The 144,179-nt window shown below is 46.9% G+C and overlaps 2 protein-coding genes and 1 long non-coding RNA gene across 4 annotated transcripts in view; 1 reads left to right on the forward strand and 2 right to left on the reverse strand.

The window, feature by feature from the left end:
• Positions 1-9,799: 9,799 nt before the first annotated feature.
• Positions 9,800-73,519, reverse strand: wdr44 (WD repeat domain 44). The gene is made up of 21 exons (XM_055644183.1): positions 73,285-73,519; positions 61,389-61,419; positions 53,326-53,385; positions 47,426-48,104; positions 35,975-36,105; positions 35,001-35,099; positions 33,401-33,537; positions 31,491-31,574; positions 30,349-30,455; positions 29,369-29,715; positions 28,644-28,732; positions 28,542-28,606; positions 27,148-27,209; positions 25,070-25,186; positions 24,252-24,374; positions 22,758-22,949; positions 20,613-20,714; positions 20,138-20,253; positions 15,236-15,363; positions 13,123-13,248; positions 9,800-10,932 (listed from the first exon to the last, which is right to left on the reverse strand). Exons 1-21 carry the CDS (start codon positions 73,359-73,361, stop codon positions 10,838-10,840), a joined length of 2,967 nt encoding a protein of 988 aa, XP_055500158.1. The 5' UTR covers positions 73,362-73,519; the 3' UTR covers positions 9,800-10,837.
• Positions 73,520-104,255: 30,736 nt separating this feature from the next.
• On the reverse strand, positions 104,256-121,254 carry LOC129701985 (uncharacterized). The gene is made up of 3 exons (XR_008724305.1): positions 121,116-121,254; positions 109,942-110,235; positions 104,256-104,388 (listed from the first exon to the last, which is right to left on the reverse strand). It is a non-coding gene; the product is annotated as an uncharacterized LOC129701985 (long non-coding RNA).
• Positions 121,255-126,007: 4,753 nt separating this feature from the next.
• Positions 126,008-144,179, forward strand: part of klhl13 (kelch-like family member 13) — a 166,380-nt gene continuing 148,208 nt past the window's right edge. Inside the window, exon 1 of one of the 2 annotated variants that reach the window (XM_055643441.1) lies at positions 126,008-126,100. The gene's annotated coding sequence lies outside the window, so the exon portion shown is untranslated. The remainder of the gene's footprint in view (positions 126,101-144,179) is intronic. The other variant, XM_055643444.1, reaches the window with a different exon arrangement.

Raw genomic sequence — 144,179 nt, forward strand, 5'->3', positions numbered from 1 at the left:
AGAACGTGCAAACTCCACACAGACAGCTCAGATTCAGATTCAAACTTTATTGTCATTGTGCAGTGTACAGTACAGAGACAACGACATGCAGTTAGTTAGCATCTCCCTGGAAGAGCGACATAGAATATGAGCAATAAGTATATATATACGTGCATAGTCATAGTATAGTCATTTGTTCTGGTGGAAGGAGTGTCCGGGGGGGGGGGACTGGCAATTACCAAGGTGCAGAGTTGAGTAGAGTGACAGCCACAGGGAAGAAGCTGTTCCTGGACCTGCTGGTTCGGCAACGGAGAGACCTGTAGCGTCTCCCGGATGGTAGGAGGGTAAACAGTCCATGGTTGGGGTGAGAGCAGTCCTTGACGATGCTGAGCGCCCTCCGCAGACAGCGCTTGCTTTGGACAGACTCAATGGAGGGGAGTGAGGAACCGGTGATGCGTTGGGCAATTTTCACCACCCTCTGCAGTGCTGCCATGGTCAGGGTAGGTACACGGGTCTCTGGCGCAGTGAGGCAGCAACTCTACCACTGCACCACAGTGCCACCCCCTCCAACAGCTCGCTCCATACACCCTGTGTGTGAAACAGTTGCCCCTCAGGCTGTGATTAAATCTTTCCCCGCTCACCTTAAACCCATGTCCCCTGGGTCCTGAGTCCCCTCCCCTGGGTAAATATCGCCAATCTACCCTGCGGAAGGCCATTTAGGACTGAGATGAGGAAAAACCTTTTCACCCAGAGAGTTGTGAATCTGTGAAACAGAAAGAGAAAGCAGTGGAGGCCAATTCACTGGATGTTTTCGAGAGAGAGTTGGAAATAACTCTTGGGGCTAAGGGAATCAAGGGATATGGGGAGAAAGCAGGCACGGGATACTGATTTTAGATGATCAGCCATGATCATATTGAATGGCGGTGCTGGCTCGAAGAACACGGTGGCGCAGCGGTAGAGTTGCTGCCTCACAGCACCAGCGACCCGGGTTCAATCTCGACTACGGGTGCTGTCTGTACGGAGTTTGCACGTTCTCCCCGTGACCGCGTGGGTTTTCTCTGAGATCTTTGCTTTCCTCCCACACTCCAAAGACGTGCAGGTTTGTAGGTCAATTGACTTGGTGGATGTGTAAATTGTCCCTAGTGTGTGTAGGATAGTGTTAGTGTGCGGGGATCGCTGGTCGGCGCGGACTCGGTGGGATGAAGGGTCTGTTTCCGCGCTGTATCTCTAAACTAAACTAAAGTCTGCCACAGATTGATTAACAGGCTGGCCAACTCAGTGTAGTACAGTTCAGTTTATTGTCACATGTACCAAGGTAGTGAAAAGCTTTTGTTGCGGCTATCCAGTCAGTGGAAAGACAATACATGATTACAATTAATAGACAATAGACAATAGGTGCAGGAGTAGGCCATTCGGCCCTTCGAGCCAGCACCGCCATTCAATGTGATCATGGCTGATCATCCACAATCAGTACCCCGTTCCTGCCTTCTCCACATATCCCCTGACTCCGCTATTTTTATGAGCCCTATCTAGCTCTCTCTTGAAAGTATCCAGAGAACCTGCCTCCACCGCCCTCTGAGGCAGAGAATTCCACAGAGTCACCACTCTCTGTGAGAAAAAGCATTTACCTGGTAAGGGAATAACATTTAGTGCAAGGTAAAGCCAGTAAAGTCCGATCAAAGATCGTCCGGGGGTCACCAATGAGGTAGATAGTAGTTCAGGACTGCTCTCTGGTTGTGGTAGGATGGTACAGTTGCCTGATAACAGCTGGGAAGAAACTGTCCCTGAATGTGGAGGTGTGCGTTTTCACACTTCTGTACCTCTTGCCCGGTGGACGAGGGGTCTCTAGGGGGGGTCTCTGATGCTGTGAGGAATGGTAACTTAGAACTTGCCATCATCGTTTAGATGAAGTTCCGATTCTTCTGCCGACCTTGGCCTGAGAAACACACCACAGATAACACCCCAAATCTGGGCCAGCGAATGAGTGGTTTAATATCTCGAGGATTAACTGGCCCTTTATGTTCTGCAAGGAGTTAGTCTTTTACAACTTTAACAGGGCACCACAGCGTCGCAGCGGGTGGAGCTGCTGCCTCACAGTGCCAGACTCCCGTGTTCCATCCTGACCTCGGGTGCTGTCTGTGTGGAGTTTGCACGTTCTCCCTGTGACCGCGTGGGTTTCCTCCGGGTGCTCCGGTTTCCTCTCACGTCCCAAAGCCGTGCGGGCTTGTAGGTTTATCGGCCCCTCTGTGTAAATTGCCCCCTAGTGTGTAGGGAGTGGATGGGAAAGCAGGATAACATGGATCTAGTGTGTGAACGGGTGATCGATGGCCGGCATGGACTCGATGGGCCGAAGGGTCTGTTTCCGTGCTGCACCTCAAAACTACACTGAATTAAACCAAACTAAATCTTTGTAAAGTGTAACCAAATAAACAGCCAACGATACCAGGCAGTGGTGTGGAGGCAGCTGCCAATTAGATAACGTGAGCAGATGCGTTTTCTGAAGTCGGGCCCTTACACTGCAAACCTGCTGGACATCACATCAATGCCTGAGCCACAGCACCACACGATCGATATTTAGAGTCACAGACTGATACAGTGTGGAAACAGGCCCTTCGGCCCAACTTGCCCACACTGGCCAACATGTCCCAGCTACACTAGTCCCACTGGGATCGAACCTGGGTCTCAGTTGCTGTAAGCGCTGTAATGCCCGTCTCACTTAGGAAACCTGAACGGAAACCTCGGGAGACTTTTTTGAAATAATCGCCGGAACATAGAAGAAGTGGAAACCACTTTCGGCCATTAGGGAGACTGACAAAAACCTCCGGGAACCGCAACGCATACCTTGGGTGGGGCGCAAAGTCTCCAGAGGTTTCCGTTCAGGTTTCCTAAATGGGACAGGGGCATTAGGCAGCAACTCTACCACTGTGCCACCGTGCTGCCTGGTCTTGGCCCCAGGTTACAAGATTCTCAATCTCCTTCCTCTACTGAAGGTTATCTACATTGATTACACCTGCGCTTGTGTTTTTTAAACCATGGAAAAAGCAAAGGGTCGGAAAGTTTGGGAATAACATCACTCAAGGCATCAGGAGAATTTACAGCATGCAGTTTGAAAGATCCTGAACGAGGCCACATCGCAACACGGCGCCATCTCGTCACATAGAATTAGCCTGTGGATCGGGCAGCAGGTTCAAACAGGGTCGCCCATCGAAACCGATCTGTTTAACTTTACACCCCAACACCCAGCCATGTGCTCACATGCAGTTTGTGGCCTAATGTGACTCTTATCTTTAATTGAGAAATACAGTGTGCAGAGTTAGTCTGTACAGCAGTGCGTCTTAAACTGGTGCATGGTTCAGCCAAGGGCGAATGAAATTATTTGGGGGTGAATGAAACTAGAATGAAGGGTGAACGACTTAATTTATTCAGATATTTATATATTTTTTTCTATACTTAAAAAAGGCATTGCCATTAAAGTGGTTAGTAAGCTCTTGTTGGTTTTAATGGCAGTGGAGCTGGAAATTCCTGGGATGGCGGGACTATCATATGCTGAGAGAATGGAGCGGCTGGGCTTGTACACTCTGGAGTTTAGAAGGATGAGAGGGATATCTTATTGAAACATATATGATTATTAAGGGTTTGGACACGCTAGAGGCAGGAAACATGTTCCCGATGTTGGGGGAGTCCAGAACCAGGGGCCACACACAGTTTAAGAATAAGGGGTAAGCCATTTAGAATGGAGACGAGGAAACACTTTTTCTCACAGAGAGTGGTGAGTGTGGAATTCTCTGCCTCAGAGGGAGGTGGAGGCAGGTTCTCTGGATACTTTCAAGAGAGAGCTAGATAGGGCTCTTAAAGATAACGGAGTCAGGGGATATGGGGAGAAGGCAGGAACAGGGTACTGATTGTGGATGATCAGCCATGATCACATTGAATGGCAGTGCTGGCTCGAAGGGCCGAATGGCCTACTCCTGCACCTATTGTCTATAAATGTGATATGTTTCTAATTTCAAAGTTGCAGGATATTTCCCCACGTTACTGTAATATAACTTTTCAGGGAAGACCATGTTTTTTTTAAGCTAGTTTTCCTAGAAAAAAACTGCAGTAATCAAAGCCGGAAAGGGTAGGTTGGGGGTGAGGGCCAGTGTTTCGATGTTGGGATGGGTTTTTTTATCATTCTAATCGAATGATTATCCAAGTAATTCAACTTTTTTTTTAATTTTCACTCCTAGTTTTCTTCACATATTTTTAGGATGTTCAGAAAGTTGAATAAATTAAACACTTCAGAAATGACTTACTTAATTTTTTTGCTTGTGACAAAATAAATTAAATATAAAATTATTCACAAGGGAGAACAAGGCGAAAATTACCTAAAAACTGAAGGAAATGTAGTCACGTGAATGAAATCTTGTGATGAAGATTCGAGGGTGAATGACACTGAACTAGTTTAAGAAGCACTGGTGTGATTTGCCTCTTAGCTCTAATACTGTGTGCAGAGTTAGCCTGCACAGAATCCTAGCTCTGCTCCGTAATTAGCTACAGATTATTGCAGGACGGCCCACTGAGCTGTCACAAGTGCTAATCCTCAAATATAAATGTCAGGTCAGCGCCAGGATCTGCCAGCTAGTCCAGCTGCTCAATCCTTGGCAACAAGACAGAGCAGAAACACATTAATACAGCTCACCAAAGCATGCCGGTGCAGAAAGAGTCCACAAAGTGCAGGAGTATCTCAGCGGGTCAGGCAGCATCACCGGTGGAAGGCTTGGATAGAAGGCTGGTAGAGGTCATAAGGTCAGAAGGAATAGGAGTAGAATTAGGCCATTCGGCCCATCAAGTCTACTCCGCCATTCAATCATGGCTGATCTATCTCTCCCTCCCTACACCATTCTCCTGCCTTCTCCCCATAACCTCTGACACCCGGACTAATCAGGAGAGAAGGCAGGTACGGGATACTGAGTTGGATGATCAGCCATGATCATATTGAATGGCGGTGCAGGCTCGAAGGGCCGAATGGCCTACTCCTGCACCTAATTTCCATGTTTCTATGAATCTATCTCTCTGTCTTAAAAATATCCACTGACTTGTCCTCCACAGCCTCCTGTGGCACAGAATTCCACAGATTCACCACCATAAAGACGCAAAACAAATTCAAGACTTTTTATCACCGAATGGAAGATCAAATAAGAATCATCTCCTTCAGTTGGAAGCAACTCGCAGCAATGTGAGATGTGAACTTTCATTCAATGTTCATTATCTATCCACATCATCGTCTCTATCTCCCGTCTCCTTTATCCCTAGCCTGTCAGTCTGGACCCGAAACGTCGCCCATTCCTTCTCTCCAGAGACGCTGCCTGTCCCGCTGAGTTACTCCAGCATTTTGTGTCTGTCTTTGGTTTAAACCAGCACCTGCAGTTCCTTCCTGCACGTGAGATGTGAACTGCTCCCTCTGTTGGTCAGAGCCCTCCCTGCAGGCTGGAGCAGGTGTTATCCACACGGCTGATCCAATTACTAATGATAAAGGAGCAGTCGTCACTGTGCCCTGTGATAAATACTGGAGGGTAGCCAACCTGAGAGTCACACGTCAGTACAAGGCCGTGTAGGAGCCCCAGGCTCAGAGGGAGCAAAGGTTCCAGGAGACCAGCACCGCAGGCAGGGCTGTGGACCATCAACCTGCTTAGTAAGAGTTGTACCTTACCAAAACCAACTTGCCAATGCCCCATCTGCATTCGTCCCACCCGCCCACATTTGGTCCATACTCCCCCAAGCCTCTCCTTGCCATGTGGTGGCGCAGCGGTAGAGTTGCTGCCTCACTGCACCAGAGACCCAGGTTCCACCCTGACCACGGGTGATGTCCACAGTCCATTCAGAAAGTATTCAGACCCCTTCACCTTTCCCACATTTTGTTACGTTACAGCTTTATTCTAAAATGGATTAAATTCTTTTTATAAATCAGCAATCTAAACACAATAACCCCATAATAAAAAAGCAAAAACATGTTAATTTTTCCAAAGTAATTAAAAATAAATAACTGAATTAACACATTTACATAAGTATTCAGACCCTTTACTCAGTACTTTGTTGAGGCACCTTTGGCAGGGATTACAGCCTCAAGACTTCTTGGGTATGACACTACAAACTTGGCACACCTGGATTTGGGTAATTTCTCCCATTCTTCTCCGCAGATCCTCTCAAGCTCAGTCATCTCTACCGAAATGGAAAATATCTCGGAGATTGAGCGTCTGGATTGGGCGTGGCAATGAATCAAAGGAAGAAACGCGGCGGACGCCGTACGGCAGCAGGCGGACTGATTTGAGTTTTATATATATAAGATAGATAGATAGATAGATATAATAATATAATATATAATATAGAAGATAGATAGATAGATGTACCCGCTCTCCTCGATCCCTGTGCTCTACAACACACTGGGGCATTTAAGAGGCCTTTAGATGTGCACAAGGGAAGTGCAGGGCATAGATGGATATGGATCATGTACAGGTAGATGAGATCAGTTTAACTAGGCATTATTTTCAGCTCAATCATTGTGGAACTGCAGATGCTGGTTTAACCCGAAGAAACCCTTCTTCGGACTGGTATGAACATTGACTTCTCTAACTTCAAGTAGCCCTTGCTTTCCCTCTCTCTCCATCCCCTCCACCTTCCCAGTTCTCCCACCAGTCTTACTGTCTCCGCCTACATGCTATCTCTGTCCCGCCCACTCCCGACATCAGTCTGTAGATGTGTCTCGACCCGAAATGTCACCATTTCCTTCACTCCAGAGATGCTGCCTGTCCCACTGAGTTACTCCAGCATTTTGTGTCTACCTTCCTGTCACTGCTATTACATCTTTAATAATCGACTCAAGCATCTTCCCCACTACCGATGTAAGGCTAACTGGTCTATAATTCCCTGTTTTCTCTCTCCCTCCTTTCTTAAAAAGTGGGGTTACAATGGCTACCCTCCAGTCCACAGGAACTGATCCAGAGTCGAGAGAACATTGGAAAATGATCACCAATGTATCCACGATTTCTAGGGCCACTTCTGGGGTACTCTGGGATGCAGACCATCAGGTCCTGGGGATTTATCTGCCTTCAGTCCCAGCAGTTTACCTAACACCATTTCCTGACTAATGTGGATTCCCTTCAGTTCCTCCCTCCCACTAGATGACACAAAGCTGGGTGGCAGTGTGAATTGTGAGGAGGATGCTATTAGAATGCAAGGTGACTTGGACAGGTTGGGGGAGTGGGCAGATGCTTGGCAGATGCAGTTTAATGCAGATAAATGTGAGGTTATCCACTTTGGTAGCATAAACAGGAAGGCAGATTATTATCTAAATGGCGCCAAGTTGGGAAAAGGGAAAGTACAACGGGATCTGGGGGTCCTTGTACATCAGTCTATGAAAGTAAGCATGAACGTTGAATTCTCCCAGTTTTGCTAGCCCTTGCTGTCTCCTCCCCTTCCTTAACCCTCGAGCTGTCTCCTCCCATTCCCCTGCCCTCGGGTTCCTCCTCCTCCCTTTCTCCTTCCTTCTCCCCCCCCCCCCCACACCCGCCATCAGTCTGAAGAAGGGTTTCGGCCCGAAACGTTGCCCATTTCCTTCGCTCCATAGATGCTGCTGCACCCGCTGAGTTTCCCCAGCATTTTTGTGTACCTATGTTAGTAAGCATGCAGATGCAGCAGGCAGTGAAGAAAGTGAATGGCATGTTGGGCTTTATAACAAGAGGAATCGAATATAGGAGCAACGAGGGCCTTCTGCAGTTGTACACGGTCCTAGTGATACCACACCTGGAGTATCGTGGGCAGTTTTGGTCCCCTAATTTGAGGAAGGACATTCTTGCTATTGAGGGAGTGCAGTGTAGGTTTACAAGGTTTATTCCCAGGATGGTGGGACTGTCATATGCTGAGAGAATGGAGCAGCTGGGCTTGTACACTCTGGAGTTTAGAAGGATGAGAGGGTTTCTCATTGAAACATATAAGATTGTTAAGGGTTTGGACACACTAGAGGCAGGAAACATGTTCCCGATGTTAGGGGAGTCCAGAACCAGGGGCCACAGTTTAAGAATAAAGGGTAAGCCATTTAGAACGGAGACAAGCAAACACTTTTTCTCACAGAGTGGTGAGTCCGTGGAATTCTCTGCCTCAGAGGGCGGTGGAGGCCGGTTCTCTGGATGCTTCCAAGAGAGAGCTAGATAGGGCTCTTAAAAATAGCGGAGTCAGGGGATATGGGGAGAAGGCAGGAACAGGGTACTGATTGGGGATGATCAGCCATGATCACATTGAATGGCGGTGCTGGCTTGAAGGGCCGAATGGCCTACTCCTGCACCTATTGTTTATTGTTGGGGGATTGCTGGTTGGTGCAGATTGGTGGGCCAAAGGGCCTGTTTCCACGCTGTATCCCTAAAAAAGTCTACTCCGCCATTTAATCACGGCTGATCTATCTCTCCCTCCCAACCCCATTCTCCTGCCTTCTCCCCATAACCTCTGACACCCGCACTAATCAAACTGCATCAAGGGACAGCATTGCAGGCGACTACATTACATAGAACAGTACAGCACACAAACAGGCCCTTCGGCCCACAATGTCCATGCCCAACATGATGCCAAGGCGAACTCTTACCTGCCTGCACATCATCCAGATCCCACCACCACCACTGGGGTGGTGCAGCGGTAGAGTTGCTGCCTCACAGCGCCAGAGACCAAGGTTCAATCCTAACTATATGGGTGCTGTCGGTACAGAGTTTTTATGTTCTCCCTGTGACCCCGTGGGTTTTCTCCGGGTGCTCCAGTTTCCCCCTACACTCCAAAGCCCAAATTGGTTAATTGGCTTTGGTAAAAATTGTCCCTGATGTGTTGGATAGTGTTAGTGTGTGGGGATGGCAAGTCGGCGGGAAGTCGATGGGCAGAAGGGCCTGTTTCTGTGCTGTATCTCTAGTCTACAGGATGTGTCAGCAAGTTGTTTTTTTGTTTAGTTCCTGGGTGCCTGGAACGTGCTGCCAGGGGCAGTGGTGGAGGCAGCAAATGCCATAGTGACGTTAGATGGGCACATAGATATGTAGGGAATGGGGAGATATAATGGATCACAGAGGAGGTTGGTTCAGCTTGGCATCATGTTTGGCACAGACATCGGGAGCCATATTCCTGCTCTGTACTTTTCTAGATATTGTAGGGAATGTATTTAAGAGCCTGCATTCTACTTGTTGTATTGTGTTAATTTAAGAGCCTGTTAAACTGCAGCAAGAACTCTGTAGTTCCAGTCTTGTGGTTGCTATGTAAAGGCTCCTGTGTTTACCAGCCCACAGTCTCTCTCGCCACACACTGGGCGGGATAGGTAGTGCATCGGAAAAGACACTGCAGTCTAATCTGTTGAAGAAGGAACTGCAGATGCTGGAAAATCGTCGAGATCGCTGGCATTTTTGTCTTCCTGCATTCTAATCTTGTACTGAGGAAAATAGGGCTTTGATTAAATGGCAGGTGAGTTTTACACATCCCGTGCGATACCTGGGGGCCGCTCAGCGGTAAAGCTGCGGCCTCACAGCGCCAGAGACCCGGTGTCGATCTTGCACGTTCTCCCTGTGATCATGTGTGCGTTTGCATGTGCGTGTGCGTGTGTGTGTGTGCTCCGTGTACCCCGGTTTCCTCCCACATCCCAAAAACATGCGGCTTTGTAATTGGCGTCTGTAGCTTGCCCCGAGTGTGTAGCGTGAGGATGTGAATGGAACTAGTGCGTACAGGTGCTTGATTGGCGGGCTGGACTGGATGGGCCAAAGGGCCTGTTTCCATGCTGCATCTTTCCAATTGGCAGTACAATGAAAGGCAGTAGTAGTTTGCTGGAGCATCCTTTATTCACACGTTACTTCAAACCTGCTACACCATCAATAACATTTGCCAACTGCAGCAAGCCAGAAATGTTATTTCATTGGTATATACACTGGCCTTTCCCCTTCAAGAGCCACGTGGTGCAATGATACATTTTCTCCACCACAAAAAAAAAAAAAATTCAATTTCAAGACATTCTTTTGTACACACTGAACATAAATTCTCTCAATATAACACAACGCAGTAAAAGACTGGCCAAACATTCATTCTGCCCAGTTCCAATAAAATAAAATTGGCCGTCAACACAGGACCATGAGGCGGTGCGGTAGAGTGGCGTAGAAGAGGAACGGAACGTGAAGGAGGCTTTGTGTGACTGGGCTGTCTGTGGCTTTGCATTCTGCGAAGCAACCCGTCTCACAACAAGTTGTTCCCCCCTCTGTGGATGCAACCACGGAACTAAAGTTACACTTTCCACAGTGGTGGCATCAGTTTTAAAACAGAACACCTATTTCTAGTGAACAGCATACACTTAATAATTTCCGTTGAACGCGTTCAGCCACAAACTAAAATGAACTTCATTACACAGCATTCATTAGTAAAGTAATTTGTTCTCAATACACTTTGCACAAGTCCACCAGAGCTATGTTTAAACCAGCTTCCAAGCCGCACTATGACCTTGGGACTACATTTCTATTCTTTGAAGCTGAAGACTGAAGACCCAATTCCCAGAGCAGAACTTGCACAGACATACAAACCCTAAACACAAACATGACTGTATTGTGGACAACTCGGACTTCCGGCCAAGTCCCGTACGTAAAGGTATTTACAAGTCTTCCTGGAGATTCCTAATCAGTAACCAGCAACTTACCACCGGGACACATCTCCTCCACCAAGCCAACTCCACGCTAACTACCGAGGGCCAGAGCAGTGGGTGAGCTGCTCACTGTAATGCCTCGGTTTCTGCTCTCATCTAAATAACAAGCCAAGAGTTTGAAATTGAACATAATATTCCAGAGTTTACTTTCAATACAAAGCCAAAGAGAAGTTAGTTGATCTTCTTCTTCTTATTCATGAAGACTTTGATGGCACCAGTGAAGTCAGCTGATAATAATACTTCAGTGATGTCCGCTTTCAACGCACCTGCACATGGGAGAAGGAGGTGGTGAGAGAAGTCACAGTATTCAGCATGGAAACGGAGATGTGTGGAACAAGTAACAGCTGTTGGACCATCATCTAATCACTGCGCACACACGCACACAGGTGCTCTTTAACTTTAGAGATACAGTGCGGAAACAGGCCCTTCGGCCCACCGAGTCCGCACCGACCAGCGATCCCCACGTACACGAGCATTATCCTACACACGGGGTGGGAGATTGCAACATTCACGTGGTCCACCCTGGCATGTACAAATGGAAGATTAAACAGAACAAGCTGTCTTTACAGTTTTGGTCTCCAAATCTGAGGAAGGACATTATTGCCATAGAGGGAGTGCAGAGAAGGTTCACCAGACTGATTCCTGGGATGTCAGGACTGTCTTATGAAGAAAGACTGGATAGACTTGGTTTATACTCTCTAGAATTTAGGAGATTGAGAGGGGATCTTATAGAAACTTACAAAATTCTTAAGGGGTTGGACAGGCTAGATGCAGGAAGATTGCTCCCGATGTTGGGGAAGTCCAGGACAAGGGGTCACAGTTTAAGGATAAGGGGAAATCTTTTAGGACTGAGATGAGAAAAACATTTTTCACACAGAGAGTGGTGAATCTCTGGAATTCTCTGCCACAGAAGGTAGTCGAGGCCAGTTCATTGGCTATATTTAAGAGGGAGTTAGATGTGGCCCTTGTGGCTAAGGGGATCAGAGGGTATGGAGAGAAGGCAGGTACGGGATACTGAGTTGGATGATCAGCCGTGATCATATTGAATGGCGGTGCAGGCTCGAAGGGCCGAAGGGCCTACTCCTGCACCTAATTTCTATGTTTCTATGTCTTACAACTTTAGGCTGTGCACGTGGCCACCATACACAAGAAGATGATCCTACACACATAAGTGACAAATTACAAATTTACCAAAGCCAATTAACCGATAAACCTGCACGTCTTTGGAGTTTGTGAGGAAACCGGAGCACCCAGAGAAAACCCACGCGGTCACAGGGAGAACGCACAAACACCATAGTCAGGATGGAAGTGGGGTCTCTGCGCCGTGAGGCAGCAACTCTACCGCTGCACCACCACCGTGCCATCACTTTAAATACGGCCTGACCCGCTGAGTTACTTCAGCAGTTTTTTTTTGCTCTTTAAACATATGTGCAGCTTTCTTGCAGAAACAAGATTTGCAAAAAGGAACACAAAGTGCTGGATTAACTCAGTGGGTCCCTGGGGAACATGGACAGGTGACGTTTCGGGTCGGGACCCTTCCTCAGACTAGCTCAGCTGTGTGGATGCAATACAATTGAAGTTGCATTTCCCATTTTGTCAGTGAGGTTGAGCTGCAGATAGTCCTGCTGTACAGAGACCATGATTGCTGAAACCTTCAGCCCAGTCCTGTCGATCCCACTCCTATCCTGCCCGCACTGTACCTGCTGCCCACCTTCAACTTCAGCAGCCTGTTCACTCATCACTCTGTGCCAACTCTGCTCTTTACAATTCTAATCTCTCCATCGCTTCAATAGTACTTCTTGCATTAAAAGCCCCGTACAAAAAGTGTTTCAATCTGTAGTGGGACATCGACTCCTTCAGCGCACGCGGTGAACACAACACCCGGTAGAAAGCAGACGCACCGTCAATGGCTGAACGGAACAATGTCAATGGCTGAAGGGAACAAAGTCAATGGCTGAAGGGAACACCATTCAGGGCAGCAGGGTGGCGCAGCGGTAGAGTTGCTGCCTCACAGCGCCAGAGACTCGGGTTCCATCCTGACCAAAGGTGCCGTCTGTACAGAGTTTGGTAGTTCTCCCCGTGACGTGCGTGGGTTTCCTCCGGGTGCTCTGGTTTCCTCCCACAGGTTAGTGGGCTAATTGGCTTGGGTAAAATTATAAATTGTCCCTAGTGTGTGTATGATAGTGTAAGTGTGTGGGGACCACTGGTCAGCTCGGACTTAGTGGGCCAAAGGGCCTGTTTCCGCACTGTATATCGAAACGAAACAAAACCATTCAAACAATCTACACACCTGCAAACGTAAACATGCGTCAGGAGCACATGCACATGCGTTCACATTAAACATCCACAAAGTGGCATTGAGAATTAATAAACTAGTGCACAAAGAGACAGCACTATGTATGTTATCAGTCAAAGCAATTCCCACTGCATAATAACTTAAGAGAGAGATTACTTACCAGAAGGTATATTATCTGTATTAATACTTAAGCCATCGCCCTCTGCTTTCTCTGCCTGTGGGCTATCGGACAGCATCAGGCTGGGATTTGGTGCAAAGATTGCTGAAGTTACAACTGCATTATGGGCTGGACAAGAAAAACACACAGTGGAAGGTCAATGTTTACAGATACACCAGCACAGATTTGTCAAGATGTCAAGTCAGGTTAATTTGTCACATACACATATAAGATGTGCAGTGAAATGAAAGTGGCAATGCCTGTGGATTGTGTAAAAAACTACAGAACAGAATAGAACAGAATCAGTAATTACATATTGGTGAGAAAAACCCCAGCAATTTTAAAAAGACACAACACATCAGTAGTTGGTGCAGTAAACGAGTCCTTGGTGAAATAAGAGTTTACAGTCCTAATGGCCTGTGGGAAGAAACTCCGTCTCATCCTCTCTGTTTTCACAACATGACAGCGGAGGCGTTTGCCTGACCGTAGCAGCTGGAACAGTCCGTTGCTGGGGTGGAAGGGGGTCCCCCATAATGTTGCTGTCTAACTAATGTGTACGAGCCAGGCTAGGCTGATGTCTGAGCAATTGTTACCATCAGTGATATTATCACTAGGTGGTGTTACTGGACAAACTAGGATCTCAGAGGTAAAGGTGAGATGACAGCATAGGAACACAGTGAAGGCAAAACGGGAAATGCTGCAATGACTGGAACACAAACAAAACAGAAGAAGGAAGGAAACATTTAAATCGGGTTGATTAAATCAGAAGATATTGGTGTAACGGAACTACCCAAGCAGTAGAGTAAAGCTGTTATGCAGCAAAACAACTGAAGTTGTAAAGAGGGACAAGGATACCACACACACACACACACACACACACACACACACACACACACACACACACACACACACACACACACACACACACACACACACACACACACACACACACACACACACACACACACACACACACACACACACACACACACACACACACACACACACACACACACACAACACACTGACAGTTGTAAACACACACACACACACACACACACACACACACACACACACACACACACACACACACACACACACAGTGCTGGAATAATTCAGCGGGTCAGGCAGCATCTGTGGAGAACATGGATAGGTGGCGTTTCACAGAGTGCTGGAGTAACTCAGCGGGTCAGGCAGCATCTGTGGAGAACATGGATAGGTGACGTTTCACAGAGTGCTGGAGCAACTCAGCGGGTCAGGCAGCATCTGTGGAGAACATGGATAGGTGACGTTTCACAGAGTGCTGGAGCAACTCAGCGGGTCAGGCAGCATCTGTGGAGAACATGGATTGGTGACGTTTCACAGAGTGCTGGAGCAACTCAGCAGGTCAGGCACCATCTCTGGAGAACATGGATTGGTGACGTTTCAGGACAGGAGAAGATGGGTCTGAAGAAAGGTCACGCACCCGTCTCCAAAGACGCTGCCTGCTGGCCCGCTGAGTTACTCCAGCACTTAGTTTTTTTTGTTCAAGTTTCCGGCATCTGCAATTCTTTGACTGCTAACCAACACAGCAGTGGGGGAATGCGAGGAGTAATGAAAGAAAGTTTTTAAAAAAGGCAAGTAACAGGAGGTAAAAGTCCGACCACACAAAATGGGCAGAAAAGCCCCTCAGAAGAGTACTGAGTGATAGACTACAGCTCAAAGTGGTGGCAGCAGAATCACATAAAAGATGTTGTATTGCTTAAAATAATTTGAAATTGGTCAAATAATTGCAATTGAAAACTAAAACTAAGGGAAACGTGTAATTATTTGTAATCGTAAGGCTCAGAAAGTGAAACTGATTCAGCTGTTGGCTGCAAGAGGAATTTCTAAATTATTTTATGTAAATCCTCCATTTTATTGAGAAATTAATCCATTAATCCATTAATCCAGAAATTAATGCATTTCGTTGTCTCTGTACTGTACACTGACAATGACAATTAAAATTGAATCTGAATCTGAATCTGAATCTAATCCGTTGTAAATATTTGAGGAAAAGGAGCATGCACTTTAACATTTGATGGAGAGCTAAACTAGTTTGTTGCATGGAATTTTTACGCGATTTTAATGAAGATACCTTTAATTCCTTCCCAGAAGTCATTCCGATCTCTGCGAACCGATGTAAACTTGCTGACATCATGGTAAGTGCTCCAAATATAAAAGTAACTATCTTCTGATCCACTCATTATATACGTGTAATCATGACTGAAAAATAAAGATCACAAAGTATGTAAAGGCTCTCTAAATTCCAAGGAACGCGGCAAAATCATTAAGGTGACGTTGTGAAAGCATGTTGTGTGAATACCATCAGGACATCTTTCATATAATTGGTTTATACCATACACGACACTCATACCCAAACTGATAGATTAGGGTTAGGTTTATTATTGTCACATGCATCAAGGAACTGTGAAAAGCTTTGTTGTGCATGCTATCTAATCAAATAAGATCATTCTACACATAAATACAACCTTCAAACTCATGTACTATAGGTAGAGCAAAGGGGAAGGCACATTGCTGAATATAGTTCTCCGCATGTGTAAGAACGAACTGCAGAGTAACTCAGCGGGTCAGGCAGCATCTCTGGAGAGAAGGAAAGGGTGACGTTTCGGGTCGAGACCCTTCTTTAGACTGGAGTCTCGAAACGTCACCCATTCCTTCTCTCCAGGGATGCTGCCTGTCCCGCTGAGCTACGCCATCATTTTGTGTCTATCTATAGTTCTCAGCATTGTAGCGCATCAGTTCCAGAGACAAAGTCCAATGTCCACAATGGGGTAGAGGTGAATCGGACAGAATCCTAGCCTAAGGAAGGGCCATTCAGAAGCCTGATAACAGAGGGGAAGAAGCTGTTCCCGAGTCAATTTCAGGAACATCACTGATGTAGAACACATTTGCATGTCTGAAGCAGGGCCTACGCCGAAACATAATCTATTCCTTTTCACCAGAGACTCTGCCTGTCCTGCTGAGTTACTCCAGCACTTTGTGTCTGTCCCCCATGTTGTTTGCCACCGGACAAACTGCATCTTAAGACAAGCGTGCCGTAGGTGAGCTACAAGTACTCGAGACAGAGTTGCCAACACCATCTTGTCCACTCCAGATGGCAGCTCCCAACCAAGCAATACTCTCTAATACTATCAGAACTATCCCGGTCTGACAACGTTCTTATTCTAAGGCTGTGCATCAAAATAACAATGCATTCCATAAAGAACAAGCAGTCTGCTGTAGTATGGTAGCTGCATTCCTAAGAATCCTCATTTTGCATTGAAAATTGCATTGAAGAATTAATTGTGCCAGTGAAGAGGTGATGTTTGGGGACTGGAGAATTTCAGACCAGCAATAACATATCGTTGATTTCCCTGCAGGATTTTCAACACAAAAGTCTTTTTAATAGCTACAAGTTTATTTTTGTTACTGATAAAAATATATTAAAGAGGGCTTGTCACTTTGTTTTATGGAATTTTATAGAACATGCAACACCTCAGCACAAAAACAGGCCCTTCGGCCCACGATGTCTCTGCTAAACTTGATGCCATGACCATCTCTTATCATTGTACAAGTATCTATAGTGGCAATTGCTTGTCAATTTCAATGACCTCCTGTGGTGAAACTGACTGACCCGGCTCTTAGGAGGCAGATAATGGTATCCGATTACTGCGGGGTGGTTACTTATATATATATATATACCTTGACTGTTTTATTTGCAAGGCAGCTTTTTTTCCAGTAACATTTAACTGTTTCGCTAGTTCCCAATCACAAATGCTTGATAAAAAATGAAGCCCGAGTAACACAAATAGTGTTCCACAATTCATCAACGGCGTTATATCCAATTTGCATCCTGAAAACACACGTTATGGCAGAACTACCAGTAATAAACCGACTGCACCTAATGCCCTAAACATGGAAATAAACCTGCTAAAGTACTTTACATAGTAACAGAAAAAAAGAATATCACACTGATGAAAAGATTGAAAGTCTCTGCCAAGGAGTGTGCTGGCTCTGGAGGGGGTCCAGAGGAGGTTTACAAGAATGATCCCGGGGATAGGTGGGTTAACATATGATGAGCGTTTGATGGTACTGGGCCTGTACTCACTGGAATTTAGAAAGAAGAGGGGGGACCTCTTTGAAGCTTACTGAATAGTGAAAGACCTGGATAGAGTGGATAAGGAGAGGATATTTCCACTAGTGGGAGAGTCTAGGACTAGAGGTCATAGCCTCAGAATTAAAGGAGGTTCTTTTAGGAAGGAGCATGAGGAGGAATTTCTTTAGTCTGAGGGTGGTGAGTCAGAGGGGGGAATTCATTGCCACAGATGGCTAGATATATTTAAAGCAGAGATAGTCTGGGACACATCCTCAGTGATGTGACCTGGGGTCATCGGGTGTTTTGGGTCTCACAACATCAGCTACCCTCGCCCAGGCGACCCAGCCGGGGTTGATCAAGCCCCGACTTGCCCCCCAGCAGCAACCGCCCAAGGGTCAGCCCTCTTAATCCAGAGCCACCTAGTGGCACTCTCTGCGGCTTGGCTTGCGGATTGAATGGCCTTCTTCTTTGCCAGCCCCATAATGCTCAACTGGTTTGAGGACTTTGCAGAGTGAGCGTCCTGCAAAGCCTCTACAGCCCACCTGTATGGGCTCATAGTCTGTCTTCCAGCCTCTGTCCTGGCACATCTCCACCAGTTCCTGGTACTTTGCGCGTTTCCGCTCGTTAGCTTCTTCAGATTCTTAGATAGATTCTTGATTAGTACGGGTGTCAGAGGTTATGGGGAGAAGGCAGGAGAATGGAGTTAAGAGGGAGAGATAGATCAGCCATGATTGAATGGTGGATTAGACTTGATGGGACGAATGGCCTAATTCCGCTCCTATCACTTATGAACTAATGAGTGGTTATTATGATGGAGTCTTCCAGGAAACGGTGGCGAGATTAACCTGGAACAGCATGGCAGGAAGTGGAACACAGGCAATTGAAACATTCGGTTACGGTATGAAGTGAAACAGGAACACAACATACGTTGGTTATTTTGGGTGGGTGGGGTAGGTGGGAGGGGAGGAGGTGTGTGGGTGGTTAAGTGGCCATGATAAATCCATTTAGTTATGTGGCCATGATGAATTAGTGGGGGGAAGTGTTCAATGATTTGTGTGAGGTTAACTAGCTTATCATTTTGAATTCCACCGTTTATCCATTCACATCAGATAATACTATAAATAAATACAATTAAATCAAGCTCAGGTCCAATAGGTAGAGCAAAGGGGAAGATACAGAGTGCAGAATATACAATGGCTTGCAAAAGTTTTCATACCCCTTGAACTTTTCCACATTTTGTCACGTTACAACCACAAACGTAAATGTATTTTATTGTGATTTTATGTGATAGACCAACACAAAGTGGTGCATAATTGTGAAGTGGAAGGAAAATGATACATGGTTTTCAAATTTTTTTACAAATAAAAAACTGAAAAGTGTGGCGTGCAAAAGTATTCCAACATAGTTCTCAGCATTGTACCGCATTAGTTCCAGAGACAAAATCCAATGCCCACAACATTTTATACATAGAAACATAGGAAATAGGTGCAGGAGAGGGCCATTTGCCCCTTCGAGCCAGCACCGCCATTCATTGTGATCATGGCTGATCATCCACAATCAGCAACCCGTGTCTGCCTTCTCCCCATATCCCTTGATTCCTAGAGCTCCATCTAACACTGTATTAAATTCATCCAGTGAATTGGCCTCCACTACCTTCGGTGGCAGAGAATTCGACAAATTCAAAACTCTGAGTGAAAACGTTTTTTCTCATCTCAGTTTTAAATGGCCTCCATTTTATTCTTAAACTGTTGCCCCTAGTTCTGGACTCCCCCAACATTGGGAACATTTTTCCATATCTACATATTAATACTGAATTCAGAAAAAGTATTAAATATGCACAAGGGTTTTGAAGCAGCCGGAACTTCTTGAAAGTCCTGGCCATTCCGCACACAACCCGGCTCCAATGCCAACTATCCCGTTTCAAAACAAGCTGGTGGTTGTTTTATCATTGTGAACCACTGTGCTGGCGATGAGACAAAAATGTAAATGCTCATATATGTTGCGTGCATTTGTCCAGAGGCAGCAAACTTTTTCCCCCAACAGACCCCTCGTGTCTGAATTAAGTTTTCGAACTTAACAAGACTTGCGAACCTCAAATCATTAACTGTCCTCCAAAGGATAGTCCTGCACAAAATGCTGGAGTAACTCAGCAGGTCAGGCAGCGTCTCTAGAGCAAAGGAGTAGGTGGCGTTTCGGATTGGAACCCTTTTTCACACATAAACCAGCATCTGCATGTGCTTCCTACACAATTGTCTTAAGGTCATGTCCCACTTGGCTGTCATTTGCGCGCAATTTATGCGACCTCCAGAAATGTGGTCGTCGCATTGTGACGCTCGGGAAGCGTGGGACGGGCGCATGGAGAGGCGTGGAGGAGTGAGGAGTTGCGCGTGGTATCGCGCGGCGCTCCAGGATTTCGTGCTGCACGAAATCCACCCGCACCACCTACGTGACGTATCGCACGCTGACACATTTTGTAGGCACGCTGGCGTCCCGACGTCTCATGTGTATCGCATGGTGACACATGGTTAGGTCACCGTGCGTAACCACGCATCTCCGCGCGCTGCAGGGTATTCTAATGACGTCACGCGCACCAGACGGCACGATGACGCCTGATTTGCGGGCGACGTCGCGCCGACCTATTTTGCATATGACGCGTAAATGAGGCGCAAATGACGGCCAAGTGGGACAGGCCCCATAAGAGTGCTCATTGAAATTGGATCCCAAATTGCAGCGCTAACAAAACTTGGAATAAACAGACAGATTTATTTACCACTAAAAATCATCGTTAGATTCACCCTCGCTTTCCTAAGCTGGAGAGAGTTGTACGTGCTAGAATTGGAACCGTTTTGCCATCGTGGTATTTCTGTGGAGTGTAAACCATGGAGAAACCCACTTCCTTACCTGAAACTTGCTTTGATTTGGCTGCTGCTGTTCATGTACCCTTTATATTTCATTGAAATGGATAAATCGCGAAGATCGTACAGTCGAATTCTGGAATCATTGGAGGTCACAAGGATCTAAATGGAAGAGATCGAGTTAATAAGAGTGCACAAAAGAAACAAGAACTAACAACGTAGGTGGACAAAAATGCTGGAGAAACTCAGCGGGAGGGGCAGCATCTATGGGGCAAAGGAATAGGTGACGTTTCAGGTCGAGACCCGAAAGCATCTATGGAGCGAAGGAATAGGTGACGTTTCGGGTCAAGACCCTTCTGGGTCTCGACCCGAAACGTCACCTATTTCTTCGCTCCACAGATGCTGCCTCACCAGCTGAGTTTCTCCGGCGTTTTTGTCTACTTTCGATTTTTCCAGCATCTGCGTTTTTTTCTTAAACAGAACTAACATGGTGCTCGTCTCGCTAATAAAGTGGTACGCACCTTATTTTCACCAGGCAAGGGCTCGATGCCAGTGATTTTCCTGCCAACTCGGTTTCTGCCTCTCGTTGAGCGGACATGTATCTGTGTGTGGTATTTCAAGTGCTGAGGAAGGAAGGTTTCGAAAAGTCAGGATTACATTGCCTGTAGCATTTAAATCATTGAGCAGAGACAGAAATCACCTGCAAATAGAAAGAAGCATTTTCTCAAAACTGTGAGGCTGACAGTATAAAACCATGAGAGGAATAGATCGGGTAGATGCACAGAGTAGGGGAATTGAGGACCAGAGGACATAGGTTTAAGGTGAAGGAAAAAACATTTAATAGGAATCTGAGGGGCAACTTTTTCACACAGAGGGTGGTGGGTGTATGGAACAAGCTGCCAGAGGAGGTAGTTGAGGCTGGGACTATCCCAACATTTAAGAAACAGTTAGACTGGTACATGGATAGGACAGGTTTGGAGGGACAACCTGAAGGTAAGACGGGAAAAGTTTAAAGGAGATGTGCGGGGCAAGTGTGAGAGTGATGATGGTGGTGGGTGCATGGGAATCAAGAACTCGAGGACAGATTTAAGGTGATAACCATATAACATATAACCATATTACCATATAACAATTACAGCACGGAAACAGGCCATCTCGACCCTTCTAGTCCGTGCCGAACACGTATTCTCCCCTAGTCCCATATACCTGCGCTCAGACCATAACCTTCCATTCCCTTCCCGTCCATATAACTATCCAATTTATTTTTAAATGATAAAAACGAACCTGCCTCCACCACTGGAAACTCATTCCATACAGCCACCATTCTCTTAGTAAAGAAGTTCCCCCTCATGTTACCCCTAAACTTCTGTCCCTTAATTCTCAAGTCATGTCCCCTTGTTTGAATCTTCCCTACTCTCAGTGGGAAAAGCTTATCCACGTCAACTCTGTCTATCCCTCTCATCCTTTTAAAGACCTCTATCAAGTCCCCCCTTAACGTTCTGCGCTCCAAAGAATAAAGCCCTAACTTGTTCAACCTTTCTCTGTAACTTAGTTGCTGAAACCCAGGCAACATTCTAGTAAATCTCCTCTGTACTCTCTCTATTTTGTTGACATGCTTCCTATAATTAGGCGACCAAAATTGTACCCCATACTCCAGAATTGGCCTCACCAATGCCTTGTACAATTTTAACATTACATCCCAACTTCTATACTCAATGCTCTGATTTATAAAGGCCAGCACACCAAAAGCTTTCTTTACCACCCTATCTACATGAGATTCCACTTTCAGGGAACTGTACACAGTTATTCCCAGATCCCTCTGTTCACCTGCATTCTTCAATTCCCTACCATTTACCATGTGAAAGGGCAAGAATTTTACTGGAAGGGGCAGCTTTTTCACACAACTGGCAGGTATAGGGAACGAGCTGCCAGAGGAGGTAGTTGAGGCAGGTACTATAACATTTAAATGACATTTAGATAGGTACATGGATGGAATGGTTTGGAGGGATATGGGGCAAACAATGGCAGGTTGGACGAGCTTAGATGGAGCACCTTGGGCACAGTTTCTGTTTCCAGCGAAACAGAATGGAACCCAAGTGGCTGGTGTTTGAAGTATATCTGAAGGGTTCCGACCCGAAACGTCACCTATCCATGTACTCCACAGATGCTGCCTCCGACCCGAAACGTCACCTATCCATGTTCTCCACAGATGCTGCCCGACCCGCTGAGTTACTCCAGCATTGGGCATGTATTTTCTTACGGTATATCTGAACATGCTTAGACTCTGGGACCAAGAGTAGTGAAGGCAATGGGTTTCCTGCAGGGGAGCCACCCAGGCAGAGTGGGGAGTGGTGGGTGTGGGAAGGGATGGCTGTGGTGGCCAAGTCAATGGATATATTTAAGATGGAGATTGACGGATTCTTGATTCATAAGGGTGTCAAGGGCTATGGGGGAAAGGCAGGAGAATGGGGTTAAAAGGGATAGATTCGTCATGAGTGAATGATGGAATAGACTTGATGGGCCAAATGGCCTAATGCTGCCCCTACAAGTTATGAACTTCTGAGTGAACCAAGGGTTGCCCACCAGGCAGTGTCGTGTAGACGGCAATACTCGGGGAATAACCAGCACTGAAATGTAAAATGGACAATGAATGGACGGAGAATCACCTCGGTGTCGTAGAAGATGCATCGGCCGTCGTACGTGCCGATCACGGCGTATTTGCCGTTCTGGCAGAAGTTTGCTGCTGTGATCAGCTTTGTCTGTCCGTCGATCTCATTCCACAGAGCCACCTTCTTGTCAGGGATGTTCCACAGACGCAGTTTCCCATCCAGAGATCCACTGAGGAAGTACCTGTCATCCTGCAGGGAAGCACAGTGACAGCGGCATGTAGCATCGCACCCACACCACCAGCAACTTCACCTGTCGACAGCCTGACCACGGGCCATACAGCCCACTGTATCGGGCTAGACCCCCTGCCCAAAGGAAAACCTCCTCCCCCCCCGGTAGACCCCCTGCCCAAAGACACACCCCCTCACCCCGCCCCCCCCCGGGGTAGAAAGACAGGAAAACCTCCCTCACCCCCCCCCCCCTGGGATAGACCCCCGCCCAGAGAAAAAACCTCCCTCACCCCCCCTGTGGCAGACACCTCACCTCCCTTCCACCCGGGGTAGACCACCTCCCCTGAGGCAGACCACCCCCGTCCACTCTGGTGCAGCTCCCCCCTCCCACTGGGGAAACCTCCCTCCAACCACTCCCCTGGGGCAGCCTTCCATTAAGGCGGAGATTGACCTTCTTCATTAGTATGGGTGTTGGAGGTTATGGGGAGAAGGCAGGAGAGGGAAAGATAGATCAGCCGTGATTGAATGGTGGAATAGACGTGATGGGTCAAATGGCCTCCTTCCACTCCTATGAGTTATGAACGTGTGAGTACTTGATGGGCCGAATGGCCCTCTGATGGAGGTACAAAGGCCTGGAGAGAGCAGTGATAAAGGAGGATGGCCGCGCTCTGTGACGGGCAGGGCACTCATCTTCAGGTCAGTGGTGCTGCAGGGGCGTCCTGAATGTAGAACCTGTGGTGTGTTTTGTTAAACCAGCGATTGGTCTTGCGTTTGGAAGGAAAAGTCAAGCTCACACAGAAGATGTTCGCGTGACAACGAGCCCACAACCCAAGAGCTTAAATAAAGAGCAGTGATGATACTGAATGTTTAGAGGGGCAGGTGGGACTAGTGTAGACTGGGCATCTTGGCCAGCATGGGCAAGTTGGGCCAAAGGGCCTGTGTCCGTGCTGTTTGACCATTACAACACTCTCATTACAGCAGGCACTCCCATCAGACAGCCAGCTTTGTCAAAGATCGGGACAACAACACTAATGTTGAAGAAGGAACTGCAGATGTGGAAAATCGAAGGTAGACAAAAATGCCGGAGAAACTCAGCAGGTGAGGCAGCTTCTATGGAGCGAAGGAAATAGGCAAAGTTTCGGGCCAAATCCCTTCAAAAGTTTTGGTTTTTGGCCCAAAACATTGCCTATTTCCTTTGCTCCATAGATGCTGCCTCACCCGCTGAGTTTCTCCAGCATTTTTGTCAATATGTCAAGATGTACACAAGATGAAGTCATCAGGATTTTCGACCAGCCTTTCATTAACATTTATCTTGCTGCTTACCCGTGGGTGGAAGGCTATAGCGGTGACAAAGTCGATGTGCTGGAAACAACACAGACATTCCCTCCTGGAAATGTGCCACAAACGCACGGTTTTGTCCATGGAAGACGACAGCAGAAAGTAGTTCTGAGAGATTGAAACAAAATCTCAGTGTTAACATCTTCTCCAGACTTACAGCACAGTGCAAGGAGTCAACAGCTGGCTATAGCAAAGTTGGAACTGCTGGCAAATAGCAGTGACACACAGTGGAAACAGGCCCTTCGGCCCACCAAGTCCATGTCGACCAGCAATCCCCATACACTAGCACTATCCTAACCACACTAGGGACAATTTACAGGTATTACTAAGCCACTTAGCCTACAAAAACCTGTACGTCTGTTGATTGTGGGAGGAAATCGGAGCACCCGGAGAAAACCCACGCAGGTCACGGGGAGAAGGTACAAACTCCGTACAGACAGCACCCGTGGTCGGGATGGAACCCGGGTCTCTAGCGATGTGAGGCAGATCTCTACTGCTGCATCACTGTGCCGCCCTAAGCAGAAAAGGCTTGGTACCGAGGCAGGAGAAATACTGCAACTGAATACATTCGGCAAATATATTTAAATAAACTAAACTGCATCAACTCCCTCACATCCATCCAGGAACATCAGCAGCACCTTCAGACAAGAGGGGTCACATGCACCCCCTACTTACGCACCTCAGCTGCACTACCACAGCCAAAGACCCACATACTGTTTGCCTTCTTGCAGAGGATGCCAGCTCATCAAGTGACATCCTGCACAAAGTCCAGTGGCTCGTTCAGGTGTGTTCCAGTTTTATACCTTTGACCAGGACAGGTCCAGAAGATCAGCCGTATGTCCCTTGTATTTGCAGAACGGCCGCTGCCTGAACGGTGCATTTTTGTCTTCAGGATCAGAATCTTCAGTCCCGCTGTAGGCCTGAGGAACCAAAGACAAGAAGATTGGATTCTCACAAGTCAATTCTTCCAAATTCCACATATTCACACTTGGTTGGTCTGAAGGTTCACCAGGACTAGTAATATTCCTGAGGTGTAATCAGCACCTCATCACATTGAATGGTGCTGTGCTGGCTCAAAGGGCCGAATGGCCTACTCCTGCACCCATTTTCTATGTATATGTATGTATCTATGTTCAAAGAAGCAAGATATTTGATCAAAACCTGTGCCAAATTCCCACGATAAACAAATATTCTTGAGTGGCAAGTTGTAAAAGATGGATATTAAGCCTGGAGTCGAATGCTTGCAGACTAACTCCACAGGGACATGATGGGAACGGAGAGATAAGGATCACGTGCAGAAACAAGATTAGTTTAGCTTGGCATCATGTTCAGAGCGGACGGACATTGTGGGCCAAAGGTGCTGTTCTATAGAAGCAAACGGAACAGCAGATGCCGCTTTACGAAAAAATACACAAGGATGCTGGAATAACTCAGCGGGCCAGGCAGCATTTTTGGAGAACACAGATCGGTGATGTTTCGGGTTGGCTAGCCTTGTTGTCCAGAGATCCTGACTGACCTGTTGAGTTACTCCAGCACATATTTTGCCTGTACTATTCTATGTTGACTACACTTTGGTGGGGTCATGCAGCCTGGCTGCTTTTGGGAACTGCTCTGGTAAAATACAGAGGGTCACGCATCACTGGGTGGTTCACCTTTCATCAGCACCATTCTAACAGGGTATAAAACAAGTAGACAGTGTTCTAATAGTTGACTTCATTGGTTGGTTGCCATTTTACACATTTCATTCCAGCTGGTTGCCAAGTGCACTCTGCTTCAATGCAATGGTTCACTTCTGTTCTCTGTGCAAAACAGAACCAGTCATCAGAGGGAGAGATAGAGTTGGGCAGTGCGGGCAGGTTGGAGGTTGTGGGGGGAAGATGGCCAGATGTGATGAGATGGGAAACAGATGAAGGGCTGGTGTTTGTGCTGAGGTTGGATACAGTCATCATCACTAGAACTAATAACAAGAAGAACTAATCATCAACATGTCTTACAACATGTAGCAGAGACTCATGCAGAGAGCAGTTCATCATTGCTGGTTTTGTGCTGCTGCTGAGGAACTGATTTCATGCCTTGTTTGTGTCCGGGCCATGGCATGCATCGTGTGTACCAGTCTAGGCTGCGGGCATGCATCGTGTGTGTGTGTCTAGGCTGCGGCATGCATCGTGTGTGTGTGTGTCTAGGCTGCGGCATGCATTGTGTGTGTGTGTCTAGGCTGCGGTTTGCATCATGTGTGTGTGTCTAGGCTGCGGTTTGCATCATGTGTGTGTGTGTCTAGGCTGCGGCATGCATCGTGTGTGTGTGTGTCTAGGCTGCGGCATGCATCGGGGGTGTGTGTGTGTCTAGGCTGCATGTGTCTAGTGCATCGTGTGTGTCTCGGCTGCATGTGTCTAGTGCATCGTGTGTGTGTGTCTAGGCTGCATCGTGTGTGTCTCGGCTGCATGTGTCTAGTGCATTGTGTGTGTGTGTGTAGGTGTGTGTGTGTGCATGTGTGTGTGTGTGTGTGTGTGTGTGTGTGTGTGTGTGGGGGGGTGTGTGTGTGTGTGTGTGTGTGTGGCTGTGTGTGTGTGTGTGTGTGTGTGTGTGTGTGTGTGCGTGTGTGTGTGTGTGTGTGTGTGTGTGCAGTGTGTGTGTGTCTCGGCTGCATGTATCTAGTGCAGTGTGTGTGTGTGTGTGTGTGTGTGTCTAGGCTGCATGTGTCTAGTGCAGTGTGTGTGTGTGTGTGTGTGTAGTCTGCGTGTGTCTAGTGCAGTGTGTGTGTGTGTGTGTGTGTGTGTGTGTGTGTGTGTGTGTGTGTGTGTGTGTGTGTGTGTGTGTGTGTGTGTGTGTGTGTGTGTGTGTGTGTGTGTGTCTAGTGCATCGTGATACATCTCATACGTACCGTGTCGGTGTCGGACTTTGAAGAACTCAAGCTTTCTTGTGACGGTGATGGAGACACGCGACCTGGATGAAGTTTACAACATCGTTACCGGACAGCAGGTTGGAGAAAGAAATGTCAGATTGCCTCCTAACAGCTATAGTGAAGATTCATAAACCAAAAGCATTACTTCTCCCTCCCATAAATTTAGTTTAATTCAGAGATACAGCGCAGAAACAGGCCCTTCGGCCCACCGCGTATGCGCTGACCAGTGATCCCCGCATATTAGCACTACCCTACACACACTAAGGACAATTTACAATTATACCAAGCCAATCAACCCACAAACTTGTACTTCTTTAGAGTGTGGGAGGAAACGGAAGATCTCGGAGAAAACCCACATGGTCACAGGGAGAACGTACAAACTCCATACAGACAGCGCCTGTAATCAGAATCAAACCTGGGTCTCTGGCATTGTGAGGCAGCAAATCCTCCGCTGTGCCACCGCGCCACCCTTGGTGTAGCTAAAACTCATCATATATTTGGTACACCAGATGGTTCAATGTGTCCACTAACTCCCCCAGTGCCAAGACACAGTAAAGACAAAACAGGAACAACCTGCCCTGAGTAATCACCAAAGATGATGAAAATACCCAGTCATCTAAAGCTGGTGCTTAAAGAATGCTCCATCCATGCATTACCTGCCACGCAGGCTGAACTCGTGCCAAGCTTTCCTTTACCTGCTGCATTAGATTAGCGTCATTGAAATAAGCTCCTGGCTTTACAAAGGAGCGATATATAGGTCACGGACCAATTAATCTGACATCAATTGCCCGAAAAATAGCAGAAGCCACGGCCTACATAAATAACAAGGTAGTTAACATGCAAACTAATAAATGAATGCTTTATCAAAGGGAAGGAGCGTTTGATCATTCTAATATTCGTTAACAGTATGATTACTGACAGTGACACAGGGGAACATCGGTATTTCCTCTCAGCTTCTCATAAAGCAGCATGAAAAGGTGAAAGGTGTTTGACCAGTTCTCCAGCATGTGTGTAGTTTGTATCACCATGTGTGTGGGTGTGCGTGTGTGTGCTGTTGACTCTCCATGCCTGCAGCTGCTTGCTGCCCAGCATGGAGTGTGTAGTTTTCTTTAAAACCCATATGCGTATCACCATGTGTGGGTGACCTCGATGAAACGCATGCGCGTGTGTGTGATCCTGTCTGTCTTCACTCTCCATGCCTGCGATGCTGCTGCAAGCAGGATTTGCATTCGACCGTGCCTGTGCGACAGACAATAAGGGGTAAGCCATTTAGAATGGAGACGAGGGAACGCTTTTTCAACAGAGAGTTGTGAGTCTGTGGAATTCTCTGCCTCGGGGGGAGTGGGCACAAACTCAATGAGAGAGCTGATTACCTTCCGTGTTGTATTTTATTCTCATGTTCTTGAAGTAGTCCCACGCATTCTTTAAATTCCCATATCTGCTGGTTCCTCACTAAAACATTCACAACCTCCCACTGTTGGGGCAAGTGGTCTTCGAGGCCAGCCGCTTGCTTCAGCAGGTAGGCGAACAACCATGTCCACATGCTTCCTGAGGGCATCCAGACCTGGTTTTGTATTTCCAAAACTTCAGTTTGTCCACACAGCATCCCAAAATGTGGAGTAACAAAGCATCTCCAGGTCAAGGCCCTTCCTTCAGTACATAGCATCTTTTCCTGTCACATTATATGGACACTGAAATCGTAAAAAATTCTCCCCCTTTGTTTTAGGATTTTGAACCTCGATAGAAATGCGGTTTTTATGCTCTCTCTCCTGGCATAACGCCCCCCCCCCCCCATTATTTCATTACAGCATAGTTACAGTTTATAGGGGAGGGAGTGAGTTTGTTTACATAATGTTGTGGGGGTATACAGAGGCACAGCAGTGAGGCCATTAAACCCATCTAGTCAGATCCCATGCTGACTCTTTGACCATTAGAAGTTTAGAGACACCCATTCAGGCCCTTCCCACCGAGCCCACACTGACCATTGATCACCCATTATGTTAGTTCGATGTTATCCCGTTTTCTCATGCACTCCCTACACACCATGGGCAATTTACAGCAGCCAATTAACCTACAAACCCACACGCTTTGGGGATGTGGGAGGGTGGTGGGTTTATGGAATGAGCTGCCACAAGAGGTAGTTGATAAAAGACATTTAGACATGTACATGGATAGAAAAGGTTTAGAGGGATGTGGGACAAACACAGGCAGGTGGGACTAGTGTAGATGGAGCATGTTGGTCGACGTGGGCAGGTTGGGCTGATGTGCCTGTTTCCACGCTGTATGGCTCGGGAAAAGAGACTCCGGCAGTGATGTGGACACGCAGTGATGTGGGCACGCATGTGGACACGCAGTGATGTGGGCACGCATGACGCACCCTTATATCACAACTTACCATGTGTTCCCCGCTTAGATCCTGGACCATTTTAATCTGATCAAAGTCAAACGGCCCTTTGAAGCTGTGCGCTGCTTTAAACTTGCAAGGTCTGGTGTACGGCATTCCCTCATCGTCACTGGAAGAGGCATCATCTTGATCCATGTGGAACACTGAAAACAGTCATGGACAATTTGACAGCAATTGTACAAAGCCAAGCGAGGCAGCACTGCTCCAGGAAGGTGATGTTGGAATTTGAGAAACTTTGGGAAGTTGAGTGTGCTTAAAGTGCATCATTTTTAAACTTCCCTGCTCCTCCCACATCCCTGACCAAGCAAGAGAAGCAAGTCACTGTGTACTGGGGCCCAGTTTGCAAGGGCACACAACAACTGTAAAATCCATCACACCTCCACAGCCTTTAGACACCCACTAAAGCGTTGTGTTTAGGCTATTAGAGATACAGCACAGAAACAGGCCCTTCAGCCCACACCGACCAGTGATCACCCCGTACACTAGCACAATCTCTAGGGACAATTTACAATTTTACCAAAGCCAATGAACCTACAAACCTGTACATGTTATGAGCGTGGGAGGAAACCGTAGCACTTGGAGAAAACCCACGCGGTCACAGGGAGAACGTGCGAACTCCGTGCCAACATAACCCGTAGTCAGGATCGAACCCAGGTGTCCGACTCAGTGAGGCAGCAACTCTGCCGCTGCGACCGTGTATCACACACAAGAAACTATTCTGATCAATGTTTTCTGTTCAAAAGAAACACAAGAAGCTATTTATCCCTCAAACGTACCTTCATCACGAACACTCTTGACTTTATTGACAGCTTTCTCACCGTATTCTTCTGCAAGATGCTTGGCTCTCTTCACCGATTTCCCCAAAAATTTCTTTAATTGATTGCTGGAAAATAATTACATTTATGAGATCAAACATTCATTTTACATCTCTTAAAAATGATCAGATCATATCCAGCATGTAAGCAGCCGTTAAAGGAGAAGGTTAATGACTGATATCAAACCAGAGCAATGAATAAAGACTGGAGGTAACCATTGAAATTAACAAGCAATCGCTTTGAGTTTATTATTTATAGTCATGTGTACCGAGGTACAGTGTAAAGCTGTTATTGTCGTGTTCGATCCAGTCAGTGAAAAGATTACACAGTATTACAATATAACCATCTACAGTGGACAGATACAGGATAAAGGAAGTAATGTTTAGTGCGGGATAAAGTCCGATCGGCACTTGTAATTGTACTTGTAATTCATTTATCAGCCAATTATGTAAAAACATACAAAGAATTTGATTTTCCATTGTCATATCAAAAAAACAAGGCACACAACTATATAAAAATCCACATAAACATCGACCACAGCGCACTGTGATGGAAGGCAATAACGTATTATCTTCTTCTCACCTTGTGCAATCATACTCTATTAAACCATAGAGCCTTTGGTTTCTTTACCTGGAAAAAAACTATTTCTAAAAATTGTGCAGGAAAAATCATTGCGAGTCTGAAAGTCTCTGACTCCTAACCCTCTTTTCCCCATTGAAGAAGGGTCTCGACCAGAAACGTCACCCATTCCTTTTCTCCAGAGATGCTGCCTGTCCCGCTGAGTTACTCCAGCTGTTTTGTGTCTATCCCCATCGACACAATTTGATAATGTTGTGAGTTTCTACAACACAAGGTCTGAAGAAAGGTCTCGACCAGAAACGTCACCCATGCCTTCTCTCCATAGATGCTGTCTCACCCGCTGAGATTCCCCAGCATTTTTGTCTACCTGTGATTTTTCCAGCATCTGCAGTTCTTTCTTAAACAAGGTTTCTTATGATCACAACTATTCCAAATAGCTGAACTAACTGAACAAACAGTACAACTTATTTTCAAAATATTGGCAGACATTTCCTATTAGAATGAAGATTATTGAGGAGACTTACGTTTTCTGTTTGATTTTGTGGCCGTCGGGTTCAGTCTGTGTGGGATGAATCTTTTCTTCATCGTCTGACTGTGCAGCATCATTACTGCAATTACAAAACCAGCCTGATTACAATCTGCTTGTTAATACACAGGCATTCTATCAGTTTGGCTAAGTTCTCAGCCATCTTAAAATCAAATAATTTCACACTAATGCTGGGCTTCTTTCAGCATTTGTCACAAGCTTCAGGCATCACAGTTCACTGCAGTAGAAGAGAGACCAGTAGGTAATTATGTCCATGCAGTTATTACCTTGCGCCCGAGTATCTTTAGGAGTAACTTTCACTTGTTTTACATCGTATGATGTGGTGAAACCTACACCTGTTCCAACTGCATCTTCATTTACCCTCAGTTAATGGAAAAACCTGCGTTCCTTATTAGTTCAGTCTATTATTGTCATGTGTACAGTGAAAAGCTTCTTCGTAATGTGCTATCCAGTCAGAGGAAAGATTATACATGATCACTATTGAGCCATCCACATTGTACAGATATAGGAAAAGAGGAATAAAGTTTAGTGCAAGTAAAGTCAGGTTGAAGATAGTCCGAGGGTCTCCAATGAGGTAGATGGGAGACCAAGACTGCTCTCTAGTTGGTGATAGGACAGTTCAGTTGCCTGATAGCAGCTGGGAAGAAACTGTCCCTGAATCTGGAGGTGTGCGTTTTCACACTTATGTACCTCTTGCCTGATGGGAGAGGGGAGAAGAGTGAGTGGCCGGGGTGAGACTCAATATTTTATTAAGAGGTAGAATCACTTTATAACTAATAAGTTAGTTTTGTTGCAAGAATGAAGAATGTTATATATTGTAATCTCCCATGACCGCCAGCGATTGTTTTGTTCATTTTTAGTTACGTTTTGACAGTTAGACAAGCGGCACAGATTACAAGCCTACATGATAACTCTCAACTCCTGACAGGATTGCTTATAAATTTGGAGAGGAGTTAGTGTAAATTTCCTGAGTGAACAAGTCGCAGGGTCAAAATAAGACACAAAGTGCTGGAGTACCGTCGGTAGCCAAGTGGGGCGAGGATCGAGAAGGAATGATGGTAACAGTGGTGAGATTGGGAATGGAATGAAACTATCAATGGTGGCTGACGAGATTGGGGAGAGTGACGCTATCAGTGGCAGTGGTGAGATTAGGAGGGGAGTGACACTATCAGTGGCGGTGGTGAGATTAGGAGGGGAGTGACGCTATCAGTGGCAGTGGTGAGACTGGGGAGAGTGACTCTATCAGTGGCGGTGGTGAGACTGGGGAGAGTGACACTATCAGTGGCGGTGGTGAGATTAGGAGGGGAGTGACGCTATCAGTGGCAGTGGTGAGATTGGGGAGAGGAGTGACTCTATCAGTGGCGGTGGTGAGGTTGGGGAGGGGAGTGACTCTATCAGTGGCAGTGGTGAGATTGGGGGGAGTGACTCTATCAGTGGCGGTGGTGAGGTTGGGGAGGGGAGTGCTATCAGTGGCGGTGGTGATGTTGGGGAGAGGAGTGACTCTATCAGTGGCGGTGGTGAGGTTGGGGAGAGGAGTGACTCTATCAGTGGCGGTGGTGAGGTTGGGGAGGGGAGTGACGCTATCAGTGGCGGTGGTGAGGTTGGGGAGGGGAGTGACGCTTTCAGTGGCGGTGGTGAGGTTGGGGGGAGTGACGGTGACCTCACACATCGTGAAGTCCCTGGAGAGGCTGGTGCTCACTCACCCGTGACCCCTGGTTAAACCTTACCTGGACCCCCTGCAGTTCGCTGACGAAACAAAGGTGCGGGTGGAGGGCGCCATCATTCACCTGCTCCATTGGGGATGGAGTGACAGTGTCACTGGTGATTGTGGAGATTGGGGAGGGAGTGATGGGGGAGGGAGTGACGCTGCGAGTGGTGGCCACGCACCTCACATACTCCTTGGTCCGTCGCATTATATGTAACGTCAGTGGATTGAGGCCTTTGGGGAGTTTCTCCTCGGCCATATTGAGCGGGATCTCTTCCCCAGTATCCAGGTTCTTCACCATCACACTCGCCAGAATTTCCTTTTGCAGAATAAATTATGGGTTTGAAGTCTTTTCAAGCAAACCAGAGACGATTAAAATTACAATACAACATGTTTTTAATGGGAAGTACACAAAAAAGCTGGAGAAACTCAGCGGGTGCAGCAGCATCTATGGAGCGAAGGAAATAGGCAACGTTTCGTCCCAGGACGAAACGTTGCCTATTTCCTTCGCTCCATAGATGCTGCTGCACCCGCTGAGTTTCTCCAGCTTTTTTGTGTACCTTCGATTTTCCAGCATCTGCAGTTCCTTCTTAAACACATGTTTTTAATGTGAATTGGCTGAAGCAGTGGGTAGCATTTGATTCAAATAAAATCCAACAACATTTCAATGCTTAAGAACAAGTTTTATTGACAGTAATACCAATAAGATTAAAAAGGGGCTGGTAATTTTATAAAGAACAATGGGGAACAAAGATAATTTAATTTGCACAACTCCCTCTCACAAACTATCTGCATCTTTCTCAATCCACAATCTGCATTTTCCAAAATAATGGGGTGGCACAGTGGTAGAGATGCTGCCTCACAGCTCCAGAAACCTGGATTAAAATGCTGGGTTCTTCCTGTGGCTGCGTGGGTTTTCTCCGGGTGCTCCAGTTTCCTCCCACACTCCAAAGACATACAGGTTGATGGGCTTCGGTAAAAGTATAAATAGTCCCTAGTGTGCAGGAGAGTAGTGGTGTACTCTCGCTGATCGCTGGTTGGCGCGGACCCGGTGGGCCGAAGGGCCTGTTTCCGCACCGTGTTCTAAACTAAACTCAACTATAAAAAGACTGCAACATCTGTGGCCTTTGTTGTTTGTTACAGCTGTGACAATGGACCCGTGAAGGAGACTTCCTGCAGCTTCAACTGAGAGTTTTGTTTGTTCAGCTTCAGTTACTTCTCCTTGTATCCGCTCATCGCAGCTTTCAGTCAGGCTCTACCCAGCTCTTAATCTTTCACTTCTCGCCTTATATTTATAGATTAGCACGTCAAAATGAGATGAGCACAAACTCTTAGAGCTCTGTGGCAGACGCCAATGCAAGGAAAACATTGTTCCACACAGATCTGAAACACATTTCCCACTTGTAGACACAAATGGTTGTGTTTCATCATTTTATTAACTCCATCGGGCAGGCTTACAAAGACTGAGGTTCAATCTCAGCCACAGTAACTCACTCCAACTCCATGACAGGGAGCCCTGAGAGCCACAAGCACAGACTTTGGTGGCTGTTTCAACTGGCATCAAACTAGAACATGGAACACAGAGCTGCACAAGGACAGGCCCTTCAGCCCACACTGCAAAACTGTACAGTTAATCAAAAACATCTTCCACTTAAACAAGACTTCCTTCAATTCTAAACAGGATGGAACTGCAGTTGCTGGTTTACACAAAAAGTCAAAGTGCTGGAGTGCGGCAGCAGGTCAGGCAGCCGACACCCCGAGCGAGTTACGCCAGATACCCACCTCGTCAGTCAGCTCCCGCCCTGAGTTTGACCGGGGTCTTTGTGGTCCAATCTCCTCAGCTTCTGGATTATCCGATGCCGATTCTCCCTTCCCATTCTCCTGTAAAGTTAATTTTCAAAACCTCATATCAAATAAAAAAGATAAACTGTAGTTCAACACTCGTTGTTTTGGGCATTGTATTTAGTTCTCAACCAACAAAGAATTCCGTAGAGTTTACAGAACACAAACAGGTCTTTCAGTACAACTTGTCCATGGCCTGATTAAAGGGCCTCATCTAAACGACTGCCATTTGCCTACATTTGGCCCATAACCCTCACATCCTTTCCTGTTCATGTATCTGTCAAAGTTTCTTTTAAATGTTGTTGCTGTACCTGCCTCAACTACCTCCTCTGTCAGCTAGTTTGCATACACCCACCACCCTCTGAATAAAAAAAAATCCTCACACTTCAATTATATCTTTCGCCTCTCACCTTAAACCGATGTCCTCGGGTTCTTCATTCCTCTATTGTGGGCAAAGGACTCTGTGCATTCACCCTATCAATCCCATTCATTATTTTATACGCCTCTGTAAGATCATCCATTATATCCTACTGCGCTTCAAGGAATAAAGTCCTCGCTAATCTCTCACTGTAGTGGTAGAGTTGCTGCCTTATAGCACCAAAGACCAGGCTCAATTCTAACTACGGTTGCTAACTCTACCGAGTTCTCCGTGATCTAGTGGGTTTCCTCCCACAGTCAAAGACATGCATGTTTGTAGGTTAATTAGCGTCTGTAAATTGTCCCTCGTGTGTGTGTGTAGGATAGTGCTAGCGTATGGGGTGATCGCTGGTCGGCGCGGACTCAATGGATCAAAGGGCCTGTTTTCGCGCTGCATCTCTAAACTCGATAGCATTAAAGCCCAAACTAAATATGGATACTTTAAACATCTCTGATTTCCCAAACACTTTGCACAAACTCCAGCATTTTCTCCTTACCTGTGCAGTAACAACCTTGTCTCCACTGGTCGCGCTAGCAAGATCCAGAGAATGTTGTAGTTCTTTGGTCAAATTCTCGATGGCCGATGTGGGACTCACCAGACCAATGGATGCCTCAGGATCTAGAGGACCTGCAGTGAACACAAACAACATCATTTACCAACTAGCATTTCTCATTCTGACTTCTTATATCAAAACAGTGTTGGGCTAAATTTGCAGAAATCACTCTCATGGCTTTAATGTCAATGGAATAAGGACCTTGGGTCTGAAGAAGGATCCTGGCTCAAACATCGCCTATCCATTCCCTCCACAGATGCTGGCTGACCCAACGAGTTCCTACGGCACTTTGTGTTTTGCTCAAGATTCCAGCTCCAGATGCCGCCATGTTACTGCTCCACTGGGTTGTTTTTCAGATTGGAACTTTGTACCAAGTTGTGTACCACGGGGATTGGTGTTGAGTCCACTGTTTGTTACATATTTAATGACTTGGATGTGAATGTAAATGGCAGTTTGTAAGTCTGTGGGTGACACAGAAATTGGGAGTCTAGTGGATAGTGAAGAAGGTTATATACTATTACAGTGGGATCTTCATCAAATAGACCAAGGAATAGCAGATAAAAGTGAAGTGTTTAAGAAGGAACTGCAGATGCTGGAAAATCGAAGATAGACAAAAATGCTGGAGAAACTCAGCGGGAGAGGCAGCATCTATGAAGCTCCATAGATAAATGTGAAGTGTTGCATTTTGGCAAGTCAGGCCAGGCCAGGGCTTGTACGGTAAATGGTAGGGCCATGGAGAATGTTGCAGAACAGAGAGAACAAGAGGTGCAGGCTCATGGTTTCATGAAAGTGGTGTCACAGGTTGGCAGGATGGTGAAGCAGCAGTCGAAACCCTTGCCTTCATCGGTCAGGGCATTGAGTACAGGAGTTAGGACGGCATGTTACAGCTGTACAAGGCATTGGTAGGGCCACATTTGGAGTGCTGTGACCTGCCAAATGGACAATGTTATTAGACTGGAAAGGGTGTAGAAAAGATTTATGGGGATATTACTGGATGTGCAGGGTGTGAGTAATGTTATATTCCGGTCAGCAGAATGAATAACAACTTACACGCAGGTTGCCTGGATCACTAGAGAGATTTATTACCCAACATTCCCTGCTTATATTGAACACCAACTCATTAACATATACACGAATATGTATGAATACATTACACTGCTCTCCTTTTTTTAAGTATTAAATCTAAGTACTCTGCTACAATTTTGTTGTTGAGATGCATGATTTAAACCAGTATTTATGAAATTCTAAATGATAACAATATATTTATTTTACATATCTACACATTTTTGTTTTACTGGTGCAGTGATTTATTTAACTTACAAACCTAATCTGACTACTGGTTTACGGATCCTGCCTGATCATCTAACAGTAACAGGTGTAACAGGTTAGGGTGTTGACTCAACTGTTGGCTTGTTTGGCTCTGTTTTCGTACCCTGACTTTGACCAGAGGAATCTGTTGCTTTGCCTGTACTAACTGAACTCTGTGTTTCAATCACAGTGGTCTCGCCCATTGATTCAGATAAAAACTCAGGGGTTAGGACTTCATGTTCAGTTTTTGGTTTATCTTTGACTGGAACCATTTGATCAACGTGAACACTTTTGATCCTATCTCCAACTTCAACTAAATATCTTTTTGTTCCACACACTTCCACTATTTTCCAAACATCCCATTTGTCTCGACTGGACTTGTTGGGAGGACTGAGAACACGAACCTGCTCATCTGCCTTGAAGTACCTCTCCTTTTTGTGGGAGTCAAAATGGTGTTTTTGACTTAACGGATTTTGCTCAACTCTCAAGGCCAATTGGGTTGAACTAGACTTAGGCGTATTCTTAGCCTTCGCTTCATCAACAGTTCTGCAGGTGAGTAATCCGTTGTTGTGTGTTGTGTGGTTCTGTACTTCAGCAAGAAACTAGCCAAACGATGTTTCATGCTGAGCTTTGAACTACCCTGCAAAACCTGTTTCTTGAGAGCATCTTTGACAACTCTAACAGACCTTTCCGCCGCCCCGTTGGAGGCTGGATGGTATGTAGGAACAAGTGTGTGTTTTACACCATTCCGCTGCTTTCTGAACCGTTCTGAATGAAACTGAGGCCCGTTATCAGAAACAAGTTCTTCCGGTAAACCATGGCATGTAAAAATTGATCTCAACTGATCTATGGTACACTCAGTAGTAGTGCTTGACCCCATATGTTCAACCTCAATCCATTTGGAATGACTATCTACTAGTACCAGAAAGTGATCATTAACCTTTTCACAAAAATCTACATGAACTCTCTGAAAAGGTCTACTTGGCCATGACCAGGGTTGCAGTGGTGTTTTTGGTGGTTTACTCCGGCAATTTTGGCAGACGCTACATTTGCTCACCAGTGACTCGATGTCACTGTCAATACCAGGCCAATACACAAAACCTCTGGCAATTGACTTCATGCTTACCATGCCAGGATATTCGGCATGAAGTTTATTCATAATTTAGTTTCTCAAAGACTCTGGTACAACCACTCTATACCCCACCTAATGCATCCCTGCTCACATGATAATTCATAGCGTCGATTGCGGAAAGGCTTCAGCTCTGAGTTCAGAACTGAGTTCAATTCACTATCGATTTCGACCAACCGTTCAATGTTTGTTCATAGACCCACTTCAGCACATTGTCTTTCTCTGTTTCTGCTGCAATTTCTGTTGCAGTCACTGGAAAGTCTTCATCTACAACTTGCAGTGTGTAGATTGAGTTCTCACTTCCCACATCAGAGTTCTCATGGGGCAACCAGGACAACGCATCTGCAACCGCGTTGCACTTGGAACTTGTAGTCGTACTGGGACAGCAAAATTGCCCAGCGCTGCATCCTTGATTCCGCCATGGAAGGTATAGCTGACTTGGGACCAAGTATCACTAGTAGTGGCTTTGGATCAGAGAAGATACTAATGGAATTTCTTGATTCAGAACACGATGCTGAATGCTTCCTTTTCTATCTGTGCATATTTGCATTCACTTGGTGATAGGGTGCGGGATGCAAAAGCAATCGGCTTTTCCTGTCCGTCATTCATAACGTGGGCAATCACTACACCTACACCATAACTTGAGGCATCGCAAGCAAGTTTCATCTCGTGTGTTGTATCGTAGTGAACAAGGAGTTTGTCACGTGTCCAGTTTTTCTTGCAGATGCCATATGCACGTTGCAGTTCCTTTCCTCACATCCATTTCACATCTTTTTGTAACAGATGATGTAGTGGCTTTAGCACAGTTGCTAAATCTGGAATGAATCATGCATAGAACTGCACCATCCTAAGGAATGATCGTAGATCTCACATTGTTGGGTTTGGGAGCATTTACTATTGCTTCCACTTGCACCTTCACAGGGCGAAGTCTGTTGGCATCTACTTTGAGTCCAAGGTAGACCACCTCCGACTGCGTAAATGCACATTTACTTTGTCGCAGTTTGACATTGTGGCAGTGCAGAATGCCTTGTAATATTTGGTCCACGACAGACAGGAACATTTTCGGGGAGGATTTCACACCATAGGGCAGCTTTGTATATGAATACAAGCCCTTATGTGTGTTGATAGTCAAGTACTGCTGACTTTCCTTATCGACATTGAGTTGGGCGTAAGCATGAGACAAGTCCAGTTTAGTGAAGACTCTAAGCTCTGCGTACAGATCTTGTGAGGTTGGTAACGGATATTGTTCATCATCAACGGCTTGGTTGATTGTGACTTTGTAGTCACCACATAGTCGAACAGTTCTGTGGGCCTTGGGTACGGCCACAATTGGCGTTGCCCAGTTACTCTGGTTTGTCTTCACGAGTACTCCATTACATTCTAACCTGTCTAGTTTTTCCTCCATTTGTTGCTTTAGTGCATATGGTACAGGTCTTGGTCGACAATACACAGGCCTCACATCTTGCTTAAGTCGAATGTGCGCAGAGTACCCTGTTATTCCCGTGTAACTGTCAGCAAAAATGTTTGCACGTTTGCTTATAACGTTTTCAAGAAGTGATTTGGACAAATCGATGCAGAAAATGTTCTTTCAGTCTAACTCTATTCTACTCAGCCAATCCTTTGCAAGGAGGGTTGGTTTATTCCTGTAGCTGGCTACTATGATGGGCAGTGTTACTGATTGACCATTATGCTGAACTTTACAGTTCATTTGTCCACATCTCCAAAACTTCGCCCGAGTAGGTTCTCAGTTTGACCTTACTCGCAAACAATGGTATCTGTGGGAACTTTGTTTCGAACAGGTTTCTGCTCATGACCGAACAATCTGCTGCCGTGTCAATACAAGTATAGATTAGCTGTTCATTAATCAATAGCTTAGTTTGAAAGTCCTTGCCTTGGCTGGTTGTAGGCTTATCGATGTTGGTTGCATAAATGGTGTACAACCCAAGTTCATTTCCATCTGGGTTCACCTCCAAGTTGTGAACACCTCTTCGGTGTTGTTGCTTGATTCCCGCAGATTGTTGGTTTCCTGTTTTATGCTTGGCCCGACATGCTGAGGCGATATGGCCTTTCTTCTGGCAGTTATAGCACTTGGCCATTTTGAACTGACAAAATTGGGATGAGTGATTACCGTTAACAACAGGCTGAACTCTACTCCGCCATACTTTGGTTTTGGTTTAGCGCCTCTTGGTTTGGCCATAGGCACTGCCTTGTGACTGTAAACGGCCACTACAGTCTGTGGTGGACGAAACTCATGAGCAATCATTGATGTCATCTCCATTGTGGTAGCAACCTTGCATGCTTTCTCGAATGTACGATCTGGAGTGTTCATGAGTTTGGACTGAATTAGTTCATCCACTAGACCACAAACAAACCTGTCGCACAGTGCGCGTCCGAGAAAGGTTCCAAAGTTACAGTGCACAGTTACGTTTTTCAAGGCAACAATGTACTCATTGATTGTCTCATTCTGCTTCTGATTACTAGTGCCAAATTTATAGCTTTCTGCAATTTCCAGAGGCTTTGGGTTGAAGTGCTCCTCCAACTTCTTCATAATGTCATTGAATGGCACGTCTTTTGCCTTTATGGGCGCAAGGAGATTCACGAGTGTGCCGTACACTTCAGGACCCATCTCCGTGAGCAGAATCGCTTTCATGTGTTTCGCCAACGGCCTTATTTATTTCAGTCACTATCTCACCTTCATCACTAATCTCCATTATGTTGGTTGCCGTGAAAAACGTTTGCTCTCTCCATATAGGAGCTGAACGGCTCCCTACTCTTGTCAAGTGTCAAGGTTTCCGATGTAGCCTGTGGACTCTGCCATTGTGTCGCTCTCTTTTAAAAAAAGGTTTGTTCAAAAACCCCGATTTCCTGTCTGTTCACCTGTACAAAGGCTATTCAGCTCGAAGAACTCGACAAAAAAAAATGTTATACAATCCGAAGGACGGCATCTTGCCACGTAGACACACCATAGAGATAGCCTGACGATTTGTCCAGCTGCTGTTTTGAACTACAGTCCCCTGTATAGAAGGATCTGCAGCCTATCGTGCCCAGCTCGCAAACAACTGCAACGCAACTCCGTATTTACTGTTTAAAATGTTAAATACTGCATGTTGCAAAACAATCCTGCACTGTATTTAAAGAATGAGTTCACAAACTCTATCCCATCCTCGTCGCCAATTTTGTTATATTCCGGACGGCAGGATGAATAACAACTTACACGCAGGTTGCCTGGATCACGAGAGAGATTTATTACCCAACATTCCCTGCTTATATTGAACACCAACTCATTAACATATACTTGAATATGTATGAATACATTACAAGTAATAAATAAGCTGGAGTTTTTCCCTGGAGCGTGGGACACTGAGGATGGTCCTTAGAGGTGTATAAAATCACAAGGAACATACTGTGGATAACTACAGTCTTTTCCCCAGAGTCACAAAATAGAAGGCAAAGGTCTGATGTGAGAGGGGGAGATTTGAAAGGGACCAGAGGGGCAACTTTATCTCTCAGAGGTGTCGCATAAAAGGAACAAGATGCCAAAGGAAATGGCGGGCACTGATATAATGGTAACATTTAAAAGCTACATGGATAAGAAAGGTTTTGAGGGAAAGGAGACGGGTGCAGGCCATTGAGACTATTTTGGTTAGTCAATTTGGTCAGCACGGCTGAGTTAGGCCAAGGGGCCTGCTATCATGGTGTTTAGTTCTCTGGCCTTATGACTGATACAAACAGGAACCGTGGGAAACACAAGTATTTGGGAGGAATAAGGCTGGTGTGGTCACATACACTGGTGTACCACATATACTTCTGCTAATTGAAGACTGCAGCAAAAATGTGACATGTTCTTAATTGCAAGGCAGAAGTACTAAAGCTTCTCTTTCAAAAGATCACTGTGGACATGAAAAGAGTCCTGTGTTATAATAACCCACGACAACACAAAAGATGCACGGCTCAAACAGTAGCACCTTCACCTGACAAGGTTGTTGGTCCCAGTCTGACTGCAGGTATCCAAACACAAAGGCCTGGCCAAAAGTCTGAGTGCTGCACCATGGCACCTCGTCAATCAGTTGAATCTTTTCAGTCCTTCCTCTCTGCCATTCTGAGGCTGTGGCCTCTGGTCCTAGTGGACTCTCCCACTAGTGGAAACACCCTCTCCACATCCACTCCACACAGGCCTTTCACTATTTGGTAAGTTTCAATGAGGTCCCATCTCATCTTTCTAAACTCCAGTGATTACAGGCCCAGTGCCGTCAAATGCACATCATATGTCCATCCCTAGATAGGTAATGTAGTGGGTTGGGAATCTTCCTCAGATTGAAGCAAGTCTCCCAACCTGAAACATTGTCCTCCAGAGATGCTGCCTGAATCGCTGAGTTACTCCAGTACTTGTGTTGTAGTGGAGAGTAGACCAATTAGGTTAACACTCATCAGCAGGTTGACAGCACTGCCTTCTATCACAAGCCGGTTACTGTCAGGGGAGGTAACAATGCTGGCTGTGCATCTGGCATTTGCAGGTGATGGAGATAAAAACAATATCATTGCAAATATGTGTTACAGACTAAGCCAGTGTCACAGAGCAGCCTGGCCCAGTGTCGGCAACAAACACTGTGACATGCTTAAGCTGTAAACGCTGTCTAAACGTACAAGGCAATAGTGGCAGGCTTTCCACTGCAAGACCCAGGCCATGGTCTCATCAATATCAAACCACTGTTTGCCACAGGGTGCTATCTCTGCCAACCCAGCAGTACTTAGTTCATCACCAATCCACCTCCCCCACCTCTATTTTCGGCCTGAAGAGTTCTGACCCGGAAATTTAGCTCCTCCTGATCTACTGAGTTACTGCTTAAGAAGGAACTGCAGATGCTGGAAAAATCGAAGGTAGACAAAAATGGTGGAGTAACTCAGAGGGTGAGGCAGCATCTATGGAGCGAAGGAATAGGTGACGTGACGGGTCGAGACCCTTCTTCAGACCCGAAACGTCACCTATTCCTTCGCTCCATAGATGCTGCCTCACCCGCTGAGTTTCGCTAGCATTTTGTCTACCTGAGTTACTGCAGCACTTTGTGTCTATCCTGTTCATTATCAGGTTGTTTCGTTAATGGTGTCCAAAGGTGAGGCAATGCAAGTCACCCACTCTCACCTCAGCTTCACCAGTTATCGTGGAATCACAACTGAAGAGATCTAGAACATCACATACGTCCGGGACTAGGGTAGGCAGACAGAAACATCAATCAATCAGTTTTATTCGTCACATTGCACATAAAGTGCAAGTGAAATGAATTTGGGGTGGCAATGTCAAAGACTACAGGGTATGGCTTTAAGGTTGGAGGGGCTAAGTTTAAAGGATATGTGTTGAACAACTTTTTGTTTATGCACAGAGAGTGGTGGCTACCTGGAACATGCTGCCAGAGGTGACGGTCACGGTGGAGGTAGATTTGACAGTGACATTTAATTTAGTTTATTGTCATGTGTACTGAGGTACACTTTTTGTTTTGTGCTGTCCAGTCAGCGGAAGGACAATTCATGATTACCATCAAGCCGTCCACAGTGGAAAGATACATGTTAAAGAGAATAACGTTTAGTGCAAGGTGAGGTCCAATAAAGTCTGGGTAAAGATAGTGTGAGGGTCTCCAATGAGGTGGACAGTAGCCCAGGACTGCTGTCTCGTTGCTGCCAGGATGGTTGAGTTGTCTGATTACATCAAGAGGTTTAAGAGGCTTTTAGATAGGTAGATGGATGTGCAGGGAATGGAGGGAGATTATGGATTGAAGGGCCAGTTGCTGCACTGCACTGCTTTATACTCTTTGGAAACAAACAAGCGCAGGATCAATCTGAGGGAGAACAGCAGCTACATTCAATATTTATTAACACACGGCAGGCCTTGTGTTTTGCTGCTGCTTCGGATATTTTCACAACACAGATCTTCTGCATTGCAGCTTCCTACCCTGACACACCATACATTTCCTTATCCCTGTATCTCCCTCTCCCCTGATTCAGTCTGAAGGGTCTCGAGCCAAAACAACACCCATTCCTTCTGTCCAGAGATGCTGCCGGTCCCGCTGAGTTACTCCAGCATTTTGTGTCTATCTTTGGAGTAAATGAAATTGGCCAAGGACCAGACCGGCTCACTAATGATGGGTGATTGGGGTGGCACGGTGGCGTAGTGGTAGAGTTGCTGCCTCACAGCACCAGAGACACGGTTTGATCCTGACTACGGGTGCTAATGGTACGGAGTTTGGAGTTTGCACGTTCTCCCGCGTTTTCTCCCGGAACTCCAGTTTCCTCCCATGCTTCTAAAGATCTATAGGTCTGTAGGTTAATTGGCTTTAATAAAAATGTTAAATTGTCCCTCGTGTGTTGGTTAGTGCTTGTGTATGTGGTGATCGGCGGTTGGCACGGACAAGGTGGGCCGAAGGGCCAGTTTCCGCACTGTATCTCTAAACTCAACTAAATTAAATCTAGGCAGAAGTGAGTCATAGGCAGCTGATACACTAACTGCAATGACCAAGAATTTACTCAGCAGAGTTACGTCAGTTTGTCACTAAAAAAACCCATCTAATCTAAATGTTAAGATATGATTAGAAATCAGATGGTTTTGAATTCACAGGCCCCAGAGAGGCATCAGGTTGCAGTGCCAGAAGCTACATCCATTGTGTAAAATTCTAAAGCACATCAAGACCATTCACCTTGAAAATAATTCTTCCTAGGCAACAGCAAATAAAAAGTATAATAAAATAAAAATCTTGAAACATACACACGCATGCACACGTGAATGTGACAATAAACTAAAGATATATATTTATATATTTAATATTCCTGGAACGTATAATTACTTCACCCTTGCAATGTGGAGAACGATGATCTCAACATCATTACAATCATTGAGCCACAGGAACTCCATGTTTTGTACACAATCAATAGCTTCAATCAGGGTGTCGGGAAGAAGGGGAATTACCAGACCATAGTGGTGGAACCGACACTGCAGATATGAAGAATACATTTCCAACTAATGTTTAACCCCTTCAACTGGACAAGTTGAATGTTCGTCGGCTGTACAGGGCCTGTACATCGGGCAATCCGTAGCGGCGACTACGGAGGCTTTATGACCCCGACCACGGGTGAACAAAGGAGGAGGACTGGCTGAACTTTGTTGCCTTCCACCACAGTGAAGAATGCTGTGGTGGATGTTTGTGGTCAATTCTACTGTGTATTGTGAGTTCTTTTTAAGTGTATTGCTGCTGGAAAATTCATTTCACTGCACCTTTGGGTGCATAGAGACATAGAAAATAGGTGCAGGAGGAGGCCATTCGGCCCTTTGAGCCAGCACCGCTATTCATTGTGATCATGGCTGATCGTCCCCAATCAATATCCCGTGCCTGCCTTCTCCCCATATCCCTTGACTCCACTAGCCCCTAGAGTTCTATCAAACTCTCTCTTAAATCCATCCAATGACTTGGCCTCCACTGCCCTCTGTGGCAGGGAATTCCTGTGGCATGACAAATAAAATGGACTTTGACCAAACGTAGCCCCACGTCTGATGTGTGTTGTGAGCACATTAATTAAGTTAAACCCAAATTAATATAGAATTTATACTAGATTTATTTTGTGCATAAATGGTTAAAAGTTGAACACTTACAAATTTATAGTAACTTTGTGCCGTTAAAACTGGAAGTGAAAGCAAATGGGAACCATTTACACTTCTGGCACAGTGTCCATCTCGTCACAAATGGAACTGTGGTAACGCTGACATTAAGTACATCTCCCATTAATGAGCAGGATGAAGCCATTAACACAAGCTCCTTCTTTTAATGAAAAATCAAAGTTATAGCTGAACTTTCTCTGCAAAATATTTCAAAATTCTCTCCGGATAAGTAATGGGGCTGTCCCACTGTACGAGCTAATTCAAGAGCTCTCCCGAGTTTAAAAAAAAATCAAACTCATGGTAAGCACATAGAATGTACGTTGCGGGTACATCGGGGCTCGGAACGTTCTCTTAGCGGCTCGTAACGCTAACGGCAGGTACTCGGGAAACGCGGTAAGCCCGTGAAGACTCATGAAAAATTTTCAACATGTTGAAAAATGTCCATGAGAGCCCCGAGTACATACGAGCAGCCATTACCATAATTCTTCGAGTTCCAATCAGGGGAAACTCAGGAGAACTCTTGAATTAGCTCGTACATTGGGACAGCCCCATAAAGCACCTGCGATTATTAAGACTGACTGTAAAACAATTTAGAACAGAGCCTTAATAATAAGCACAACAGGATTAACGGTGCATTGCAAAATAAATGTAAGATTAAAAGATTGACTAAGAAGGAACTGCAGATGCTGGAAAAATCAGAGGTAGACAAAAATGCTGGTGAAACTCAGCGGGTGAGGCAGCATCTTTGGAGCGAAGGAACAGGTGACGTTTCGGGTCGAGACCCGAAACGTCACCTATTCCTTCGCTCCATAGATGCCGCCTCACTCGCTGCGTTTCTCCAGCATTTTGTCTACCCGAGTTACTGCAGCACTTTGTGTCTATCCTGTTCATTATCAGGTTGTTTTCTTAATGGTGTCCAAAGGTGAGGCAATGCAAGTCACCCACTCTCACCTCAGCTTCACCAGCTAGCATGGAATCACAACTGAAGAGATCCAGAACATCACATACGCCCGGGACTAGGGTAGGCAGACAGAAACATTTACCCTAGGGTGGCAATGTCAAAGACTACAGGGTATGGCTTTAAGGTTGGAGGGGCTAAGTTTCTATTCCTTCGCTCCATAGATGCTGCCTCACCCGCTGAGTTTCTCCAGCATTTTTGTCTACCTAAGATTAAAAGATGAGTTATTTCATGAAACATTGCGAGCTTGATGGTGAATCACTCTTTGACACCAGTCTCCTCACCTTTCGGTGGAGAGCTACAATATTTGTTTCCTGTGGGCCTCTATCTGCTCTAAGTGGGCAGAGCTGCTCTTACCTTCTATGCCCAAAGGGTTGTGCACATCTAAGGCTGTTTCACTCTTCTTCTTGCGAGGAGGAGGTGCGGGTCGTACAGGTGGTGGGGGTCGTGGAGGAGGAATGCTTGACCCTGGTGGCGGAGGTCGGATGGGAATGGGTTTCTTGGTGCTGGCCACAATGTCCGGTTCCGCGCTCATTTGCCGTGGTAGTTTGGGGCGCTGCAACTGTTCAGCTGCAAACTCATCATCCAGGGCAAAACGATCTTCTGAATTATGCTCCAAAATGTCCCCTTTGTCCTCCTCTCTTTTATCTGACGGCTGTTGAGAAGATGAATTGCAGTCCGTCGAGGAGTTCTCTGGACATGGTGTACTAACTTTTGTTGATGTTGTATCTCCATTATTAAACGTCACTGCTGAGATAGTTTGTGAAGATGGCAGAGTTGTCTGCGTCTCTGACAGAACCTCTGGCTTCTCAGGCTTTACATCCGAGCTGCTTTGCTCTGTCAAACTCTTTGGCTTTGCACACAATTGCTGATCAACGTTCAAGAGCCCCGAAATATTGCTGAGCAGATCAGCTTCAGCTAAAACAGTCAATGTAACTCCAACCGACTTTACGCTGCTGTCCTCTCCACTAGTTTCTGAGGATGCACTTTTCAACTTGCCTTTCTGCTGCTCCTCTTCCTCCGCTTGGTCAGCAACCTGCCAAGTAAAACAGACGTGATCAACGTTCAGAACCATAGCGCAGCGGGTAGAACTGCTGCCTTGCAGCGCCAGAGACCCAGGTTTGATCCTAAGCTCAGGTACTGTCTGTGTGGGGTTTGCACGTTCTCCTTGTGACCTCAGCGTGCTCCAGTGTCTAAATGAGGGCAGGTCTGTAGTTTAATTGCCCCCCTGTAAATCACCCCTATTGTGTAGGGAGTAGATGCAAAAATGGGCTTACATGAACTAGTGTGAAGAGGAGATGGATGGCTGGCGTGGACTTGGTGTGCTGGTGCAGTATCTCATTGACAGAATCCTGACACGCTGGCTTCCAAATACCCTGATGAACCTGCCCGCATTCAATGCCACTGATAACAGATCCATTCTCTGAAGTAATCTCTGAAGGATATCTCTGAAGTAATCTTTGAAACCAACCATTCATTTGCATTTGTGGTCAGATTGAGTCCACGGTCTCAGCCTCCTTTGTCGACAGAAGTGCCAGCATCGGCTCCAATAAACACTGGCTACTGCAAGACATATTTTGTGCTGAAACCAATGTTGATGCATACCATACCATGCATACACATGAAATCTATTTTAACTTGTTCCTTGCCCTTACACTTCAGATGTAGCCGTGTTTGAATGGGGATGCGAAGGGAGAACGATTCCAATGGGGCGGAAAATAGAAGGTGGGTGGGAGGTTTGGTTAATTACCTAAAATTGGCGTATTTACTTATACGATTTGCAACTCTTCAAAAATCCTTTTGTCTCACAGCTTCTGTACTTTCATCTCTGGCATTTATTCAACCATCTGCTGATCAAAACCCTCATCACCTGTATCTGAAGGGGTCTCGACCCCAAACGTCAGCTATTCCTTTTCTCCACAGATGCTGCCTGACCCGCTAAATTAATCCAGCTTTTTGTGTCTATCTTCGGATTAAACCAGCATCTGCAGTTCCTTCCTACACATTACATATACTACTTGCCAGGCTTTGTCCTGCCTCTCATCCCTTCCAGCTTTCTTCTCTCAAATCCCCAACACAATCAGCCTGAAAAAGAATCGCAACCCAAAACATGAACTATCCATGTCCTCCAGAGATGCTGACCTGCAGAGTTACTACTGCAAGTTGTCTCTCTCTGTAAACCAGCATCTACAGTTTCTTGTGTCTCACATGCTAGATTATGTAAGGGTTGTAAGGGTAAGTTATCATCCGGATGGGAAAAGTCTGCATTGAACAGAGAGCTATAGAATGATACAGTGTGGAAACAGGCCCTTCAACCCAACTTGCCCACACCGGCCAAAAATGTCCCAGCTACACTAGTCCCACTTGCCTGCACTTGGTCCATATCCTTCCAAACCCGTCCTATCCATGTACCTTTCTACTGTTTCTTAAATGATGGGATATTCCCAGCCCCAACTACCTCCTCTGGCAGCTTGTTCCATACTCCCACCACCCTTTTGTGTGAAAAAGTTACCCCTCGGATTCCTATTAATTTTTTCCCTTTACCTTGAACCTATGTCCTCTGGTCCTCGATTCCCTTGCTCTGGGCAAGAGACTCTGTGCATCTACCCGATCTATTCCTCTCAAAAATGCCCACAATTGCATCTATCTCTGCTTTCCAACACGGAACTATGAGCAACAATCAATAGCAGCAACTCAGTGACCTTTGTAACCAAAGGCTGTTGAGGACAATTGTATCATTCCCACAGCCATTAGACCAGAGAAACCGTGTACAGGCAAGGATGAACCCTTCACATCAGCACCAAATAACTCAGATCAACACTGCAGTGTACATGCCAGCTCCTCAATTTAGACTACCTATTAATTTTGTTCTTTACATTCTTGATTTGCAAATACGTGTACAACCTTAGTGAAAGGACAAAGTCATCGGCATAATTCCATGACAAATCATGAAGCAGCTTTGCTCGTGAGTTGTTTCTATGATACATCCTGCCACAGCGATGCAATGTGGTTTAAAAACTGATTGGTTCATGCATTTAATTCTAAAACCCCCTCTGAAAACACTTTGAATAGATACGGGGATAAAAGAAGGCCTTTGTCAAACTGTTTTCTCATGCAGCCAGTCTCCCCCCTGAATCCTCCCTTTGCACTGGGATCTTCAGTCTGGAATCTGGGCATCAAACTGATCACTGCTGTGTTGATTCAGTAGCTCAAAGGACAAAGCTATTGTGGACAATATTGCTTCATAGAGAAATGGCGGACACTGCCTGGTGCATCATCTTCTTCTTGCGTTTGAGGCAGCAGAAGTCGCGTAAACGCCCCCCAGGTACTGTAGCCAGTTCATTGTGCATGTCGAGGGCTGTGAGGTCTACCCCTCCAACAGGGGGAGGGGCTGGAGAACAGCGCAGTCGAAAATGACGTGCTGCGCTGTTTGCTGGTCTGCTCCACACACGGCCCATCACCGGTACTGACCTCCCCACCATCGAAAGGATCTACAGGCGGTGTAGGAAGGAACTGCAGACTCTTCAGATGGGCTCCCCAATCTGAAGAAGGGTTCCGTCCCGAAACCTCACCCATACTTTCTCTCCAGAGATGCTGCCTGACTCGCTGAGTTACTGCAGCACTTTGGATCTACAGTGGGCACAGCGTCAAAAAGGCAGCCAGCATCATCAAGGACCCACACCACCCTGGCCACACTCTCATTCACCCCTGCCATCGGGAAGGCGGTACACGAGTCTGAAAACTGTAACGTCCAGGTTCAGGAACAGCTCTTTTCCAACAACCATCAGGGTATTGATCACGACAAACAAATGTCATTGTTCTGATTCGGTACATACAACAATTAAACAAAAAGCACACTGGATAGCCACCAAGTGGTCACAGGAGTGGAAGGCAACCTCATCTCCATTACACAGCTACATCTCTTCACCAGATAAAATGCTGTCCAGGGTCTGACCTCCCCAGAGGAGCATGGGTGAAGCTCAACAGACTTGGTGCTGGAGTTGGGCGTTTCAATGCCAGCGTGTGGAGATGGGGACTCCCTCTGCCAGAGCCCAGCCTGTGAATGTGGAGCAGAACAACACACAGCCAACCATGTCATCTCTGGGTGCCCGCTCTACCACCCACCAAATGGAGCTGTGTCAGGGCCTGGCGGACATTGACGCCAACAGAGACAACAACCCGGCTGCTCAACACACGGCTGGAGATCTAACTATTCCTTTGTTTTATTGATGTTTCATTCGCAAGAAGAAGAAGAACAATTAAACACTCTTGACTTGACTCGTGACCAGAAACACTAACACGTCACATGTTGGATATTGCAAATGAGAAAACGTGAGAAAAATGAGATGGTATGGGCTGAAAAGATGAAGTAGGAGGGGGAGCTGGCCAGGAATGTAAAGAAGGACAGTAAAAGCTTCTTTAGGTAAGTTAAGGGAAAAAGAATAGCAAAGTCAAATGTGGGTCCCTTGAAGGCAGACACGGGTGAAATTATTATGGGGAACAAGGAAATGGCAGAAGAGTTGAACAGGTACTTCGGATCTGTCTTCACTAAGGAAGACACAAACAATCTCCCAGAAGTACTGGAGGACAGAGGATCTAAGGGGGTAGAGGAACTGAACGAAAATGTCATTAGGCGAGAAATAGTATTGGGAAGGCTAATGGGACTGAAGGATGATAAATCCCCTGGGCCTGATGGTCTGCATCCCAGGGTCCTCAGGGAGGTGGCTCTAGAAATAGTGGACGCATTGGTGATCATTTTCCAATGTTCAATAGATTCAGGATCAGTTCCTGTGGATTGAAGGATAGCTAATGTTATCCCACTTTTCAAGAAAGGAGCGAGAGAGAAAACGGGGAATTACAGAGCAGTTAGCCTGACTTTGGTGGTGGGAAAGATGCTGGAGTCAATTATTAAAGAGGTAATAATGGGGCATTTGGATAGCAGTAAAAGGATTAGTCCAAGTCAACATGGATTTATGAAAGGAAAATCATGCTTGACTAATCTTCTGAAATTGTTTGAGGGTGTGACAAGTAAAATGGATGAAGGGGAGCCAGTGGATGAAGTGTATCTAGACTTTCAGAAGCCTTTGATAAGGTCCCGCATGGGAGACTGGTGACTAAATTAGAGCACATGGTATTGGGCGTAGGGTGTTGACATGGATAGAAAATTGGTTGGCAGACAGGAAGCAAAGAGTAGGAGTGAACGGGTCCTTTTCAGAATGGCAGGCAGTGGTGAGTGGAGTACCGCAAGGCTCCGTGTTGGGGCCACAACTGTTTTCCATATATATTAATGATTTGGAAGAGGGAATTAGGAGCAACACTAGCAAGTTTGTGGATGACACAAAGCTGGGTGGCAGTGTGAACTGCGAAAAGGATGTTAGGAGGTTGCAGGGTGACCTGGACAGGTTGAGTGAGTGGGCAGATGCGTGGCAGATGCAGTATAATAGATAAATGTGAGGTTATTCACTTTGGTGGCAAAAACAAGGGGGCAGATTATTATCTTAATGGGGTTAGGTTAGGTAAGGGGGAGGTACAGCGAGACCTGGGTGTCCTTGTACACCGGTCACTGAAAGTTGGCTTACAGGTACAGCAGGCAGTGAAGAGAGCTAATGGAATGTTGGCCTTCATAACAAGAGGATTTCAGTATAGGTTCTTCTGCAGTTGTATAGGGCTCTGGTAAGACCACATCTGGACTTTTGGTCTCCTAATTTGAGGAAGGACATCCTTGTGATTGAGGCAGTGCAGCGTAGGTTCACGAGTTTGATCCCTGGGATGGTGGGACTGTCATATGAGGAAAGATTGAAAAGACTAGGCTTGTATTCACTGGAGTTTAGAAGGATGAGGGGGTATCTTATAGAAATATATAAAATTGTAAAAGGATTGGACAAGCTACATGCAGGAAAAATGTTCCCATTGTTGGGCGAGTCCAGAACCAGGGGCCACAGTCTTAGAATAAAGGGGAGATCATTTAAGACTGAGGTGAGAAAATACTTTTTCACCCAGCGAGTTGTGAATTTGTGGAATTCCCTGCCATGGAGGGCAGTGGAGGCCAAATCACTGGATGGATTTAACAGAGAGTTAGAGCTCTAGGGGCTAGTGGAATCAAGGGATATGGGGAGAAGGCAGGCACGGGTTATTGATTGGGGACGATCGGCCATGATCAAAATGAATGGCGGTGCTGGCTCGAAGGGCCGAATAGCCTCCTCCTGCACCTATTTTCTGTTTCTATGTCTATATTTTTATGCAGGCTGTATACAAACCTCATCTTTATGATCCTGTCCAAATGAAAAGTCCCGATGTGCTTCATTGTCTATTTGCTCCTGCAAAGGAAGAACAGTGTGTAAGATGCTAGCATTCTACCATAACCTTGCAGAGAATTATTCAAGAAATGATTAACCAATAACTTTGATACAACAGCATCTAATCCTAATGCTTTGAAATATCAAAGCCTCAGTTGGAAAATTAAATTACAAAGAGCTTACGTTTCTATTTGAATAAGGGACTTTTATCTCAAATTAACGAGGATGGCAGTTACTGCACTACCAGAACACACAAGTAATATATTTTTTATATAGCTTAGTTAATAAAATGCAATCATTATAATAATGTAGCTTTCATGTTTCAAATTGTGGAGAGGGAGGCGCTGGCAGGAGCAGGACCATTTTGAATAATTAGTGATATAAAGGATATCATAGATCAAAGACAATCAGTTAACCAGTTTAAGGGCCCGTCCCACTTACGCGATTTTTTCGGCAACTTGCCGGCACCCGTCATAGTCGCAGCAGGTAGTCGAAAGTTTTCAACAGGTTGAAAATCCAGCGGTGACCAGAAAAAGGTATGACTGTTTGGGTGACTATTCACGACCGTACAGGCATCACCCCACCCAAAGAGTTGCACCTTTTTCAGGTCGCCGCTGGATTTTCAACATGTTGAACATTTTCGGAGACCTGCTGCGACTTTGATAGGTGCCGGCAAGTCGCTAAAAAAAACCGCATAAGTGGGACAGGCCCTTTAGAGTTCAAAGATACAGCATGGAAACAGGTCTTTTGGCCCATCACGTCTATGCCAACCATCGATCTCCCATTCACAGTAGTTCTATGTCATCCCACTTTTGCACCTACTGCCTGCACACTAGTGGGCAATTAACAGAGGGCCAATTGATCAAGCAACCCGCACGCCTTTGGGGGTGTGGGGGAAAACTGGAGCTTCTGGAGGATGCAGTCACAGGGAGAACGTGCAAACTCCACCCAAAAAGCACCCTAGGTCAGGATCGAACCCGGGTCTCCACCCGCTGCACAGTTCATGCTGATCTGAATGAAAAGGAAACTATAATCAAGATGTAAATTAATATATTGAAATCTGAATGGCAATTCCTGCCGTGGAAATGAATGCATGACAGGGACAAATCATCCAACACATTCATATTAGACCCTGTTTAATCCAACTCCACACTGTCTACGATACCCATGATGAATACTATGTCCACAATTCAATTGATAAACAACTTACACCTAACACAGCATGGGATCAAAAATCATTTCACAGGACAGCTGCCAAACCAAACTTTGCCGCCAGTCCATTCAACAGATATTAGGCAAGGTAAGTTTTAAGGGAGGAAAGAACCGATCCTTCAGCCCAATATGTCCATGACGACCATCGATCACCTGTTCACACTAGTTATCCCTCTTTCTCATCCACTCACTACACACTAGGGGCAATTTACACAGGGCCAATTAATCTACAAACCCGCACATCTTTGGCGTATAAGAGGAAACAGGATCATCTGAAGGAAACCCACGCAGTCACAGGGAGAATGTGCAAACTCTACACAGACAGCACCCGAGGTTAGGATCAAACCCAGGTTCGAACTTTGGGTTGGGAGTGGATTCCAGAATCAGTTCCTGCACAAATCATCAACAGGGAAGTGATTGAAATCACAGATATGCGGACATCATGAAAATAAAGGGCTGGAAGAACTCAGTGGGTCAGGCAGCATCTGTGGAAGGAATGGGAGGGTGACATTTCAGGTCGTAACCCTTCTGCAGCCTGTTCCCTCCACAGATGCAGCCTGACCCACCAAGTTCTTCCAGCATTAAGTTTTTTGTTGAAGTTCCCAGCATCTGCAAATGTTAGCGTCTCCAGTGACTTCATCATAATTGAAGTGCAGAGTCACCAAAGAGGAAGGTTTGCTTGCAAGGCAGCAATAATTATTTCAGAATTATAGAGATAGTGCAGGGTGTGAAAAGAATGGCAAAGTTTAAAAAAACCTCCCCACTACATAGCGAGAATCCAACTGTACTACAGCAGGCACTGGGTTGGACATTGACGAGGATTTGGGTAAGAGTTAGGGAGGTTGATATTTGGTTAGCTTGGGATTATGGAGGATCAAGATGAAAGGCCAGTGTATTGCAATAATCACCCTAGCGTTAACAAAGGCAGGAGTGGGATGGGAGCACTTGATGGAGCTACAGTTTTTAATGATGTAGATCTGCTGTCACATAGGGTCAGCAAGAACACTGCAAAAAATGCCACAAGCAGTCGGCAGGGAAAGGAACAAGTAGCTAATAAACTGAGTTGAGGACAGGGACATAATACAATGACTTGCATCTTTCCAATATTTAAAGGAAGCTTTTGGTCATACGAGACCAAGTCAGATGAGATGAGATGCAGAGAGTTAGACAGAGCCAAAACAAGAATCAGGCAAATGTTAAGGGTCCCGACCCAAAACGTCATCTTTCCATGTTCTCCAGTGATGCTGCCTGACCCGCTGAGTTACTCCAGCACTTTGTGTGTTTTTTTAAATGTAAATTCAGTCATTTCAGACCGAGTTGAACCGGTACTTTGGTTCTGTCTTCACTAAGGAAGACACACAGAACATAGAACAAACAATCGCCCAGATGTACTAGAGGACAGAAGATCTAGGGAGACAGAGGAACTGAAAGAAATTTGCAGTAGGCGAGAAATAGTATTGGGTAGACTGATTGAAGGCTGATAAATCCCCAGGGCCTGTCTGCATCCCAGGGTACTCAAGGAGGTGGCTCTAGAAATCATGGATGCATTGGTGATCATTTTCCAATGTTCTATAGATTCAAGATCAGATCCTGTGGATTGGAGGGCAGCTAATGTCATTCCACCTTTCAAGAAAGGAGTGAGAGAGAAAACGGGGAATTATAGACCAGTTAGCCTGATATCGGTGGTGGGGAAGATGCTGGAGTCAATTGTTAAAGAAGTAATAACGGCGCATTTGGATAGCAGTAAAAGGATTGATCCAAGTCAGCATGGATTTATGAAAGGGAAATCCTGCTTGACTAATCTTCTGGAATTTTTTGAGGATGAGTCAAGTAAAATGGATGAAGGAGAGCCAGTGGATGTAGTGTATCTGGACTTTCAGAAAGCCTTTGATAAGGTCCCACACAAGATATTAGTGGGCAAAATTAGAGCACATGGTATTGGGACTAGGGTATTGACATGGATAGAGAATTGGTTTGCAGACAGGAAACAAAGTGCATGAATAAACGGGTCACTGTCAGAATGGCAGGCAGTGGCGAGTGGAGTGCCGCAAGGCTCAGTGCTGGGGCCGCAACTATTTACAATATATATTAATGATTTAGATGATGGGATTAAAAGTTACACTAACAAATTTGCAGATGAAACAAAGCTGGGTGGCAGTGTGAACAGCGAAGAGGATGCTGGGAGGTTGCAGGGTGACCTGGACAGGTTGAGTGAGTGGGCAGATGCATGGCAGATGCAGTATAATCCAGATAAATGTGAGGTTATCCACTTTGGCTGCAAGAACAAGGAGGCAGATTTTTATCTCAATGGTGTCAGATTAGGAAAAAGGGAAGTGCAACGAGACCTGAGTGTCTTTGTACACCAGTCACTGAAAGTAAACACACGCAGGTACAGCAGTCAGTGAAGAAAGCTAATGGCATGTTGGCCTTCATAACAAGAGCATTTGAGTATCAGAGTAAAGAGGTCCTTCTGCAGCTGTACAGGGCTCTGGCGAGACCACATCTGGAGTATTGTGTGCAGTTTTTAATCTCCTAATTTAGAGGAAGGACATCCTTGTGATTGAGGCAGTGCAGCATTGGTTCACGAGGTTAATCCCTGGGATGGCGGGACTGTCATATGAGGAAAGATTGGAAAGACTGGGCTTGTATTCACTGGAATTTAGGATGAGAGGGGATCTTTCAAAACATATAAAATTATAAAAGGACTGGACAAGCTTGATGCAGGAAAAATGTTCCTAATGTTGGAGGAGTCCAGAACCAGGGACCACAGTCTAAGAATAAAGTGGAGGCCATTTAAAACTGAGATGAGAAAAAACTTTTACACCCCAAGGGTTGTGAATTAGTGGAATTCCTTGCCACAGAGGGCAGTGGAGGCCAATTCACTGGATGAATTTAAAAGAGTTAGATAGAGCTCTAGGGGCTAGCAGAATCAAGGGGTATGGGGAGAAGGCAGGCGCGGGTTACTGATTGTGGATGATCAGCCATGATCAATGGACAATAGACAATAGACGAGTAGGCCATTCGGCCCTTCGAGCCAGTACTGCCATTCAATGTGATCATGGCTGATCATCCTCAATCAGCACCCCGTTCCTGCCTTCTCCCCATATTCCCTGACTCCGCTATTTTTAAGAGCCCTATCTAGCTCTCTCTTGAATATATCCAGAGAACCGGCCTCCACCACCCTCTGAGGCAGAGAATTCCACAGACTCAAAACTCTCTGTGAGAAAAGGTGTTTCCTCGTCTCCGTTCTAAATGGCTTACCCCTTATCTTAAACTGTGCCCCCTGGTTACAAGATACAAGATACATTTAATTGTCATTTGGACCCCTTGAGGTCCTAACGAAATGCCGTTTCTGCAGCCATACATTACAAACAAATAGACCCAAGACACAACAACACAACATAATTTACATAAACATCCATCACATCATTGTGATGGAAGGCCAAAAACACTTATCTCTCCACTGCACTCTCCCCCCCCACGATGTCAGAGTCAAAGTCAAAGCCCCCGGCTGGCGATGGCAATTGTCCCGCGGCCATTAAAGCCACGCCGGGTGGTGCAAGGTCTGTACTCCCCCAACATCTAGAAACATGTTTCCTGCCTCTAGCGTGTCCAAACCCTTAACAATCCTATATGTTTCAATAAGATCACAATGAATGGCAGTGCTGGCTCGAAGGGCCAAATGGCCTCCTCCTCCACCTATTTTCTATGTTTCTAAGTAAAGATGAACAATAGACTGAAATGAAAGGAAAGAGGAAGGAACAGAAAATTTAAAACAATGTAATACCTATTAAGGAATTGAGTTTACAGATGGCTGAACTGCAATAATTAACCGACTATATTTAGACTGCTTCATTTAAAGTGACACAACTCAGTGTGAAGATTACTTCATTGCACACAAACACAGAATCTCAATGGTAGTCAGCTTTTGCATAACAAATTGAGCAACGGCACAATGAAAAAAATAAACATTGAATCTTGCATTGAACTACATATATAACCCAGTCCAAAGTTACTGCACTACTAATACACGATGACAGGCAACAACCTACATCATCTAAATGGATTAGCATGTCAGCCAAGAGGAAATGGGAATTTGGTGGAGAGGGGGAAGGAGGTTGATATAACTTCAGCAAGGGAAAAAAAACAAAGACAACTCCATTGTGTGTCCAAGGACCAGTAACTGTGGTGTACTTTTCTATGCTCATAACTGAAGCAATAAAGAGGTGTCCAGCTGTGAACAGCTGCTGATAATTCCAATGGCACATTTCAAGGGACTTCACATTTCTTGGATGAACACAATTGTAGGAAGCGTGCTGACTTGTTGAAACTCGAGACTGGTGGGAGCTGGAACTTGAGTGGTGGCTGGAGTCACTTCTCAGTATCAGGCAATGAGAAGTCCCTGGATCAGCAGCATGCGAAGAGGAAGACGCATAGAAAATGGGTGCAAGAGTAGGCCATTCGGTCCTTCAAGCCAGCACCGCCATTCAATATGATCATGGCGCATCACCCAAAATCAGTACATCGTTCCCGCTTTTCCCCCTATATCCCTTGATTCCGTTAATCAAGGGAGATGGGCAATGCAGCAAAGCTCCAGGGATGTCAAGCTCTAACATCCCTTTCCAGTACAGAATACTGAACAAGGACATAACACGTTTGGGCAGCATAGACCAGGAGGATGCTGAGGGCACAGTGTGCAGGGAAGCAGAGCAGAGCACAAGAATGCTCACAAGTCAATCGTCAATCAGGAAAGATGTTTCTGCAACTGTCAATACCACTATGCACTGCCCACTGTACCATGGACTGATGTACCCTAATGTACCGCACAGAGATGGCTTGGGACATTTGAAGTGTGTTTGACATTGAAAATGGAAATAGATTGGAATAATTGTTCTCATGGAAACCAGCGACAGGAATATCCAAAATTCACTTCCTGAGGGCACAATTACAGTCACAAATAAAGTTTAAAAAACAGGATGTCAAACACAGCAATCTTGATTGTGAACAACACAGAGTGCTGGAGTAACTCAGCGGGTCAGGCAGCATCTGTGGAGAACATGGATAGGTGACGTTTCACAGAGTGCTGGAGTAACTCAGCGGGTCAGGCAGCATCTGTGGAGAACATGGATAGGTAATGTTTCACAGAGTGCTGGAGTAACTCAGCGGGTCAGGCAGCATCTGTGGAGAACATGGATAGGTAACGTTTCACAGAGTGCTGGAGTAACTCAGCGGGTCAGGCAGCATCTGTGGAGAACATGGATAGGTCACAGAATGTTTCACAGAGTGCTGGAGTAACTCAGAGTGCTGGTCAGGCAGCATCTGTGGAGAACATGGATAGGTGACGTTTCGGGTCGGGATTCTTCGGGCTGATTGTAGTGGGGGAGAGAAAGCTGAAAAAGTCATGCATTTACCAATCTCTAGATGACAGTGCGTTTAAAAAAGTCCAATGCCTGACTTCAGAAATGGTGCAGGAAGTGATTCGATTTCTGAGGCATTGGGAAAAAGTAGATAGATATTCTTCAGCAGTTGGGAGTTAATTTCCCCAGGATAAGGCTCAGAGACTGTAGTTGAATGAAGAGCAGCCAAGCTTGTTACCAGAGTGAAATCTCTAGCGGGGAAGACAAGAAAACAGGTGGCAATGACAGAAACCATGCAATCTGGCCAGTCCATCATACCAGCCACTGCCCGACCCTGACATGGCCAGCAGTCACAGGGCGTGTAGGGTGTGAAGGCAGAGGGCACCCGCAGAGTGGTGGACTAGCGAACTGGAGTGTTTGTCCAAACATCAAGCAAAATAACAATTTTTAAATCGGTTTGATGAAATTGGAGAGGAATCAGTCCTGAAGTAGAATTAATTATTTTTTGCAAGCAGGATTAATGGTAGCAAACATGAAAGGTATTGAAGAATACCACTAATAACACAATAGACATCAAAATAACCTGTCCAAGTGAAAAATGTAAAATGCTGATGGGTCATGTAAAAGTGCCTGTAATCTGCCCAGCAATGAGAAGGTTCATCTAAAGCAAGGCTATACCTACATGAGGCAGCCCACAGTGAAAGTAAACCATCAACTACAGGTCAACCTCCACCTGTATTACCACATCTGGGCCTCGAGTTACTAAGACAGATACAAAGTGCTGGAGTAACTCAGCGGGTTCGAGCTTCTCCACAGATGCTGCCTGACGTGCTGAGCTACTCCAGCACTTTGTGTCTATCTTTGGTGTAAACCACCATCTGCAGTTCCTTGTTTCTACCCACAGCAAGGTACCCGCGATTTGGGCGGCATGGTGGCGCAGCGGTAGAGTTGCTGCCTTACAGCGCTTGCAGCGCCAGAGACTCAGGATCGATCCTAACTACGGGTGCAGTCTGTACAGAGTTGCACGTTCTCCCCGTGACCGCGTGAATTTTCTCTGAGATCTTTAGTTTCCTCCCACACTCCAAAGACGTACAGGTTTGCAGGTTAATTGGCTTGGGTTTGAATACTTAGTATAATTGTAAATTGTCCCTAGTGTGTGTATGTTTGTGCTAATGTGCGGGGATTGCTGGTCAGTGCGGACTCGGTGGGCCGGAGGGCCTGTTTCCACGCTATATCTTTAAAGTAAACTAGCCCTAAGTTACAAGTTGGCGCACACATCACGTAAAGCTACTTACTAAGTGAACCTTTCCATTTCATGTTTTGATCTTACACTCCGACCAACACCTGCCATTCCTCCCTCACATTAGAATGGGGAAGAGTACAAGAACTGTAATCTTTACAACCTACCGTGACGTTTGCTCAATTCTGATAAGTTTGTATACCTGCATTACATACCTTGGTCGAGATAATGATCTTTGCTGGGGACCTAGGGGATAGGAAAAAAAAACAAAGACATTATTCTGATAGTTTAACCAATGAGGCATCTTAATTTTGCGGCCAATAGTAACCACAGACAAGTTTTCCAGAAATATTTCTGCTTTCGTGCCATAAGCATAGAGAGAACACATAGACATCAGTAATATTTTTTGCTGATCATGCTTTGCCTCCATAAATGGTACTCAACCTGCTGAGCTCCTCCAGCAGTTATATTTAATCCACATTCCAACATCTGCAGTCTCGGGTCTCAAGAAATGAAAAGAAATCAGTTGTTACACTGATCTTCCTTACTGAAATTGGAGTTCTCCATAATTGACAGGAAGGCGTTTGAAGGAACACACTCATTTCAAACATTGCAAAACAAATTATTGAAAGTGGTTGCCAATCTTGCTAAATACAGATCCACCTCAACAAATTGATTCTGATTTGCATAGGTTAAGTCAGCTACAATGAAGCATGGAGTTGTAAAATAAAATTGACAGGATCGTTAATGAGTACATACAATAGACTAATCAATCCTTTGTTAGCACTGCACACTGAGAAAACAATATCGCTGAGTAAGATCACAAGAGGCTAGACTATTTAGCCTTTGCTTCCACTAAAACCTTTCATTTTTTTCTTTCTCAGAATTTAAATGATTGGTATATTTGATTAAAAAACCACTGCGGAATACTTTCTGAGTACTGAACCATTGAACGGCATACCCTCAAAGCACACAGGAAACCTCTTATTAGTTTTAAACTCACAATATTTTTAACCACAGTTAAAAATAAAACGATGTTTTGGATAAACCACCCCTTATCTCCTATTGTATCTCTAAACCTCGAAATCCAGTCTGTTTCACCTTCTGAACATTAAAGAATCTGAATGTTCCTGACTTTGATTCTCAACACAGTCCCCCAATTCCAGAATTAGCCTGTGGCCGCCTATACCAGTTCTGGATGTAGATCTGCGCCTTCTACCTGGAGCAGCACAGAATGAATGCAATGTTCAAATGTATGGCTGGATGACAGCAAAGATTCTTCATGGGCAAGGCTACACCTAAATAAGCAAGACTTCAGTGATCGGTAGTAAAGAAAGCAAATTCAATACTAGCATTTATTTCAAGAAGGCTTGTATACAAAAACAGGGATGTAATGCTGAGGCTCTATAAGGCGCTGGTCAGGCCGCATTTGGAATATTGTGAACAATTTTGGGCAACATATCTGAGGAAGGATGTGCTGGCTCTGGAGAGGGCCCAGGGAGGTTTACAAGAATTATCCCAGGAATGAGTGGGTTAACATATGATGAGTGTTTGTCAGCACTGGGCCTGTACTGACTGGAGTTTCGAAGCATGAGGGGGCACCTCATTGAAACATACAGAATAGTGAAAGGCTTGGATAGAGTGGATGTGGAGAGGATGTTTCCACTGGTGGGGGAGTAGGATTAGAGATCATAGTCTCAGAATTAAAGGACGTTCTTTTAGAAAAGAGATGAGGAGAAATTTCTTTAGTCAGAGGGTGGTGAATCTGCGGAATTCTTTGCCACAGAAGACGGTGGAGGCCGTCAGTGAATATTTTTAAGGCAGAGATAGATAGATTCTTGATTAGTACAGGTGTCGGAGGTTATGGGGAGAAGGCAGGAGAATGGGTTTAGGATGGAGAGATAGATCAGCCATGACTGAATGGCGGATTTGACGATGGGCTGAATGGCCTAATTCTACTCCTATCCCTTATGACCATATACCAGACCTTTACCTCCATGCCAGCCCCCAGCGGCATCATTATGGCTGTGCCCCCAAGTGTTGTACAACTTTGCTATTACACAGCTTTTCCCAGTTTGACAACGGAGCACAGACTTTGTTCTGTTGTTCACTTGCACCTTCAGCAGCTGGACCGGCAAGTTGTGAAGCTGTGAACCCATTCCCAAATATTTAGACCTTCATTCAATTCATTCCACGTCTCTCCACCCCACCCCCTCCAAATTTACACTGATTATTATAACCATATAATGGTTATATGGTTATAATATAACCATATAACCATATAACAATTACAGCACGGAAACAGGCCATCTCGACCTTTCTAGTCCGTGCCGAACACATATTCTCCCCTAGTCCCATATACCTGTGCTCAGACCATAACCTTCCATTCCCTTCCCGTCCATATAACTATCCAATTTATTTTTAAATGATAAAAACGAACCTGCCTCCACCACCTTCACTGGAAGCTCATTCCACACAGCCACCACTCTCTGAGTAAAGAAGTTCCCCCTCAAGTTACCCCTAAACTTCAGTCCCTTAATTCTCAAGTCATGTCCCCTTGTTTGAATCTTCCCTACTCTCAGTGGGAAAAGCTTTTCCACGTCAACTCTGTGTATCCCTCTCATCATTTTAAAAACCTCTATCAAGTCCCCCCTTAACCTTCTGCGCTCCAAAGAATAAATCCCTAACATGTTCAACCTTTCTCTGTAACTTAGTTGCTGAAACCCAGGCAACATTCTAGTAAATCTCCTCTGTACTCTCTCTATTTTGTTGACATCCTTCCTATAATTAGGCGACCAAAATTGTACACCATACTCCAGAATTGGCCTCACCAATGCCTTGTACAATTTTAACATTACATCCAACTTCTATACTCAATGCTCTGATTTATAAAGGCCAGCACACCAAAAGCTTTCTTTACCACCCTATCTACATGAGATTCCACTTTCAGGGAACTGTGCACAGTTATTCCCAGATCCCGCTGTTCACCTACATTCTTCAATTCCCTACCATTTACCATGTACGTCCTATTTTGATTTGTCCTGCCAAGATGTAGCACCTCACACTTATCAGCAGTATTATTCTCACAGATCCACAATGCTCAATCATACACAGCAAGAAGCAGACATTGAGAAGTGAAAATCCAAATATGTGCAATTTAGAGTCTCCTGGAATTACCTGGGCATTATCTAAAATTGAGTTTATGGTGTTATTTATTCTTTGGCCCTTACATCAAAGCAGAAGCATATATGGATAGATTAACATTTGAATAAATTATTATTGGACTGTTGGGGGGAGGGGAAAGAGTTTAGGGTGGAATAAACTAATGTTCGAAGATAAATTATTCCAAAACACAACATAGTATTCAACTTGGTTGAACTATTTCTAATACATTTCAGGGCATTTTAAGCTGTCATAACATGGGCTTAATGGCACACAGCAAGTTTACATACCCAGCAAGATCAACATGAAAACACGTTTAATTTGAAAGTTTGAGTTTTCCTCTTTCATGCCCAACAGAGCATGATATCATTCCATCCCTGATACCCCAAGCCCGTCATGTAAATCACTAGAGATTAATGGAAATCATTTGCATTCAAGAAAAATAATTTGTATTCCAGAAATACAAATCAGACATCCTTTCAGCCTAGTGAGGTTTCACCAAGTACAAACTATCCATGCTAAACTTTCTTTACCCTCTCACATTTCATTGTTTTACACTACACAATATTAAAAACAATTTGAAGATAGATACAAAATGCTGGAGTAACTCGGCAGGACACTCAGATGAATGAAGAAGGGTCTCAACCTGCAACGTCACCCACTCCTTCTCTCCAGAGATGCTGCCTGACCCGATGAGGTACTCCAGCATTTTGGGTCTATCTTCGGTGTAAACCGGCATCTCCAGTTCCTTCCTACACATTAAAATCAATTCAGTGTGTTAGGCAGCATCGCTGGAGAACATGAACAGGTGATATTTCAGGCCATCGTTACCTCTCCATGCTCTGCAGAGATGCTGCCTGAACCATTGAGTTACTCCATCACTTTGTGTCTTTCTTTTGTAAATCAGCATCTGCAGTTCCTTTCATCTTCATTAAAATCGATTCCTACTCCTAATGCCTTCCATTTGTATTGGCAGTGGATTAAAGCATCTCGTTTCCTTGCATCACCAGTTATGAAATCGATGACAAATAAAATAAAGCAAATCTAAAACCACCGAGTTGCTCCAGCACATTGTGTCTGTTTTCAATACAATACTTATTTTGGCAGTATTCAAATGATATGGTGCAGTAAAGCAACAAGACACAGAAGTGGAGACACACACAGGTACGACAAGATTGGGTTAACTGGCTGCTACCACAAGTTGGCCATGGGCCTGCCCTTGCAAATCCTGTAGCGCCCAAGGTCAAGGCACCATTGTGGCAAAGCTTGACTCCGTGTACATAACAATGAGAAAGGCAGCACTATCAAATTACTAGGCACCAGACTACTTCAACCACTGACCTTGCAACCTGTTTGTTTAACCATTACACTTCAACAATAACCCAATTACATTCTTAACAATGATTCTGAAGGTTCTGACACATTTTGCCAAAAAACAGACGATAAATTCCTGCAATGCATCAAAATATACGACCTGTTAAAAACGAAACCATGCAAGTCTTTGGGTTCTGTCAGAGTTCATCAGCATCCAAGCCCATTTCTTGCAACAATGACTGTCACCCACTCTGGATGCTTTCAAGAGAGAGCTAGATAGGCCTCTTAAAGATAGCGGAGTAAGGGGATATGGAGAGAAGGCAGGAACGGGGTAGTGATAGTGGATGATCAGCCGTGATCACAGTGAATGGCGGTGCTGACTCGATGGGCCGAATGGCCTCCTCCTGGCTGCTGGCCATGGCCTACTCCTGCACCTATTGTCTATGTCTCTACCACCTTAGAGAAGGAATTGGAGCTGGGGCCAGGTCGAGATCCTTCTCCCCTGGTGAGGGTCCCGGCCAATACTCGCCAGAGATGTCTGTCCCAACTCCAAATTTTGTGTCTATCTTCAATAACCTGCATCTGTGCAAATTGATTTTATGCCCCTGCCCAACAATGGACATGGGCTTGTAATAAGGGGAGGCATCATGAAGCTACAAGTTTGAATAGATAGAGCACTGGTAGAGCTGCTGCCTTACAGCGCCAGAGACCCAGGTTCGATCCTGACTACGGGTGCTGTCTGTACGGAGTTTTACATTCCTTTCTCCGTGACCTGCGTGGGTTTCCTCTCACACTCCAAAGATGTGCATGTTTGTAGGTTACAAAATTGGCTTGGAAGAAATTAGTCCAGAACAAACAGTTTTGTTCCTAGTGTGCAGAGATTGGTGAATCTGTGGATAGTGTTGAGGCCGCTTCATTGGCTATAGTGTTAGATGTGGAGCCAGGTACAGGATACTGAGTTGGGGGATGCACGGATGGCTGGAGGCCGGGCAGCATGCTTGTGTGTTTCCACATTTGATGTGTTTACTCCCATGCAGAATCATCCTCCTAAACCTAATTGCTTCTGCAGTCTCTCCCAGCTTCAAAGTCAACCTTGGGAGTACACATGCTAACCCATGATCTTAGCAACCTTTCCCATCCTGCACTCACCTCCACCCAGAATCACCTGCCTCCCGGCACACCTTTGATTGCTTGCTTATGTTAAAAACTACATCGGTAACTACTGTTGCAGGGAAAACTGGTAGCAACCAAAACAAATATAAGCTGACCATATCATTGTGGGCCGAAAGGCCTGTTCCTGTGCTGTACTGTTCTGTGTTTAATAGACCCGCCCCGCTGTAAACTCTATCATAACTCTGGGTGCCCACAAGCCGTGTACAAAATCATGAGGGGAATAAATCAGGTTAATGCACAGAGTAGAGGCATCAAGAACCAGAGGACATCGGTTTAAAGTAAAGGGGGGGGGAATTAATTGGAACCTGAAAGGCAACTTTTTTTTAAAAACAGAAAATGTGGTGGGTTCATGGAATGAACTGTTCAAGGAGGTAGTTAAGGCAGTTTGTATCGCAACGTTTAAGAAACATTTAGATAGGATCGGTTTAGAGGGATATGGGCCAAACGCAGGAAGGTGGGACTAGTGTAGAAGGGACAAGGGTCGATGTGGGCAATTTGGTCCAAAGAGCCTGTTTCCATGCTGTATGACTGCGACTCAGCCAAAGAAGCAGGGCAGTCACTTTGCCCAAGGCAAGTTAGCACCAACAGTAACGAGAAACATCACCAGTTAATTTGATGAGTATATATGGACTTGTAGAACCCTGTTAAGAATCTAAGATGTTTATTATCCATCATTATTTTAATGGAAGTGGTTTTAAGTATGGTAACATGCTAAAAATAGATCCAAAATTAACATTGCAGTCAAGACTGAGCTCAGCGCCTGATTCACTGCCCAAGTAATCCCTCTGCCTTTGTTTGCTCCTACTGGGGAGGGCCAACACAACCCAGCCTCCACTGGTGCGTGGGAAGGAAATGCAGATAGACACAAAATGCTGGAGTAACTCAGCAGAACAGGCAGCATCACTGGATAGAAGGAATGGGTGACATTTCAGGTCGAGACCCTTCTTCACACTGATCTACTGGTATAGTCCTGTTCAGACTCCACTGGTTTGGTCCAAGCTACAACAGGACATCGGGTAGTGCAATGAGAAACTATATACTCCTCCCAGCTTTATCAAGTGGGAACCTCTCTCCAAGAAACATTTCCAGCTGTAAAACCTGTACTGGATACTTAATACTGACAGAGACCGTTAAAATATTAGAACTGAAAAAAAATGAAATCGACTAAAACCGTGGCATAAAATATCAATTACAGGTACATTGCTCCTAACATGCATCCTAGCACACAGTCCTACATCCCCACTGAAATGCAAGGGCATTTTACCCTGCACTGGAGCAGAACATTGCTGGTTATGGGAACAATTCTCCATGCATCACTAGGCCACTCCTGACATTGAAGCACTCTGACTGAATCAAGTTTCCAGATCCATTAGCAGGTCTGCCACTTGTGTGTGTGACTGTGCATTGCACAAACGTCCCGCACATGGCTGAACACCACCAAATCTCTCAGGAACCATCAGCATTAACTGGTAACATTGGATGTGATTTGTAGAAACAAGCCCAAATTCAACTAAAAGAAAACCAAAGCTACCTCACGTACCTTATCCCAGCTGGTGTTGCATCCAAACTTATTTATGTCATGGCATCCTGCTATAGATCCAAACTACAGACAGAGTTTTCCTGAAACTTTATGGAATTTCACTCAAAACAGCCAATGCTTTCAAATAATGTTTACAGGGCAGGCTGCAAGCTCAAGGACCAATCGCGACAACCATTTTATAAGTCCTGCCAGCACAAGCACAGCATGTCTACCAAATTACATCTCCAAACTCCTGGACCTGGGACTCTACAACCTTCCCCCTTGGCAACAGAATCCATGGCTACCTGACCCATTGACCACAGTCAGTGAGCACAAACCACAAACCTCTCAGGATAATTCTCAACATATTTTGCCGCTAGGCTATGTTCTCATCCGCTTACTATATTCCCTATAAACTCACAACTGATCAGCCAAATTCTGCTCTAACTCCATTTACAGATTTGCAGAAGACAAACAGAATCAGGCTAAGGCTAAGTGCAATTTACAAGGAGATTCATAAAATTGCACCATCAAATCTTCCGTCATCCCAGAGCACCAACTGCCATGAAACAAGACAAAATAACGGTCCCTACATCATCAACTGGCTAAATCTCAATAAAAATTGTTACCAATATTCCCTTTACCCAAGGACGATAAGGGAATTAAATATGTTACCACCCAACACACGCGCTGCTCCCGATGTCAAGTCATTTAAAAAGGGGATTGAGCAACTAGATCTCCCCAACTCTATAACCAGTGTGTCATGTATCAACCACATTGACACCATGGCCAAGAAAGCACACCAACGCCTCTAGTTGCTCAGGAGGGAGCTTGGCATATCTCCAATAATTCTTATCAATGCCTAATGATGCATCATGGAATGCATCCTATCTGGATGCATCACACCTACTCTGCACAAGACGACAAAATATAGCAGAGAGGGTTGTGAACACAGTCCAGCCCATCACACAGACCCAATCGACTCCACCTATACTTCATGCTATTGCAGAAAAACAGTAAGCAAGTACAACTCACACCGTCATTCTCTCTTCCATTGGGCAGTCACCCCTGAGCTTATGCCTAGGCCGCGGGATGTTCAATAACCCCGAGTTGACAGAAGTCTGAAAGCATGTACCACGAGATTGAAGAGCAGCTTCTTCCCTCCTGTTTAGACTCTTGTACGGACCTCTTGTATGCCAAGGAGGTTGTCCAATCTTACAATCTACCTCCTTGTAGCCCTTGACTTTTTGTTATCTGCACTTTCTCTGAAACCCGTAACATTATGTTCTGCCCGTTTATTTTCTCTTTTGCATGACCTTATGAACACATGTACAGTATGATTTTACTGGATAGCATGCATTAGGAAGGAGAGATAGATCAGCCATTATTGAATAGCGGAGTAGACTTGATGGGTCGAATGGCCTGATTCTGCTCCTATTCCTTATGACCTCATTACCTTAATCATCCTTTTCACTATATCCCAACAATAGAGTTCGATAACATTTATTGCCAATATTTTTTGGAATGTTCTGCATTTCTTCCAAATGTAAAAAAAAGTGATTTCATAGCAAATGGTAGGGCCCTGGAGACTGTTGTAGCACTGAGGAAATAGAAGGACAGGTGCACAGTGGTAAAGGCTTTTGGTACATTGGCCTTCCTCAGTCAGGGCATTGAGTATAAAAGTTGGGATGTTATGTTACAGTTGTACATGACATTGGTGGGCTGGGAGATTGCAACCTTCACGTGGTCCACCCTGTTTCCACAAATGCAATCAACCCGACGTGCACAAACAAATAGTTTTTCATGCCACTTGATCTACAACTTTAGGCTGTGCACGCCATACGCAAGAAGAAGATGACATTGGTGAGGCTGCATTTGGAGTTTTGTGTTCAGTTTTGGTCACCCTGCTATAGGAAGGACAGACACAAAAAGTTGGAGTAACTCGGCGTGACAGGCAGCATTTCTGGAGAGAAGGAATGGGTGACGTTTCAGGACCCTTCTTCTGGGGGTGAGGTTGGAGTAGGTAAGGGGAGTGGAAAAGTTAGGAAGGATGTTGTCAAGCTGGAAGGAGTGTGGAGATGATTTACAAGGATGTTGTCAAAACTCGAGGCCCTGAGCTATAGGGAGAGGATGGGCAGGTTGGGCTTTATTCCCGAGAGCGGTGGAGGCTGAGGGGTGATCGTACAGAGGTGTATCAAATCATGAGAGAAATTGATAGGGCAAATGCACAGTCCTAGGGGTCCAGGATAGGGGAATCAAGAACAAGAGGACATAGGTTTAAGATGAGAGGGGAAAGATTTAATAGGAGCCTGAAGGGGAACTTTTTCCACTTAGAAGATGTTTGGCAAATGGAATGAGCTGCCAGAGGTAGTTGAGGTTAAGTACAATAACAACATTTGAAGGATACTTGGACAGGTAAATGGATTGTAAAGGTTTGGAGGGAAATGGACTAAATGCAAGCAAATGGAACTAGCTCAGATGAGGCACCTTGGTTGGCATGGGCAAGTTAGGCCAAAGTGCCAGTTTCCCTGCTGTATGACTCCAACTGCGTAATGTCATGTGCAAGAGAGGAGTACATTGCTGGGACAGTAGAGTTTTGTTTCCGATGACTTTGCCAGAGGATGGTCCATGAACAGTGCCATTGAACGCTCTCCCCAACTTTTGAGGAGCCATTTCCCTGATGGACCTTAACGCCAGGTAGCCTCTCTCTCTCTCTTTGGCAGGTGGCTGCTGCAGGTTGAATCATGTGCGTAACAGCTACTGATAATTTTTGAAGGAGGCATTGTTTTCAAGTCTGGCTCTGCAAACTCCTGATATCTCAGAAGAGCACTTAATGGAAACTACTAGATAACGGAAACCCTGGCCAATTTTGTTAACTGCAACACGTCTACTGTTACCAAGGCTTGGAGCATCCCATGAATTTCACCAGCACTGGCATGCCGCAATGTACATTTTCTTTTCACTTTTCCAAATGAAATGTCAAAATTACCCGCATAGAAACAAGAATCTCAACTGACAGATTAGCAAAAGTTTTCAAGTGAAATTGAATGTACACATATAAAGGAACAGAAAGCAGAATTACAGATTTATAGAGGCAAGGGGAACAATTGTCTGAATACAACCTTTCACCATACAGTCGTCACATTAGATATCTTTAATCCTAATTTAGTCACTTCATGCGAGGCAGTGATCATTCAAAAGGTTTTTTTTTCTATTTATGAATAACAACTAAAGTGCAAAGATGCTAAGATTAAATACTGAACAAAGAGTGGATGAGGCAGGTTTTAGGACCAAGAGGATGGGCAGTGGCTGGGTCACTTGAGTGATGAGGGGGGGGTGGACACAATGATTAGGGGGGGGGGGGGGTGGGTGAGTGAGTGATGGGGGGGGGGGTGAGTGATGAGGGAGGGGTGAGTGATGAGGGGGGGGGTGAGTGATGAGGGAGGGGTGAGGATGGGGGGTGAGTGATGAGGGGGGGTGAGTGATGAGGGGGGGTGAGTGATGAGGGGGGGTGAGTGAGTGATGAGGGAGGGGTGATGTGATGAGTGGGAGGGGTGAGTGATGAGGGAGGGGTGAGTGATGGGGGGGGGGTGAGTGATGAGGGGGGTGGTGTTGAGTGATGAGGGGGGTGTTGAGTGATGAGGGGGGTGTTGAGTGAGTGATGAGGAGGTGGGGGTGAGTGATGGAGGGGTTGGTGTTGAGTGATGGGGGGGGTGAGTGATGAGCAGGGTGATGTTGAGTGATGGGGGGGGGGTTGAGTGATGAGGGGGGGTATGAGTGATGAGTGATGAGGGGGGGTTGGTGTTGAGTGATGGGGGGGGGTGACTGATGGGGGGGTGAGTGATGATGGGGGTGATGTTGAGTGATGAGGGGGGGTGACTGATGAGGGGGGGGGTGAGTGATGAGGGGGGGGGGGTTGAGTGAGTGATGAGGGGAGGGTGAGTGATTAGGGAGGGGTGAGTGATGGGGGGGGGGTGAGTGATGAGGGGGGGTGACTGATGAGGGGGGGTTGAGTGATGGGGGGGTGAGTGGGGGGGGGGGTGACTGATGAGGGGGGGTGAGTGATGAGGGGGTGGTGTTTGAGTGATGGGGGGTGGTGTTGAGTGATGAGGGGGGTTGGTGTTGAGTGATGAGGGGGCGTGACTGATGATGGGGGGGGTCACTGATGAGGGGGGGTGACTGATGTGGGGGGGGTGACTGATGAGGGGGGGGGTGACTGATGAGGGGGGTGACTGATGAGGGGGGGTGACTGATGGGTGGGGGGGGGGTGACTGATGTGGGGGGGGTGACTGATGAGGGGGGGGTGACTGATGTGGGGGGGGGGGGTGATGATGTGGGGGGGGTGACTGATGTGGGGGGGTGACTGATGATGTGGGGGGGTGACTGATGGGGGGGGGTGACTGATGAGGGGGGGGTGACTGATGGGGGGGGGGGTGACTGATGGGGGGGGTGACTGATGTGGGGGGGGGTGAGTGATGGGGGGGGGTTGAGTGGGGGGGGGGGGGGGGGGGTGACTGATGTGGGGGGGTGACTGATGAGGGGGGGTTGAGTGATGATGGGGGGGGGGTGTGATGTGGGGGGGTGACTGATGAGGGGGGGGTGAGTGATGGGGGGGGTGACTGATGTGGGGGGGGGGGTGACTGATGTGGGGGGGGGTGTGAGAGATGGGGGGGGGGTGACTGATGATGGGGGGGTGGGGGGGTGAGTGGGGGGGGGGGGTTGAGTGATGATGAGGGGGGTGGGGGGGTGACTGATGAGGGGGGGGATGATGTTGAGTGATGAGGGGGGGGGTGAGTGATGAGGGGGGGGGGGTTGTTGAGTGAGTGATGAGGGGGGTGAGGGACACACCATCACACAGCCCAGAGATGTGTCCACCATGTGAACCCCCCCACCCTGGCCATTGCCCCCCCCCCACACCCACCCACCGCTCCCCCTTCACTCACGCCGCGGGGGACGGGCCGCTGTTGACCTCCTCGGCCGCATCGTAGAATTCCTCGGCGTCGCTGGTGTCGGACGCCATGGCGAGGGTGGTGCCGGTGAGGGAGTGAGAGACACACACGGCACGGCGCGGTGTGCGGGGCTGATGATGATGATGATGGTGATGGTGAGGATGAGGAGGCGGCGGCGCCAGGCCTCGCCTCGCCTGTGCTCGAGCCCCAGCCCGCGGCCGCCCGCCCGCTCACTCGCTCGCTCGCTCACACACCGACGTACGTGCGCGCTCCCGCCCCCCGCCTGCGTGCGCGTGTGTGCGTGTTTGCGTGCGCGCTCCCGCCCCCGCCTGCGTGCGCGTGTGTGCGTGCCCGCCCGCGCGTGCATGTGTACGTGCGCGCTCCCGCCCCCCACACCTGCGTGCGCGTGTGTACGTGCGCGCTCCCGCCCCCCACACCTGCTGGTCCCCGTTTGTCGTCACGTGTCCCAGACACAACATTCTATTGCGGGTCCCGCCCTCTGCCGCTGCACCACGTGGACCATGTGTGAACACAGTGTGTGTACCAAACATTATAGGGTGATTTCACTAAAGGTCACTGGAGCGTAGATCCGCACCCACGTGACCAAAATTCTCAAGTGGAGGACACTCGAGGGTTCCGGTACATGTTAGTGCATGGGAAAAAACGCATTTTCCCACCCGTTAAAAACATAGAAAACGGCCAGGTTGTGAGCTGCAATTTACTGTGCCAGTCGGGGTGACCGTGAGGCACAGCTACCTAGATTTACAGGGAAAAAAAGATAGCAAGTAAGGTAAATTCAAGAGGGAACTGAAGGTACCAAAGCGGCGGAAATGAATAGCCGACATTTGCCGTGGAGATTTAAAGATCCAAAATATCGGGAATTATCGCGTTTGCTCGCTGAATTTATCAAAAGTAAGTTAATAATGCCTTACTTTTGATAAATTCAGCGAGCAAACGCGATAATTCCCGATATTTTGGATCTTTAAATCTCCACGGCAAATGTCGGCTGTTCAATTCCGCTGTTTTCCACCTTCAGTTCCCTCTTGTAATTACCTTACTTTCTATTTTTGTTTTTGCCTGAAAATTTAGGTCGCTGTGCTTCACGGTCACCCCGACTAGCACAGAAAATTTCAGCTCAAAAATCGGCCGTTTTCCATGTTTTTAACGGGTGGGAAAGTGCGTGTTTCCCCATTCACTAACATGTACCGATGTGACATATGTCCTCCAGTTAAAATTTTCGGTCACGTGAGGGGGGATCTACGCTCATTTGACATTTGGTGAAATCACCCTATAGAGGAGCCCAACGTATATTTGGTGTGTACACACTCACACTCACACATGAAGAAGGGTTTCGGCCCGAAACGTTGCCTATTCCGTCGTTCCATAGATGCTGCTGCACCCGCTGAGTTTCTCCAGCACTTTTGTGTACCACACACATATATATATATGTACATCATATATACTCGCACACCCTCACACACATATATATATATATGCATCATATATACTCACACACACATATACACACACACACACACACACATATACACCCACACATATATATATATATGCATCATATATACACACACACACACATATATATATATACTAGACCAAGTGCAGACCCGTTGGGTCTGCTCCCCCAACGCAGCTGTTTCCTACCCATAGCCCCCACGGGAGACGTGGTCCTCCAAGTCAAGCCGTTCCCGCAGACAGCAGTGTGGCTGTTTTTAAATGGCGTCTTTGAGGCGAGAGGCGGCGCCAGCAGCCATTATGGTCGCTGGCCAGCAGGAGGCGACAAAATGTGTGGGGGGGGGGGGAGGGGAGAAGGATTTTATTAAAAATGTGTACATAAGCACGATGAAATTTAATGAGGAGTGGATACTTGGAATGAAAAGTGAAATCTCTACCGAAATGGAAAAAATGTTGGCGTTTCTGGGTCTGGCGTTGGCGTCACAACGAATCCAAGGCTGGCAACCACAAGTCAGGCAGAAACACAGCCAGCCAGCAGCCAGCCAGCCAGCAGCCACAGAGTTTTAATATTATATAGATAATGCATATATACACACTCACACGCACATATACACACATATATATGCATCATATATACACACGCATATATATATATATATATATGCATCATATATACATACACATATATGCATCATATACACACACACACAAAATATGCATCATATACACACACTCACACACGTAAATATATATGCATCATATATACACACACACACACACACGCTCACACTTGCTCACTCACACTCACACACATGCACGCACACACACAAAAAAACCAACAATAATACTGTAATAATAACCATCCTAGACTAAGTAGTTCAGAGCATATTTGAGGTTGCCGTGTTTAATAGCCTAATGGCTGTGGGGGAGTCGAAGGTCCTGGGGAGTAGACAGCGGATGCGTTTGGCCACAGCTTGTAATATCGTGTGGAAACAGGCCCTTCGGCCCAACCTACCCACACCAGCCAACATGTCCAGCTACACTAGTCCCACCTGCCCACGTTTGGTCCATATCCCTCCAAACCTGTCCTATCCATGTACCTGCCTGACAGTTTCTTAAATTTTATGACAGTCCCAGCCAACTACCTCCTCCGGCAGCTCGTTCCATACACCCACCACCCTTTGTGTGAAAACATTACCCCTCAGGTTCCTATTAAACCTTTCTCCTCTCACCTTAAACCTATGTCCTCGTGTTCCAGAATCAAGAGTAATTATTTAATTGTCTCATGTACTAAAAAACAGAACGAGGAAATAAATTGGAATAAGGGTCCCAACCCAAAACGTCACCTATCCATGTTCTCCACAGATGCTGCCTGACCCGCTTAGTTACTCCAGCATTTGTTGACTTTTTTCCCAACGAAACCCTTGCTCATATTTGCTGAGTTTCTCCAGCAGTTTTGTCTACCATTGATTTTTCCAGTATTTGCAGTTCCTTCTTAAACACTCAATCTGGAGGTGTGCCTTTTGCCTGATGGGAGAGGGGAGAAGAGGGAGTGGCCGGGGTGAGACTGGTCCTTCATTATGCGTGAGGTATAAATGGTAATTGATCAAAGTGATTGATCAAAATACTAGCGGGGAAATTCAATTTGAAAGGGTGATAGAGACAAAATTCATCCCATTAAGCGCGCGGTTGATCGATGAGATGACAAAGCTAATATCGAAGAGGCAAATGGATTGAGCAGCTCTTTGTCTGATGGGTGGCCCACATTATCAACTCTCTTGCAAATAGTCATTCTCATCAATCATTTCTCAGCTGACACGCAGCTTTGTCGCAAGGTCTCTGGCTCTGGCTTTCTCCCCCACGGTGAATTGTGCTCGTTGCCACACTTTCACCAACACCAGCACCTTCACGCAATCTTTATCAATTCTTTCTTCTCTGAATTTTGACATACCTTTCATCAGTACGGGGTGATGGGGAGAAGGCAGGAGAATGGGATGGAGAGGTAGATCAGCCATGATTGAATGGCTGCGTAGACCTGATGGGCCGAATGGCTTAATTCTACTATTCCTTATGACCTTATGACATAGAAACATAGAAAATAAGTGCAGGAGGAGGCCATTTGGCCCTTCAAGCCAGCACCGCCATTCATTGTGATCATGGCTGATCATCCACAATCAGTAACCCGTGCCTGCCTTCTCCCCATATCCCTTGATTCCGCTAAACCCTAGAGCTTTATCTAACTCTTTATTAAATTAATCCAGTGAATTGGCCTCCACTGCCTTCTGTGGCATAGAATTCCACAAATTCACAACTGAATTTTTCTCATCTCAGTTTTAAATGGCCTCCCCTTTATTCTTAGACTGTGGCCCCTGGTTCTGGACTCGCCCAACATTGGGAACATTTTTCCTGCATCTAGCTTGTCCAGTACTTTTATAATTTTATATGTTTCTATAAGATGCCCTCTCATCCTTCTAAACTCCAGTCAATACAAGCCCAGTCTTTCCAATCTTTCCTCATACGACAGTCCCGCCATCCCAGGGGGTTAACCTCGTGAACATATGCTGCACTGCCGCAATAGCAAGAATGTCCTTCCTCAAATTAGGGGACCAAAACTGCACATAATATTCCAGGTGTGGTCTCACCAGGGCCCTGTACAATTACAGAAGGACCTCTTTACTCCAATACTCAAATCCTCTCGTTATCTACAAACCTGTGCGTTTGGAATATTAGCGGAAACCGGAGTACCCGGATAAAACCCACGGGGAGAACGTAGAAACTCCGTTCAGACAGCACCCGTAGTCAGGATCCAAACCAGGTTTCTGGCCCTGTGAAGCAGCAACTCAGAGTAAAGGGGAAGTACAATGGGATCTGGGTGTCCTTGTACATCAATCAATGAAAGTAAGCATGCAGATACAGCAGGCAGTGAAGAAAGGCCCTCCTCTTGTTATGAAGGCCAAATCATGTTGGCCTTCATAACAAGAGGAGTTGAGTACAGGAGCAAAGAGGTCCTTCTGCAGTTGTATAGGGCCCTAGTGAGACCACACCTGGAGTATTGTGGGCAGTTTTGGTCCCCTAATTTGAGGAAGGACATTCTTGCTATTGAGGGAGTGCAGTGTAGGTTTACAAGGTTAATTCCTGGGATGGCGGGACTGTCATATGCTGAAAGAATGGAGCGGCTGGGCTTGTACACTCTGGAATTTAGGATGCGAGGGGATCTTATTGAAACATATAAGATTATTAAGGGTTTGGACACGCTAGAGGCAGGAAACATGTTCCCGATGTTGGGGGAGTCCAGAACCAGGGGCCACAGTTTAAGAACAAGGGGTAAGCCATTTAGAACAGAGATGAGGAAACACTTTTTCACACAGAGAGATGCGAGCCCTGTGGAGGGCGGTTCTCTGGATACTCTCAAGACAGAGCTAGATAGCGCTCTTAAAGATAGTGAAGTCAGGGGATATGGGGAGAAGGCAGGAACGGGGTACTGATTATGGATGATCAGCCATGATCACATTAAATGGCGGTGCTAGCTCGAAGGGCCGAATGGCCTACTCCTGCACCTATTGTCTATATTCTGCACTCTGTATCTTCCCCTTTGCTTTACCTATTGTACTGGAGTTGGACTTGATTGTATTCATGCATGGTATTTCTGATCTGATTGGATAGCATGCAAAACAAAGCTTTTCACTGTACCTCAGTACACGCGACAATACTAGACCTAAATTCATAGTGTTCGCTGCCTTATTCCCTCTACAATTGCCGATTTACTTGTTGCGTATTTTTCTGGCAGTTTAACCAATTCCGGATTTCTCTGCCTCTATCTTACTTTCCATTTTTAAAATGGTCCTCTTCAAACAAGACTTTCAAACAACTGCCATAACATCTCCCTGTGCTCACTGACAATATGTTTGTGCATAACAAACGTCTTAACACTCCTTGTTTACAAACCCACTGACTACCACAACTATCTCAACTACACTTCTCCCCACCCTGCTTGCTGCAAAGACTCTATGCCCTACTCCCAATTCCTCCGTCTACGCCGCATCTGCACCCAAGATGAGGTGTTCCATACGATGGAATGGGGGTTCCCCTCTTCCATCATAGATGAGGCCCTCACTCGTGTCTCCTTGGTAACCCGCAGCTCCGCCCTTGCTCCCCCTCCATCAAGCCCTTACCATTCACCCCATCAGCCATTGCATACAACACATAATCCTCCGACATTTCCACCACCTCCAACGGGATCCCACCACCAGCCACATTTTCCCATTTCCACACCGTTCCCACCTTCCACAGTGACCGTTCCCTCCGCAACTCCCTGGTTAACTCATCCCTTCCCACCATAACCACCCCCTTCCCAGGTACCTTCCACTGCAACCGCAGAAGATGCCACACCTGTTGCTATACCTCCTCCCTCGACTCTGTCCAGGGACCCCGACAGTCCTTTCAGGTTAGGCAGAGGTTCACTTGCACCTCCTCCAACCTCATCTACTGTATCCGTTGTTCCAGATGTGGACTCTTATACATCGGCGAGACCAAACGCAGACTGGACGATCGTTTCGCTGAACACCTTCACTCAGCCCGCCTGAACCAACCTGATCTCCCGGTTGCTGGACACTTTAATTCACCTTCCCATTCCTACACAGACCTTTCTGTCCTCAGTCTCCTCCATTGTCAGAGTGAGGCTAAATGCAAATTTGGAGGAACAGCATCTCATAATTCGCTTGGGCAGCTTACAGCCCAGTGGTATGAATATTGATTTTCCTCACTCCTGTAGCCCTGGCATTCCCCCTCTCTCTATCCCTCCCCCATCGAAGTCGCAACAGATTCTCGTTTTCTCCCCACAAACAGCAAACAATGGCCTGTTTCCTTAATCATGTTACTTTTTTGCATATCTTTCATTCATTGTTCTTTATCTCTCCACATCACCGTCTATCACAAAGTATTGGGGGTTCAGTATTGATGTGGATAGAGAACTGGCTGGCAGACAGGAAACAAAGAGTAGGAGTAAACGGGTCCTTTTCAGAATGGCAGGCAGTGACTAGTGGGGTACCGCAAGGCTCAGTGCTGGGACCCCAGCTATTTACAATATATATTAATGATTTGGACAAAGGAATTGAATGCAACATCTCCAAGTTTGCGGATGACACGAAGCTGGGGGGCAGTGTCAGCTGTGAGGAGGATGCTAGGAGACTGCAAGGTGACTTGGATAGGCTGGGTGAGTGGGCAAATGCATGGCAGATGCAGTATAATGTGGATAAATGTGAGGTTATCCATTTAGGTGGTAAAAACAGGAGAGTAGACTATTATCTGAATGGTGGCCGATTAGGAAAAGGGGAGATGCAACGAGACCTGGGTGTCATGGTACACCAGTCATTGAAAGTAGGCATGCAGGTGCAGCAGGCAGTGAAGAAAGCGAATGGAATGTTAGCATTCATAGCAAAAGGATTTGAGTATAGGAGCAGGGAGGTTCTACTGCACTTGTACAGGGTCTTGGTGAGACCACACCTGGAGTATTGCATACAGTTTTGGTCTCCTAATCTGAGGAAGGACATTCTTACCATAGAGGGAGTACAGAGAAGGTTCACCAGACTGATTCCTGGGATGTCAGGACTTTCATATGAAGAAAGACTGGATAGTCTCGGCTTGTACTCGCTAGAATTTAGAAGATTGAGGGGGGATCTTATAGAAACTTACAAAATTCTTAAGGGGTTGGACAGGCTAGATGCAGGAAGATTGTTCCCGATGTTGGGGAAGTCCAGAACAAGTGGTCACAGTTTAAGGATAAGGGGGAAATCGTTTAGGACCGAGATGAGAAAAACATTTTTCACACAGAGAGTGGTGAATCTCTGGAATTCTCTGCCACAGAATGTAGTTGAGGCCAGTTCATTGGCTATATTTAAGAGGGAGTTAGATGCGGCCCTTGTGGCTAAAGGGATCAGGGGGTATGGAGAGAAAGCAGGTACAGGATACTGAGTTGGATGATCAGCCATGATCATATTGAATGGCGGTGCAGGCTTGAAGGGCCTGCACCTATTTTCTTTGTTTCTATGTTTCTATATCTCTCGTTTCCCTTATCCCAAACCAGTCTGAAGAAGGGTCTTGACCCAAAACATCAGCCATTCCTTCTCTCCAGAGATGCTGCCTGTCCCACTGAGTTACTCCAGCTTTTTGTGTCTATCTTCGGTTTAAACCAGCATCTGCAGTTCCTTCCTAAGCACTCTTTATTATCGGTATTACACTCCTGTCTGTCTTGGCATTTATTTGTTATTTTACCGGTTGTCACCACAAATGGATAATTTTGTTGTTTTTATAACAATTGCAGTTTGTTTTTACAGAAAGCTGCCATCGTTTCCATTGGTATATGTGCTCTAGGAACTCACTGGCTGGTGACTCGATTACGTGACCTTGTTTTGCCACGTGATGCAGTTTAAAATTGATTATGTTGCAGAGTGCAATGTAATAGCCACGATTTCTGTGTTGTTTGCATTCCTGTGGAACATAGTGGCACGAATCAACCTCGCCCCATGGATCAGCCATGATTGAAGTGTAGGGTAGGCTTGATGGGCTGAACGGCCTAATTCTGCTCTGAGACCTTGTCAACACCTGGGAAGATATATGTTGATTTTGGGGCTCTGGAGGATGCCTTTAACAGCAGCCAGGGGTGGTGGTGATGGGATAGACGGGCGAGGTTTTAGTTTGGGAGTGGACAGACAACGTTTCAGATTGGGTCCCTTTTTGAGACTTCACAATTTTGCTGTGGCTGTGAAATAATGCCTTCAGCAAGATTGATCTACATTGCCTGGGCATATGGGGGCAATGTATTTGCTAATAAACCCACTAACAAAGCACGTTGTCATCATCAACTGTAACAGGATGTGGAGTCATTAACCGTGAGACAGACACAAGGTCGACCATTGAATTCAACGTGTGTGTCCGTGACTGTTGCTTCCCTTCCACACAGATGCTTTTCTAAGCAACTGTGAAATGTAACAATGCATCAGTTTGTGTGGTAATGAGGTGTGGGGCTGTAATGAGGAGTGGGGGCTGTAATGAGGAGTGGGGGCTGTAATGAGGAGTGGGGGCTGTAATGAGGAGTGGGGGCGGTTGTAATGAGTGGGGGCTGTAATGAGTGGGGTCTGTAAATGAGGAGTGGGGGCTGTAATGAGGAGTGTGGGCTGTGAGTGGGGCTGTAATGAGGGTGGGGGCTGTGGGGCTGTAATGAGTGGGGGCTGTAATGAGGTGTGGGGCTGTAATGAGGTGTGGGGCTGTAATGAGGTGTGGGGCTGTAATGAGGTGTGGGGGCTGTAATGAGTGGGGTCTGTAATGAGGAGTGGGGGTTGTAATGAGTGGGGGCTGTAATGAGGAGTGGGGGCTGTAATGAGTGGGGGCTGTAATGAGGAGTGGGGGCTGTAATGAGTGGGGGCTGTAGTGAGTGGGTTGCTGTAATGAGTGGGGGCTGTGTAATGAGGAGTGGGGGCTGTAATGAGGAGTGGGGGCTGTGTATGATGAGTGGGGGCTGTAATGAATGAGGAGTGGGGGCTGTAATGAGGAGTGGGGGCTGTAATGAGGTGTGGGGGCTGTAATGAGTGTGGGGGCTGTAATGAGTGGGGGCTGTAATGAGTAGTGGGGGGGCTGTAATGAGGAGTGGGGGCTGTAATGAGGAGTGTGGGGCTGTAATGAGGAGTGGGGGCTGTAATGTGGGGGCTGTAATGAGGAGTGGGGGCTGTATGAGTGGGCTGTAATGAGTGGGGGCTGTAATGAGTGGGGCTGTAATGAGTGGGGGCTGTAATGAGTGGGGCTGTAATGAGTGGGGGCTGTAATGAGTGGGGGCTGTAATGAGGTGTGGGGGCTGTAATGAGTGTGGGGGCTGTAATGAGTGGGGGCTGTAATGAGTAGTGCCGGCAAACCACACTACCCAACCTCAGATATCCCACCTCTGCATCTACTCCAGACACACCAGCAGCAATTTACAGAGGCTAAATTAAGATCATAAGATCATGTGATAGTAGTAGAATTAGGCCATTCGGCCCATCAAGTCTACTCCGCCATGCAATCCTGGCTGATCTATCTCTCCCTCCTAACCCCATTCTCCTGCCTTCTCCCCAAACCTCTGACACCTACAATTATCCTACACGCCCGCACGCCTTTGGGATGTGGGAGGAAAACAGCAGAAACAATTGGGATTGCAGGGAGAATGTGCACATTTCACACAGGCAATGACGACAGACAATAGGTGCAGGAGTAGTCCATTCGGCCCTTCGATCCAGCACCGAGGTCAGGATGGAACTGGGGTGTCAGGCACGGTGAGACTGTGGCTCTATCCTGGCCATGGGTAACAGAGCATGGTGTGAGCAGGTGACTGCCTGCCATGATGCCCAGGCCCTCTGCCGCCTGGTGCAGGCAGTATTGGAGGCACAGACCAAGGCTGCTCTGACCTTCACCATGCACAGATGCACAGTCAACACATCTTGCCACCGGCTCCAGTTTCTCTGCAATTCATCCAGACATGGGAATATATATCTTATCATTGCTGCGTTAAAAGGCTCGATTGATCAGCACTCCGAGACTACATTCAGCACTCATTCTGAGGCTGTTGCAGAAGACAATGCAGCAACTCGACAAGGCCAGCAGCATAATCAAGGACCAGTCTCACCCTGGCCACTCCCTCTTCTCCCCTCTCCCATCGGGCAAGAGGTACAGAAGTGTGAAAACGCACACCTCCAGATTCAGGGACAGTTTCTTCCCAGCTGTTATCAGGCAACTGAATCATCCTAGCACAACCAGAGAGCAGTGCTGAACTACTATCTACCTCATTGGTGACCCTCAGACTATCCTTGTTGCCTTTACCTTGCACTAAACTTTGTTCCCTTACCATGTATCTATACACTGCGAATGGCTCAATTGTAATCATGTATTGTCTTTCTGCTGACTGGTTAGCGCGCAATAGAAGCTTTTCACTGTACCTCGGTACACGTGACAATAAACTAAACTGAACTAAACACGTTATCCAGGACACGAGAGACATACATCCCATCCCAGCCGTGCAGTTGCCAACCCCCCCCCCACCCCACAAACGAACAGCTCTATTGAAACACCAGCTTTAATATTTCCCCTCTGACCGCTGCTATTAAATAATTTCAAAGTACCGCCTTATCATTCGGGACAGAGCCGCAGCCTCACGAGATGGTGGCGAAAATCGTTCATTATTAGAATGGAATTTGAACCTTGTGGAAATAAAACACGGGTGAGTTTGGAGCTTGTTGCTGGGATTTTGTTTCATTAAATAAGTGGGACATGTTATTGTGCAATGCTGTAAAGGCCAGACTTGTCCTTGTCACTCACAGCAGCCCTGACCCAAAACGGCACCTATCCATGTTCTCCACAGATGCTGCCTGACCCACTGAGTTACTCCAGCACTCTGTGAAACGTCACCCATCCATGTTCTCCACAGATGCTGACCCACCCGCTGAGTGAAACGTCACCTATCCATGTTCTCCACAGATGCTGCCTGACCCGCTGAGTTATGGTGCAGCAGCATCTATGGAGCTAAGGAAATAGGCAACGTTTTGGGCCGAAGCCCTTCTGGAAATAGGCAACGTTTCGGGCCGAAACCCAGAAGGGTTTCGGCCCGAAACGTTACCTATTTCCTTAGCTCCATAGATGCTGGTGCACCCGCTGAGTTACTCCAGCACTCTGTGAAACGTCACCTATCCATGTTCTCCACAGATGCTGCCTGACCCACCCGCTGAGTTACTCCAGCACTCTGTGTTTACCTTCCACTGACTCCATCCTCAGTCGCTTGTTCCAAATCCAACATATTCACGCTAACTACCGTCAGACAGCGAGAGACTCGTGCTGTTGCGAGTTCCAGCATCTTTCTAGCGAGGGCCTCAAACAGAATTATTGAAGTCGTACCTTACGAACCCAAATCAAAATGATGTGAGGTTGATGTGTTGGTAATTGGATCTCAATGCAAACGGAACTGTTAATCTGCAGTGTCAACTACATGAAATATCTATAAAAAATAGAAATACACAATAGACAATAGGTGCAGGAGTAGGCCATTCGGCCCTTCGAGCCAGCACCGCCATTCAATGTGATCATGGCTGATCATCCACAATCAGTACCCAGTTCCTACCTTCTCCCCATATCCCATGACTCCACTATCTTTAAGAGCCCTATCTAGCTCTCTTGAAAGCATCCAGAGAACCGGCCTCCACCGCCCTCTGAGGCAGAGAATTCCACGGACTCACAACTATCTGTGTGAAAAAGTGTTTCCTCGTCTCAGTTCTAAATGGCTTACCCCTTATTCTTAAACTGTGGCCCCTGGTTCTGGACTCCCCCAACATCGGGAACATGTTTCCTGCCTCTAGTGTGTCCAAACCCTTAACAATCTTATATGTTTCAATAAGATCCCCTCTCATCCTTCTAAACTCCAGAGTATACAAGCTCAGTTGCTCCATTCTCTCAACATATGACAGTCCCGCCATCCCGTAAACCTACGCTGCACCCCCTCAATAGCAAGAATGAGAGAAATATACTCATTCCTGGATTATTTTGTTATCATAAGCCCTTGATTGCCTCAGGATTGCCAAAGAGAGCTTGTTTGGGGACATTCAGGATCTGGCTATTTGTTCCCAACCAGACCTCTGCTGGTGCTGACCAGATCGATGCAGCAGTCTGTCACCATGGCAACAGCAGCTTTCCTTCATCTTCAGAAGGCCTCTGCACTCATGGAAGAGGTCAAAGCAGGCTGACAAAGGTGGAACAGTGAGGTGAGTTGTATAGGGCTCTGGCGAGACCACATCTGGAGTATTGTGTACAGTTTTGGTCTCCTAATTTGTGGAAGGGCATCCTTGTGATTGAGGCAGTGCAGCGTAGGTTCACGAGATTGATCCCTGGGATGGCGGGACTGTCATTATGAGGAAAGATTGAAAAGACTAGGCTTGTATTCACTGGAGTTTAGAAGGATGAGGGGGGATCTTATAGAAACATATAAAATTATAAAAGGACTGGACAGGCTAGACGCAGGAAAAAATGTTCCCAATGTTGGGCGAGTCCAGAACCAGGGGCCACAGTCTTAGAATAAAGGGGAGGCCATTTACCACAGACTTTTTTCACCCAGAGAGTTGTGAATTTATGGAATTCCCTGCCACAGAGGGCAGTGGAGGCCAAATCACTGGATGGATTTAAGAGAGAGTTAGATAGAGCTCTAGGGGCTAGTGGAGTCAAGGGATATGGGGAGAAGGCAGGCACGGGTTATTGATAGGGGACGATCAGCCATGATCACAATGAATGGCGGTGCTGGCTGGAAGGGCCGAATGGCCACCTCCTGCATCTATTTTCTATGTTTCTATGTTTCTGTGAGAGGTTCCTTCAGGCAGGGACCGACCAACTCCAGCCATGCCAGCTCTCAGAGCGTTCCTCAAAGAGGCAGCAAGAAAAGTGGACAGAATGCGTGGGTGGATGCCACAGTGAGGAGCTTGCACTGCAGTAGACATAGAAACATAGAAAATAGGTACAGGAATGGGGCACTCGGTCCTTCGAGCCAACACCGCCATTCAATGTGATCATGACCTAAGCAAATTCACAGTGAAACAGCTCGTGTGGGCTGGATTGTTTAGGCGGGTGTCAGTGGTTAATGAGACACAGATGAGATGCCTTGCGCTGGGAGGATTCTGCATGGCTGTCGGCCAGCGGAGAGTTGCAAATGACTAAGCTCGCAAGAAATGACGTTGTCAGTGCAGGCAATGATGAATCATTTGCTCGTTGTATTGAGTGTCATTTAGTGACAACCTTTACAAATCATCTTGTTTCCTCCACTTCACACACACACTGCTGGTAAAGAGAGCTGCACAATACTCAATATGCAATGACGTTATTCACAGGGCTGGGATTAGATGGTGAATCATCTAAAATCACCACCGAGGGAATCTCACATCAATGCAAGGAGTATTGATCCTCCAATATCTTCCCTTCTAATGGCATCTTATCATTAAGTATGAAGCAGCTCTACCAGTAGCACAGTGGTGCAGTGTTTAGAGTCACTTCCTTGTTGCACCAGAGACCCAGTTCAACCCTGACCTCAGATGTTGTCTATGTGGAGTTTGCACGTTCTCGCTGTGACTGCGTGGGTTTCCACCAGGCGCTCTGGTTCCAAAGGTGCGCGGGTTTGTAGGTTAATTGCCCCTCGTGTGTTGGGAGTGGATGAGAGAGCGGAATAACATAGAACTGGTTTACTAAAGGATTAGCGGGTGATCAATGGGCAAAAAACGCTGGAGAAACTCAGCGGATGAGGCAGCATCTATGGAGAATAGGCGACGTTTCGGGTCGAGACCCTTCTTCAGACTGATGTTGGGGGGGGACTGATGTGGACTCAGTGTGAGGAAGGGCCTGTTTCCATGCTGTATCTCTAAAGTAAAGCAGTTTCTCGATGTTTACATTGGATTATTGTGCCAAATATGCAAGTCAGGACATATTTCTGCCAATGCTGCTGAAGTATGGGTGATTTTAACATAGTTTGGAGATGACTGTAAATAGATATGACAAATCTCCAGTTAAAATAATAACATGTGCTCGGGGAAAGAGTGAAGAACTGCAATTCCACGTCGGTGGTTGGACTGCAGGAGTTACTTGAAATGAAACAGATCAACGTTCAAACTGCTGGATTGTAAACTCCACACAAACTAAATATGAGGTGCTGTTCCTCCAATGTGCATGTGGCCTCACATGAACATGAAGGGATCATGTTTCAGGTCAGGACCCATCTTCAGACTGATATTGATGATGGGTGGGAATGAGAAAACCTGGTGAGCGATAGGTGGATACAGATGAGGGTTATTTTTATACAGGCACCTCCACGATCAGTCTCAAGAAGGGTCTTGACCCGAAACTACAGCTATCCGTGTTCTCCAGAGATGTTGCCTGAACGGCTGAGTTCTTTAGTAAACCAGCTTCTGCAGTTCCTCATATCTCCTTAACACTTTCTTGTACTTTTCTTTAGTTTTGTTTAATTTAGAGATGCAAGGCGGAACCAGGCCCTTTGGCCCACCGTGTCCGCGCTGACCAGCGACCCCCGCACACTAACACTGTCCTACACCCACTAGGGACAATTTTATTTTTAAATCAAGCCAATTAAACTACAAACCTGTGCGTCTTTGGAGTGTGGGAGTAAACTGAAGATCTCGGAGAAAACCCACGCAGGTCACAGGGAGAAGGTACAAACTCTGTACAGACAGCGCCCGTAGTCAGGATCGAACCTGGGTCTCAGGAGCTGTGAGGCAGCAACTCTACCGCTGTGCCACCGTGACCGCCCACTCTACGCAAGTAGCAGGAGATGGGTTGATTCAACAACACGTGCAGAGACTCAAACCAAGCCCCCGCCAGGAACACAAATGATTCCTTGTCACAGGCAGCCTACATGGCTGTGTTGTAACTTCACAATTCACAGCAAATATAAAGACATTTTGCATTGAGAACGGGAATGTACAAACCACAACCTTGGATAGAAGGCCAGCATTGTTTCTGCCGTGACCACCGCTGAGTGACAGCCCGTTCTGATTCCATGCCCACACTTTGGAATTCCAGTGACATTTACAGCATTGTCTTTACTACACAGACACAGCGCAGAGTGTATAACAAAGCTTTCACATGTCTAGTTCCATGCATATTATGTGCAGACACTTTAAACACTGAAGAAGGGTCTCAACCCGTAACGTCACCTAGTCCTTCGCTCCATAGATGCTGCCTGAGTTTCTCCACATTCTTGCCTACCTTAAAACACATGCAGCTTTGCCCTGCTCCAATGCGCCTGGAAACGGCATGGGCCACCCAGACATGGGCTACAGGGCCAAACAACGGGAAGTGACTCCACCTCCACGCAAGAACAAGGGCGGTCACAGAGGCGCAGCGGTAGAGTTGCTGCCTTACAGTGAACCCAGTGCCGGAGACCCGGGTTCGATCCTGACTACGGGTGCTGTCTGTACGGAGTTTGCACGTTCTCCCCGTGACCGCGTGGGTTTTCTCCAAGATCTTCAGTTTCCTCCCACACTCCAAAGACGTACAGGTTTGTACACTAATTGGCTACTAAGTGTAAATTGCCCCAAGTGTATGTATGGCCCCATAGCAGAAGCATCCAGGTCGCGGGGCTGGAAACTGGAAGTATCCTGAGCTAATTCTGCTACCACCATCATCTACTGCGACAAGTGCTGGCTCCCACTGATTGTCGCCGGAAGCTTGCGTCCTTTTCAGGACAGACGATGGCAGCGAGGCCAACATTTGTAACCGTGACCCGCCCTTGTTCTCGCATGGAGATGGATACGAAAAGAAGAAGTGTATGGATGATGGTGTTAGTGAGTGGGGGTCGCTGGTCGGTGCAGACACGTGGGCAGAAGGGCCTGTTTCCCCGCTGTACTAAAATAAACATACACAAGACAACTGGAGCAAGAGAAGGCCACTTGGCCCCTCATTCCTGCCCCACCGTTCAATACGTTTACGGCTAATCTTAGCCGAGCTTCAAATCTCTTCCATTTTACCACCACGTGGATTTCAAATCCCCAATTAAAAAAATATACTAAACTCCTCTTGAAATTGTTGCTGTGATCCAGGCTCTGCAGCCCTTTGAGGTAGTGAACTACAGGGACTCAGCTCAAACTTGGTTACGACTGACCGCTCCAATTTCTCCCCTGGACTCACCCACCAGTGACAGGCAGGAACGGGGTACTGATTGGGGATGATCAGCCATGATCACATTGAATGACGCTGTTGGCTTGAAGGGCCGAATGGCCTACTCCTGCACCTATTGTCAATATACAATAGACAATAGACAATAGGTGCAGGAGTAGGCCATTCAGCCCTTCGAGCCAGCACCGCCATTCAATGTGATCCTGGCTGATCATCCCCAATCAGTACCCCGTTCCTGCCTTCTCCCCATATCCCCATGACTCCGCTATTTTTAGGAGCCCTATCTAGCTCTCTCTTGAAAGCTTCCAGAGAACCTGCCTCCACTGCCCTCTGACGCAGAGAATTCCACAGACTCACCACTCTCTGTGAGAAAAAGTGTTTCCTCGTCTCCGTTCTAAATAGCTTACTCCTTATTCTTAAACTGTGGCCCCTGGTTCTGGACTCCCCCAACATCGGGAACATGTTTCCTGCCTCTAGCGTGTCCAAGCCCTTAACAATCTGATATGTTTCAATGAGATCCCCTCTCATCCTTCTAAACTCCAGAGTGTACAAGCCCTGCTGCTCCATTCTCTCAGCATATGACAGTCCCGCCATCCTGGGAATTAACCTTGTAAACCTACGCTGCATTCCCTCAATAGCAAGAATGTCCTTCCTCAAATTAGGGGACCAAAACTGCACACAATACTCCAGCTGTGGTCTCACTAGGGCTCTGTACAACTGCAGAAGGACCTCTTTGCTCATATATTCGAATCCTCTTGTTATAAAGGCCAACATGCCATTTGCTTTCTTCACTGCCTGCTGTACCTGCATGCTTACTGTCATAGACTGATGTGCAAGGACCCCCCAGATCCCGTTGTACTTCCCCTTTTCCCAACTTGACGCCATTTAGATAGTCTCTGGTCTATTGGGCAACTAGAATTAGCTCAGTTGGATAACTTTACCTTTTCGAAAGGGGATGAGATGGAATTTCTTTAGTTAGAGGCTGGTGAATCATTGGAATTCTGCCACAGAAGGCTGTGGAGGCCAAGTCAATGGGTATTTTTAAGGTGGAGATAGATAGATTCTTGATTAATACGGGTGTCATAGATTATGGGGAGAAGGCAGGAGAATGGGGCTGAGAGGGAGAGATAGATCAGCAGTGATTGAATGGTGGAGTAGACTTGATGGGCTGAATGGTCTAATTCTGCTCCTATGAGTTATGAATGTGGCCAGCAGGGGTGAGATGGGCTGACTGGCCTGTTTCCGTGCTGTATGACTCATATTCCTGTCCATCTGACCTAATGCTTACATCCTGCATGAGGTGTACAGAGTGCTGTGGGGAAGATTGTGGATAGATGGATGTGGTGGCTGTCAGTGAATATGTTTAAAGCAGAGATAGATAGATTCTTGATTAGTACAGGTGTCGAGGGTTATGGAGAGAAGGCAGGAGAATGGGATGAGGAGGCAGAGATCAGCCATGATTGAATGGGCAGTGGCCCCGATGGGCCGATGGGCCTAATTGTCCTCCTACAACTGGTGGGAGGACTAGTGTAAGATGCGAACCTCGTCACAACGCTGCCCACCCTGTGGTGACTGCACGCCTCATCCAGGAAGGATTTACAGGTCCCACGGGGCCACAAGACAATTTACATTTATACCGAGCCAATTACCCAGCAAACCTGCACGTCTTTGTAGTGTGGGAGGAAACCGGAGCTCCTGGAGAAAACCCACGCAGGTCACGGGGAGAACGACGGGATGGGGCGCGGGTCTCTGGCGCTGTGAGGCAGCAACTCTACCGCTGTGCCTCCGTGCCAGCCCGTACCTATCCACACACCCTCTGCCTATTTGCACTGGGTGCAGACTGATAATAATAATAATAATAATATTTATTTATATAGCACTTTTAAACAAAATCACTTTGAACCAAAGTGCTTTACAGAGATTGATTAAACTAATTGAATAGATTAAATGTCAATAAATCCATACAAAATAAAAAAAAAGAAAAAGAAAAAGAAAAAAAACACAGAACAGTACACTATAGAAATCAACAAGAAACGTCCCCCCACAGCAGAATTCACTGTGAGGGAAGGCACTAAAAATATCCAGTTCTCCTCCTCATAGTCCACCCGAGGTCGGGGTCTATATGAGGCCTCCTCAGCCAACCCGGTGTTTTCAGGCCCTCTTGCCGCGAAGCTGGATCATCGGCGTCGGGTGAACATCCTTCAGCAGCTTGTCTGACTGTATGAGTTTGCCTTCTGTATGACCATCTTCAGCGTTGCCACATGTTCACACACATTCTCAGCCCTGTGATTCATCTCATTGCTCACTCCTTGATCCAGCCACATGTCGCCCCCTGCAGTCTGCTGGATGTAGTGCTCAACAAAGGAATCCAACATACATTGTAAACATAGAAACATAGAAATTAGGTGCAGGAGTAGGCCATTCGGCCCTTCGAGCCTGCACCGCCACTCAATATGATCATGGCTGATCATCCAACTCAGTATCCCGTACCTGCCTTCTCTCTATACCCCCTGATCCCCTTAGCCACAAGGGTCACATCTAACTCCCTCTTAAATATAGCACTCCCTCTTAAATTTACCTGTAGATATAGATATGCCATTTATTGTCACTATACATGTACAATGAGATTAAAAGCAGCTCGGACTCAGTGCATACATATAATTTAGTACAAAAAATAAGAAACAGAAAACAAAACAAAAGGGAGAGAGGGGGGGGGGGGATAGGTGTACAATTCTGCGGCGCTATATACATATCTATAAAGGCAAAATGGTGAAGGATGAGTAGGTAGTATTTTTAGGCAGATGTTTAAAGATTATATTAAATATTCAATTTAAAAAAAAAGAATATTAAAAATTACAGTTACAATACACATTACAGTTCCAAATTTCAGTACGTGGATAGATAGATGGAAGTCCGGGTGTTGGGCTGTGAAGTCAGTGCATGTGTGAATTAAGAGTAGTTATGACTTTCGATAACAACTATTCCTGAGTCTATTTGTCCTGGATTTGATGCACCTATAGCGCCTTCCAGAGGGCAGCAGGTCGAACAGTCCAAACGCAGGATGGGAGCTGTCTTTGATGATATTCTTTGTTCAAGTTCAAGTTACATGTATCGTCACATACACCGATAGGTGCAGTGAAATTTGAGTTGCCATGCAGCCACATAAATAAAATAAACACAACACTATAGAATTTAACATAACAGTGGAATCAATGGTTCCCACTCAGGGAAGGCAACAAAGTCCAGTCCACTTCCTCTTGTCCACCCGTGGTCGGAGCCGATTGAACCCTCCGCTGTCGCTGCAACAGCGGCCCGATGTTTCAGGCCGTCTTGCTGGGATGATTGGAAAACCGGCATCAGAAGACTCAAGAGCCATGGCTTTAGGTTTTATTACTGTCTCATGTATCGAGGTGCAGTGAAAACACAGAAACATAGAAATTAGGTGCAGGAGTAGGCCATTCGGCCCTTCGAGCCTGCACCGCCATTCAATATGATCATGGCTGATCATCCAACTCAGTATCCTGTACACGCCTTCTCTTCATACCCCCTGATCCGTTTAGCCACAAGGGCCACATCTAACTCCCTCTTAAATATAGCCAATGAACTGGCCTCAACTACCTCCTGTGGCAGAGAATTCCACCTCCCTGCGTGAAAAATGTTTTTCTCATCTCGGTCCTAAAGGATTTCCCCTCTATCCTTAAACTGTGACCCCTAGTTCTGGACTTCCCCAACATCAGGAACAATCTTCCTGCATCTAGCCTGTCCAACCCCCTAATAATTTTGTAAGTTTCTATAAGATCCCCCCTCAATCTTCTAAATTCTAGCGAGTACAAGCCGAGTCTATCCAGTCTTTCTTCATATGAAAGTCCTGAAATCCCAGGAATCAGTCTGGTGAACCCTCTCCGTACTCCCTCTATGGCAAGAATGTATTTCCTCAGATTTGGGACCAAAGCTGTACACAATACTCCAGGTGTGGTCTCACCAAGACCCTGTACAACTGCAGTAGAACCTCCCTGCTCCTATACTCAAACCCTTTTGCTATGAATGCTAACATACCATTCACCTTCTTCCATGCCTGCTGCACCTGCATGCCAACTTTCAATGACTGGTGTACCATGACACCCAGGTTTCGCTGCATCTCCCCTTTTCTAATCGGCCACCATTTAGATAATAGTCTACTTTCCTGTTTTTGCCACCAAAGTGGATAACCTCACATTTATCCACATTATACTGCATCTGCCATGCATTTTCCCACTCACCCAGCCTATCCGTCACCTTGCAGCCTCCTAGCATCCTCTTCACAGCTAACACTGCCCCCCAGCTTCGCGTCATCCGCAAACTTGGAGATGTTGCATTCAATTCCCTAGTCTAAATCATTAATCTATATTACTAAAAGTCTGATCTTGACCACTTACTGTTGTTCTGTATATTGATTTTAGAAAAAACGCTTTCACTTACGGCTGTGATTTTGGCCATCTTACTCAGAGTCCCCCTCCACTGCGCAGGAAAAGAGGATTTTTCCCATCAATTAAAAATAAAAGAGATATTAGTGTTTAAAAAATGTCGAGATTCTCTCTCCTGAAGGCCACGCCCCTTCCGGACGGACTATAAAATCCGGAAGTGTGGAGGTGCCTCAGTTCTCTGCAAGATGGGGGAGCGAGAGGTTGCAATTCTCAGTCTGAGCTGTGAATAACACTGAACACAGGTCTACTAAACTGTGAGTGGTTTTACTGACCTGTCAGTGCCCTTAATGTGGTTTGATGTAGTTTGAAATTGCAAAAATGTGTTTTGGTTTGAAAGTGCTAAAGCTGTGTTGCTTTTGGTTTTGAAAGTGCTATAGTGAGCTGCCTTGCCTAATTAAAGTTGCCTTGCATTCTATATAATTAAAAGTCTCATCTTGACCACTTCCTGTTTGCGCTTTATATTGATTTTAGAAAAAACGCTACCACGTACGGCTGTGATTGTTGGCCATCTTACTCAGTTCCCCTCCGCTGATCAGGTGCCGAGGACTTTTCCCATCGATGAAAAATAAAAGAGTTATTAGTGTTTAAAAAATGTTGGGATTCTCTCTCCTGTCAATCACACCACGAAGGCCTAGGCCCTTCTGGTGGGAGGGGGGAGGGACTATAAAACCCGGAAGAGTGGGCGTGGCTCTGTTTCTGAAAGATGGGGGAGGGAGAGGTCACGACTCGCTGTCTTTAGTGGCCTTGCACCCTACTTGAAATGGTATGAAACTGCCCTTGAATTTGGTGCCCTTGCATCCTGCTTGAAATGGAATTTCAAGGAATAGTCACAAGTCAACTGCCAGCCCACCAGCCGTGAGTGAGTGAGCTGCCAGCCCAAGAATTAATTCGGCTCATAATGTCCATACTAGCCCTCTGGAAACCAATCCCTTCAGCCCACAACACCCATAATAGCGTTCCAGAAAGCCCGCCCCCCCCCCCCCCCTCGTCCCGCCTCCCCACTGACCACCAATATTGGAATTGGTGGAGAGGTGGAATATTGCGTTGGGGGACCAGCCCTCCCGTATGATGCTGGGACCCGAAGATCTCTGACAAAACCCACGCAGGTCACTGGGAGAACGTACAACCTTCGGTGCAGACAGTACCCGTAGTCAGGATTGAACCCGGGTCTATGGAGCTGCATTCACTGTCAGGCAGCAACTCTACTGCTGCGCCACCGTTTCTCCCTAAGTTCTCAGCATAAGGGTCATTGAGTCAGACAACACGGAAACAGCAACTTCGGCCCAACTCATCCACGCCGGACCAAGATGCTCCATCTACACTAGTCCCACCCGCCCATGTTTAGCTCTGTAAATCTTCCCTATCCATGTACCTGTCCAAATGTTTGTTAAATGTTGTTAGAGTCCCAGCCTCAACTACCTCCTCCGACAGCTCGTTCCATACACCTACCACCCTGTGTGTGTGGGAATATGGAAGCAGCTACCAGTTGATTGTGGCCAGGCTTGCACACTATAACATGGGGGATGTAGAGAGAAGCCAGATAGTATCACTGGCAACAATGGACCCCTCCCTGTACAACTCAAGTGAAAACTGTGTAGGAAGGAATTGCAGATGCTGGTTTACACTGAATGCTGGGGTAACTGATTAGGAGACCAAAGTGAATTAGGTGTCAAATTAAACTTCTTTTTATGCTTTATCTGATGGGATAAATTGCAGACTTGATTTTCTTTAATCTCAAAATGTTGTAACATTGCTAGCCAAAGCAGTGCAGAAGAAAAGAAAAGAAATAAAAAAATAAAAGATGAAGATATACGTTCCCCCCCCCTCCCCCCCCCCCTCTCACCCATCGTGGCATCGGATTTAAATTTAAATTTGTGTTTAACCATTCTGTTGTTGTAAAATGGCTAATTTCTAATAACGTGGGAACTTCGAGGCCTCTGTCGCTAAGTTACGTGAGGCAATTTTTCTCCCATCACTTTGAAATGCTGTTAGTGCCTTGCATAATATTTTGGTTCGAGATGTAAAGCAAATGGATCTACGAGTGGAGTTGTGAATTTTAACGTTGGTCATTATTCCATCCAGGTACATGTATAGAGGGTGTTGAATCAGTCACCAGCAAAGATGCCTTGTTGACCAAAGGTCAATGGTCAATGGTCCAAGCCCACAGGGGAAACCATATTTCATAGCTGCCCAACAAGGCTGCCTGCTTCAAGTCAAATGGTTTCTCCAATACTTGAATCAAAGAGTTTCATCCATTGATTTCCAAACACGAGCCACTGCTTCATCTGGAAAATCTACCAGAGATTATGTCCTGAAGCATTAAAAACTAATTGTGCTAAATGAATATGAGTAAGATGGTGAATCATTCTGTTAGAGGGAACTTGGAAGAGGAAGCAAGAAAATAGCTCACACAGGGGAGCTTGTGTTCACTGCCTTGACTGGGAGAGAAATGGGGAACAGAAACAGCTGAGTGGGGACACTGGAAGCTGCAGGTGCTGGATTGTTGAGCAGTGGGTCAGTCGGCATCTGTGGAGGGAATGGACAGAATACGTTCCAGGTCAGGTCCCTTCTTCAGATCGATGGAGGAGGGGTGGAGACATCTGGAATAGAGAGGTGGAATGGCAAGTAATGGGTGGGGTGTGTAGGAAGGAGTTGCTAATGCTGGTTTATACTGCCCGAGTCCACCTTGGCCGAGGCTAAACTCACTTTCCCATTCCCACACTGACCTTTCTGTCCTGGGCCTCCTCCACTGTCAGAGTGAGGCCACATGCAAATTGGAGGAACAGCACCTCATATTTTGCTTGGGCAGCTTACAACACAGCAGTATGAACACACCAAGTAACTCCTGCATTCCCTCTCCTCTCCTTAGTCATCCTAATAGTTCCACTGGTCGCATCCTTGTATCCCTCTTGTTATCACACCTTCCCCAGCCAACAATGGGCCATTGTGGGCTCCACCCTTCCTGACCCTGGTTTGTTCTGACCTTTTCTCGCCTCCAGTTGATCCCCTCCCCACCCCCCGCCTCTAATTTCAGTGTTAAGAAGAGTTCCAACCCGAAACGCCACCTATCCATGTTCTCCACAGATGCTGCCTGACCCGCTGAGTTACTCCAGCATCTTAAGTGATATGTGGATGCTGGTGAAGTTGGCGAATGGCAGATGGGTGGGGTAAGTGACAAAGGCTGGAGGTGAAAAGGAGACAGAATGGTGCCATGTGCGTAGGGAAGAGGAGTGAATGTGTACAATGTGTGGCTCATGTTCTTGGACAGGATCAGTAGCAGAAGCCAAAGACAATCCCCTCCACCTGAGCCTGAAGGGCCTTCATTGTTGGAAGGATATTTAAAGGTGATACCGTGCGGAGCTACGCTGACAATTTCAATAAAACTCAAGCGACTGTACAGTGACTGGAGCACAGGAATATTATTTAATCGGGAAATGCAAGTGGGTTTTCAGCAGGTAAAGCACCAGGCTTGTTTTGATGAGAGCATTGATACGCTCATCATTGCATTCTATACCTGCATACAGGGAAAGATCTCCATGGCCACAGAGGCCGGCAATGTCAGAGATATTTCTGGCATTGCATGTATCAATGTCAGAGATGTTTTAAAAAGTGCCAAAATTGCATGCGGGATGCCAAATGTCATCTCAACAAATTCCTGTAAATTTGACGCTAGAATTCACCCCTTCATTGTGAAAATGATCAATGCTCAAATTTCCTTTCCTAGTTACCTAACGTAGCTGCAGGGTAATCTTCATGTGTCCATATCCCTGTGCACTGTTGCATTGTCATCACTCACCATTTCATCCATTGGGATTAAGACACTTCATGAATCACAGTTAAGAGAGAATAACGTTTACACTATGGCCCTGTCCCACTGTACGAGTTCATTCCAAGAGCTCTCCCGAGTTAAAAAATAAAATCAAACTTGTGGTAAGCATGTAGAACGAACGTAGCGGGTACGTCAGAGCTCGGGGACGTCTCTTAGCGGCTCGTAACGCTAACGGCAGGTACTCGGGAAACGCGGTAAGCTCGGGAAGACTCGTGAAGATTTTTCAACATGTTGATAAATTTCCACGAGAGCCCCGAGTACCGACGAGCGGCCATTACCGTAAATCTCCAAGTCCGAATCAGGGCAAACTGGGGAGAACTCTCTGAATGAACTCGTACAGTGGGACAGGGCTTTTAAGAAACTAATTTTTTGCTCCAGGCAACTTTAATTTTGCAATGTTACAAATAAGTCAAAGAAATCTTTAAAGCACAAAATCCTTTAAAGCCCTGTCCCACGGTACGAGTTCATTCCAAGAGTTCTCCCGAGTTTGCCCTGATTCGAACTCGGAGATTTACGGTAATGGCCACTCGTCGGTACTCGGGGCTCACGTGGACATGTTGAAAAATCTTCACGAGTCTTCCCGTGCTTACCAGCCGTTAGCGAGTCTTCCCGAGTACCTGCCGCTAGCGCTAAGAGACGTCCACGAGCTCCGACGTACCCGCTATGTTTATTCTCCGTGCTTACCACGAATTTGATTTTTTTAAAACTCGGGAGAGCTCTTGGAATGAACTCATACCGTGGGACAGGGCTATTACTTACTAACTCACCTGCATTTCCCTGTGAAATAATGTTTCTCTGTACGCTAGTTACTTTACAGTTGCTAGAATCCCCAATGGCAACCCATCTGGTGTCATTGATAGCGAGAGAAAGAATGTGCAGTACTTGTCCTGAAGATGTTAATGTGATGATCATGTAACTGTCCGATATTATGCTGAGATGGCTCAGTGGCTGGAGACATTGGATCAAATCCCTGTACACTGTCTTTAGTCATGTACCTTAAGGGGAAAATGTCAATCAACAAATCAGGGAGAACCAAGTTATTTATTTTAAATTGAACAATGGGAACATTTACATTGCCCAAATAAGGCAGCCAAGGCCATGGTATAATGTTTCATTTGATAGATAACAGTGCTTATGCACTCCTGAGCAAGCCCAGATGATGTTCTCAAGTGGAATTATGTGGAGTGGAATATGAATCCACAACTTTGTTTCAACAGATGGATATGGCATTTACTGTGTGGGACTCACATGTGCGAGTTCAGGAAACCAGAAGGTTTTTTAATCATAATTCTTTGGTCTTGATTTTGCAAGCTGGTTACGTTACTGGACTAATATCCAGAGGGTTAATTTAGAGTGTCGAGCTCAAATACAACCATGGTCTCTCATGAATTTCAATATAGGAAATTAAATAAGTCTGGCCATTTAGGCCATTTCGAACGGAGACGAGGAAAAACTTTTTCACCCAGAGAATTGTGAATCTGTGGAGGCAGTGGAGGCCAATTCTCTTGGTGCTTTCAAGAGAGAGCTAGATAGGGCTCTTAAAGATAACAGAGTCCGAGGATATGGTGAGAAGGCAGGAACGGGGTACTGATTGGGGATGATCAGCCATGATCACATTGAATGGCGGTGCTGGCTCAAAGGGCCAAATGGCCTCCTCCTGCACCTATTGTCTATTGTCTATTGAATGGGTGACATTTTGGGTCTCGACCCGAAGTGTCACCCAGTCCTTCTCTCCAGAGATGCTGCCTGTCCCGCTGAGATACTCCACATTTTGTGTCTGTAAACCAGCATTTACAGTTCCTTCCTACACGTTGGCTCGGATGGTAGATTTTGATCAATGTGGACAAGTGGATCGATGTTTCCCTTCTGAGTGATTCTATGATTTGTTAAATGATTTAACATTTTCTATTGAAATTGTGCTCAGTGCTATTCTATTGCGAAATTTATCATTGAAAAAGTAAGCTGAAATGTCATGAAATAGCCTGGTGTCGGCAGTGATTGGTCAAACCACACTTTTGTGGGACTTTTGTACATGCATAGGCTGCTGTTGCATACAGTCGGGAATGTAACTGTTCAGATGAGCCAAAGTCCAGCCTGCTATGGAATCTAAAGGGCCTGTCCCACTGTACAAGCTAATTCAAGAGTTCTCCCGAGTTTCCCCTGATTCGAACTCGGAGATTTACGGTAATGGCCGCTCGTAGGTACTCGGGGCTCTCGTGGACATTTTTCAACATGTTGAAAAATCTTCACGAGTCTTCACGAGTTTCCCGAGTACCTACCGTTAGCGTTACGAGCCGCTATGAGACGTCCCCGAGCTCCGACGTACCCGCTACATACATTCTACGTGCTTACCACGAGTTTGATTTTTTTTTTTTTTTTTTTTTTTTTTTTTAAATCGGGAGAGCTCTTGAATTAGCTCCTACAGTGGGACAGGCCCTTACGTAATTCCATAGTACTGTGTGAAAGACAATGGTGGTTTTGTCCGGCAAACAGCTAACCTTCAGTGAACACCCTCAAAATAAAATTCATGAGTCATTTACATTTCAAATGAGATGCTGTGCTTGGCCACATCACAACACTGACCGGACCACATGAGAACACATTTTCTTTGTTCTAATGGATGGATTCTCAACCCTGGGCTTGTATTCGCTGGAGTTTAGAAGAATGAGGGGTGGGGGGGGGGGGGGGGAACGTGCAAAATAGTGCAAGGCTTGGATAGAGTGGATGAGTGAATGTTTCCACTGGTGGGAGAGTCCAGGACTAGAGGCCGTAGCCTTAGAATTAAAGGAGGCTCTTTCAGGAAGGAGACGAGGAGGAATTTCTTCAGTCCGAGGGCGGTGAGCCTGTGGCATTCTTTGGAGGCAAAGTCAGTCGATATATTTAAGGCAAAGATAGATAGATTTATGATTAGTGCGGGTGTCAGGGGTTATGGGGGGAAGGCAGGAGAATGGGGTCAGATGGAAGAGATAGATCAACCATGATTGAACGGTGGAGTAGACTTGATGGGCTGAATGGCCAAATTCTACTCCTATCACTTATGATCTTGTTCCCGATGTTAGGGAAGTCCAGAACAAGGGGTCACAGTTTAAGGATAAGGGGGAAATCTTTTAGGACCAAGTTGAGGAAAACATTTTTCACACAGAGAGTGGTGAATCTCTGGAATTCTCTGCCACAGAGGTAGTTGAGGCCACAGTTCATTGGCTATATTTAAGAGGGAGTTAGATATGGCCCTTGTGGCTAAAGGGATCAGGGGGTATGGAGAGAAGGCAGGTACAGGATACTGAGTTGGATGATCAGCCATGATCATATTGAATGGCGGTGCAGGCTCGAAGGGCCGAATGGCCTACTCCTGCACCTATTTACTATGTTTCTATGATGATCTCTGTCCACTGAATGGAGGGGGATGTACAATAGGAAGGATATTACAAAACGTAAAGCCAGCATCTACCAAACTAGACATAGTTACATCGCATTAAAAACAGAGAAAGGAAACAAAGTAGAAAACATACCGTAAGATAAAGAACTCTCAATGCCCATTAACAATGCTTTAATTCCAACTTCCATTTACTCTTATCCATGTTAATGGTGGAAAACAAGACACTGTCCACAGAGCATGTGTACACACAAGTTGGCTTCAATATTTTCAGTAAGTACATCATAGAACAGCCAAATACAATTGCACTATATACACATCTGCCTAATTCAATTTGGTTCATTATGTCTCTGTCGGCTCTGATAGATCTATCCAATTAGTTTAATTTGGCCCATGTGCTCCTGTTTTTTTACCCTAGATCAGCATTTTTTTTCAAGGATATATCTTACTCCCCTTTGAAATGAATAAATTTGCTTCTGACATCCTTTCAATATTCAGATCATAGTTTGTTATGTAAAAGAAATCTGTTCATTTGTGTAACCATAAAACTGGATGGTGTGTAAACCAGCCTGTTGGCCCACCATGTTCAGGATGACCAACTTGGCCACCTGGCTCCTCCAATTTGCCTGCAACTGGCCGATATCTATCTATCTATGAATAACTAAAACTCCAATCTTGTTATCTTCTGGTTTGGCGGTCTTTCTATTTATGCAAAAATGGTGTGTGATAGCGCTACGATTTTTCACCAGTTCACTCACCGTTCTTCTGTGCTGCGGGTGCGCCAAGTTTTGTTCCGATCGGTTGAATGCTGCGCGGATTAGTCTCTTCCCGTCACTCCCCATCTCCTGCACCATCCTGCGCCATCGCGTCTTTACTGGAGCTGAGGGTGGCCAGTGGACGTTTCCAACTGGACTTTTGGAGAAACCCGAAGCAGCAGCCCCGCCCCCAGCAGCAGCCTCGCCCCAAGCAGCAACCCCGCCCCCAGCAGCAGCCCCTCCCCCAGCAGCAGCCCCTCCCCCAGCCAGCCCCGCCCCCAGCAGCAGCCCCGCCCCAAGCAGCAGCCCCGCCCCCAGCAGCAGCCCCGCCCCAAGCAGCAGCCCCGCCCCCAGCAGCAGCCCCGCCCCCAGCAGCAGCCCTGCCCCAAGCAGCAGCTCAGCCCCCAGCAGCAGCCCCCCCCCCCAGCAGCAGCCTCGCCCCCAGCAGCAGCCCCGCCCCCAGCAGCAGCAGCCCCGCCCCCAGCAGCAGCCCCGCCCCCAGCAGCAGCCCCGCCGCAGCAGCAGCAGCCCTGCCCCCAGCAGCAGCTCAGCCCCCAGCAGCAGCTCAGCCCCCAGCAGCAGCCCCGCCCCCCAGCAGCAGCCCAGCCCCGCCCCCAGCAGCAGCCCCGCCCCCAGCAGCAGCTCATCCCCAGCAGCAGCTCAGCCCCCAGCAGCAGCCCCGCCCCCAGCAGCAGCTCAGCCCCCAGCAGCAGCCCCGCCCCCAGCAGCAGCCCCGCCCCCAGCAGCAGCTCAGCCCCCAGCAGCAGCTCAGCCCCCAGCAGCAGCCCCGCCCCCAGCAGCAGCTCAGCCCCCAGCAGCAGCTCAGCCCCCAGCAGCAGCTCAGCCCCCAGCAGCAGCCCCGCCCCCAGCAGCAGCCCCGCCCCCAGCAGCAGCCCCGCCCCCAGCAGCAGCCCCACCCCCAGCAGCAGCCCCGCCCCCAGCAGCAGCCCCGCCCCCAGCAGCAGCCCCGCCCCCCAGCAGCAGCCCCACCCCCAGCAGCAGCCCCGCCCCCAGCAGCAGCCCCGCCCCCAGCAGCAGCCCCACCCCCAGCAGCAGCCCCACCCCCAGCAGCAGCCCCCCGCCCCAGCAGCAGCCCTGCCCCCAGCAGCAGCCCCCCCCCAGCAGCAGCCCCACCCCCAGCAGCAGCCCCGCCCCCAGCAGCCCAGCCCCGCCCCCCCAGCAGCAGCCCCGCCCCCAGCAGCAGCCCCACCCCCCAGCAGCAGCCCTGCCCCAGCAGCAGCCCCGCCCCCAGCAGCAGCCCCCCGCCCCCCAGCAGCAGCCCCGCCCCCAGCAGCAGTGCAGCATCGGAGACCCAGCCCAGAGTCGGAGATGTCGCCAAACGGAAAGCGGAGACTCTGATCCCAGTGGAGGAGCACGACCAGCGACCAACGCCCGCTGTGAGTCCCCATCGCACCGCCAATTCCAGCCACTGCTGCTCTGGTCCCCCTCGCAGGCTCCTCCCCCCCCCCTGTAATTTCCCCCTCTCCCCCATGGGTCTTCCCCATCTTTTCTCCGAGCTCACATCCCCCCCGCCCACACACCCCTTCCCCCACAAGCCCCCATGCCCCCCCCCTCCCCACACCCCCTCCCACACACCCCCTCCCGCACACCCCCCCACACAGCCCGTGCCCACACACCCAACCCCCCACACCCCCCCTCCCCCACAACCCCCCCGCCACAACACCCACACACAACCCTCCCCACCCACACACACCCCTCCCCGCCCCCCCGCTCGCACAAAACCCCCCACACTCCCCACACACCCTCCCCCTCACATCCCTCCTCACCCCCTCCCTCACCCCTATCGCCCACACACACTCTTGCCCCCACCTCATCCCCCCTCCCCCCACATCCCCCTCTCCCACCCCTCCTACACCTCCCTGTCCACACACACCCTTCCTCCCTTCTCACCCCCCACCCCCCCCCCCCCCCCCCCCCCCCCTGGCCACACTCCCCACTTGTCCAGAGTGGGTGAATCGAGGACCAGAGGACATTGGTTGAAGGTGAAGGGGAAACGATTTAATAGGAATCTGGAGGGGTAACGTTTTCACACAGAGGGTGGTGGGTGTATGGAACAAGCTGCCAGAGGAGGTAGTTGAGGCTGAGACTATCCCACCATTTAAGAAGCAGTTAGACAGGTACATGGATAGGACAGATTTGGAAGGATATTGACCAAATGCTGGCAGGTGGGACTAGTGTAGCTGGGACATTGTTGGCCGGTGTGGGCAAGTTGGGCCAAAGGGCCTGTTTCCACACTGTATCACTCTATGACTCCATGAAACACAGGAAATATGAACAACTCTGGAGATGTGTGCCTGTTTATTCATGATTCTTTTTGGACTGCACACGTGTGTATAATGGTATCCATGTGATGAAATACATATGACAAGTCACACATTGATATATTACACTGAAGAAGGGTTTCGGCCCGAAACGTCGCTTATTTCCTTCGCTCCATAGATGCTGCTGCACCCGCTGAGTTACTCCAGCAATTTTGTGTACCTTTGATATATTACACTGGATCACCTTTGAGAAGAAGATTGAAACAAGTTTAACAACACTTAAAATTGTGGGGCAAATATCTTCCATTGCCGACCTACATTTACACTGGTAATTTAGTTGCTGCTGGCAGGAGTGAAATCCTGCCAGAATATAATAAATAACATTAAGATCAAAATGTCCTATTCTGCAATGAAGCATGTTTAGAACCTAGAACATTACAGCTCAGGTACAGGCTCTTTGGCCCACAATGTATGTGATGAACAAGATACTAACTGAAGGTAGACAAAAATGCTGGAGAGACTCAGCGGGTGAGGCAGTATCTATGGAGCGAAGGAATAGGTGACATTTCGGGTCGAGACCCGGAAGGGTCTCGACCCGAAACGTCAACTATTCCTTTGTTCCATAGATGCTTCCGGGTCTCGAAGGATCACCTATTCCTTTGTGTCTTGACCCAAAACGTCACCTATTTCCTTCGCTCCATAGATGCTGCCTCACCCACTGAGTCTCTCCGGCATTTTTGTCTACCTTTGATTTTTTCAGCATCTGCAGTTCCTTCTTAAACAAGACACTAACTGATCTCATTTGCCTGCAAACGATCCATCTCCCTCTATTTCCTGTACTTCCATGTGTCTATCTAAAAGCCTCTTAAATACCACTATCATGCCTGCCCTCACCACCACCCCAGGCACCCCAGTGTGTTCCAAGCCACCTCTACTCTCTGTGTAAAATACTTGCCCGCACAACTCCATTCAACATTCCCCCTCTCATCATATAGCTATGGCCTTTCCTGTTGGCTGTTTCCACCCTGAGAGAAAGGATCCCCCTTAGCTGAGGATTAATTATTTACATTATCGGCACGGACTCGTGGCCTGAGGAGCCTGTTTCCACAATGTACCTCTGAAACACAGAAACATAGAAATTAGGTGCAGGAGTAGGCCATTCGGCCCTTCGAGCCTGCACCGCCATTCAATATGATCATGGCTGATCATCCAACTCAGTATCCCGTATCTGCCTTCTCTCCATACCCTCTGATCCCCTTAGCCACAAGGGCCACATCTAACTCCCTCTTAAATACAGCCAATGAACTGGCCTCTACTACCCTCTGCGGCAGAGAGTTCCAGAGAGTCACCACTCTCTGTGTGAAAAAAGTTCTTCTCATCTCGTTTTTAAAGGATTTCCCCCTTATCCTTAAGCTGTGACCCCTTGTCCTGGACTTCCCTAACATCGGGAACAATCTTTCCTGCATCTAGCCTGTCCAACCCCTTAAGAATTTTGTAAGTTTCTATAAGATCCCCTCTCAATCTCCTAAATTCTAGAGAGTATAAACCAAGTCTATCCAGTCTTTCTTCATAAGACAGTCCTGACATCCCAGGAATCAGTCTGGTGAACCTTCTCTGCACTCCCTCTATGGCAATAATGTCCTTCCTCAGTAAAGTTAAAAGCAATGCACGCCATCTAGTCACCCTTCCTAGACTGTGGTACCCTCATGCCTGGGAGGTCTTATCTTTTAAGATGAATAGCTTAATAGCTACATTTGCAGCTTTCCCTTTCATCACGCATTGTCTCGATGTTGGGGAAGTCCAAAACAAGGGGTCACAGTTTAAGGATAAGGGGGAAGTCTTTTAGGACCGAGATGAGAGAAAGAAAATTCACACAGAGAGTGGTGAATCTGTGGAATTCTATGCCACAGAAAGTAGTTGAGGCCAGTTCATTGGCTATATTTAAGAGGGAGTTAGATGTGGCTCTTGTGGCTAAAGGGATCAGGGGGTATGGAGAGAAGGCAGGTACAGGATACTGAGTTGGATGATCAGCCATGATCATATTGAATGGCGGTGCAGGCTCGAAGGGCCGAATGGCCTACTCCTGCACCTATTGTCTATGTTTCTATGTCTCACACTCCCCTTCTCCTCCTGGCCTTGGAAATCAAGATTCTGTCTCCTGCTGCCTTCTGGAGTCTGTTTCATGGGTTCCTAGACTGTTTCATGAGGTTCCCTGATGTTGTTCTCCAGAAAGTTCCTGGAGAAAGACCCAGCTGTGATATCTTTTTGAGACAGCATGATGCACAAGTTACAGTGGAACGTGTAGACGTGGATCTCCCATGTGCTGGCTTGACCTGTGCGTTGTGGTGATGGTGGTGATCGTGGCCTGTGGAGGTGGCTTTACACTGGCTCGGGTGAGTAAATGAAATACCATTTGCAGATGGTACACTCTGCATCTGTACGTGCTAATACGGAGCAAGCTCAGAGGCCATTCATAACCAGTGGAATTGATGCACAATGCCCCAAACTACCCTCCATCATCCAGCCTCACCCACGTCAGAATCTGCAGGTCCCATATAAGAGTCTTCCGCCACCTCCAAAGCTGCACAGCTGGGTAGAAGCATCTTTGTCCATCAGGAGCAGCTTTCAACATCCTATTATATCCAGATGTTTTGGCACAGACACGTTTCTGAACTTGTTACTACACATATTTCAGTCTGTAATTAAAGTCGGCAGCTATGTCAATGTTGATATTATTACTGGTCATTAATGTTAACGTTTTAAACTCTACTTTCCATTGTCACTAATGTACCTTGTTTAAACGTTGTTCATCAGTTCGATCTTACACAGCCTGTCCTCTGTTGGTTTCTGTTGTCGCCGTTTCATTGAGAATTTGGCAACATTCTAGCTTTAACCACCTTGGTTATGAGCCCCTGTTTTTACAGTTTATTGCTCGAAACTGTCATATATGATTTGTGATCACCATCAGAATCAGCTTTTTCCGTCTGTCTAGCTTTTTGTGTCAAACTCAGTTAAGTGTTATTGCTGCAGCTCTGTAAACATACATCAAGTTAACACTGACGTTATGCCCTAAATTAAATTCTTTGGCATTTTTACAAGTTGTCGCCAAAGAAGTGGCTATTTAACTCCATGCACAACATTAAATTCACATTGAATTTGCTCATCAGCTTAAGCACAAACATATCCCGCAGTGCTTGGTTCAACAAGGTGCTACATTAGAAAGCAGTACTAAATTCACATCACTATTTAGTAATCACCACTAAATGCTAATCAATGGCCTCACCTGCCCCTTGGCATTCCGTTTCAAATTTGTAACTTAGAAACATAGAAAATAGGTGCAGGACTAGGCCCTTCGAGCCAGCACCGCCATTCAATATGATCATGGCTGATCATCCAAAATCAGTACCCCGTTCCTGCTTTCCCCCCCCATATCCCTTGATTCCTTTAGCCCTGGGAGTTAAATATAACTAAATCTATCTTGCTAAGCTAAATCTAAAACTTCTGTCATCCTATTTAGGACTGAGATGAGGAAAATCATTTTTACACAAAGAGTTGTGAATCTGTGGAATTCTCTGCCACAGAAGGCAGTGGAGGCTAATTCATTGTATATATTCAAGAGAGAGTTAGATTTAGCTCTTAGGGCTAAAGGAATCAAGGGATATGGGGCAAAAACAGGAAAGGGTGTCTGATTTTAGATGATCAACCATGATCATATTGAATGGTGGTGCTGGCTCGGAGGGCCGAATGGCCTACTCCCACACCTTTTTTTCTGTTTCTATGTTTCAGATTAACAATTAATAACTAGACATCAGTTCTGGGGACCTCAGCATTTTACACTCAATATTCGTGACATGGATGAAGGAATTGAATAGAAAGCCAGGTTTGCTGATGATCAAAGATAGGTGGATTAACAATCTAATGTTGGCAAGTAAACTTAGCTTACTGGAGTAAATGCAATGTAATGTGAAGTAAACACAAACAGCCCACAAAGGAGACAAGTGGTTGAGCAAGGTCGGTAGATCGAGTAGAATGTAGGGATATGTGAGGTCGTCCACTTTGAAATGGAATCATAAAATGCAAATTGTTGAAAGGATTGAGACTGTGAAATGTGTTGGTATGAAAGTATCTAGGGTCCGTGGTCCATGAAACTGAAAATATTGGCAAGCAAACACAGCAGGTAATTAGGAATGCTGAGAATGTGGCCTTTATTACAAGGGTTATGAACTAAGTAGGGAAGTATTGATTCAAGTCGACAGGGTTGTTGTTATACTGCCTATTTTTAAAAGGACGTGCTTGCTTCAGATGCACTGCACAGAAACCTCACAGAAGTGATTTCTGGAATGTGAAGAAAGGTTGACCAGGTTAGGCCTGTGCACATCGGTCGGTGTTCAGAAGAATGAGAGGTGCTCTTTTGTGGCAATCTGAGAGGCATTGATCGGGTGGATGCTGACTGTAGTGGTTGTATCTAGAAACGAGTTTCACCAGAAATTATCTATTTAAAAATTCAATTTTGGAACATTTTCCTTTCTCATAAGATTGTGACTATTTGATACTCTCTATCTCAGAGAACAGTTAATGAATATGTTGAGGGCACAGATTGATACCTAGGATAGGCTTCGAGGGATATGGGCCAAATGCATGCAGGTGTGACTAGTATCGTTGAAACATGTTGATCGGTGCGGGCAAGTTTCAACGCTGTATCACTCTATTTCAACAAGGTAATCAGGAGATTATGGTGAGAGAGAGAGCACAAAAATTGTGTTGAAACCAGGGTGAGTCAACCATTATCTCTTGGTTTTCAGGGTCAGTTGGCCCTCTCCTGTTTGTATTATTCTTATGAATATGCACAATTACACATGGAAAACATGTAGCGTTCGAAAAAGTTGTTTGGTTTATTTGGGGCTACTTCTCACTACTTTTCTTTTTTTTTGCTAAATGATGAAATTATATAGCATAGGAGATAGTTTAAGAAATTATGCTATTAGACAAAAATTGGAGAAAGCGAGTTTATTTCAGACAGACCCTTCTTCAGATTGATGAGGTCTCGACCAGAAACATCACCTATTCCTTTGCTCCAAAGATGTTGCCTCACCCGCTGAGTTTCTCCAGTATTTTTGTCTACCTAGCATCGGAGATTGTTGAGCTTAATCTCTGAGCTTTCTCTCTGAAAACGTTCTAAATTTGCCCAATTTTTCTGCTAGTTTAGCCTCTAAAATATAGGCTAATATGGGGAAAAAATGATATAGCATAGGAAATTGTTAATTAAACAAAAAGAACTGCAGATGCTGGGAAAAATCGAAAGCAGTAGACAAAAATGCTGGCCGGAAAGAAACTCAGCGCGCTGGGTGAGGCAGCATGCTATGCAGAGCGAAAGAATAGGTAATGTTTCGGGTCGAGACCCTTCTTCAGATTGATGAGGTCTCGACCAGAAACATCACCTATTCCTTTGCTCCATAGATGTTGCCTCACCCACTGAGTTTCTCCAGTATGAAGAAAGACTTTGGTGTCTACTCTCTAGAATTGGAGATTGATCTTGAGCTTACAAAATTCTCTGAGCTAGATGCTCTCCCTGTTAAAACTTTCTAACTTTGCCCTTAAGGATTTTTAAAACCAGAACTTTTTTCCCAGAGCCTGGTTATATACTCTTTTCAGTTCATTTTAATATATTATGGAGTTCAGCTGTGGAACTTTTTTTCTGATGGATGGAGAAAAAACTGAGTTGGATATCAGATGAAATTGACAGGCTCGAATAATTACTCCAAAATAGCTCTCTTCTCTTTTTGTTCTCTGTATTTACCAACGCTTCTGCCTTACAGCGCCAGAGACCCGGGTTTGATCCTGGCTACGGGTGCTGTTAGTACGGAAACTGTACGTTCTCCCTGTGACCTGCGCGGGTTTTCTCCGAGATCTTCGGTTTCATTCCATGCTCTAAAGACGTGCAGGCTTGTAGGTTAATTGGCTTGGTATAAATGTAAAACCATGTAAAACTGTCCCTGATGTATGCAGGGTAGTGTGAATGTGCGGGAATTGCTGGTCGGTGTGGATTCGCTGGGCCGAAGGGCCTGTTTCCATGCTGTATCTGTAAACAAAACTGAAGCATTTGTCAGCTTGTTGCTGATATCTATTTATCTTTTGAAGTTAAGTCTGCTACTCTATCCTGAGAATGAAGGCCTCAGTTCAGGTATTTACATATTGCATCATCTACATGGTAATGATAGACACACACCAAATCCTGTTCATCACAGTTCCTCAAAGAGCTTTGTTTTAGTTGTCAGAGAATACAAATTTGCATTGACAAAATTGTGGTTTTCTAGGTGATCATTGATTTTATCCTGGAGACACAAGAAACTGCAGATGTTGGAATCCTGAGCAAACACAAAATGCTGGCGGAACTCAGGCAACATCTGTGGAGGGAAAGAACAGTTATTTTGGCTTTCTTCTTTGGTCTCAAGTCGAGTTTGTTTTCACATGCACAAGTACGTTGAGGTACAGGTGTCGTGGAAATCTGGCTTTTAGCAGCATTGCAATGACATAGATTGAGACAAAGACACAAACACTGAACATCAATTTTGCAAGACAGTAAAAAAAGAAATGAAAGACATTGAACAAAAAGACATTAATGCAAAAAACAATTAAAAAAATTAACAAACCCGTGGTATTCTGCGACTGAGGCAGGATTGGAATTATGCAGGTGGGTTCAACAATCTCATCATCATCATCATCATCCTCGTTGAAAACATTAGCGACGCATTGGTGCTGGTTTCCAACGGGCACGGTGACGGACGCACCACACATCTCTGTCCTCCATGCAGCTGGCAAGCTCCTCTTTTGTCTCTACACATGCATCTTCCATCAACGTCTTCAGCATCGGCCTGGATCACATCTTCCATGGGTAGGTTCCCACAGCACAACCTTGTTTGCTGGCATTGACCAGCGAACCTCATCCTTCTCCATCTGATCGTCTCAGTCAGAGGTGACATCTCCCCATGGAGCTGGGCGTTGGTGATGTGGTCCCTGATCTGATGGTTGCAGGAAAGCAGCTGTTCCTGAACCTGGTGGTATGGGGACTTCAGGCTTCAGCACCTTCTGTCTGACTGTAGCAGTGAGAAGTGGGCATGACCCGATGGTGGGAAATTCTAGATGATAGATGCTGATTTTGTGAGGCAGCATTTCATGTAGAATTGTATTGTATTGTATTCAAATTTATTGTCATTGTCTCAATTTGAGACAACAAAATGAATTTCCCTTACAAGCAGTATCATAAAAAAAATCACAAAAAAATCAATAAATAATAAATAAATAATAAAACATATAAAAAATAGAATTGAAATTGAATTTAAAAAAAGCACAAACACAGAAAGTCCACGACACAACATAACATAAATGGCACCAAGGTGAGGATGGCACCATAGTCCAGCCAGCCTCCCCTCCGTGTTCATCCGTGGTCGGGGCCTTCCGAGCACCCGCAGTCGCTGCCCTGGGTGGCCCGATGTTCAGGCCCTCACGCCGGGCTGGTGGAACGCCGACGCCGAACCCCGACGGTGAGCATCCTCCTCCTCAGCGGCCCGGACCTCCTGACCAGCCGCCTCCCGCTGCCGGAGTCCGCAGCTCCGGAGTCCGCAGGTCGAGCCGGGCAGAGTCGCAGGACCCCGCGCTGTCCATCAGCGCCGCCCGCGTTGGGAGCTACACAAACCGCAGCTCCAGGATGTCGATGCAGCAGGTCCAGCACTCCGGGCTCCAGACGGCGACCCCCGGTAAGGCATCGCCAGCCCCGCGATGTTCCAGCGCTGTCCCGCCGCTGCTGGAGCTCCGGTCGATCCCGGCAGGAAAGGCCGCGCCAATCCAGGTAGGTAGGCCGCTGTGGGGGGAGGGGGGGCGAGGACGCGACTGGAATAATAGTCGCGTCCTCACCAGGAAGCGGCTGAAGGACGGTATCCCCCGCACCGTGCCCTCTTCCCCCACATAAAGACATTAAAAAAATCATAAAAAACACACTTCAACATAACTAAAAAAACAAAAAAACAAAAAGATACCGGGCTGTAGGTGGAGGCTGCTGACACCAGCGCCACCGGAAGTACAACACAAGTCGGGGGAAGCCTCTGATGGTGGGGAGACCTGTGCCCATGGTGGACTGGGCTGGTACCAACACCCCCTGCAGCCTCTTGCATTCCTGATGTAACCAGTCAGAATACTTCAGTCCACTGTTTTTGGCCAAATCAGAGTTTTTATGAAGGTCCATCATGACTCCTTTGCTTGTTCTTTTCAGTTGCATTTTCCTCAATCACCTTGCCAATTAATCAAACGAAAAATCACAATGGAGCCACAAGGAACTGCTGATGCTAGAACCTTGAGTATCACATACCTATAGATTCTGGAACAGTTACTTCCCAGCTGTTCTCATGCAACTCATCATCATCATCATTGAAAACATGCCCCTGTCCCACTTAGGAGACCTAAACAGCAACCTCTGGTGACCTTGCCGGCCACCCAAAAAAAAAATCAAGGTCGAAGAGACCTGCAACCTCCTACCACCTCCCACGCATATGTTGAAAACCTTCCTCGACTATGAAGGAAACCAGCTTCGACTAGACCTGCGACTAAAAAATTATCGATGTTTAAATCAGCAACCTATTTTTATTTGAGGCTGGTTTTAATCATGATGAAAAAAATAGCAGCAACCTAGAAGAAGCCTCGACCATGCGGAAACCACTTTCGACCATTAGGGAGAGCGACCAAAACCTCCGGTGACCTCATGGAAACCTTGGGTGGCGGGCAAGGTCACCAGAGGTTGCTGTTTAGGTCTCCTAAGTGGGACAGGGGCTTTACAATGCTACGTACAACAGTAATTGCAACTTCTACTGAAGTGTGGATGGCCGTTGGCTCGCCAGAAGCTCATCTGCCCTTTGATAGGTCTTGTTTTTGGTCCTGCTGGGGGTCCACAGCCCCCTCCTCACCTGGCAAACCAGGTGGGGGCGACGGTTTAGTCACCGACTATCCGACCATGGAGCAGGTAGCACGGGATTACATGGTACCCATGGCGGGGAAACTACCCCCCCGACTTGACTCATGCAACCGAACCATCCTTTCTCCAACTGGAGATTGGTCCTGACCTACCATCTACCTCATTGGAGGCCCGCAGACTATCTTTAATTGCACTCTACTGGATTTTATCTTGCACTAAACGTCATTCCCTTTACTCTGTATCTTCACACTGTGGACGGCTTGATTGCAGATGGAACTGCAGATGCTGGTGTAAACCGAAGATAGACACAAAAAGCTGGAGTAACGCAGCGGGACAGGCAGCATCTCTGGAGAGAAGGAATGGGTGACATTGCAGAAGGGTCTTGACCTGAAACGTCACCCATTCCTTCTCTCCAGAGATGCTGCCTGTCCTGCTGAGTTACTCCAGCTTTTTGTGTCTATCTGCAATGATGTCGTCTTTTCACTGACAACAAAAAGCTTTTCAAAGTACCTCGGTATACATGACAATAATAAACTAAAGATAAAGTGCTGGTGTAACTCAGCACGAAAGGCATCATCTGTGGAGGGACTAGATAGGCAAAGTAATGAAAAAGACTGGTCTGCAATTACTGGGTATATTCCTGTAGTTTATTTTTAAATATTTGCAATATTCCAGACCTCAGACACCCCCCCCCGCACTCAGAATAAAGCCCCGGCCTCTGCAGTTTCATACCCAACGTTTCAACAGCTCACATAGTATCTCATTTGAACCAGATGATGAGAACCCTGGACTGACACCACAACTGTTTACTTTGCACGTCCTCTGTCGATTCTTAACCCATTTGGAATCTCAACTATATGTTCCTTTACAGAAACTCAAGCAGCATTCCCTTCCATGTTAAAGACTGATGTCAACAGCTTATTTAGTGCCTCCCTGATTCCGGGAATAGATTTCCTTTTCAGGACCCCGCACGGCCCCGCTCATCTCCTCTTACAACCCTTTTCCTTCTCACGTACCTATTTTTGGATTTCATGTTTGCTGAGTCTTTTTCTATGTCATCTCATTTCCTTTTTTAACTTCCTCACTGAACTTTCTCGTGATAACTAGTATTTGTCACATCCCCTTTTTTTCATCGTATCTTCTTCACTAATTGCAGATTTCTGTCATCATTTTCTATCCTTCTCCCATTGGAGCTCGAATCTAGCAGAAACATTTCTACGGTAAAGGCATTAATTTTGCCTGCCTGGATTAGATTCCAATTCACCCAGGCAGATCAGTCCTCTTCCCCTTGAAACTGGCCCGTCTCCAATCTAACACCTTGATTGCGCGACTGGGCTTGTATTCAGTGGAATTTATTTATTTTTTATTTTTTTATTTTATTAGAAGTGAGTACAATACAATGGTAACTTTTTACAGGTTCCCAAAATTATGTTAACATAATACATTCTCTGTACAACTTCATTTTTTTTTTAAAGAGAGAAATAAGAAAGAAGTATTCAGTGGAATTTAAAAGGATCTTATAGAAATGTAACATTCTTAAGGGATTGGACAGGCTAGATGCAGGAAATATGTTCCCCATGTTGGGGGAGTCCAGAACCAGGGGTCACAGTTTAAGAATAAGGAGTCGGCCATTTAAGACTGAGATGAGGAAAAACTTTTTCAGCCAGAGTTGTGAATCTGTGGAATTCTCTGCCACCGATGGCAGTGGATGCCAATTCACTGGATGTTTTCAGGAGAGAGTTAGATTTAGCTCTTAGGGCTAATGGAATCAAGGGATATGGGGAAAAAGCAGGAACGGGGTACTGATTTTAGATGATCAGCTATGATCACATTGAATGGCAGTACTGGCACGAAGGGCCAAATGGCCTACTCCTGCATCTATGTTGTATGTTTCTATGATCTCCAGCAGGAGTATTGGTGGAGGTGCTGATGGTGAGGTGTGAGTGATACATCAGATTACGGAGTGACATTGATCAGTTGGCAAATTGAGCAAAGATGATAAATTGAACTCGGTGAGTGCGAGCTGATGCATTTTGCGGGGTCTAATAAGAGCACGACATACACTATTAAGAGTATTTTATTGCCATGTATTCGGAAACGGATCTTACTTGCAGCAGCAGCATAACAGGTTTGTAAACACAGTTCTCAATAGACAATGTATTAAATAAACATAAAAAGAACTTCAATACATTTTTTAAAAGTGCATAAATAAAACCCCAAATCCCTAGTGAAACCCAGGCAGCGTATATCAGTCTGGTTGGAGTTTGTGGTGTTCAATAGCCTGAAGACTGATGGAAAGAAGCTGTTCGTGAACATGGAAGGTACAGTTTTCAAACTCCTGCACCTTCTTCCCAAAGGCAGGAGTGAAATGAGTGTGTGGCCAGGGTGGTGCGGGTCCTTGATGATGCTGGCTGCCTTTTTGATACATTCATGGTAGGACCCGGGGGAATATTGAAGAACCCGTGCTGAATTGCAAAGGTGGCAACACAGGTAGACAGAGTGATGAAGAAAGCACACAAAATACTGACGTTCGTTGGCTAGTGCGTTCATAACCCAGGGACAACCTGAACTGAAAAGAGACAAGTGCTATGGAGTAATTCGGCACAGAAACTTCATGTCCTTTTCCACAACTATTGCAAACAATGCCATGATGAGTCTTGCTTGGAGATTATCTCATAGATGCCAGCCGCCCAGGTTTGTATCACTTCATTGAGCAGTAATACTGTCTTGGACCAGGGACATTGTGGCTAGGTTCTCCTGAGAACACTGTAGGAGACTCCTCCATCCTTATGTCAATGCTGCTCCAACTTATAGTTGGATAGATGAAGCTACCCATCGTTCACGCTTGGAGATGTAGCCACTACAGAAACTGGAATCTTCAGCACAACACAAAGTGTTGAAGGAACTGTGGAGAGAAATGGAGACAGACTTTTGGTTCAGGACTGCTGGTGTTATGTGCAGGGGAGATCCTGAGGAGAAGCAAGGACTATTCCTTGGAGCACAGGAGGATGAGTGGTGATCGTATAGAGGTGTATAAAATGAGAGGAATAGATCGGGTCAACGCAGAGAGTCTCTTACCCAGAGCAGGGGAATCAGGAACCAGAGGACATAGGTTTAAGGTGAAGGGGGAAAGATTTAATAGGAATCTGAGGGGTAACTTATTCACACAAAGGGTGGTGGGTGTATGGAACAAGCTGCCAGAGGAAGGTGGTTGAGGCAGGGACTATTGCAACATTTAAGAAACACATTTTGCAATTTGATGCCAAAATACTTGGTTTGTTTGGATTCTTCAAGGGTGGCACCAAGTATATTGTAAGATGTTTCGCCTGGATTCCTTTCTGGTGACACGCATGGTTTCATATTTGGAAGGGTTGAACTGCATGCCCCATTGTTGTGACCACTCAACCATAGTATCGAGATCCTTTTGGAGAGCATCTTCATCATCAGCTGACTTAATTGGACGGTACAGCTAACAATCATCAGCGAATAATCTGGTCGTACTTGCGACTTTTTCATGGATGTCATTTATGTACAGCAAAAATAGATGTGGGCCAAGTACTGTGCCCTGAGGTGTACCACTCAACACTAGACGCCAATTGGAGCTCTTTCCGTTCACACACACGCGCTGAAGACGTTTTGTCAGGAAACTGGAAATCCATCGTTTCGTGTTGGAATGAATACCATAGAAGTCAAGCTTCCGAAGCAGTCTCTGGTGTGGGATGACATCAAATGCTTGAGAAATGTCTCCATACCCTCTGACCCCCTTAGCCACAAGGGCCACATCTAACTCCCTCTTAAATATAGCAAATTTAACACGTTTGCTCACATGTCTAATCAGATTACTATCAATTAAATACTCCAGCAGTTTGCAGCAAGTACTTGTTAATGAAACAGGACGATAATTCGCTGGGTTGGTGGTTGAACCCTTCTTAAAGAGAGGAGTGATGTTAGCCTTCCTCCAATCCAGCGGAACATCACCTGAGTCAAGCGACTGTTGGAAAATGAACTGCAAAACTGGAGCCAGTTCTTCGGCTGCGATCTTGAGGGCTTGATTCTGTATCTGATCTGGTCCAATTGCTTTTGTGGTATTGATGTTGAGCAATAACTTCTTGACACCTTCAACCTCAATTTTAATAGCAGGCATATCGGCATATGGGCTGCGCGGTAGGACTGGAAATGATGAAGGCTCCACATCTTCCCGGGTGAAAACGTGTTGAAATTGGTTTGCAAGAGCTTCTGCTTTCGCCTGGTCCTCAGTGATCAGACAGTTGTTCACTTTAACCATCTGGACACCAGTGTTGTCTGTCCGTCTGGATTTCACATATCTCCAAAAAGCCTTGGGCTGCTCTCCCCCAAGAATAGAAGAAACATGTTGTCTATGAGCACTCCTACATACACGATCGACTTGCTTTCGCACTCTAGTATAATTGTCCCAGTCCAGTTTTGTACCTCTTTTTTTGGCAGGGATATAAAACTTCTCTTTCTTACTGCAGAGACGTTTCAGTTTTGCCGAAAACCAAGGAGGACGCATACGGCCCTTAATGAGTTTTTGAGGAACATGATTTGTAACAATATTATTTAAAGAGTTTCTCAGCCACACCCAGTTGTCTTTTACGGATCTTTTATCTGGTTGCAGGTTGAAGAAATCTTTTCCCAGTTTTTTTGCCAAGTCTTTAAATTTTCTTACTTCAGGTAGTCCTGGCATTCCCTCTCTCTATCCCTCCACCACCCGTCGCACCAGCTTCTCGTTTTAACCCTACAAACAGCTGACAATGGCCTGTTTCAAGTTCAAGTTCACGTGAGTTTATTATCATGTGTTTCTGTATAGGACAATGAAATTCTTGCTTTGCTTAAGCACACAGAAAATAGTAGGCATTTACTACAAAACAGATAAATGTGCCCATATACCATGATATAAATATATACACACATGAATAAATAAACTGATGAAGTGCAAATAGCAGAGAGTGGTTATTAATAATCAGTTTTGTCCGACATCTTCAGAGATGTGCACGCCCAGGAATTTGAAGCTCTTGACCCTTTCAACCATCGGCCCGTTGATATAAATGGGGCTGTGGGTCCCCCCCTACTCCTTCCAAAGTCCACAATCAGTTCCTTGGTTTTGCTGGTGTTGAGGGCCAGGTTATTGCGCTGGCACCATATGGATAGTTGCTCGATCTCTCTTTTATATTCTGACTCATCCCCATCAGTGATACGCCCCACAATAGTGGTGTCGTCAGCGAACTTGATGATGGAGTTCGCACTGTGGTTGGCTACGCAGTCATTGGTATAGAGTGAGTACAGCAGGGGGCTGAGCACGTTATCGATTGTTATTGAGGCTGACACATTTCCACCAATACGAACAGACTGTGGTCTATGGATGAGGAAGTCGAGGATCCAGTTGCAGAGGGATGCGCAGAGACCCAGTTCTGCGAGTTTGGTAACCAGTTTGGAGGGGATGATTGTGTTAAATGCCGAGCTGTAATCAATGAATAACAGCCTGACATATGAGTTTTTGTTGTCCAAGTGGTCCAGTGCGGAGTGGAGGGCCAGGGAGATCGCATCCACCATTGATCTGTTGTGGCAGTAAGCGAACTGCAGTGGGTCCATGTTTTTGTCTAGGTAGGAATTGATTTGCTCCATGATCAACCTCTCAAAGCACTTCATCACCACCGGCGTTAGTGCCACTGGTCAATAGTCATTGAGGCACGTCACCTTACTCTTCTTGGGCACCGATATAATTGATGCCCTTTTAAAGCAGGTGGGGGATCTCAGACCTCAGAAGTGAAAGGTTGAAAATGTCCGTAAAAACTCCAGCCAGTTGGTCCGCACAGGTTTTTTAGAACACGACCGGGTATACCATCAGGACCAGGTGCTTTTCGGGGGTTCACCCCTCTGAAGGATTTCCTGATATCGGCCTCTGTGACTGAGACTGAAATGCCATCACAGCGAATGGGGGATCGGGAAGGCACATCAGTATTCTCCCTGTCAAAGCGTGCGTAAAATGCATTGAGCTCGTCAGGGAGTGATGTTACACCGACATTCGAGCTGCCTCCTGGTTTCGCCTTGTAGGAGATGATTGCATTCAGGCCCTGCCACAGCTGCCGAACATCAGTCTCGTCCTCCAGTTTGGAGCAGAAGTCCCTTTTGGCCTTTTTGATGGCCTTACAAAGGTCGTATCTGGTCTTCATGTAGGCCACTGTATCATTGGAGGTGAATGCCCTGTGTCTCTGTCTTTTATCATCGTCAGTTTTTTGGCATATCTTTCATTCATTGTTCTTCATCTGTCAACATCAGCGTCTAGATCTCTCGTTTCCCTGATCTAGCACTCTGGTGCCAGGATAACATGGCGGTGCAGGCTCGAAGGGCCGAATGGCCTACTCCTGCCAGGATAACAGCCTCCTCTTGAACATCAAAAAAACGAAGGAGCTGATCATGGACTTTAGGAGGGCACATCATCCGAGGACGTACACTCCATTGAGGATAAATGGGGATCCTGTGGATAGGGTAAACTGTTTTAAATATCTGGGAGTCCACATCTCTGAGGATATGACATGGGCATCACACGCCTCAGCACTCGTGAGTAAGGCAAGGCAGCGCCTTTACCTCAGGCAATTGAGGAAATTCAGAGTGTTTCCGAGGATCCTCCAGTGCTTCTACGCAGCGGCGGTGGAAAGCATCTTGTCCGGGAACATTACCATCTGGTTTGGGAATTGCTCTGCCAAGGACAAGAAGGCTCTGCAGAGAGTAGTGCGTTCGGCCGAACGCACTATGGGAACTTCACTCACCCCCCTGCAGGAACTATACAACAGGAGGTGCAACTCCAGAGCAAACAAAATCATGAGAGACCCCTTCCACCCCTGCAACGGACTGTTCCAGCTGCTACGGTCAGGTAAACGCCTCCGTTGCCATGCGGTGAGAACGGAGAGGTTGAGAAGGAGTTTCTTCCCAGAGGCAATTCGGACCGTAAACGCCTATCTCACCAGGGATTAACTCTACAGAACGTTTTTTCCTTCCATTATTTATTATGTAAAATAATATGTGTGTTATGATTGTGTGTATAATTTGTTTGGTTGTTTTGTTGTTTGTCTTTTGCACAAAAGTCCGCGAGCATTGCCACTTTCATTTCACTGCACATCTCGTATGTGTATGTGACAAATAAACTTGACTTGACTTGACTTGACTCACTAACCAGTCTGAAGGCTCTCGACCCAAAACGTCACCCATTCCTTCTCTCCAGAGATGCTGCCTGTTCCGCCGAGTTACATCCAGCTTTTTGGGTCTATCTTTGGTTTAAACCAGCATCTGCAGTTCCTTCATACACATTTCGACTGACTGTGTGTGTGTGGGCGCCCATCACTCAACCTCCCCCATCTCCTCCTCCTCCCCCCTCACCTCTTCCTCCACCACCACCACCAAAGATCCTATAGCAAGCAAGATAGACCACTCCTTCTGAATGCAATGGGCTGACGTGTAGTACGCAACGGAGTGGAACATGGGCCTTTTTTTCATCCATTTCAATAACCCGACCCGACCCGACTCGCTGTGTAATCAACGTTGCCGGAGAACAGTTTGTGTTAATAAATTATAATTCCGAAAATGAGAAGAACATTTTTACCAAATAACCTTTATTTTTACAAGGATGTTTCCGTAACCGGTTTCCTTCTCTGCACTAGTATCTTTGTTCTGCTATGGGATCTTTGGTGCGGAGACGGTAGCCGGTTATGGAAATGGGGCCGAAAATTACACATGAATCTGCCCATGGCCGTACTATGTCTTTTTCATCGAGTGATCTATCTTGCTCGCTATAGGATCTTTGACCACCACCTCCCTCCCCTTCCCCACCTCCCTCCCCCTCCTCCTCCACCAGTAAAACTGTCTGCACCACTTCCTCCTTCCCGCCCTTTCCCTTCCCCCCCACCACCTCCCCCTCCACCACCACCTCCTCCTTCCTGCCCTTCCCCTTCCCCACCACCACCTCCCTCTCCCACCACCAAGACGGAACTCACTATCAAAACATGGAGGGGATGGGGGCCACAATTTTTTGGCGGCCACGCGCGCATGCGCACACTCAATCACACGCGCGAAGCTTCGGAGGCTCAATCCAGCGCTAAAAACGGAGATTTTAAAATCAGAATCACAAAAACTTCGGGGCGGATGCCACCCACCTCTCAAAACATGGGGGGGACGTGTCCCCTCTGGCCCCCCCCCCCCCCCGGTTTTTCCCGCCCCTGACCACCACCACCTCCTTTCCCGCCCTTCCCCCCACCACCACCTCCTCTTTCATTCTCCCACCCTCCACCTCACCCCCCACCCCCCCCCTCCTCCACCACCCCACTCCTTCCTGTCCTCCCCCACCTCACCAACACTGCCCCACCCCCACCTCACCAACACTGCCCCTCCCCCACCTCACCAACACTGCCCCACCCCCACCTCACCAACACTGCCCCTCCCCCACCCCTGCCCCACACAACACTGCCCCCCCCCTGCCCCCCACCTCACCACACTGCCCTCCCCCCACCCCCACCCTCACCAACACTGCCCCTCCCCCCCCTCACCAACACCCACCCCCCCCACCTCACCAACACTGCCCCCACCCTGCCCCCACCCCCCCCCCCCCCTCACCACCCACACCCCCCACCCCACACCCACCCCACCCACACTGCCCCTCCCCCACCACACTGCCCCCACCCACCCCACCCACACCTGCCCCCCCCCCCCCCACCTGCCCCACCAACACACTGCCCCCCACCCCCACCTCACCAACACTGCCCCCCTCCCCCTCACCTCACACACACTGCCCCTCCCCCACCTCACCAACACTGCCCCTCCCCCACCTCACCTCACACACCCCCCCCCCCCACACCCCCCCACCTGCCCCTCCCACCACCTCACCACACACTGCCCCTCCCCCCCCCACACTGCCCCTCCCCCACCTCACCACACTGCCCCTCCCCCACCTCACCAACACTGCCCCCCCCCCCCCACCACCACCCCCCCCCCCACCTCACCACACTGCCACACTGCCCCTCCCCCCACCTCACCACACTGCCCCACCCCCCCCCACCAACACCCACCCCTCCCCCCACCCACACACTGACTCACCCCCCCCCCCCCCTCACCACACACTGCCCCCCCCCCACCACACTGCCCCTCACCCCCACCCCCACCTCACCACACACTGCCCCCCCCACACCTCACCCTCACCACCCCACCCCCCCTCCACCACCCTCACCAACACTGCCCCACCCCCACCACACTGCCCCCACACCCACCACACCACACTGCCCCACCCCCTCACCACACACTGCCCCTCCCCCACCCACACACCACCCCCACACCTCACCACACTGCCCCACACCCACACTCACCAACACTGCCCCCTCCCCCACCTGCCCCACACCCCCACCCCCCCCCACCCCACACACACTGACCCCACCCCCACACCCACACACTGCCCCTCCCCACACACCTCCCCACCCACTGCCCCCCCCTGCCCCACACCCCACCTCACCCACACACCCCCCCACCCTCACCAACACTGCCCCTCCCCCACACCAACACTGCCCACACTGCCCTCACCCACCCTCCCCTCCACCACAACACTGCCCCCCCCACCTCACCCACACACTGCCCCCTCCCCCACCTCCCCACACACTGCCCCCCCACCCCCCCACCTCCCCACACACTGCCCCCACCCCACCTCACCAACACCACCCCCACCCCCACCTCACCAACACTGCCCCCCCCCCACCTCACCAACACTGCCCCTCCCCCACCTCACCAACACTCCCCACCCCCACCTCACCCACCACACTGCCCCCACCCACACACTGCCCCTCCCCCACACACACCCACACCTCACCACACCACCCCCCCCCCACACCACCAACACTGCCCCACACACCCCACCCCACCACACACTGCCCCTCCCCCACACACTGCCCCTCCCCCACACTCACCCACACACACCCCCCCCCCCACACCACCAACACTCACCCCACCCCCCCCTCCCCCACACTGCCCCCCCCCCACCTCACCCAACACTGCCCCTCCCCCACATCACTGCCCCCACCCACACTGCCCTCACCCACACACTGCCCCACACTGCCACCTCCCCCACACACACACACTGCCCCTCCCCACCTGCCCCACACACCACACCACTGCCCCACCCCCCCCCCCACACTGCCCCACCCTCCCCCCCCTCACCACACACTCACCCCCCCCACCCCCCACACACAACCTCCCCCCACCCACACCCCCCCCACCCACCACACTGCCCCTCCCCCCACCTCACCACACACCCCTCCCCCACCTCACCCACACACACTGCCCCCTCCCCCACCCACACACTGCCCCCCCCCACCTGCCCCACCCACCACCCCCCCACCAACACTGCCCCTCACCCACACACCCACCACCACCCACACACTGCCCCCCCCCCCCACCTCACCCACCACACTGCCCCTCACCCCACACCTGCCCCACCACCCACCCCCCACTGCCCCCCCACCTCACCAACACTGCCCCCCCCCCCCCCACCTCACCAACACTGCCCCTCCCCCACCCACCACACACTGCCCCTCCCCCCCACCTCACCACACACCCCTCCCCACCCCCCACCCCCCCCCCCCACCACCACACTGCCCCCCCCCACCCCCACCTCACCAACACACTGCCCCCTCCCCCACCCACCAACACTGCCCCTCCCCCACCCACCACACTGCCCCTCCCCACCACACTGCCCCACCCCCCCCACACCACCACACTGCCCCACACCCCCCCCCCTCACCACACTGACCACTGCCCCCCCCCACCCCTCACCCACCACACTGCCCCTCCCCCACCTCACCAACACTGCCCCCCTCCCCCACCTCACCCACCACACTGCCCCCCCCCACCTCCACAACACTGCCCCACCCCCACCTCCACCAACACTGCCCCCCCCCCACCCCCCACCCACCAACACTGCCCCTCCCCCACCCACCAACACTACCCCACCCCCACCCCACCAACACTGCCCCTCCCCCTGCCCCCACCACCCACACAACACCCCCCCCCCCCCCCCCCCCACCAACACTGCCCCCCCCCCACACTGACCCACCAACACTGCCCCTCCCCACCACACCACACTGCCCACACCCCTCCCCACCCTGCCCCCCCCCACCCCCACCACACTGCCCCCCCCCACCCCATCACAACACTGCCCCCCCCCCACCAAACCCACACACTGCCCCCCCCCCACCCTCACCAACACACCCCACCCCCACCCCCACCTCACCAACACTGCCCCTCCCCCACCACACCAACCCCTGCCCCACCCCCACCCACACAACACTGCCCCACCCCCCACCTCACCACACACACCCCCACCCACACCCCACCTCACCACACACTGCCCCTCCCCACCCCCACTCACCAACACTGCCCCCCACCCCACCCCCACCACCACCAACACTGCCCCCCCCCACCCCCACCACCCACACCCCCCCCCCACCCCACCAACACTGCCCCTCCCCCACCCCCCCCACACTGCCCCTCCCCACACCCCACCCACACACTGCCCCTCACACACTGCCCCACCCCCCCCCCCCTCACCACACTGCCCCTCCCCCACCTCACCAACACTGCCCCCCCCCCCACCTCACCACACACTGCCCCTCCCCCCCCCACCTCACCCACACACTGCCCCCTCACCACCAACACCCCCCCCCCTCACCCACACCCTCCCCCACCACACACTCCCCCCCCCCCCCACCCACACACTGCCCCCCCCCCCCCCCACCTCACCAACACTGCCCCACACCCCACCTCACCACACTGCCCCTCCCCCACCTCACCACACTGCCCCTCCCCCCCCTCACCAACACTGCCCTCTCCCCCCCCCCCACCCACCAACACACTGCCCCCCACCCACACCCACTGCCCCACCCCCCACTCCCCCACCTGCACCTCACCCCCACCCCCCCCCCCCCACCACACTGCCCCCACCCCCACCTCACCCACACACTGCCCCTCCCCACACACCACCAACACCCCCCCCCCCACACACTGCCCCTCACCCACACCCCCCCCACCCCCACCTCCCCCAACACTGCCCCACCCCACACCTCACCAACACACTGCCCTCCCCCCCCCCACCACCACCAACCCCCCCCCCCCCTCCCACCTGCACCACACTGCCCCTCCCCCCCCCACCCCCCCCTCACCAACACTGCACTGCCCCCCCCCCACCCCACCACCCCCTCACCAACACAAAACCACCCCACCCCCACCTCACCCACACTGCCCCCCCCCACCTCACCAACACTGCCCTCCCCCCCCCCCCACCCTCACCCACCACCCCCCCCCCCCAACACTGCCCCCCACCTCACCAACCACTGCCCCACCCCCACCCCACCAACACCCCCCCCCCCCACCCCCCCCCCCCCCCCCCCCCCCCCCCCCCCCCCCCCCCCCCCCCCCCCCCCCCCCCCCCCCCCCCCCCCCCCCCCCCCCCCCCCCCCCCCCCCCCACCCCACCAACACTGCCCCCCCCCCCCCCACACCACCACACTGCCCCCCCCCACACCTCACCAACACTGCCCCCCCCACCCCACCCCCCACTCACCAACACTGCCCCCCCCACACAACACCAACACCCCCCCCCCCCCACCACACCAACACCCCCCCCCCCCCACCTCACCAACACACTGCCCCTCCCCCACCTCACCAACACTGCCCCTCCTCCTCCTCCACCTGTGGGGGCGGGGCGGGATTCGGGCGCCTCCCGCGCGCCGAACGACACCAACGGCAGCAACGGCTGCGGCGCGCGCTGGAAGTGACGTCAGGCTCCGGCCAGGGGGGAGGCGGGGTGGCGCGTGGATCGCCGGCCGGGCGGGCGGGAGGGAGGAGGAGGAGGGAGCGAGCGAGTGAGCGACTGAGAGAGAGAAGAAGCAGAGGAGGGAGGGGGGGAGGACGGCGGCGGCGGCCGGGACATCACTCCCACTGAGGTAATAACAAGTAGCCGGTTACGGTCGGGGGTAGAGCGGAGGGAGGGATGGACGTGCGGGTATTTAGCCGGCCCACTTTACCCGCCGCCGGGAGGAAGACGGACCGACCGACGCTTCCCACCCGCCCGCCCGCCGTGGCAGAGTTTGACAGGAGCCGGCCGGGTGCGAGTACAAGCCCAGCACCAGGCCCAGCCGACCGGCCCGTTGCCCCAGGTCCTCCCCTCCCCTCCCTACCCTCGGTCAAGGGGGTATTTACACACTTCCTGTCTGTTAGGGCATTTAATCTGCAATAACAAAAGTGCAGTGACTGCATCCAGCCCCCCCTCCACTCCTGTGTGTACAGAAACTTCACCCAACTTCAACGGCAGGTCCCCCACTCAACCTCCCAGAGTTGTCATTTAGTTGTTGCTGGAGCCTTGGGTCACTGGCAATCCTCTTGTACTTGGCATTACTCTGTCCAGCGTATAGTAGGATTGTCACTGAACTATGTATGTGCAAACAAAAAATCGCACTGTAGCTGTACCAAGTACAGTGAACTTATTGTTTGCTTGTAGTTCAGTGACAGTCCTACCATAAAATGCCATTGAATCAATGAGAATTGTGAGGTGTGAGCTCTGGAGTGGGCAGGGGGCAGGGGTGACGGGATCAATGGATTGATTGATCACCATGGTTTTGTTCTCCCCATTATCCGACTGTGTTTCTCTCATCACATTTCTAATGTAGGTTTTCCCTGTAAACATGTCACGCTGTAATTGAGCTGCCCTTCCATTAAGGCCTCCCCGGGAAAGCTGCAAGTTTGGATTTGACTGCGGGTGATATGCAAATGCAGGAGTTTGTAACAGAGAAAAGCAGATCCAAATTAGTTTGCAGTTTTTGTTTTATGGAGTGTGTTCATTTTGTAATTGAGAACGAGATGTTCTGTCACAAAGTTTGTGAGTTGAAACAATATGAAGATATCGTGGAGCATTTCATTTTAAAACATGCTGTTTAAAAACTGAATACTGTACTTGCAATAAATAGTTAATAGTGATACAAAGAAGGTTAAAATAATTAGACTCACTTTTTGTGAGTAGTTTAAAGGAGGGCATCAAAGTGAGGGCATCATGAAGCAATTTAATTTCTCAAATGTGCTTGTGTGGTGTATTGTGCCCATTGTTTTTGGCAAAATGTTAATTGGGTCAGGTATGTTTGTCTCGTTTAAAGTTAGTCTTGACTTCAAAAAATCTTTGAAAATGTGTCAAAATTGGTCTGGGCATATGTGTAGTGAAATTTAGAAGTGGTGAAGTGTGGCATTTTCTCCGTAGAGTCAGTAATTTACATTGTCACATAGATCAGGAAGACAGTTTTTTAGTTTATGAAGAAATCATCAATAAAAGCTGTGACAGTTGAAGCAAAATGGTGTTCTAGACCAGGGGTCTCCAAACTATGGTCCGTGGGCCACATCCGGCACGCCACGAGATTTTATCCGACCCGCAGCAAGCTCTTAACGCGTTCCGTGCTGCGGGCTGTAAGCGAGTTTGGTATTCCGACTGCACATGCCCAGGTCATTGGGAACTCACCATAAACATTGTTGGGAGTAGATCTGCTGTTATCAGACCATCGTTTCATCCGGTGATTGAGCGAGATCGTGCTGCTGTGTGGGGTCAGCGCCCGTGTCTCTGTGCGTTGTTGAGTTGCTGCTGGGCTGTCCCCATCCCTGTCCGGGGGTGGCCGGAGGTGTCGGCCCGGGCTTGCAGCCGGCGTGCAGGGCAAAGGGGGGAGGGGGGGGGTTCAAGCTTGGCTCTCTGGGGGATCGCTGGTCGGTGCAGACCCATCTCCCAGGAGAGTCAGTCCCTGGTGGACTCATCGGGAGTGATGTCAGATAAGGAAACAGGAGGAGTGAAATGCAAAGCCAGAGAGGTATATAAATGGAAGATAACAGGGGAGCGGCAAAAGGGGGGAATAAAGATGATCCTGAGTCCCTCATTTCGCTTTTATCTCCCTCATTCTCCTTCCCTCCAACCCGTTTCAACTATATCCCTGTCTCATCACATATCCTTCCACAGATTTTGCCTCGCCCACTGAGTTCTTCCTACATTTGGTGCTTTGACCTTAAATTTTAGGTTTGGATCTTTCTGACTAGGTTTCTTTAATGTCACTAATGATATCTTTAATATTGTGATAAGGTGACCTTACCCACCTCAGTGTTCACAGGCTGCCTTCAGCTTATGAAATGAGATCTCCCTTCAGTGTCTCTCCTGTTGTCCACTTTGGTAGGACCACACTCTCCTCATTCCATTCCTTCGCCGACAGTCATAGCCACAACTTCTTCCCATCTTCTATCCACAACTCTTCTTTTATCTTAGACACTTTTATCTTGGATTAAGATCCAGCACAAAAGCGATTGAACGCACTTATGGGGCAGTACGGTGGCACAGCGGTAGAGTTGCTGCCTTACAGCGACCGAGACCAGGTGCTGACTGTACAGTTTATACGTTCTCCCTGTGACCTCATGAGTTTCCTCGGGGTGCTCCGGTTTCCTCCCAAATACTCCTCCCAATTTGTAGGTTAATTAGCTTTGGTAAATTTATAAATTGTCCCTGGTGTACAGGGTGATCGCTGGTCTGTGTGAACTTGGTGGGCTGAAGGGCCTGTTTCCATGCTGTATTTCTAAAGTCCAAAGTCTAAACCAGGAACTGCAGTTGCTGGTTTACAAAAAGGACACAAAGTGCTGGAGTAGCCCAGCAGATCAGGAAGCACTTCTGGAGTACATGGATACACGTTATAGAATCGTGGTTTTACATATTCCATGGTGCTTCTGCAAGTAAGAATTTCATTGTTCTATCTGGGATATATGACAATAAAAGACTCTTGATTCTTGACTCTTGGTTTAGCTCATCAATGCATTTGTGCAGTAACATAGAATTCTTTAATGAATTATTCACTTGAGCATTTGAAGTCCATCCTCATAATTGGCTCCTCAAAATTGGATCCTCAATTTAATGAAATTTTGAAATCAAGAAAGCAGTTCCATCCTTCCCATTAATGTGGTTGCAAAACTTTATGATTTTGTCGGTTAACCTTGATTGATGGCTACAAATTTTGTCTTGAATTTCTTCCATTTGTTTTACTTAAGTTCTTTTTTGAGTTCATGAAATCTACAAAACTGGCATTTCTTTATTTTTTCCTACGGCCAGCAAAAATGTGCCGAATATATAATGTGGCCCTCATGCTATTTTAAATTCTAACGGATGCAAACCCAGCATATCCAATCTTTTCTTATAAGAAAACTCATCCCTTCTATGTAATGGTCAAGAGTGTTTAATTATCATTTATACTGACAATGAAACAATGAATTCAATTTTCTCTGAATTATTTCCATTGCATTAACATCCTTGCATAATGAGGCCAGTACTGCAGATGTGGTCTCACTGGTGCCTTGTACAACTGAAGCATCAGCTTCCCCTTTTTTGGTTTTCACTTACTCAAGTCAAGTCAAGTCAAGTTTATTTGTCACATACGCATACGAGATGTGCAGTGAAATGAAAGTACTCTCACGATAAACTATAACTTTTGGTTGGCTTTCCTCATTGGTTGCTTCCAAGTCTGCTTGTGTGGTATTTTTTGTGTGTGTGATCTCCCTGTTTGCCCCCTCATACTTTTCCCCCATGATTTCCACCTCTGTTCCTCCCTATTAATAAACCTCATTACCTGATTAAATCTCGATACCTGCTTTTTATCCTTTATTGCATTACGACAGATATTAATACATGTAATCATTGTTATCATGTCATACAGTCGAAGAGGTGCTGAAGGTACGTGAAGGTAGTCAAATCACCAGGGCCTGTTCCGATATATCCGAGGGCATTGTGGGAAACTGGAGAGGAAATTGCCTGAGCCCTTGTTGCAATTTAGCAGTCATCTTTTAATACAGGAGAGATGCTGGAAGACTGGACGGTGGCAAATGTTGTGCCTTTATTCAAGAATTGCTGCTGCGAAAATGCTGGGAACAATAGGCCAGTGAGCTTAACATCTGTAGTTGGAAAGTTACTCGAGGGTATTCTGAGGGATAGGATATACAGGCATTTAGACTGACAAGGGCTGATTAGGGATAGTCAACATGGGTTTGTATGTGGGAGGTCGTGTCTCACTAATCTGATCGAGCTATTTGAAGAAGAGACCAAAAAGGTCAAGGAGGGCAGAGCTATAGATGTTGTAAACATGGATTTCAGTAAGGCATTTGACAAGGTTCCGCATGGTAGGCTTCTCTGGAAGGTTAGATCGCATGGGATCCAAGGAGAGATAGCTGAATGGATAGAATATTGGCTTCATGGAAGGAAGCAGAGGTTGATGGTGGATGGCTGCTTCTCGGACTGGAGGCGAGTGATGTGCCTCAGAGTTCGGTGCTGGGTCCGTTACTGTTTGTCATCTACATCAATGATTTGGATGAGAACATACAGGGCAAGATTAGCAAGTTTGCTGATGATACAAAAGTTGGTGGTTTTGCAGATAGTCAAGTCAAGTCAAGAGAGTTTATTGTCATGTGTCCCAGATAAGACAATGAAATTCTTGCATTGCTGCAGCACAACAGGATATAGTAGTCATAAATACAGACCAGATCAGTGTGTCCATATACCATAGAATATGTATAATGAAGATGGTTGTGCAAAATTGCAGCAGGATCTTGATCCATTAGCCTGGTGGGCTGAGGAATGGTTGATGAAATTTAATACAGATAAATGTGAGTTGTTGCATTTTGGGAAGTCTAACATGGGCAGGACCCACACAGTGAATGATAGGACTCTGGGGAGTGTTGTAGAGCAGAAGGATCCAGGAGTACAGGTGCATGGTTCCTTGGAGGTCGAGTTGCAGGTAGATAAGGTGGTCAAAATGGCTTTTTGGTACATTGGCCTTCATGAGCCTGAGTATAGAAGTCAGGAGGTCATTTGGCAGTTGTTTAAGACCTTCTGACACTGTATTTAGAGTATTGTGTTCAGTTCTGGACATTATGTTATGGGAAAGATATTGTCAAGCTTGGAAAGGTTCAGAGAAGATTTATGAGGATGTTGCCAGGACTAGAGGGTCTGAGCTATAGGGAGAGGTTGAGTAGGCTGGCACTCTATTCTCTGGAATGCAGGAGGATGAGGGGTGATCTTATAGAGGTGTATAACATCATAAGAGGAATAGATTGGGTAGATGCACAGAGTCTCTTGCCCAGAGTAGGTGAATCGAGGACCAGAGGACATTGGTATAAGGTGAAGGGGAAAAGATTTAATAGGAATCTGAGGGGTAACGTTTTCACACAAAGGGTGGTGGGTGTATGGAACAAGCTGCCAGAGGAGGTAGTTGAGGCTGGGACTATGTCAGCGTTTAAGAAACAGTTGAACAGGTACATGGATATGACAAGTTTGGAGGGATATGGACCAAACGCAGGCAGGTGGGACTAGTGTATCTGGGACGTGTGGGCTAGTTGGGCCGAAGGGGCTGTTTCCACACTGTATCACTTTTATGCTTCTATGACTCTTTATAAATAAATTGTCTTCTCGTGCCCAATATGATATTTTTGAATGACAGCAAAAAATGACAGGGCAGTCACGGTGGTGCAGCAGTAGAGTTGCTGCCTTACAGCGAATGCAGTGCCGGAGACCTGGGTTTGATCCTGACTACGGGTGCTGTTTGTACGTTCTCCCCGTGATCTGCGTGGATTTTCTCCGAGATCTTCGCACACTCCAAAGACGTACAGGTTTGTAGGTTAATTGGTTTGGTAAATGTAAAAAAAGATTGTCCCTAGTGGGTGTAGGATAATGTGTGGCGATCGCTGGTCGGTGCGGACTCGGTGGGCCGAAGGGCCTGTTTCTGCGCAGTATCTCTGAACTAAACTAAGCAAATTAAACTTATATATAAATCACTAAAACAAAAATATAATATTAACCAAATCTGCCTGCGCACTTGGTCACTTAAATTTCATTTTTTCATAAACCTTGCAGCATTTCTAGCTATGAAGTGATTTATTTTTTGAAACATCTTCAGGATCCTCTTTCCTTCTTAGTAATTTATAGGTTTTTAATATATTTGACGTACAAAAAAGTCTAAAGAAGTGTCTCGACCCGAAACGTCACCCATTCCTTCTCTCCAGAGATGCTGCCTGTCCCGCTCCAGCATTTTGTGTGTATCTTCGGTTTAAACCAGCATCTACAATTCCTTCGTATACAAAAAAAAATTATCTGAGCTATATTTAAAAGATATCAAAAGAAAAAAATGTGATATGAGTCTAAAGGCATAGCTTGTAAAGAAGGTTTTTAGGGAGGGCAAATGGGGGAGTCTTTTAAGAAGTGATTTGCAGAATGGTGATTCCGCTGAATGGTGGGGAAAGAATGAGAATTCCAAATTGGAGATCTGGATGAAATTTGGATATAGAGGAAAATGGCTAAGAAGACTAAGGGTTAAAAATATACAGAGTGGAGGCTGTCACCCTAATTCAGTGCTGACCACCTATTGATGAGTATGAATGATGTTCAAGTCTTGATGAGAGGTATTAGTGCAAATTATAGGCTGACGGGTTTTTTCCTTAAGGCAGCCTTTTGGGTTGACGATGATTTTACCATTAATAAGAATGGAAGATCCTGTGCATGATTTCCCTTAATGTGGAGCAGCCATTGCACAAGACTTGCCACATTAATGACAAAACAGCATCTGCCTCCAATGTTTAATATGATAGAAGACGAGATTCAGGTATTTGAGTTTAATAAATATATTTATACCAACTCACACTACCACTTTCACAGTCTTTCCATTTTCCAGCCTCCTGCCTTCATCAGACATCAAAGTTATAGTGAAGGGGTGAATGATCATGTACAAGGAGGTAGACACAAAATGTTGGAGAAACTCAGCAGGTGAGGCAGCATCTATGGGGAGAAGAAATGGGTGACGTTTTGGGTCGAGACCCTTCTTCAGACTGAAGACTTCACCCATTCCTTCTCCATAGATGCTGCCTCACCCGCTGAGTTTCTCCAGCATTTGTGTCTACGTATGATTTTATCCAGCACCTGCCGTTCTTTCTCACACATGTACAAAGAGGTCTTTGGTTTAACAGTACAGTGTACAAATAGGTTCAGAGTTGATCAACTCACAGTAATGAATGAGGATTTATGATTGACTGTAATTCAAAAACACTTCATTTTGTTTTAAATGCACTTTGGCACAAACTGTGTTCTGCAATGAACTAGATAAATGCAAATCTAATTTTTAAGATTTAGCACTCTGAACTTAAAGGTAAAATATGACTAAAACAGGAACAATTTCAATATCCCAGCTACATGTTCTTTCACTGTTTGCTCTCAAATGAGGTGGGTAAAGATTGCAGAAACAGATGGCATACAATTCAGCAGTTGTGGATTGATGGGAGCAGGAGATCACAATACATTCACAAAGTGTTTATCTGCTGTGAACATCAATTCCATAAATGCCCCTGAGGTAATAAACTGTCAGACGTGGACGTAGATCGGCTTAGTCTGAGGTAAAGGCAATAAAAGCACTTTGATCTCCCAGGCTAAAGAACTGTTAAGCTCATTCTTCTATGCACTTAACAAACATATTTCCGCATAAGACAAATTAAAATAATTGGGAAGCAGGAGAGTTTGCCAATGAAATTCCGCTTGATTTTGAATATAGTTTAACTGGCAGAGATTTCATCTATGAATGTATTGCCCATAATTTGAGTGGTGATTGTAATTCCCTGATATAAACCAACTCTTAGTTGGTCACAGCCAACTGTATCTTGATTTGGCAATAGTTTGCGACTGCTACTCTCTAATTCCAGATTTCAGATAATATTTTCAAACAATCTGCTAAAAGTGTGCAGTACAAGTGATATCCTTCAGTGGAATGTCAGTTGGGTAATGTCTGCTTGCATATTGAATAGAGGGAAGTGTTGGATTCACAATCTGGAGCCTCAGTTATCTCAAAAGGTTGTATGGTGGATGATGGTTCAGAAGAGAAAGATACCAATTTCTGAAACGTATTTTATAATTTCCACTTGTTCAAAAGCACTTTACAACCAGTCAACTATTTGTGGAGGTTATGAACTATTATTACAAAATTAGGAACTCCTCCTTGGTGACTACCTGCACAGGAACACCTAACACTCTGCTCAGTTCCCAGCTCTACTCTCTCTATACCCATGACTTGGTAGCCTGATACAGCTCCAATACTATCTTTAAATTCACCAATGGAAGATCGATAATCTGGCTGAATGGAGCCAGAACAACCATCTTGCTCTTGACATTAGCAAGATCGAGTAGCTGATTTCTCAGGAAGGGAAAGCCGAGGATCCATGAACCTATCAGTAGGATGGCGGTGGAGATAATCAGCAGCTTCTAATTCCTGGGCATGAACATCTCTGTGGATCTGTCTGGCACTCTGCACATCATAATGAAAGCACATCAATGCCTCCATTTTCTGAGATGTTTAAGGAGATTTGGCGGGTCGTTGAATACTATCTAATTTCTACAGACGTAGTAGAGACCATATTGACTGGTTGCATCATGACGTGATTCAGTAATGAATGCGCAAGAATGAAGGAGATTGTAGAGAGTTGTAGCATTGCCCGTTCCATCACAGGCATTGACCTCTTCACCATCAAATGGATCTACAGGAACAGCTGCCTAAAGAAGGCAGCAAATATCATCAAACACCCACACCACCTTGGCCATGCTCTCATCTCGCTGTGACAATTGGAAAGAAAGTACAGAAGCTTGGGAACCATTACTTCCAGGTTCAAGAACAGCTCCTTCCCATCAGGCAAGAGACTCTTGAACGATTCAACACAACCCCACCTCAGCTCTGAACTACCTACTGTAATGTATATAATGTAATTAGCATATGTTATGTCTTGTGCGAGGCGACGCATGCGCTAGAGGAGACTAATGGTGGCGTCCTACAATAAAGTAGCTTGTGAGTTTACTCCTGTATCTGAGAGTTCTTTTAAGTCAGTTCCAAGTACCCAAAATACACTACAATTGGCCACGAGGATGGGATAGAGTTTGTGAACTCACCCACAGGACTGTTTTGCAACACACGGGATTGTTTAACAGTTTAAACTATAGATATGGAGTTGTGTCGCAGTTGTTTGCGAGCTGGACAAGAGAGGCCTGCAGATCCCTCTATGCCGGGGACTGCATTTAAAACATCAGCTATACAAGTCGGCGAGTTTTGTCAGGCTATCTCTATGTTGTGGCAAGATGTCGTCCTTCGGATTGTTACTCATTTTAGACTGAGTTTTCCTTTTGTCAAATTGCTCAAGCTGAATAGTCTTTGTATAAGTTTTAGGTGAATTGTTACACCAAAACACACAACAGCATGAAGAGGATAAAAGAACAGAAAAGGAAAAAAGAAGGACTGTCAGAAAAAAAAGGTTGTGTTGGGAAACAAAGTGGAACGGCACCAAGCCAAAAGATTTGGCGCCAAATGGTTTTGAATTGGCGCCAAAGAAAAGAAAGGTCGGAACAGGAAGCAAAGGAAAACAAGTGGGGCAGTAAGTAAGTGTCACTGAAGAAAGCAGCCGAAAGCTGGAAGCCTAACCAGCAGGACAGCGACAGTGTCAACTTACCTGGAACATTTTCCAGGGCTGTGCAGCCAAGGCAAAGGGGCAGAAGAGGCCCAGTAGCTGCCACCGACTTCGGACGTTTTCCAGGGCTGTGTAGCCCACAGCCAGGCCCAGGAGCCGCAAACGACGTCGAGTGAGGGCCTAGTACCAGGTAGGTCACGGACAGGTCCAGTGAAGCCACCGATGAAACTGAGTCAGCCCGGCTGGGAGAAGAGTCAACCCGGTCGAGGGAGAAAGCCGGCGGCGTGAGAAGCGGACCAGCAGCGAGGAAAAAAAAGCCCGGCCACGCATGAGAAGTGGACCGGCAGAGTAAAACAAAACTGGCCGCGAGAGAAGCGGACCGGTCGTGAAAGAAAGCCCGGTCAGGAGTAGAGTCAGCCCGACCGTGAGCAGAAAAGAGGGTCCGGCCGCGCAAGAGAAGCGGACTGGCCGAGGGGGAAAGCCCGGACGCGAGAGGAAGTCCAGCCCCGAGCAAAGAGTGGGTCCGCACGAGAGAACAGGACAGCACTCAAGCACTTCAGCCCGGTCGGGAGTAGAGTCAGCCCGGTCGTGAGGGCTGTGGAGCCAGCCGGCAGGCAAGTCAGCAGAGCAGCAGTAGTCGACTTGGCAGCGAGCCAGCGGCAGCCAAAGTAACGGTGAAGCCCGGAGGAGCCAGCAAAAGCAGCAAAAGTGGAGGTCTGGCGAGGCCAGCAGCAAAAGTACCGGTGGGGACAGGTCGAGAAGGCAATGGAGTCCATAGGCCGACAAGCTGGACCGGTGAAATTCTTCAAAGTAAAAGCAGGACTGTTCAATGTAATGCATTGGTCACTGTTCCTTCACAGTAAAAGCGGGACTGTTTGGATGTAATGCATTGGTCACTGTTATTAACAGTAAATCTGTGTGCATAGCAGGAATATGGTTAAAATGTTCTAAATGTCTATTAACATGAAATGTTGGTTAATAGTATAAATCTATTATTATAAGAATTAGTAATAGTCAGTGGGCTGGATCACTTCTTAGTGTGTAGAAGGATTAAGTCTAGTGCAGAATACACAGTGAGAGAAAAGAAGATAGTACACCTGAATAGCAGCAGGTAGCATGGCTTTTCAAATTGTAGGAAACGTGCCCCAGTTAGATTCTGGGTGTAATTTTGAGAAATGGACCAAAGTCTTGGAGGCTTGTTTCATTTCCAATGATATTGTTGCAGTGGAGAAGAAGAGAGCATGGTTCATATTAGGCTTAGGAAGAGAGGGTTATCAAACCTTACCTATGTTACTGCTGCCAGCAGCGCCCACAGATAAAATGTATGAGTGTAAGGAGGCTTTAATGGCTCATTTCTCGCCAAAACCTCCAAGGGTATCCAGAGGCAAGGAGCCTGAACTAAAGAGGGCAGAGTCTTTCAAAGGACCAAGTTCAAGTGCAAAAGGACAAAGGTCAAGTGCAAAAGGACACAAGTCAAGTGCAAAGGGACACAAGTCAAGTGCTAAGGGACACAAGTCAAGTGCTAAGGGACAAAGGGCAAATGCAAAGTGGCAGAAGTCAAAGGCAAAGAGAAATTGCCATCCAAAGGGCAACCCTAGCTATTCAAGCTGCATTCAGGGGTATGAATGTACGGAAAGAAATCCAGAACAAACAGAAGGCAGCAACGGTAATACAAGCAGCATTTAGAAGGCACAGAGTATACCGTCAATACAAGGCAATGAGATTGGCAGCTATAATAGTACAAATCCATTATAGGTCACACCTTCAAATGGAAAGTGACCGCCAAACTTACATGAAGGTACGCAGAAGCGTTGTACTGCTTCAGGCAGCCTACCGTGGAATGCTTGTTCGAAGGCAACTGCGGGGCATGCATAAATCTGTCAAGGTCATACAGACTTATTATCAGATGTATAAACAGCGTCAGTATTTTAAGAAACTACGCTGGTCTCCCATTGCGGTACAGCAATGATACAGAGCATGCCAGATAAGAGATGTCCAAGTGAGACAGTATAAGAGTTTGAGAGAAGCAGTGGTGTGTATTCAGGCCTTGTGCCGCGGGATCAAAGCCAGAGTATTGGAAGTGAAAACCAAGGCAGCACACTGTATTGTCATTCATAAGAATGTGCATTACAAGAAAGCATTTCTTGATGCAAAAGGCGGCTGTAGTCACTCTGCAAGCTGCATACCGTGGTTACCGATTAAGGGTACGGTACAGAGCTATTTGACAAGCAGTCATTTCGATCCAGAGATGGTACAAAGCATGTAAAATAGGGTATTCCCAGTTTGTGCAATATCAGTTAATGAGGGATGCAACTATTACCATTCCAACTGCCTACAAGAGTATGGTGGTTAAGCAAAAGAGAGCTACTGTAAAAGTGCAGTCAGTACTCTGTATGAGTTGGTATAGGAAAGACCTAAGGAGACAAATAGATGCACAACAGAAAAGGCTGAAACGATACAAAAGGCTTAAAGGATATAGGAAAGACTTCCTCAAACTGATTTATACAGCAGTTGTAGTGCAGTATCACTACCGTGCTTATGTAGTAAGAAAAATATACAGAGCACAAATCAAAGCCACTGCTGTATTGCAAGGACAATATAGGTCCTACTTCTTGATGAATAACCAGAAAGGTGATTTAAGAGGACAAATAGACGAACAGCAGAAAAGGCATAAACGTTGCAAAGAACGGTTAAATAAATGTGTGACTATGAGCAAAAAGTTGTTAACAGAAAAGTTTAAAGAAGAGAGGCTTGTCGGTCGAGACTAAAGTATGCAGGACCGATTGCAATTAGGACACTTCAGTATAGTCCAGCATGGAGCTCCCTTCACTGAGTAATGGACAAATGTTTATGCATTGCAGAATGTCATTATACAACAAGAGCAGATAAATACGCAGCGCCAGTAAATTGAGCGACTGAAAAACGAAAACCTGCAGTCATGTGTCAGATCCCACTTACAAATAAAGAACAGAAACCGAGGAAATGTTAACTTTAGCAGAATATCAAGAACAGGAAGAAATCTGCAAATTAGATTAGGATATTTAAAAAGGGAAGAGGCAGAGATACAGGTAGAGCTAGAGTGATTAGAAAGATGAGTGGAATGAACCATTATAAGTGCTAAGTTTAGATACGATTATTACAGTTATGAGGGTGTAATGTAAGATGACTGTAATAATATAATTTTGCAACTGTGTTAATCAATTATATTTAATGTACTAGAAATGGTGTTATTTGCCTCCAAGTTAAGGGGGGGGAGCAGTGTAATGCATATAATGTAAACGGTGTAACCTGCCTCCAAGTTAAAGGGGGAGCAGTGTAATGTATATAATGTAATTAGCATATGTTATGTCTTGTGCGAGGCGACGCATGCGCTAGAGGAGACTCATGGTGGCGCCCTACAATAAAGTAGCTTGTGAGTTTACTCCTGTATCTGAGAGTTCTTTTAAGTCAGTTCCAAGTACTCAAATACACTACACCTACCATAGATAACTGTTAATTTATTGTATTAATCGTTATATATTAATTTGTTGTGTTAATGTGCCTGTAAAGCAGAAGCAAGTAGGCATTTCATTACTCCTAACCTTGTGTAAATGATAATTAAACATGTATTGTCTCTTGACTCTTAATATAAGGAGATCAACAGGAAATATACATTTACAAACTCCACTGAAGAATAATATGTTAATGATCAAATTTTTTTTTCAGGTGGTTTGGGCTTGGGGATAAATATTTTACCAGAAAACAATTTATTTCCCTCCACCACGTTTCATCTCTAACAAAATAAAAAAAACACTACATGGTGCTTCAGAAACCAATCTTGATGATGAACCACATGGGGCAGGTCACTGAAAGCCCGAAAGTACATCAGCGCCTCTACTTCCTGAGAAGATTACGGAGAGTCAGTATGTCAAAGAGGATTCTCTTGAACTTCTCCAGGTGCACTGTAGAGAGCATATTGACTGGTTGCATCGTGGCCTGGTTCGTCAACTTGAACGTCCAGGAGCGGAAAAGACTGCAAAAAGTTGTGAACACTGCCCAGTCCATCACCGCTCTGATCTCCCCACCATCGAATGGATTTATCGGAGTCGCTGCCTCAAAAAGGCAGCCAAAATCATCAGAGACCCGCACCATCCTGGCCACACGCTCATCTCACCAATGCCATCAGGAAGAAGGTACAGGAGCCTGAAAACTGTAATGTCCAGGTTCAGGAACAGCTTCCTCTCCACAGCCATCAGGCTACTAAACACTACAACCTCATATAAGTTCTGAACTACAATAGACAATTATTATTATTGCGTGTGTGCGTGTGCTTTAATTCTCTCGTTTATCATATAATTTACAGTAGCAATGTTACAAAATTTTGAGATTTAAAAAATCAAGTCTGCAATTTATCCCATCAGATAAAGCATAACAATAAGTTTAATTTGACACCTAATTCACTTTCATATCTCAAGAAATAAAAAAGTTATGGCCATTTTCATACTCGGAAATTTGCATCTTGTTCCCTATTGATTTTCTATGGATATAACAAAAAAGCTGTGATCGTGGACAGTCAAAAGCCCATAACCTTCTTAAAAATTAAGAGAACTGAATGAAATTTTCAGTTAGCATAGATTGAACCATTCTGAAACAAATATAAAATAATCTTACTTGGAGGACCTGAAATTAAAGCATATAATTGTAGCTAATTTCAAACTTCAATTACTAGATCTAAACATCTATCCATTTCTTAATAAATGATTAACACTTTTAAATAGCCTAAGTGCCCCAAATAATATTCACAAATAATTCACAATAAAACATGATTTTTAAATCTCATTTACATCAATTTATAGGCCAAATGGAAGGAATTTAGTGTTCAATTGCTGTAAATTAAAGTCAATTTAAATCGGCTTTCTAGTGGGTTCCTGTGAACGCGCTGGTTTAGAACGTTCACATTGCAGTGGATTTGTGCCCCCAAATGCCCAGAAAAATACTGCGGGATATAAAGAGCCCAAAATGAACTATTCGCTATAGAAAACTTTATATACAGGGTTCTTAAGAAGCCCCTTTTAATGTAAAAATAAGGTACATACCTTTAATTGTTTGCTTTATAAAATCCTGGGGCTGCGAGAGGTCGCGGGTTTAGAGAGTGATTTTTAAACTACTATAACTATTATACAAGGCCATAAAAACTAATAATACCTTTTGCGACGGGGTCTTTCAGCGATTTTCCGTTAATGATTTACTAGGCTGAACATTTTCGATTGCAACAGCCTAGTAAAAATCGCGTTTTAAACCCGCCCCCTCTAAACAGCGCCAAAATCATTCACACGGGGTGGGGCAGATTCTCAAACACGATTCATGTAGGTTTTGTAACATACCTATTTACAGTGTACTATTATTACATATTCTGTTGTGCTGCAGCAAGTAAGAATTTCATTGTTCTATCTGGGACAAATGACAATAAAACACTCTCGACTTTAAATGTGTCATCTGAACAATGGTCTCTTCGACCAGATTACCAGCTTTTCTTTTACCATTCCATTCCAACAGATTAAACTATCAGCCTTCAGTCAATCAGTTAATCGTCATGATGTTGGACTTCTGAACAACCCAGTCTCATTCCCCCGCAAAGCATTGTTGAAGTTATTCTGTGAAAATAATAATAATAACTTTATTTGTTAAGCACCTTAAAAACAACCAAAGCTGACCAAAGTGCTGTACAGAAAAAAGAAAACAAGCAAGACATCATAAAACAGGCAGAACAACAGAACATACAACTAACACGAGGCGCATAAATTACATACAAAAATCCAAACAATAAATTAAAAAAACATAAAACACAAGTACGAACAACGCAGCAAAACCAAGCAAATAAAGTTAATAAACAATTCAACACCTCACTGGTCTACAAAGGCCATGGAGAATAGATATGTCTTCAGGAGTGATTTAAAAACAGCTAGAGAAGGGGCCTGTTTAACGTGCAGAGGCAATTCATTCCACAATCTCGGAGCCGACACAGCAAAGGCACGTAGAATGTGCAAAATGTAGAATGAAAATGCACCACTGCAGAAAACTGAAATCATGAATGCTTCCCGTAGTTCCCTTTTCACTTCACTGTATCTCTTTCATAGGCTCCTTAACATAGAAACATAGAAATTAGGTGCAGGAGTAGGCCATTCGGCCCTTCGAGCCTGCACCGCCATTCAATATGATCATGGCTGATCATCCAATTCGGTATCCCGTACCTGCCTTCTCTCCATACCCCCTGATCCCCTTAGCCACAAGGGCCACATCTAACTCCCTCTTAAATATAGCCAATGAACTGGCCTCAACTACCCTCTGTGGCAGAGAGTTCCAGAGATTCACCACTCTCTGGGTGAAAAAAGTTCTTCTCATCTCGGTTTTAAAGGATTTCCCCCTTATCCTTAAGCTGTGACCCCTTGTCCTGGACATCCCTAACATCGGGAACAATCTTCCTGCATCTAGCCTGTCCAACCCCTTAAGAATTTTGTAAGTTTCTATAAGATCCCCTCTCAATCTTCTAAATTCTAGAGAGTATAAACCAAGTCTATCCAGTCTTTCTTCATAAGACAGTCCTGACATCCCAGGAATCAGTCTCGTGAACCGTCTCTGCACTCCCTCTATGGCAATAATGTCCTTCCTCAGATTTGGAGACCAAAACTGTACGCAATACTCCAGGTGTGGTCTCACCAATTGGAAGCCTATGAATTTCTATGCTGTCAAATGAAATGAAAGTTTGAACAGCTGATTAGCTGACATTTGATAGACAAAGGTAGACAGAAATGCTGGAGGAACTCAGCAGGTGGGGCAGCATCTATGGAGAGAAGGATTAGGCGATGTTTCGGGTCGAGACCGTTCTTCAGATTGATGTCGGGGGGGGGAGGACCCTTCTTCAGACTGATGTCGGAGGAAAAGGCGGAGACAGTAGGCTTGTAGGAGAGCTGGGAAGGGCGAGGGGAAGGACTATCTGAAATTAGCGAAGTCAATGTTCATACTGCTGGGGTGTAAACTACCTAAGCAAAATATGAGGTGCTGCTCCTCCAATTTGCGCTGGGCCTCACTCTGGCAACGGAGGAGGCCCAGGACAGAAAGGTCAGATTCGGAATGGGAGGGGGAGTTGAAATGCTGAACCACCGGGAGATCAGGTTGGTTAGTGTGGTGGATGTTTATGTTAAATTCTATTGTGCATTGTGTTCTTTTTATTCGTATGGCTATATGGTCACTCATATTTCACTGTACCAATTGGTGCATGTGACAATAAATGTGAACTTGAACTGAACGGAGGTGTTGGGCGAAGTGATCGCCGAGGTTGTGCTTGGTCTCGCCGATGTAGAGAAGTTGATATCTGGACAGTGAATGCATTAGATGAGGTTGGAGGAGGTGCAGGTGAATCTCTGCCTCACCTGGAAAGACTGCTTGGGTCCTTGGATGGAGTCGAGGGGGGAGGTAAAGCGACAAGTGTAGCATTTCCTGCGGTTGCAAAGGAAAGTACCCAGGGAGGGGGTGGTTTAGGTGGGAAGGTACGAATTGACCAGAGAGTTATGGAGGGAACGGTCTCTGTGGAAAGCAGAAAGTGGAGGAGATGGGAAGATGTGGCCAGTGGTAGGATCTCGTTGGAGGTGGCAAAAATGTTGGAGGATTATATGTTGTATGCGAAGGCTGATGAGGTGAAAGGTGAGGACAAGAGGGATTCTGTCCTTATTACGAGGTGGGGGATGGGGAGTAAGAGCGGAGCTACGGGATATAGAGGAGACCCAGGTGAGAGCCTCATCTATAATAGAAGAGGGGAACCCCCGTTCCCTGAAGAATGAGGACATCTCCGATGCCCTAGTATGGAACACCTCATCGTGGGCACAGATGTGGCATAGACGGAGGAATTGGGAGTAGGGGGGGTAGTCCTTACAGGAAGCAGGATGGGAAGAAGTGTAGTCCAGATAGCTATGGGAGTCAGTGGGTTTGTAGTAGATGTCAGTCAGTCGTCTGTTGCCTGCGATGGAGATGTGAGATCTAGAAACGGTAGGGAGATGTCGGAAATCGTCCAGGTGAATTTGAGTGCCAGATGGAAATTGGTGGTGAAATGGATGAAATCATCAAGTTCTGCATGGGTGCAGGAGGTAGCGCCAATGCAGTTGCCAATGTAGCGGAGGTAGAGTTCGGGGATAGGGTCATGGTATGCCTCGAACAGGGTTTGTTCGACGTGCCCTACAAAGAGGCAGGCATAGCTGGGGCCCATGCGCGTACCCATAGCTACGCCTTGGATTTGGAGGAAATGGGAAGAGTCAAAGGAAAAGTTGTTGAGATTAAGGACCAGCTCCGCTAGGCGGAGTAGAGTATTAGTAGAAGGAGATTGGTTGGTTCTGCGGTCGAGGAAGAAACGGACAGCTTTAAGACCCTCCTGGTGGGGGACGGAGGTGTAGAGTGAGTCAAGGAAGAAACGGAGGGCTATTTGATAGACAAGGGGTTTGTACAACCAAAATCTATGGAAAAGCTCAACACCCTACTTTCCTTAAGTAGGGTGTTGAGCTTTTC

This window comes from Leucoraja erinacea, chromosome 12, assembly GCF_028641065.1.
Source record: "Leucoraja erinacea ecotype New England chromosome 12, Leri_hhj_1, whole genome shotgun sequence".
NCBI classification, from domain to species: domain Eukaryota; kingdom Metazoa; phylum Chordata; class Chondrichthyes; order Rajiformes; family Rajidae; genus Leucoraja; species Leucoraja erinaceus.

Excerpts from the sequence above, each read along its gene's own strand:
- wdr44 (XM_055644183.1), bottom strand. The coding sequence starts at position 73,361 with ATGGCGTCCGACACCAGCGACGCCGAGGAATTCTACGATGCGGCCGAG. Across the intron at positions 27,210-28,541 it reads AATAAAATACAACACGGAAG|GTCGCGTGTCTCCATCACCG; the intron begins GTAATCAGCTCT and ends AACTTCATCCAG. Across the intron at positions 22,950-24,251 it reads CTATAGCCTTCCACCCACGG|GATGACAGGTACTTCCTCAG; the intron begins GTAAGCAGCAAG and ends GCTTCCCTGCAG.